General features: G+C 42.1%; 3 protein-coding genes and 3 long non-coding RNA genes across 10 annotated transcripts; 2 read left to right on the top strand and 4 right to left on the bottom strand.

Moving 5' to 3' along the window:
• Window positions 1–29,623: 29,623 nt before the first annotated feature.
• LOC127600232 (zinc finger protein 236-like) lies at window positions 29,624–66,101 on the top strand. Its single transcript, XM_052064586.1, has 32 exons — window positions 29,624–29,798; window positions 32,193–32,326; window positions 32,914–33,078; window positions 33,155–33,333; window positions 33,534–33,664; window positions 35,191–35,363; window positions 38,046–38,168; window positions 38,728–38,895; window positions 39,046–39,226; window positions 39,356–39,628; window positions 39,847–40,050; window positions 40,174–40,306; window positions 40,538–40,798; window positions 43,575–43,807; window positions 44,889–44,990; window positions 47,106–47,248; window positions 47,790–47,893; window positions 48,909–49,060; window positions 49,417–49,593; window positions 50,214–50,517; window positions 51,090–51,193; window positions 54,316–54,750; window positions 56,718–56,857; window positions 57,638–57,866; window positions 57,932–58,117; window positions 58,638–58,790; window positions 59,191–59,348; window positions 59,472–59,603; window positions 59,806–60,000; window positions 60,540–60,669; window positions 64,035–64,208; window positions 65,205–66,101. The coding sequence occupies exons 1-32, from the start codon at window positions 29,747–29,749 to the stop codon at window positions 65,324–65,326; spliced, it is 5,550 nt and encodes a 1,849-aa protein (XP_051920546.1). The 5' UTR covers window positions 29,624–29,746; the 3' UTR covers window positions 65,327–66,101.
• On the top strand, window positions 31,400–32,074 carry LOC127600402 (uncharacterized). The gene is made up of 2 exons (XR_007962347.1): window positions 31,400–31,997; window positions 32,028–32,074. It is a non-coding gene; the product is annotated as an uncharacterized LOC127600402 (long non-coding RNA).
• Window positions 66,102–67,882: 1,781 nt separating the features above from the next.
• Window positions 67,883–90,186, bottom strand: LOC127600365 (myelin basic protein-like). Of its 5 annotated transcripts, XM_052064885.1 has the most exons (7): window positions 90,039–90,186; window positions 77,058–77,162; window positions 76,904–76,930; window positions 76,436–76,465; window positions 73,559–73,642; window positions 73,429–73,447; window positions 67,883–69,072 (listed from the first exon to the last, which is right to left on the bottom strand). In XM_052064885.1, the coding sequence occupies exons 1-6, from the start codon at window positions 90,156–90,158 to the stop codon at window positions 73,445–73,447; spliced, it is 369 nt and encodes a 122-aa protein (XP_051920845.1). In that variant the 5' UTR covers window positions 90,159–90,186; the 3' UTR covers window positions 67,883–69,072; window positions 73,429–73,444. The 5 variants fall into 5 exon arrangements, with proteins under 5 accessions (XP_051920845.1, XP_051920843.1, XP_051920848.1 ...); XM_052064883.1 differs by lacking the exon at window positions 73,429–73,447; XM_052064888.1 differs by lacking the exon at window positions 76,436–76,465.
• Window positions 70,861–73,416, bottom strand: LOC127600395 (uncharacterized). The gene is made up of 3 exons (XR_007962339.1): window positions 72,108–73,416; window positions 71,924–72,025; window positions 70,861–71,812 (listed from the first exon to the last, which is right to left on the bottom strand). It is a non-coding gene; the product is annotated as an uncharacterized LOC127600395 (long non-coding RNA).
• On the bottom strand, window positions 88,275–90,032 carry LOC127600382 (uncharacterized). Its single transcript, XR_007962322.1, has 2 exons — window positions 88,738–90,032; window positions 88,275–88,702 (listed from the first exon to the last, which is right to left on the bottom strand). It is a non-coding gene; the product is annotated as an uncharacterized LOC127600382 (long non-coding RNA).
• On the bottom strand, window positions 90,046–130,583 carry LOC127600362 (myelin basic protein-like). Its single transcript, XM_052064881.1, has 4 exons — window positions 130,359–130,583; window positions 119,713–119,772; window positions 110,352–110,439; window positions 90,046–90,558 (listed from the first exon to the last, which is right to left on the bottom strand). Exons 2-4 carry the CDS (start codon window positions 119,755–119,757, stop codon window positions 90,260–90,262), a joined length of 432 nt encoding a protein of 143 aa, XP_051920841.1. The 5' UTR covers window positions 119,758–119,772; window positions 130,359–130,583; the 3' UTR covers window positions 90,046–90,259.
• Between the last annotated feature and the right edge of the window lie 7,979 nt (window positions 130,584–138,562).

Raw genomic sequence — 138,562 nt, 5'->3', positions numbered from 1 at the left:
TCTTCCTAGCCGCTTGATCCTCACTCGGGTCGCGGGGGGGGGGGGGGGGGGGGTTGCTGGAGCCTATCCCAGCAGTCTTCGGGCAGTAGGCGGGGGACACCCTGAATCAGTTGCCAGCCAATCGCAGGGCACACAGAAACGAACAACCATTCGCACTCACACTCACACCTAGGGACAATTTAGAGTGTTCAATCAGCCTGCCACGCATGTTTTTGGAATGTGGGAGGAAACCGGAGCACCCGGAGAAAACCCACGCCAGCCCGGGGAGAACATGCAAACTCCACACAGGGAGGCCGGAGCTGAAACCGAACCCGGTACCTCTGCACTGTGAAGCCGACGTGCTAACCACTGGACTATTTATTTCATTCAATTTCTTCGGAATGATCGGCCTGCCCGATTCTATTGGCAGCGCTCACCGTGGGCAACTGTCCACTTTGTACGTTCAGTAATTAATACGACAGGATATGCTACTGGCAGCCCGCGGGTCATAAGTGGCCCACTTCCACAGTCTGAGTGGCCCTCAATTCATGAACATATTTCCACTATAGTGGACCGATGCACAGTAACAGCTTGGCATCCATGGTTTTCTTGTGATATTTAATTGTTGTTGTTGTGTTGTTTGTGTTTTCGGCCAACTCCCGTTTTTGTTGTTGTTGTTGTTGTTTTTGTTTGTCAGCATGTTTTGAATAATATTTTGAGTTTTTACAACAGCACCAACAACAACATTTCCAGTTTTCCCAAAGCATGTCAGTGGGCATCCTAGTTATTTTTGCTATTTACGGGCTGGGACATGTATTTTGTCATGCACTCTTAACCACTTTCCTGCATACACTTTGTTGTCGGAAGCAGTTATAGATTAATATAATCATATAATATCTAATCATGTACAAGTGGACAATATTGTTGGTAACCTTCTGTTCGTGAAAGAAAAAAAAACAGTGGTCACAGAAATAAAGTAATAAATACAAATTTAATGAATATGAACCAATGAAAATCAGACAATACTTATTATTTTTAAACAATTAACTCGTGAAACGGGGCGGCCCAGTGGTCTAGTGTTTTGCGCTTTGACCTCACAGTGCAAAGATACCGGGCTCAATTCCAGCTCCAGCCTTCCTGTGTGGAGTTCACATGTTCTCCCCATGCCTCCATGGGTTTTCTCTGGGTACTCCGGTTTCCTCCCACGTTCCAAAAACATGACAGGCTGATTGCACACTCCAAATTGACCCTAGATGTGAGTGTGAGCGTGGATGGTTGTTCAAGTCAAGTCAAGTCAACAGTATTTATAGAGCACTTTCAAACAGCCATCGCTGCATACAAAGTGCTGTACATGGAGCAATTTAACATGCACAATAACTTTAAGACAAATCGGTAATAAAGGGGGTAGAAAGCACCAAACAGTAAAACCAAGAACAAATCTACGTCATGCTAAGTCGAATGCCAAAGAATGCAAGTGAGTTTTGAGGAGGGTTTTGAACATGGGCAGTGAGGAGGCTTGCCGAATGTTCAGTGTGAGGTCATTCCAGAGAGAGGGACCAGCAACAGAAAAGGCTCGATCCCCTCTGAGCCTCAGTTTAGTTCTAATAATATTAGAAGTACCAAGTAAATAAACATAAATAAAAACACAGAGACGAACAAATAAAATGTTCGCCAGCCAATCGCAGGGCACACAGAGACAAACAAATAAAATGTTCGTTTCTGTGTGGCTTGCGATTGGCTGGCGCCCCCCGCCACGACCCTTGTGAGGATAAAGCGGATCAGAAAATGGATGGATGGATGGATGGATCACTCATGAAACAGGCCTGGACAAAAGATAGAAAACATAGCTTTTTTTTTTAACCTTGTGAGAAAATAACAGCAAGTATGTGTCTTACTTAAAACAATTATCTGGAAACAGATGATCAGATGATTACTTTGTGCAACCATCTGACAAAATAAAATGGAGTAAATTAAGCACAATTTTTTTCAGTACACAGATGTTCAGTAGAATTTAATTTGTTCTACTTTTATATTGTCTCGGGATATGTTTCGTTTAGATTCGTATATCTAAATCCATCCATCCATCCATTTTCTAATCTACTTTATCCTGACAAGGGGCATGGGGTGTGCTGGAGCCTATCCCAGCTGTCTTTAGGCAGTGGGCGGGGGACACCCTGAATCGGTTGCCAGCCAATCGCAGGGCACACAGAGACGAACAAACATCCACGCTCGCAGTTACACGTAGGGACAATTTAGAGCAGGGGTCCCCAAACTACGGCCCGCGGGCAACGACAACGCCGACCTGGAACGCCAGTTTCACTTTCATCTGCGCGGACTCTTTGGCGTTCTGTCCAAACTAACCTTGCAGGCAGACCACCTCACCAACCGATACAAGCAAGAGATCGGCGGTGGAAAATTTATGAGATAGAATGCACTCTAACCCTCCTGTTGTCCTCGGGTCAAAATGACCCGCCACTGTGTTAAAAACGCCCCAAAAACTCCCTAAATTATACATTTTTAACTTGAAATTTTATGACTTTTCCTAGATTGTCCCCAACTGCAGAAAAATTGAAATGTTGTTTTTATTCACATTTCCATGGAAGCTGTACAAAAAAAAGTACAAAGGTGGTCTTCGGGGCAAAATGACCCCAGTAGGGTTGAAATCAAGGTCACAAAGTTATTTACACACCATAGAATGTTTCAGTGTTTTAGTTGTGTCGCAGATAAATTAGTAGAACACGTCAACAAGACGGTAGCAGACATAAACAAGACAAGATAGGTGGCGTTCTCGTAGATGGCAGAACTCTTTTTTGTGGATTTCAAGGGGCTATAAAGAGAGAGAGTTGTTTAGTTATTATTTATTTCCTGTTTTTTTTTATGAATAACTCAGAGAGGGTTATTTAGTTATTATTTATTTCATTAATAGTGTTATTATTTGTTTCCTGACTTTTTTTTCCTGTAAAGAACCCGGAAAGGGTTATTTGGTTATGTGTGGCTTTCTGGGAAACAATAATTTTTTTAAGCTGCCCTACGATCGTTGATGTTACAAACTGACACCGGCCCCCCATCAGAGAAGGGAAAAGTTATGTGGCCCTCACAGGAAAAAGTTTGGGGACCTCTGATTTAGAGTGTTCCATTCACCTGCCACGCATGTTTTTGGAATGTGGGAGGAAACCGGAGTCCCCGGAGAAAACCCACGCAGGCACGGGAAAACATGCAAACTCCACACAGGAAAGCCGGAGCCGGAATCGAACCCTCCACCTTTGCACTGTGAAGCCGATGTGCCAAACAGTCATCCATTGTGTCGTGCCACATGTATTTGAATTTCACATTAAATTTCCATCCATTTGAATGAAACATTCAACAAACAGACTAATACACTTTATGTGCTGTTCAACATGCTTCCCAAACGTAAAAAGAATGAGATATGTTATATCATTAAACCCAAAGTATTTCATTTTTCACCATAACTTAATATTTTGCAGTTTTATCTCACTATTTTTCTTCCTTGCAAGTCGGAGCAGTCAAAAAATGAACAGTAGGGTCTCCTTCCTTAACTCATTCACTCCCAAAGACGTCTTTGCAGACTTGGTCTAGAATTGGCTGGTACTGAATGAGTTAATTGATTCTGATGCCTATGCACTACTCTTACAGTGTGTGTTCTGAGAGACAGTGTGTTCCTTCATTAATTTCCAAATTCAGCATGAATTGTTTCCATATGGACTGCTTGACGCACTGGTGCACCGTGTCACCAGTTGGAGCATCTAGAGCAGTGTTTTTCAATCTTTTTCGAGCCAAGGCACATTTCTTACATTGAAAAAAATCCCGCGGCACACCACTACTTGAAAATGTGAAAAAAGCTTATTTTAACAATTAAGTGTTAGATTGTTACTATAAGTGTTTTTTACACATTGAAAATTAACACAATATTATAACACATTTAATAGGAATCAAATCTACATCAATCCAATATTTAAGATAAGATAAGATATCCTTTATTCGTCCCACACTGGGGAAATTTATAGCCTCCAGCAGCAAGAATGTATGTGAAAGAAGAAAGAAGAAAGAGAAAAAAAAACAACAAACATCTTTCAATTAAATGCAATATGAACACAAAATGGATAAATCGCAATACACCAATAAACCAATGAGTTGGTGCATTTGTTTTAAGGGAATGTAAAATATGGTCAATTAGAACTTTAACTAGCTCAGGGCCGGATTTTTTCTATGTGACAGACAGTTCTTTTTCTCCCGGTTGTTTGCGCTCTCCCGCAGTATTGTACCAATCCTTTTTCCCCATCTTAAGTCTTTGTATAATTCCAACATCATTTAAATTACTTTTCTGCTGAACAACAATTTGTGACCAACATTCTGACCACGCCTTAAGGCTTCTTCTTGTTTCAGCTCTTATATCCTCGGGGTTCACCTTGGCAATGTCTTGTAAGGTAACATACAGGTACCTAAAATAACTAAAGTGAGGCGACTAATTAGTTCATGTTTGCCTCAAGCCTCATGAGAAGCAGGCAGAAAGGGGTTAAACTGACTTGCTGGGAAGACTGGAATTTCTGGAGAAACAAGGAAGATAACGGTGATAAAGTATATGAAAACACAGACTCAACCGATTGAGAAAACAAAAAGAACATGCACATTCGAAGGCATTCAAACAAGTATAGTTCTGCAGGGTGTCTGTACTGTGGTCATAAGTAATAACTGTCACTCCACTTTTACTGTAAGGGGTATTTTGCAAAAGGCTTGTTTACTCAGCATATGCGCAATAAAAGCGAGAGAGCGAGAGCTAGATAAAAAGAGAAAGAGAGAGACAGGAAGACCGGTTGAGAGAAACGTGTTTCAGACTGCTGATGCCAGTGACTTAAGAGACATATGTCTTATCAGTGACCAACCTTTAAATTGTAACAGCAGGCAGAATGTGTTTTTGCACTCCACCAGGGCACTGCTAAGATTCGTCGACCCGTCACGATGACACCAACAATCAAAAGCGACGATTAATTAAAAGTCGATTTGTTTATTTCGACATTTATTTATTTGTGGGTCTCCTGTTGAACCTGTTACGTCTCCTGCTTTTCCAACTGGCTGTGAAAAAAGAAAATATGTTTTGTTGATGTTTTTTCAGAAGCTGATCAGTCGTTATTTATTTGCAGAATACGCACAAATTCAAGTGCGAGGATATTGATTAATCACGTTACACAAATTGGTGCCTACGCACGTCAGTAAATGAGAGCCATTGTGCCATACTGCTGTGTTGTATGAGCTGTCTGCAATGTATTTAATACACTACAAATGTTTTGAATACAAATTTTGTGATGGCTTTTTTTTTAGGTAGTGAGGCATGTGGATTTTTTTTCTCACCTACAATAGTGTTGGCATGAACACTCAATAGTGGTCATGTCAACACTTAACACTGTCGTTATTGCTGCACAGTCAACACTACATTTTGTTGCAGTAACACACAATTGGATGTTAACATTTAACACTTCAATAAATGTTACTTTAACACTCGTGTGGATGCATATGTGCACTTTGATTTTCACACCAGCAGATTTGTAGTATCGTCACCCAATTCTTTCTCTCCTTGCAGTCTATATCAGAAAACAGATACTGCACTTACTAATTTCTGTTATAAGTCAGTAGGCTTTATAGAATTGCTCTCTCTCTCTCTCTCTCTCTCTCTCTCTCTCTCTCTCTCTCTCTCTCTCTCTCTCTTTCTCTCTCTCTCTCTCTTTTCATCATTGCCCACTTCCGGTCTGTATGAATGTTAAGGAGCCACAAACGCCAAGGTGTCCTCTCTTTGTTTCCTCTGGAATCCATCAGTGAAGAAGCTATCTGTCATTAGCAGATTTCAGGATTGAAAATTCTACATGAGCAATTGCCCCTCAACAAGTAGCACATATTTAAGATTCATCCATACATTTGCACCTGGTAGCGTGCCTAGCTGCTTGTACATGCATTGCAGACACAAGCACACCTCGGGGCAAATCTTTGAAAAGCTACCTGTGTTATCACGCACAATAATGTGTTCTGCTCTAGCCAAGTGCTGCATTAACAAAGAGTTATCGGTGCATTTGGCATTTTCTCAATGCGTCACAGAATATACTCAGAGCAGATCATGGGCCTTCTTGCGCGGTGATACACCGGAGTCAAGCTGACATCGCGCACGTTATTTTGTTGTTGTAATTTTGAACATTTCCAAAAGGTTCCACCAATGCCATTTTTTGTAAGGGATTAGCGGTGTTCCGTTAGGTGTGATGCTGCTGTGACAAGCATTTTACAGTGACTGACACCTTCAGCCCCCTTGTGTTCAATTAGCTTGTAGTGCAATAGAAATTGCAGGCTAATTGTCAGCTGGCAAACGAGTGCAAGACAAGCGCTCATGTTGGTACCTCAGGGAGAGGATGAGAGTGTGGAGACTGCGTGTGCAGGGGGAGTTCACTTTGCTATGAACCCAGACCATCAGTGCATGCATGCGGTATGTATGCTGTGAATAGTCTTTAGTACTGTCCACATATTGGCATAGTGCATTCAATATTTACAGGATATCACATTACCCTTGAACAACATAACAACACTTCCCTTTGATCTCAGTTGCCATGTGGCTTTGTGTGGTTGATTTGGACAGAATCAATTTTAAATACCGGTAGGTAAACTGAGACATTCACATGAAGTGTAAATTCAGTAAAACTGCAGACCTGAGATTAGATGCATGTTTTTTTGGTCATAGTTTTTCTTTTTCCAACATGACTCGAAATTGCTGCTCTCTTACTTGATCGTCTTGATTATTTTTTCTCATGAGTTTCAGGATTTTGTCCATTTCCAAGCTTTCTCACCTTTCATCTTTTTGAAACATTCACATCTCTTTTATTTTTAGCCTCTTCCCATCTCCAGTCTTTGTCCACCTTTCCTTTCCCATCTTATCACATTCCATAGGGTGGGGAGGGGAAGTGAGGGTGTATCCACCCACATGAGCGATCATCGTTCTATTCATGCTATTTTAGCAGTGCCAAGCTCTCAGATGGCCCACAGCCTCCACCTGCAAAAAATAATAATAATAAAACATCTGAAAAGTTGTTGCAGTACAGAATCTTCGTCAAGTGCATACATGATGACAATACATCACTGAGCAAACATAATTACACTTCGCTGATAATAGCTGATTCACCAGCAGCAGGGAGGACAGAGGTATATTGTTTAATCAAAGTATTATTAGTCCAAGCTGTGTACAATGTGTGAAGAAGGAAACGGATGATGAAAAGTCTAGGACGGGTAAAAAGGGAAGGTAGATGATTGAAACATCACAGGTTGTGCCCTGTTGTTAATATAGTTAGGTGGCGCAATCGTGCAATAATAACATCATAATCCCATCTGGAATGAGAAACTGGGGCTGTGCTCTACAGTGATTGAGGCCATTTCCTGTGTATTGTATGTGAGTGAGTGAGTGAGTGAGTGAGTGAGTGAGTGAGTGAGTGAGTGAGTGAGTGAGTGAGTGAGTGAGTGAGTGAGTGTGAGTGAGTGAGTGAGTGAGTGAGACAGAGAAAGAAAGAGAGAGAGAGAGAGAGCGAGAGAGAGAGCGTTTGTGTGTCTCTGCTAGTACATTTTAAACAGCTGTGACTGCAGCAGGCAGAAACAGGATCATACTGTAGTGCTGACATTGTCTTTAGTGCTCCTCCTCTTCCTCCTTCACCCTCCCCTACTCTCTGTCTTCATCTCAGCAGAATTATCGCCTCAAACACAGACACACACACACACACGCGCGCGCTCACACAAACAAGCACACGCACGCACTCACGCACGCGCACGCGCACGCCAGTCGAACCAGTGTGATTATAGGCAGCCACAATCACATTCAATACAAGGGATGTGAAAAAAAGCACATATAACTATTCAAGAGAATAGATGGCCCTCTTTCATGTTAAATGCAAACACATACTTGTAAGCCTATTTACAGGCAGATGTGTGTGAGAAAATGGATGTCCGGAAAGAGGCAACAAACAACCACTGAGAGGCACAAATATTATCATCATCAAATCATGTAATTCTGTGGGTGTATTACACTTTTTCAGCTCCAATAAGAATGTCCTATGTCGTAAAAGGAAAAACTGGAAAATAGTTGTGGTTTATCCTCGCCACACATGATTTATTTTACAAGTGACGACTCTTTCAAATACAGCTGTCACAAGGAAAGTCAAAAATATCCTGGTGAAGCCTGGTACTGCACATCCCACACAGGGAAGGCTCTGTGTGTCCTCATATTTCAAAGGCCATGTGGGTGTGTGTGTGTGTGTGTGTGTGTGTGTGTGCGTGTATGTGCGATGGAGGGCACGAATGGGCGCCTTCACATATCATCAATATTGCATACAATTCATTGACTACAAACATGGCGTTATAATGAGAGGCGTTGAAAACATTTCCAATGAAAACTAAAACAAAAATGACCGAACTTTACACAAAAAAAATATTAAATACAATTTTATCATTACCGTAGTCCATGTTGACTCTATGTAAAATCCTATTAATGTGTTCTTGAAATTTAATGTATTATATGAATGATTTCCTTCATTGAAATCTGCCATATCAGAGGAGTGTGTTTTTTGTGATGATGGTGTCAAAATTAACACCCTGCCCCAGATATGTTGCTTATATGACATTGCGTCTGACATTGAACGCGATGACAGACAACTGCTCAGAGGCATGTGATGAGTATGCTGGGGAAGCTGGTCTAGACTCGAGGCCATGCAGCATATGATATTGATTAGCTTTTGTTTGCCTATCTCTGCTGCTCCTTGCCCTGAAGGAATTAGCTCGGGTTATTGTTTAAAGTGCAGCGTTGTTACTCACATTGGCCAAACTCTCCGAGTAGTACAATGACACAACAGCGCAAAACATTTCCTCTTTGGCTTTGATCACACTATGTGTTGCAAACATCTAACTGACAAAAAGATGATTTGGTTCATTTTATGCTACAATTTGAAGTGAGTGTGAGGTCCTGAAAATGAGATGACTGTTCCTACCTTGACTTTTTCATACTTTTCAAGGAATTCTGAATGAATGAAATGAATGCCATGGCTCAGATGACCCTGGTGTTTAGCCCTGTAATGCCTGACTCATCAAGGAATAGCCAGACAAATCTGATTGTTCGGAACTGAGATGTTCATTCGCCCTTATTACAAAATCCACAAAAATATATTTGCCATATCATATTACATACATTTATAAGCATTATGTAGATTACATCTGAAAATTATAATTTGGGGAAAATCTTATTTCAAACCTGCAGTATCAAATTTGATACTGGTGAATTATTCATTCATTCATTCATCTTCCAAGCCGCTTGATCCTCACTAGGGTCGCGGGGGGTGCTGGAGCCTATCCCAGCTGTCTTCGGGCAGTAGGCGGGGGACACCCTGAATCGGTTGCCAGCCAATCGCAGGGCACACAGAAACGAACAACCATTCGCACTCACACTCACACCTAGGGACAATTTCGAGTGTTCAATCAGCCTGCCACGCATGTTTTTGGAATGTGGGAGGAAACCGGAGCACCCGGAGAAAACCCACGCAGGCCCGGGGAGAACATGCAAACTCCACACAGGGAGGCCGGAGCTGGAATCGAACCTGGTACCTCTGCACTGTGAAGCCGACGTGCTAACCACTGGACTACCGGGCCACTGGTGAATTAATGTAATATAAAGAATGAGTTACACAATGAAAAGGCATGTATCGAATATGATACAAATAGCATTGTAGGGTTAGGTTAGATCGAAGTGCCTGAAAGTTTGGTCAGTCAGGAGATAAATATCGACTGATTTATTTTACTGAAGTAAGGCAGCAAAGAAATGTGTTTACCTGTGGTACTGTGCGAAAGTCCATAGCCACCATTGAATGTGTGACTTCAACCATGGCTTTAAGGCCTGTACACTATAACTAGAATAGGAATCTGAAAGAGCCCTGACCTCTGTCTTGCCTGTTCTTTATGTTGCAGGCTGGCGAGTGTCGCCATTATGATTCCAGATTAGGTTAGATACGTTTTATAGATCCCCAAAAGAAATTCCACCTTATTCATTATTTTATTCTTTCTTTATACAGTTCCTTACCATACCACATTACCAGCAATCTAAATATGTTACAGTCTAATTGTGTAGTACGCCCAAGTATTCATCAAAAACAGAGGATATTTATTATTGTAAGACGCTGTAACATTATGCACAGTCTGAAAATCAACTTCTTTTTCAGTTGACGCCATTTTCTGCATCTTCTCACACCTGCCTTTTTGTCTTCCCTCATGACATCTATCAACCTTTTCTTCAGTCTCCTTTCTAGCTCTCATGTTGGTATCTCTTGTGCGGCAAAAATCTGGGAATGTAGTGAATTTCGGGTTTTCGTCAGAGTTCATAAACACTTGTAAAAGGTTCCAAAGCCTTCAAAAAACACAAACACAGCAGCTCCTTTGCCTCTCAAATTGTTTGTTCCAACCAATTCGTCCCACAGTTCCCTGACTGGGCTCTGAACGCCCTCTGTGTCTGCACAGAGCAATTTGTTGTCTTCCAGAAATACACAGGTGTGGTTTAAAATATGCGAATTATGGTTTGTGAAACATTTATTTCTATCACTCAACAACAACACACTATGACACAATACAATGCGATACATGCTGATTTATATAGCGCTTTCACGGCAGCTGTAACAAAGCGCTTAACAAAACAGTTAACAAAGTATCATAACATTCTTCATTTTTTGCTACATGTAATTGTAGGTCATTTTTTATAGAGGTGTAGGTGTTAGCTGAATTTTTTTCTAGCTAAGAAAATTTTCAGATCGTCAGAGACAGCACCAATGTCTTTTGCTTAAATTGGAAATGCGAGCTGCTGTTTCAGGTGCATATGTTCATATTAAAGACATTATTATAAGCTAAATTGGCTGGATTTCCATTAACATAACTCTTATTGGGACACAGAGAGAAGGAGAAGAAAAGAGAGGATATTCAAAGTATTGCCAAAAGTCAATTTCTTACTGTGTTTTTCATTTTGTGCATGTCATTTCATATGAAAGTCACCAAAAAAATAAGACCACGGTTCATCTTTGGTATTTTAGTACTCGCTATAGGGGGGCTGGTTTACTCCAGCAAAAAAAAAATCAGATTGTTTATGTATATTTAGGTGCTGCTGTGTGAAAATGTATTGTTGTATTCCCCCAGATATTTGTCAGCTTCCAGTATGTATGATTCCATTGTTTCATCGTCGACTTTCCTCAAAGTGTTCTGTTTTGCTTTCATAAATGTGGGAATGCAAACTGCATTAATATGTACAAAACAGCGGAATCTATTGTGCTTGGCTGAGAGCTCAGCAACCCTAAACCTCTGATCGTAGAATTGCTCCTGACAAGCAGTTTTGAAAAGGAAGGGATGATATATATTTTCCTTTCTGAATATCATGTTATGAATATAAGGGATCAGTGTGTGAACTCATGAAATATGACCTTCCTTCAGCTCATTATGTCTGCATGAAGGTACAGTATAGTAAATACGCACCACATAGTAAATCTAATTAATTCTACTCCTTGCAATCGCTTGAAATTGTTGTTTCACAGTTCACAGGAAAACATGAAACACAACACACATTTTCAACTCATAATTTTAATGTGTGTGTGTGTGTGTGTGGGTGGGTGGGTGTGTGTGCGTGTATTTTCATCATACTACTCTACGTTGTGTTTGACTTTCCTACTCATGCCATAGACAGCTGTTGTTTGCAGTGTCCAAAGCGCTCAAACCCACTTTGTAATTAGTCCGTATTAACTGTTAAGAGGTGGGCGGTGAGGGGGGTTAGTACTACCAGTATAATCAGATTCTACCCACCCCCAACCATTTTTAAACACACTCAAACATGCATGCACGCACACACACAAACCCAGACACACGCGCACACACACAGGGCATTAACATTTGGCCCAACCGAGACTTTAAAATGTACTCTTTTGGAAATAGACCTTCGCTGTGTGTTTGTGAGTAGCTTCTCAAAGTAAAGTCGTCAAACGTATCACAGTTTACATATGAAACCTGTTGCCACAAGAAAAGAAAAAGTGTCGTAACTTTCATCAAACAAAATGGAAAATGCAGCAACAATAAACCCCAATGAAGAGTAAAAAGATTAAGATTTTCTGTGTTGTTATGAGGATTTTCAATCTGTAATTTTAATTTAAAAACAAGGGCTTTGAGTGAAGCAATACGAGATGGCACGGCAACATATTTCCCCACATAGGGAGGGGGAGGGGTGTTTTTGAATTGTCCCTCCTCCTTCTTCCTTTGTCTTTTTGCACACATTTTTGCACACATCTTGTCTTTTCCTCACATCTTTGTTCAGTGGCTGCCCAGCTAACATAACCCAAATTGATTGGTTGAAAATGTCTGAAAAGGAGTAAATGTGCTTTTGTCACCGTTTCAAATTTAATAACTTTATTTAGATACTGTGGAGATGTTGTCATGTGGGGGTAGGGGGGGGGTCCCTGTTTCTGGTGTTAATCCGAATAATAACTCCACTTGTATGATAGTCGTAGAACTCTTTATTTTTGCGACCGTCCACCTTAACCCACAGAAGGATCACCTGCCACACATTACACAAAACCCGTGCTATATACCCCCTTCCTCAAGGTAACACTGCCCCCTAGCATTCTAATATTGTAAAGGTTATCACTAAAAATAAAACAACAATCTCAGTCTCTTCTTTAACAAAAAAAAAATGTACTGCTCGAAAAAGCAGGACTGAACATTACATTTGAAAGCATAATGTGTATAGTGAACAGTGTGTCGGTTCATTTAATTGTCCGATGCCCTTCAAAGAGAGCCTTGAGTAACAATGCCGGAGATGCTCCTTTTTTTGTTAGACAGTCTGCCAATTGATCTTTGGTACTTGACCATAGTACCTGTTGGGCTCCTTTTGATCGGATCAGCTCTTTAATAGAACTGATTTCCAAGCGTAGCCTTTTCTCAGCAACAGACCTGGTAGATTTCAATGCCTCCATAAGCGAATGATTATCTATGACACAAATGATCGGGGTTGACAGGTTGGTTAGTACTACCGGCATATAGCTCAGAGAATAATGTTGACAGAAAAATGGCATTGTCAATTCCCTCAGCCATAGCCAATGTCTCACCTGCTAGTGTAATCCTGACAATTCTCTTAATTTTCTTTGACTGCCACGAGATGGGAGAAAACCGGCCGCTTTCCCCATCAAAACAACAAAGTGCCCACCTTGGGTGCACCCCATCAGGGAAATTTGCAAAAGACGCATCAGTGTATTCAACCAACTTAAGGGCTATCATCTTTACCGAGGTGTCTAAAGCTCAACTCAACTGATTTGGCCTTAAGTTTAGACACAACTCTGTTTGCTCCATGAATTGATTGTATGGTAGCACATTTGAGATTTGCAGCCAGATTACTGGCATCAAACATGGCATCGGGTCTGCTCTGTCTTGCAACCCACAAAAGTTGCCCTATTTTCGACCGTAGTAGATCTCTTTCCTCGTCAGTAACACGTGAAGCTTGCTCAGCTGCTCTCGATGGTGTCAGATGTATAGTCTGTAAATTCTCGATGTACGTGGCTTGGTGTATTTTTACCGTGTCGTCAGAGGTTACAAAATCTACACCCACAAAAGAAAAATTATCATGAGCTTCACGACCAACACTGAATTTCTCTTTGAGATGCACCATGACAGTCAGTTCAAACATATGAGAGCCACCCAAAATGAAATCATCATCAGCAAGAACCCCAGTTACTTCTTTTTCATTGTCCAACCAGTAGAAAACTGCCGGGTCAACTTTGGATATAGTACCTCCCGCACCGACCATTATATCCTTCACTCTGTTATACCAATACAGAGATGCATCTGCCAAACCATACACACACTTTTTTAACTTCCAAAGCCTCCCCGTACAGTTAGCTTCCGGAGGAGGCTTTACAAAAATGTCTCTGGATAGGTCCATGCCCTCCAGGAATGCCAATTTTATGTCCATCGAATGAAGTGTCCATTGTTTTTGACAAATCACTGATAGAAGAAGCCTCAGTGACTCTGGGGCACAAGTAGGCAAGTCCTTTTGTAGCTCTGCAACTTGCATCTCTTCAAATCCTCTTGCTACTGGTCTTGCTTTTGGTACCACACCAGTCACTGTCTCTTTCAGAGTGCACACCCAACGGGTGGATATGCACCTCTGCCACTTGTCGTCAATTACCTCAAACACATCATTTTGTCTCCAATTCTGTATTTCACTTGTTTTGGTGTCATCAAATAATACATCATTCGGCACATATATATCCTCACTTCTGATGTCCGATACATTTTGATCCACCTGAATTTGAAGATTCTCTAATTGTGACACATCTGCGGATACGCTGGTGCCAGCCACTCCAGCAGGCTCAAGAAGCTCCAAATTGTACCAATTTTTATATTTTCCAGTTGCTTTCCCTGCACGTCCTAAAACCTTTGCTGTTTGTTGAGCGCTTGTTTCTGTGGTTTTGAATGTTACAATTTGACCAGTCTTCAATTTGGTTTCTCTGTCATGCTCTTGTCCTTCAGCCCTTGTGTCTGCCACAGCTGGCAATGGATCATTCTCTGTGTACTCAGCAAGAGGCCCTTCTTCTTCCAACTCCAACTCCTCAGTGGTACACCATTGCTTGCTGTCGGTCTCTTCATCACAGATTGTCTGTGGATCAACATCATGTTCCTGAGTAACCTTGTTTAGTCTGAAGTGATGAACTCTAATGCAGGTGTCTCCATGTCGAACAAAAACAACAGCACCATCTTGTCCAATGACTATCCCTGGCCCTTTCCATTCTGGACAGTCCAACCGTTTGTAGTAAACCTTGTCACCCAGTTCATACTTCTCATCTGTGTGACGCAGCCGTTTCTTGAGTGCTCTCCGTATTCTCTCTGAACATTCCGCTTAAGTAAAGGCCTTTCTCGCTGCATGCAAAGCTGAAATATGCTCTGCAACCCATTCGCTTTTCGTGGTGCCTTCCAGAGCAGGTGCTTTGTCAATTAACACAGAGGGCAAGTTGGGGTTCTCTCCGAATACCAGTTGATGTGGACTTTAGCCATGGATACTTTGCATGGAGTTCTTTGCCATTAGAGCCAAAGCCATAGCTGTGCTCCAGTCGCATCCAGTGTTTGTTTTTACTTTCATTATAATCTCAGTTAGCGTTTGATTGTGTCGTTCTAACAGCCCATTACTCCAAGGACTGTAGGTAGCTGTTGTCTTCACTCCCATGTTGAAATTCTCAGCCATGTCTCTCACTTCTTCATTGTTGAACTCCCCACCATTGTCACCGAACAGTCTTTTAGGGGGGCCGTGCACACTGATCCAGTCATGAATTAAATGCTTCACAATCTCAGAGGACTTCTTGGTAGTCAGGACACTTCCTGCGCTGAAACGAGTGAACTGGTCAATAATATGTAGGTACCACACTCCTGGCCTGAGCTCATGCAAATCCACAGCAACGGTTTCATTGTATGTTGATGCAAGTGGTAAGCCAACAGCAGGTTTTGGTTTGACGCGGCAATATTTCTTATATACCTCACATTGACTCACTACCTTATGTAGTAAGGTGACACAGCCACTGTCCTTGTTGCCAGAACTACTTAAGAGTCTATGCAGCTTGTCAGCAGAGGCATGTCCAAATTGCTTGTGGAGCTTCACTAAAACTCTCATCTTTTCATTGGTTTTCATTTCATCTGTTACTGTCAGTATCTCAGCGTCATTTATATTGTCACAGGACAAAATGTTAACACAGTAATGTCCAGAGCTAGTAAAGTCCAGTTTAACAGGCTGCTTGAACATTACTGCACTGTCATGCGCCATGTCCAAAACAGTTCCAGCTCTTTTCAGTGATGCTTTGCTCAAAAGCAGTGGAATTTCGACAGGTACAACTTCAGTTTCTTTTCGGAGGTGTTTCCCATTTTGACCTTGGGGTTTATATATATATATATATATACACACACACACACACACACACACACAGTTTGGACGCTCTAAATTGTCCCTAGGTGTGAGTGTGAGCGTGGATGGTTGTTCGTCTCTGTGTGCCCTGGGATTGGCTGGCAACCAATTCAGGGTGTCCCCCGCCTAATGCCCGGAGACAGCTGGGATAGGCTCCAGAACCCCCCCCCCCCTCCCCACCGTGACCCTAGTGAGGATCAAGCGGTTAGGAAGATGAATGAAAGTCACTGCATGCTGTTAAAGCCAGTTGTCTGTCTGTCGTATCCAGGCACGCCGTATCCAACAGCTTGAAAGCTAAAACAGCGTCGGGCAGCTCCATTTTGTATTTCCGCATACGTGAATATCGCTGTTCAAATTCCCGCCATGGACCCGTTCACGTCTTTCACAATCCGGTCAAAATTGGAGTATGCCTCATACGTTCTGTCCTTTTCTTCTTTTAGGAACAATCCATCAAGTTTGCCGAATAAAGTGTCCATTCCCGCGTCCCGATTTAAGTCATCAGCGGGAATTTCCATCGCTGTCTCTCGTGCCCTACCTGAAAGCGCCAAAGCGACCGCGAGGGCTTGCTTCTTCTTCTCCAAGTCGGTGACTCTTGTCCAAATTCCGACTTCATTCTTCCAGCTCTCGTAGGGTTTTCCCTCTTCAAAAGGTGGCGGGATTCTGTAGTTGCTAACCATCCTCTGCTACCAGTAATAATCCGAATAATAACTCCACTTGTATGATGGTTGATTTTTGCGACCGTCCACCTTAACCCACAGAAGGATCACCTGCCACACTGTACACAAAACCTGTGCTATGTACCCCCTTCCTCATAAGTATGTGACCTTTTTCTTTTAAATCATTTTTTTATCTGTTACATAACAAACAATATGTGTACAAGAATTAAGGAAGTTCATCATGGGCCTTACCTGCCTTTTGCCCTCCAATCCATCAATGGCATACTGCATGTGGCTGCGGTGCAACTCTTGATTTAATACCAATCATGACGGATTGACAATATTTCTTTATCTATATGCTGTGGTCGGGTAGGAATATAGACAGCCATTAGACTCCCAGCTCTCTATTTCCCAGCTCTCTCACCATGTATCCACTCCTCTCATTTGTAAATCACTTAAAAGTATGACAAATATGCATTGGAAGTTCCAGAGTTTCCCCACATTGGAGCATTTGCAAATCTCTCATTCATACTCTTCTCTGATTCACAACTGCATTGTGCGAATTGGACATCTACAGTATCTTGGTGAAAATGTCACTGTCACTCTCAATCTGTAGATGAAATATTTACTGGAACAAAGAACCAATGAGAAGGGGGTCTCTTTTTTTCTTAATTGCCTTCGTATAGAATGGTGTTATCTGTTTCAGTTGGGGGAGTTGTTGCATTGTTGTGTGGCTAATCACATTCAGAGTTTCTGTTTACTGGTTAAAAAAATTAAAGAGAGTTCTATGGTTGCAAAGTGATTTCACAACAGTGAATCTGTTCTATTGAAAGCAAAACAAAAGACTCTTGTCCACAACACTAATCCCATAGTCACATTTCGGCCACAGACTGGGAATTACTGAATATTTCAACCATGTGATAGGTCGTCAGGCATGGTTGTACACCATTTATTTGTTTTGGATCATGGTGAGAAAGAAGATACTGACATGTTTTACACTGACAATTGAGTTGGAAGCACATTTCAGCATGCACAGGAATGCAGGAAAAGGTACGGGTCATGAGACCTACAACAATTCTGAATGTGTTGCATTCCATGTAAAATGACGATAATCCATGACAAAGTTAATCACTTGCTTACCACCACAAAAAGTATATTTAAAGTGCAACACATTTTCATGCTCAAATGAATGGAGTTACTGACAGATTTTTCTTGCTACATTTTCACTATTCACTGTGACATCTCACATTTTACATGCACCACATTTTACATGCATATATATATATATATATATATATATATATATATATATACATATATATATGCCTTACCAACTGAGCTATAGCTATAGCTCAGTTGGTAAGGCATCGGTTTGGGGCAAAAAAAAGGAGCACATAACACCATCCAGTGTGGGTCCTTGGGCAAGATCCTTCACGCTAATGCCTACCTCATACAGGGTGGCCCACTTAAAAGTAGCCCGGATTTTTTTTTAAATTAAAATATTTTTTTAATTTTTTTCAAAACATGTATTTAATTACGTGAATGTTACAAGTGACCCAAGTCTTTCCAAAACCTGTTTTTATTACTTACAGGTTACAAGAGATGCTGGAAGTGTTCCAAAACTGCTCCGGTTATACACGTTGGCGCTGAGCCAATTTTTGTTTGTTTTAGATTATACACGAACAGTAGTGCTCCTACCTTCTCCGGGTGCGTACCATACCTCAAGAAAATGGTGTTTTCCTTGCAGCAGAGAATAGTGATTGTGGAAGGCTATGTGCGAACCGGATCAATTAAGAAAACACAAGAGGCCTTCACTCGCGAGTACCCACAAACAAAACCACCGGCTAAACGTTGTGTTCAGAGCCTGGTTAAGAAATGGCGAGACACTGGATAGATGTCAATGGGGGACACTTCCAGCATCTCTTGTAACCTGTAAGTAATAAAAACAGGTTTTGGAAAGACTTGGGTCACTTGTAACATTCACGTAATTAAATACATGTTTTGAAAAAAATTAAAAAAATATTTTAATTTAAAAAAAAATCCGGGCTACTTTTAAGTGGGCCACCCTGTACAATGATGAGAGACAATAAAACGAATGACATGCCGGCTCAGACATGCATAGGACTGAACCCCCTAAGCCAAGTAATGGTAAGTGATTACCCGGGCAATAAACAGCTATGCCCTGCCAGTGATCAGATACCCTGCAGGAATAATAAGGTGGCCAAAGGAAGAGATTCAGACCACGGACGTTAAGACCCGAAAGCTCCTAACCATGCATGGAGGGTTCCATCCCAAATCCAGCACCCTGAGACTGTACGCAAGCCAAAAGGAAGGAGGCCGGGGACTAGTGAGTGTGAGAGCCACTGTCCAGGATGAAACATCCAAGCTCCATGAATACATCAAGGAGAAGGCTCCAACGGATGACATACTCAGTGAATGTCTCAGACAATGGGGAACAGAAGATGAGGCGCTGGAAGAGGGACCATCATGGGAGGACAAGCCCCTACACGGGATGTACCACCGGACCATAACTGAAGTGGCCGATCTCAATAAGTCCTATCAGTGGCTAGAGAGGGCTGGCCTGAAGGACAGCACAGAGGCACTCATCCTGGCTGCTCAGGAGCAGGCTCTGAGCACCAGAGCTATTGAGGCCCAGATATACCACACCAGACAAGACCCAAGGTGTAGGTTGTGCAAAGAGGCACCTGAGACGATGCAACACATAACTGCAGGATGTAAGATGCTGGCAGGGAAAGCCTACATGGAACGCCATATCCAGGTGGCTGGCATAGTCTACCGAAACATCTGTGCGGAGTATGGACTGGAAACCCCAAGGTCAAAATGGGAAACATCTCCAAAGGTGGTGGAGAATGACAGAGCGAAGATCCTGTGGGACTTCCAGATCCAGACTGACAAGATGGTAATAGCGAACTAACCCGATATCGTGATCATAGATAAAGGGCAGAGGAAAGCCGTTGTCGTGGATGTAGCAGTCCCAAGTGATGGAAACATCAGGAAGAAGGAACATGAGAAACTCGAGAAATTCCAAGGGCTCAGAGAGGAGCTGGAGAGAGCCTGGAAGGTAAAGGTGACAGTCGTGCCTGTGGTGGTCGGAGCACTCGGGGCAGTGACCCCCAAACTAGATGAGTGGTTGCAACAGATCCCGGGAACAACATCGGACATCTCAGTCCAGAAATGTGCAGTGCTGGGAACAGCAAGGATACTGCGCAGAACTCTCAAGCTTCCTGGCCTCTGGTAGAGGACCCGAGCTGAATGAGGGACGGACACCACCCGAGGGGTGAGATGAGGATTTTTTTTTTTTAAATATATATATACACACTGGGTTCAATATATATATATACGGTATATATATATAAACAAGCTGTGGAGAGAGTTCTATAATATAATATATTGAGAGTTACATGAACCCATTTTACGACTCATTCCATATGTGTTGGTTATTTTGTATGTGGATTACTCTTATACACTGTATATATTCATTCATTCATTCATCTTCCGAGCCGCTTGTTCTTCACTAGGGTCGCGGGGGGTGGTGGAGCCTATCCCAGCTGTCTTCGGGCACTAGGCGGGGGACACCCTGAATCGGTTGCCAGCCAATCGCAGGGCACACAGAAACGAACAACCACTCGAACTCACGCTCACACCTAGGGACAATTTAGAGCAGGCATGTCCAAAGTCCGGCCCGCGGGCCAAATCCGGCCCGCGGTCGAATTTCATCCGGCCCTCGGCCCCCGTCATAAAATCAGTGCCGTCTGGCCCGCAGGTTGGGCGCAATGGAACACGTGTTGCATTGACTGAGGTCTCGTAGACTGGTGAGTGATGTTTCATAGAGTACTGCTTCCCTCTAGTGGCTAAATGAGTAATAGCATTCACTAAATGAGTAATAGCATTTAGACACTAGAGGGCATCACTCACGAGTTAACAAGACATCACTCCGTGTTTATATTGACTGATATGTCATATTTCTGTCAACAAATTCCTGTTTCAAATTCCTGTTTCAAATGAACCAAAAGAAATTCTTAAGATTGTTGAAATTAAAATAAAAATTGAAATGTGAAACAGACTGGCTTACTAAAATTTGTTGAACAATATTGTTTTTCAATGTAAAGAATGTCAGCCAAGGTCGGCCCCCCGACATTTTACCACATAAAATCTGGCCCCCTTGGCAAAAAGTTTGGACACCTCTGATTTAGAGCGTCCAAACTGTGTATATATATATAAACCCCAAGGTCAAAATGGGAAACACCTCCGAAAAGTGGTGGAGCTTCGGCACGTCGACAGTTCAGTCGACAGTTCAGCGGTGCAGTCGTAGCGACCATACTGAAAATAAAACGTCTCCGGTGTTGTCATCGAACCAAGTGTAGTCCCCGAAATGATGTCTACACAAAACCGTAGAGAGACTTCTGAGCAAGAGGGACTAACAGAATCAACATAGCCTAACTGCTGTGTTCAAAGCAAACTTGAGAAAAACGAATTATGCAGCCATGGCTTAAATCCACTATAGGCTGAATACTAGTGTACCTTAGATGTGCACTTTACAATGTTATATTGCTCTATTTTGATTTCATAAAAAAAGCTGTTAAAGCAGCTGTTGTGTGACAAAATATTTTTTTCACTGTTGTTGATGGACAGTAATATTGAGTGAGAGATTATGTGTGAATAACTACTCCAAGTGAAAAATGTTCATGTAAAATTGAAAATCGATATTGTTACTTCAGTAAATATTTGCATTTTGCACATAGAAAACTGATTCATGATTCCATGTTGACGAGAGCATTAAAATTGGGGAAAATAGGACAAAAAATATAAATAGAAATTCAGAAACGATAAAAAATGCGTGACCAATCACGATTAATTTGTAGTTCATTTGAGTTAATTATGACAGTTGCATTTTTAATTAGATTAAATATTTTAATCGTTTGACAGCTCTAATAAAAATGTATTTATTTATTTGTTTATTTTTTGCCCACTAATGAAGGGTTCGGTGAATATGCATTAAATGGTTGGTTTCGGTACCTCTCAGAAGGTTAAGAACCACTGTGTGAGAATTATGCGAGAGTTAACGTATATGAGTATGGTATTTATCACTACCTCACATCCCTCTTAAGAGTCTGGTCACTCCCTCATTATATCTTTATGTTGAGAATTACACAAACAAAGGATCTCACCCTTCGTCATCATTTCTCTCAATTCTGTACTTTTTTCCCTTCTTACTTCCCCTACTACTTACTCCTTATTTACTCATCTACTTTTGTATTTTTTTCCCCCAAAGCAAACACATATACTCCACACATCTGCACAACCTGCGCTTCTGCAGTCCAAACACGCTTGTGTCTTTGTATGAGACTCTGGCCTCATCCCCATTGTCATGTTTATGACTTGTTTGCTCTGTTTTTGAGTCGCTGCCCACCATCCATCAAGGCGTCTCCCAGTTTTTCATTTCAAGCTCAACATTTCTACCTGTAATTAGGCTTGAGTGCATGGGAAAAAAAAGATGGATTTTGTTAGCATCATCCAGAGGAAAAAAAGACATTGGGAAGTCACAGTGGCAGTTCTGGGACTGGCCTTCAATGGTGTATAATTGATAAGGGAAGTCGTTGGTACATGGTACATGTGGTAAGCAGGGATTCCTGTATCCACTCTTAGTGCAGTAGCAGCCTGGCTTTTACCAATCGCTCATACAAGTATGTACTGCACATCCATATGCCAGTAAATGTACAGATATAACACAGTAAAGTGCTGTCTTTCCTGCATCTGTGTCTGTAAAAATGAGTGGGTGGGGTATCTGATGCATTTATTTCTATGTTCATTCAAGCACTCACCAGTGATTATGCAATGTAATGCAGTAAGGGGGCCCGGTAGCCCAGTGGTTAGCACGTCGGCTTCACAGTGCAGAGGTACCGGGTTCGATTCCAGCTCCGGCCTCCCTGTGTGGAGTTTGCATGTTCTCCCCGGGCCTGCGTGGGTTTTCTCCGGGTGCTCCGGTTTCCTCCCACGTTCCAAAAACATGCACGGCAGGCTGATTGAACACTCTAAATTGTCCCTCGGTGTGAGTGTGAGCGTGGATGGTTGTTCGTCTATGTGTGCCCTGCGATTGGCTGGCAACCGATTCAGGGTGTCCCCCGCCTACTGCCCGGAGACGGCTGGGATGGGCTCCAGCACCCCCCGCGACCCTAGTGAGGATCAAGCGGTACGGAAGATGAATGAATGAATGAATGCAGTAAGGGTAGACATTTTGTGCAAGTACTGTATGTTTCTTTTCACGGTGGCTTAAGGGAGGAAAGGCTGGGGTGTGGTTGGAATAATTTTACTTTGAGATGTCAAACTGATCAGAAGATCAGGTGATTAGTTTTATTATAAAATAAAGAGTAAAAACAAATGTTTTTCTCGATCCTTACATTGCGTGTTTAACAATCGGTAGTGACCTACTGTAGATGTACACAAAGCTGCAAATCTAAGAAATGTACATGTTTTCTCAGTTCTATGTGGAAAGTGCAGTACAGTATGGCTGCTCATGCAGTGACCTTCAGTAACATAAAATGAAAAGAGTCCTGATGTCTCTGGTGCTTGGATGGGCTTTCCCTTAACTGAGGATGGACTGCCATGCACGATTGATTATAAAGCATTCCTGCATTGTTATTTCATCTTTTAATTTCACAGCAAACTGTGTTGGGCTTTATGTTAGAGCGGCTTGCCTTTACTTTGTATGGATGGGATTTGGCTGTAAAGTTTTGTTTGTGTGATGCTTAAGGCCGTGACACACAGAGCGGCAAAGGTGTGTAAGAGTACTGGACATAGATTTTTTTTTTTTTTGTCAGGGTTTATTCAAGGTCACAAACAGTCGCGGTGAATATCTGGCGAATGAATGTCTTTGCAACCGTTTGCAATGTTGAACGAACCCCGATGCAAACTCAATATCCACTACCCATGCAAACCTTCATCGCTCAGTATGATACAGGTGTTTCTATCGCTTCTCTCTGCCCCCAGTAGCACCTGGTGGGAGACCCATGGTAAGGTGCCTATTATCTATCCATCAATTCATCCATCCACATAATTACCAAGCTACCAACTCACCTGAATATGATTAATTACATTATGATTTGTGTCTTGTCGGGCGGCGCGGTAGTCCAGTAGTTAGCACGTCGGCTTCACGGTGCAGAGGTATCGGGTTTCGATTCCAGCTCCGGCCTCCCTGTGTTGAGTTTGCATGTTCTCCGTGGGCCTGCGTGGGTTTTCTCTGGGTGCTCCGGTTTCCTCCCACATTCCAAAAACATGCGTGGCAGGCTGATTGAACACTCTAAATTGTTCCTAGGTGTGAGTGTGAGCGCGGATGGTTGTTCGTCTGTGATTGGCTGGCAACCGATTCAGGGTGTCCCCCGCCTACTGCCCGATGACAGCTGGGATGGGCTCCAGCACCCACCGCGACCCTAGTGAGGATCAAGCGGTTCGGAAGATGAATGAATGAATGAATTGTGTCTTGTCTCCACTAGTCTTAATTTTTTGTAATTGGTTTTCTGTTAGCAATGGCTTATATTCATCCTGGGTGTTTGCACACATCAGCAGCACTGAGAATCTTGCCATGCAAGATTTTTACCTCACTGCTCCTCTCCTGTGGGAACGGTCACAGGGGGAACTGCCCGTGGTGACCGCGGCTGTCAGATGCTGTTTTCATGATGCCAAAGAATGATTGGTTATGTGGAGCTAGAAACTGGGCTCTGACACGCAGTGGGAAATCATGCCACACCTGGGAGAAGAAAACATTGGCCGAATGTGAAATCTTGGTGAACAGGGTCACTCTAAAGGTCATGATAAGATGTCATCTGTCTCATTGGCATTGAGTATTCAGTGTGGTCTTATACTGGTTAAATTGAGAATTTTATGGCTGAATTTGTTCTTTGTTCGAGAAGAGTATGAATGTCTGCTAGGCTCTGAACAACAACAACAAAATCACAGACTTGCCCCAAAAAAGCAAGAAATGAATGTAATGGAATTACATTGAAATTCATCCTGCACACGTACCTGAGCAGCAGATGTCATGCAGACATTTTCTAGTCTGACATATGTACTGTATATCCACATAGGTGGAAAAAAAAATAGCTGTTATTGTTACATTGTTTGATTCCTTTGCACACATCACTGGCAGGGATGAGTCCCTTTGACATGCTGCATGTTTCTACTTCGTGAATTCAGTATTTTGTCTGACAGCACTTTAAAGGAGGCTTTCTTACCCGCAGTTTCTTCTGTGGTTGAGAGGAAAGACATTTCATCTGTGCTGTGTGTTGCACATAGAGCAAATTTGACAATAAAGTTGACTTGACTTCAGAGAAAACCCACTTCCAACAATTTCACCGATTGATTAACCTTGAACGTGTCAAGAGGGAAGAGACCATAACCCATCCATCCATCCATCTTCCGAACCGCTTGATCCTCACTAGGGTCGCGGGGGGTACTGGAGCCTATCCCAGCAGTCATTGGGCAGTAGGCGGGGGACACCCTGAATCGGTTGCCAGCCAATCACAGGGCACACAGAGACGAACAACCATCCGCGCTCACACTCACACCTAGGGACAGTTTAGAGTGTTCAATCAGCCTGCCGCGCACGTTTTTGGAATGTGGGAGGAAACCGGAGCACCCGGAGAAAACCCACGCAGGCCCGGGGAGAACATGCAAACTCCACACAGGGAGGCCGGAGCTGGAATCGAACCCGGTACCGCTGCACTGTGAAGCCGACGTGCTAACCACTGGACTACCGGGCCGCCCGGAAGAGACCATAACAAATCATGTAATTCCACCATATTACAATGATGTTGATGTCTTGTTTTCAGAGGTAAGTTTGGAGGCCTTTGTGTAGCACTGAGGGGGCAGGCAGTAACACGTAGTTTTAAACTGTTGCATATACCGTACCAACTTGTTCACCAAAAGCCAAGCCACGAACTTCCCCTCATTGGCTACAGAAAAAGGAAACAATCTAAATTTGGACCGAAGCAGTTGGTAAGTAACTCATCAAATCCAAATGTGTGCTTAAATTCCTCACAGGACTAAAAATTGAAAAGGACTTAAATAAGCAAAGAAAGTGGTCATTTGGTCAACAAAACAGTTGTGTGTCATGGCAGTTGAATGTCACCCAAAGCTTTTATTGTCACAATTACTCTGAATATATGTCTTCTTTCATCAGTAAAACATATTTGCATAAGTATCATTTTACAAGAATGGTGAGTCATGTTTGAGGTCACAGAAATGTCAACAGGAACTACACTTTAAATACTCTGCCGTGAATACTAAATTTTAACAAACAGCACTTCTTGTTTACGGAGAGTTATTGCGAGCCTTATTCCAGTTTTATAGCCTCCACTAAATACGCAATGGCCAACACTCCTTTTGTGGATGGCAATTTGCATCTCGTAGATTACTCAATGGCTCTCCCTGCTGGCATTTGTGGGAAATAAACCACAGCGTCAAATGTATCGACGGGAACAATAATTTGATGATCAGACCATGACAAGATCTTAATTGTGTCCCTGATGTATTCATTTTTGAATTTACCTCGTAACAGAGCGTTTTATGGTAGCCTATTTACGAGCTAGTTATTGTTGTCTAGTAAGGTGCATATATGGCCTGCAATATGTGTCACCAGAAACCGAATCTGAAGAATTTATATTTGAATTTCAATCAGTAAACTGGAATAAGTGCATAAATGACATAAATTGAATTTGCATTGTTTAACATGAACCTTTACTTTTAAAAACTGAATCTTAATTGTGCAGGTTGAATTTGAATTTGTCACAAAAAAATTATTCTGTTTTATTTTTCACATTCAGCTTTACAACTACAAATTCAAACCTTTACCACACAGATTCAGTTCGCTTAACTTTTCACATTCAGTTGTATGTGTAAAAATGTTAAATTTCAATATGCAAAATCCCAAAACAATGACGGTGATCCAGTGGGTAGCGCGTCGACCTCACAGTGTAGAGGTACCGGGTTCAATTCCAGCTCCGGCCTCCCTGTGTGGAGTTTGCATGTTCTCCCCCCTCCCTGCGTGTGTTTTCTACAGGTACTCCGCTTTCCTCCCACATTCCAAAGACATGCATGACAGGGTGATTGAACACTCTAAATTGTCCCTTGGTGTGAGTGTGAGCGCGGATGGTTGTTCGCCTCTGTGTGCCCTGCGATTGGCTGGCAATCGGTTCAGGGTGTTCCCCGCCTACTGCCAAAGACAGCCATTTCATTTCATGTGCAATATATGTCCTGTGTGCAATACAAGCCTCAGTCCACACTACTTACTGCTGCTGTTGTTGAGTTTTGTATTTATTTTATTTTATTCTATTTTATTAACATTTTTCTCGAAATGTACTAAGGAGTGGCACCCACATTTCGTTGTATGCTATACAATGACAATAAAAGCGATTCTGATTCGGATTTCTAAAATCTGTGCCTAGCATTTTGTTAATACCCTATTTTACATATTAGTAAACATTTCAGTACAATCAGGATCATTTCTGAGGGACTTGTAAACTGCTGTTGTTGGACCTTTAGTGGTCTTGCTGGCATAGTACTGAACAACTATCCGCCCATATCAAACTTGCCATTAGGTAAAATTCTTGAGAAAGTTGCTTATCAGCACCTCTGATAGCAATCTCCTGAGCAAGTGCTTTGATGGTTTTCAGTTAGGATTCAGGCCCCACCACAGGACTGACTGAGACTGTGATCATGGACAGAATGACATCACTGTGAACACTGCAGCAGTAGTCTTAATCTCAGTTCTTCTGGATCTGAGCGATGCATTTTACACAGTTGATCGCGTGATCTTGTTACAAAGGTTGGAGTACCAGGTCCCTGACCCCGCCCTATAAGTGTTGAAGTCTTTTCTTATAGAAACTGTTGGTCAGACCAAATGGCAGTGAATTGTGGGATAACCTGGGGGACCATCATGGGACCTTTCCTGTTCAATTTTACATGCTGATCAAGAAAATTGTGCTTTTTGGATAAAATAGGAATCACTGAATTTGAGTACAAACGCATTTCCGAGCTTGCTTAGAGACACTGTAAATGAAAAAGGATTTTCGTTTCGTTTTGTTCGTTTATTGAACATAAAACATATACAGTAATAATTTGACAGAAAGTAAGGTAAGTAAAATAGTAAAAAGGAAAGAGAAATCAGTCATCATTCAACACAGTTATTATGTTCAAGGGAGTAGGATTTAAACCTGAGTCGCCACTAAAACAAAGATCTCAAAAGTACACAAACAACTTTGATTTGTTTTTTCACAAGAACCTGAGTTAATTTTAAGTGCACAAGGAGTGACTAAATTTGTGTCATCCGTAAACATGAATGGTGGATTAGACATATGGCTGTCGGGCACACCCACGATGCACAGGGGGCGCACCGGTCGTTTTTGCAGAGCTGCCACAACAAAGCATAATGAACTTTACTTTACTATACTGGAGCAACATGTTGACAAGAGGTGGAATTGTGAAGAGATTTTGTGTATTTGTGGTTTTTAGATATGATTTGAATGAATGATCCATCATTTGCAGTATGCAAAATGGCATTGGTCATCAGCGACAGTTGATTACTCTGATTGGCTGTTAACCCAACTACACTAAAAGCAAAGTAACAGCAAAGAATATGGCATTATTTAGTAAATGAATCTCCGTTCTGTATATTTGGGCTTTTTTTATGAAGTCCTGACTGGATGATATGATAAACAATAACTTCTCAGTTATAGAGGGACTAACAAGTATGTGAATGATGTGTGCGTCTACACCCGTATGGCTAAGCCCCCAAGCCTTGTGTCACTTTGGCCACCCCACTGAAAATATTCTGGATAGCCCCTATTAATTTGGCGATTTTAAATAACGTGCAGCCAGGACAAAACAGTTATATTAAAATCTTTGAGTGGCTTGATTTTTGTGAAAATATGCACATGAGTTCTTGCGCTGAATGTTGTTTGCTATTAAGCACTTTTATGCCATCTTTGAATAGGATTTTTTTTTTTTTGCAAGAGAGGCCTTTACATGTAGGGAAATCATAGTTTGTGTTTATTTTTTGTTTGTTTCAGATCCTTTGCCCGGGAGGAGTGGATCATTTACAGATGTATTGGATCATTAAAACATATGTAGATATGGTTGTGTAAATTGGTTGAATACAAAATCAAACAAACACATGTTTTTAGTCCTTATTGAAAATGGCACTTTTGTCATCCATTTGGTTAGGAACTGCGTGGTCCTATGTGGCCCCTCAGTACCATTGCTGTAGCATTGTGGGCATCTCGAAGTTATCCATGTCTTCACTACCCCAAAACATAAAAGTTGGCTTGAAATCTTGGGGTAACAAAAGAAGCAAACCTAAATGTTAACAGCCACGTTGAATCAATAACATCATGAGGCTTTTGCTATCTCAGAAGCACTGCTAGAATCTGAGGTTAAGGTCTACATCGTAGCTTACACATCGCTAGCAGGTTAGATTAAAATAATAGCCCTCTCACACTCTCTAAATCAACTCAAAGAAAGCTGCAAACCTGCACTGCTCTTGAAGCATGGCATGACGCCTTTTTATGGCGCTCGTCCAGCTTGGGCAACTTTGGTTTGATTAAAATGAATTACTTTTTAAAGTCTTGTGTTTGGTTACTTTGATGTTGTTGGTTTTAGATATCTTTGTTCTCTCTAATGTTTGTGTTTGAAGTCTTTAATGAACTGTCTTTAATGTCTTTGTGTAATTTTGATTTGGTATATTATATTATCATTATTATTATTATTGATCCTTTAGTTCGAGTCCACCAACACCTTGTAATTGTAATGCTTTGCCCTACACAGTGATTAAGATATCACTTGTCTGTATTCTACTCACATTTGATTACATTTATTTAAATCTCTTTGTGTATTACTGTCTCTTCCACGCTCAAGATGTTTCGTTGGCGTTTAGAAGAGGGGGAACACCTGCGGAAGCATTACAAGAGGTCAAACAGTAGATGTCTCCCTCGTCGTGCAGCTGTGCGTCTCACACTCCAGCCACTCCGTACTACACAGATGACACAGACGCCATTTTGAAAAGCAAATTGTTCATAGCACACCCGCACACAGAACTGGAACTATGCCGCGGGGCCGGCCTCGCAAACTGAGAGTTAAAAGCAACGACGAAACAGGTAATAAGTGCCAAATTGCAGCGAATAAAAAATATCGATTTTAGTCTCTCCAAAGAAACCGGTGGTTTTTGGAATAAACACTTGTATGTCGTATCTAACAACACTTAAATGTAATGTATATAGTCCCCGGATATAGTACTGCGGGTGGGCTTTGCTTTGTGCGGCGAAGGAGTGATTGAGGCGGAATGATATTAATAGTATTTCGGCGGCTCCTCTCGCTGCCTTCCAGTCCAAATAGGTGGCCGCGAGAAGTAGAGCTGCGGTGCTGATGGTCGAATTCGACGTGGGTGTTTTGAACTGTAGCGGTGTTTGTCAGCTATTTGCCATTAGCGTTCGATTGTTAGCGCTGTAGTGCTACAGCTAGCTTAGATGCTAAGTCGTTCGAATGGTGCCTGATGTTGTTTGGATGTTGCCAAACAGACTCGCGACCCCCGGCGAGCTGATGAATGTCTGGGAGAAGTTTCACCAACCACGTTTCTTTAATGTTTTGTCTGTTTTCCATCCATCACACAATACGATAATCGCTATAGCCTCGCACTGGTGAAATAACCGAGCTGTTGGCAAAACGTTGCAGTCGTCGACGTTTAGGACTAAAGTTTAACGACGACTATGAACTGAAGAAGCATTTGGCTGCGTATAAATCAGAGACCTTTATTATAACAGCGAACACAGTCGTGAATTTTTGACAATTTAAAATACAATGTCACAAGAGCAGCGCTTGGCAAAACGTTTGGAACATAACCGTTTGATTAAATGGACTATTACGTCCATGCATAATGAAACTGCTATAATTGCAACAGTGTCGTATGGTTACCTGAATAGGATAAAAGTATGGGAACACTGCGATACTTACAATATATTCATTCTGGCCCTCGTTATTGACAGATGTATTTAAAAAAGACAAACAATGCACTTTGAGGGGATGAGAGCATGGTGATGCATGCTGCTTTCATAATGAATAAATGACACATATTTCTGCCATCAGCCCAAATTCCAAAGAAATCTGTTGCGAATTTAAATGCGCCACAGCAAAACCCAGGTGGGAAGAGCAATAGTTAGTGTCATGCTCTTTGATGAGCTGCGCTTGGAGCTTCCTTCAAAACATCCCAGTACAGTATTTAAGAACTGGTGAAGTATTCTGAATTAATAATAGATCGCCTTTTAATTTTAATGGGCGGCACCCTAGAATTACTAGTTAAATAATAACCTGCTCTTTTTGAGTGTGCCACAAATTTTGTTCTCTGTATACTAAAAAAGGAGCAGAAGACTAATAATTCCAACACAAATACTGTCGATGTATAATCTTTTTATAATCGCCCTTAACGATGCTTTGTAAATGATCATGATAACCTGTTTCATGTATTTTCACCAAACCATAAATTCACATGCAGATAAGATGCATGTAAGTGATGGGCATCCATGTTTCTGTATTGCCTATGAACACAGGGTTTCATGGTGTCCTGTGGACACGCTGAGTCAGGCCACCCGAAGTCCACTGACACATTTCATAAATACAGTCGAATCAACACATTCTTGCATTTTAAATATTTTATATTCCGTATTTTGAGTTTATCCACTTAAACTGATAAGTAATCCATCCATCCATGATAAGTAATCCATCCATCCATTTTCCGATCCGCTTTATCCTCACAAGGGTCGCTGGGGGTGCTGGAGCATATCCCGGGCGTCTTCGGGCAGTAGACGGGGGACACCCGGTTGCCAGCCAATTGCAGGGCACACAGAGATGAACAACCATCCGCGCTCACACTCACACCTAGGGACAATTTTGCGTACTCAATCGGTCTGCCATCCATGTTTGTGGAATGTGGGAGGAAATCAGAGTATCCAGAGATGATAAGTATTCATTTGTCTTTTTTTCTGCACTGCGTGCATTTTTTCACACATAAGGTTAAATCGTTCCAAAAGGTGTGGCTTGAACAAGCTAAAGTCCAGAAAAAAATGAAATGTTAGATTTGGATTTTAAACTGCAATAAAACCCCATAATATGTAAAAGTAAGTACACCGAAGTAATATTTTCTTCACTGCTTAAAATTTAAGTATTAAATTATGCAGTACAAACATGGTTAAATATGAAACCATTGTTGAAACTTAGTGAATTACGTTATGATTACACTTTAAAAGGGCTTTGGTTCTGACAGGGTCTTCCCCCGATTATTGTAGGACACTGGAAGATTTTTGGTGGTCTGGTGCCTGACGCAGGGGAACTAGACATTGTAATATATGGAGTGCTATTAAAAAACAAAAAAAAAAAAAAACATTCTTCATACATGACCACAATACACAGCCATCACATCATCCTGTGTTTTTATTTCAAGTTAAAGCTCACTGAACTGAGATAAAAGTGGTCTGTTTTGTCTTTCATTTCTGATGCAGATGCAAATGAAAATAAGGTTGATGGTTTCAAAGATGGCGAAATCAAGGACAAAAAGTGCACAATATGTTCACAAATATTTACTACTGAAAGCCAGCTGCAGAGGCATCTTCGTGAGCATGAGATCAATGACAAGGTAAGAAGTAAGATCTGATGTACTATATCATACTGTGAAGATGATCAATCAATCAATACTTGCCAGCAGAGAACATCAGCATATTTGTAAAGATTGTTAAGAGTTTTAGGTCTTGGAGCTTTAGTTCAGATCAGTAAAATGTGGGACAATACAAGCTGCAGTATGGACTGTCAGCATGCAGCGGGTCATGTTATTTGGCAATTGTGAATTAACAACTAGTTTCATGTCCTGCTTGATTAAAAGGCCTTTATTACATAGTGTAGAAGTGGACCAGCTCATACAACAGCCAAACACAAGTGATCTGTCGGTATTAGGTATGATATATTGTACTTCCTGCTGATTACAATAAATAATTAGGGTTCTAAATTAACATCAGTGAACTGTTGGCAGTGACATTCGAATCTGGCATGATGTGTCTTTTGTGGCCACTCACACTATCTGGTATAACTGTTTATATCTAAGGTACCTCACCTTAAAGCCCTTAAAGCTGCAACAGCATGGGGCAGAGAAAGCAAAATGGATGCATTTGCAGGGACTCAATTTCTGAAATATTATGCAACATTTTGGCTTTCTGCTCTCCGTTCCAGCCTCATCGTTGTGACCAGTGTCCACAGACGTTTAACGTGGAGTTCAACCTCAAACTCCATAAGTCCACACACACAACCTCTGACTTCACCTGTCCTGTATGCAATAAAAAATTCTCCCGCATTGCCAGTCTCAAATCCCATACTATGCTGCACGAAAGGGAAGAGGTAAGTCCATTAACATACAAAATTGGTGAATGTAATACTGATTAGAGTGAACATTTCCCCCTTTGCTTTGTTGCAGAATTTGATCTGTACAGAATGTGGGGATGAGTTTGTTCTTCAGAGTCAGCTCTCTCTTCACTCAGAGGACCACCGCAAGGAGTTGTCTGGCATCAAAGTCTACACCTGCAAGACTTGCAGGAAGGAGCTCAAGACATCTGCACACCTCAAGGAGCACATGAAGTGTCACATCACGATCAGGTAAGGAAGCTTTAATGGTCAAAAAAATACGGGGAAAAATCAAAGAGCATGAGCCGTCTTCCAAAATAAATACAGATCAAACTGTCAACTCACTTGCTGTTTTATGAGGGCAAAGCATTATTTAACAGTGTTTAAGTTCAAGAATAAAACTTTGAATAGGCTCTCAAACTACAATCCATTGTTATTATCCCTTGTTACAGGCCAGTGTCTTCTAGCTCCAGAAATTACAAGAAAAATATTGATCGCAGTGGGTTCACCAACAGCTGCCATCACTGTGGAAAGGCATTCAAAAAGCCCAGCCAACTTGTCAGACACATTCGCATCCACACAGGTAAGCTACACACACGAAAATATGTTCTCCTCTTCCCAGCATTCACACAGAAAAGCACTCACCCGCACAATGCCAGGGTTTTGTTTGTACTGTACTAGGGCTGGGGGGAAAAAAGTCGACCAACAAAAATTGGCCAGGTAAAAATGTGTGCCTCAAAACTGTTTAAGAATTTAAAAAATGTGACATGCAACCAATGTATGGCCACTGTCGTGTTTCCACACGGACGTTTGTAACTTGTGGACGCAGTTTCCCAGCAACTTGTAAGGCGGTGTGAGAAATACTTCCAGGCCAGTGACAGACAGGAGTTAGGAACGTCTCAATTGCGGTAAAAGACATCAAATGAGCTCAGAAGTTCACGATGATGAAGATACCTAGGATTTGTGCTGACTTTAGAGTGAAAAGGGAGAAAATGTGTTTTTATGTATTGCTGCCAAACGGAACTGGCTGAGCTTGGAGCCATACATTAAGTACAGTATTTGCCCCTTTCCTGATTTCTGTTTTTTGCATATTTATCACATCAAACCGATTTTAGTATCACAGAGCGACAACCCAAAGAAATATAAAATGCAGTCTAACTTTTTTTCACTTCTAATAGCAGCCGCAAACTATTAATGTTGTTTTCACCATATTGCCCACATCCGTTTATGAATCAGACGGAATTCTCCCGCCTCCAAAATTATTACTTTTTCATGAGACCCCAAAAATGGCATCCTGATATTTGTTTAACCAATTAAGCCCCAATCACACTGAGGGGTGAACGATAGTTGGTGAAGGTAGAAAAATGCACGCTCACGGCAGAGTTCATCAGGGTTCATTCAGGGTCGCAGATATTTGGCCATGTTCGCCTAACGTTCGACAGAGGTTCACCAATTGTTTGAGAGATTTCTCTTGTCACAAGGAAATCTTGACCATGTTCAAAATTTACTTGCAGCAAGAAAAGTACAGCCAAGCGTCTTGCAACCCATTCACAAACTATTGTGACCTTGAACGAGCTCTGACGAGAATGCAGCATTCGCTGCCTTGAAAACACAATTGTTTGTCACTCAGCAGGGGGGGGGGGCTTAACATTGTATGGTGATGGAGAGCAACACCTACACATGTAGATTGACAAATATTATAGATATTTTCCAAATTGTGATCACAGGATGTTTCAGCCTGACTTGCCTGCATTCGGCAAGATGATTGCCTGCTGCACAGATGCAATACTGGTACTGATGACTAGAACAAAATGATCCTTCATATCTGCTTGAGGTTTCCCAACAAAAATTGGGAGCGTTAACACCAAAATGTTTGGCAAAATAAACAGATTATTAAATGTGGGAACATTGCCAGCACATACTTTGGTGTGTGATTGATCAGGAAATGGATTCTCTAAATTGCAGTGGAACCAGAGGGTCACACAAACTCATGACAATGCTCAGTATTAGCATTTAAATGTTGTCCTGTATAGATTTTTTTAACATGTAAAAAGAGTGGTCATTCTCTTCCTGCTACTCTTTCATGCGTCTCACCTCATCTTTACTTAGGTGAAAGACCCTTTAAGTGCACACATTGCAGCAAGGCTTTTAACCAGAAGGTGGTGCTGCAAACTCACATGGTGCGACATACTGGGGAAAAGCCACATCTCTGCATGTTCTGTCCAGCCTCCTTCTCGCAAAAGGGGAACCTACACTCCCATGTTCAGAGGGTTCATTCAGAGGTAAGAGAGTAGCAAAATTAATTTGAAGTTACGAGTGAACGTTTAGCAATTGCTTTTTTAGTTGCAAATGTCACGTAATCACAAAGTCTTCACCACGATTCGCTTTTGATTACAATGCCGAGGGCTATATTTTGATTGGATCAACACATCAATCCATCTATTATGCGCTACTCATCTGGGTTCAGAACCAAAATTTATAGAACATGTAAATGGTACAAGGTTTCAATGGCCTCAATCGGGTCTTGAAGTCCTAACCTGCCTGTTTTATACAGTATGTTACCCTGTTCCAAAACACCCGATTCACATCAGTGAACTTTACACATGCCTGATTACAATCCTGATCATTTTAGTCAGGTGAGTTGGAACAGCATTCTATGTAAAATAGGCAAGCTCGGTACTCATTCCTAATGGTAGGGCTATCTAAATCCAATCACGTGATCTGGAAAGCGGTGCCAATCACGTGATTTTCGGCTAAGCCGGGTGAAAAAGACCGATTATATTTATTTTCATTTCAAGGGGGCAAAGCTACAAAATCATCCAAATGTTGAAAGATCTTGCCAAATAGGACAGTCGTCGCTTAATTTTGTTTTTCACAATAAAAGAAAAATATATGCTCCACACTATAAGGCATTTCGGAGTATAAGGCGCGCCTTCAACAAATGGCCTATTTTAAAACTGTTTTCATATCGTAAGACAGAATAGGAGCTAGAACAGTGGCTGCGGTTGCGTTATGCATCCACTAGATCAAGCTATGCTAAAGGAATACAATACAAGACAGCTTTATTGATATGGCTCTTTCACAACCGTTGCAGCAGTAACACAGTGCTTTATAGAACATTTAGAATACTACATCCAAGAAATCAAAATATTGATCCATATATACAGCTTTATGTATGTAGAGCTTTCACAACCGCTGCATCTGTAACAAAGCGCTTGATAGAATATTTAAAATACTTTGTCCAAGAAATCAGAATATTGATCCACATATAAAGCGCACTTTCGGCTTTTGAAAAATTGAATGTTTTTAGGTGCACCTTATAGTGCGGAAAATACTGTATTTTAAAAAAAAAATTATTGGCAATGTCGTTAGTGACCGTAACGCAGCCGCATGCTTGCACACACACACACACACACACACACACACACACACACACACACACACACACACACACACACACACACACACGCACACGTCTCCTGCGCTGCACTCAGTTCTCTTTCGGGCAGAGGCAGAAGGGCGGGTTCGTCTGCATGCTTTGCCGTTCGAGGCAAGCCAAAAGATTCTTCTTAATATCTCTGGTATATAGATATTAAGAAGCCGTCTCGCTAAACGGCAAGAGTTGAGAGCCACGACAGGCACGTCAGCAATTGTGACATACCCAAATGACTTTACTTCAAATAGAAGTTTGATGAGTGTAAATTTTATGGTAACAAGCAAGCTTTTTGCCCACTGGGTACATTTGACAAGGTCATAAAGAGTGTTGTTTCTTAGTGAGAGAAGTCAGGCAATCGGCCAACACCTATGTAGCTCCGTAGACTCTTCATTTAACCTGCACCAGCCAATAAATAATGATGTAAATGTATCGTTTAGCATTGAACAAATTGCCTCAGTCTGTGTTAAAGCGTATACCTGTATAGGCGATTCAACCAAATTGGTGCCATTTGTGTCCCCTAGGCAATTTGATAAAAATATATAACTTAATAAAGCGTCCTGCACATTTTGAGTTTGTGTGTCATCAAAATTCAGGGTTAAAATATAAGGTAAATTTACAAAAACAGGTATAAGGTACAAAAAACAACCTGCAATGATTTGGTGGAATGCTCCACATAATATATAATACAACAACATATACTGTACATATATGCATGTACAATTATGTATGTGCATATCTGTATGTATATTTCTATATTGAGAAAAATCGTATGGACAACTCCCTTGTGAAAAAAAAAATTGTATTGGGATTCCGTATCAGCAGATACTTAAAACCAAAGACTCGGACTCATGTGCCAAAAAGATTGCTCGGGACATCCCTACTGTACAGATAATTTTAAAGTACCGTAATTCTATACACTGTATGCTATAAGAAAGTGAACAAGAAAGGTGAAGTGAAAGTGAAGGCGGAGTGCCGAGGTAAACGGTACCATATTTGTCTGTGGAACGCGAGCGGCAGTTTTGAAAACATACACATGACTTCCTTTTGCTGCCACTTAGAAAAACACATGGACCTTGAGCCCCGTTCACCGCTGTGCTCTAAAAAAAAAAAGAAACCAAGAAAAGAAAAAAATAAGAGAAATGCTCAGTATGCAAATGCCAGCAACAGGCTTGAATCTGGTACGGAATTTGTTTCCAGTGCGCTTGGGCACCTGCGCACAGCTTATGCGCACCCCAGTTTATTCCTATTGTATTAGCCTATATTGCACCAAAGTGAGAGCCGGGACCGCTCACAATAATTATTAAACAAATAAATATCTGCCAATGTTTACATTTACAAATGATCACTTTTACAACATTCCTTGAAAATCACAATGTGGCCTGCTCATGTGGTCCTTGGGGGCTACCTGGTTGCCCGCAGGCACTACGTTGTGGTGACACTTGACCTAAGGGTTCAACTCAAATGTTCAACTTAAAGGCAGTCATGTAATATATATTGTGGTGTTTTTTTGTTTTGTTTTTTTTTGTAGGCGAAAGGTGTGCCATTGTTCCCCTGTATGGACTGCAGCTGTGTATTTAAGAAGTTGGGCAGTTTGAATGCACACATCGGCAAGATGCACATATCTGTCATTGATGTACCGTCCAGCACTTTGGTAATAGAGTACAGTATTGTAGGGTGGAAAATATTTTAACCTGATTGATTAGACATGACGTATACTGAAGTACTTAGTGTAGTGTAAATGTAGTGTCTTATTTAGGTTCTGTGAAAGTTTCTTTCAGGGACCGAGACCAGCTTTTTGTACTGGTTTCACTGGTGCGCCCAAGGTTCACTCTCCCCCACAAAAATGTGCATCTCTATTCATTTTTGCAACACTGACGTGCCAAATTGAAATAAAATCCTGTCGCTAAGAACTGATGTTCAGGCTTGATTATTGCTGTCAAAGAAGAACTTCTTGAAAAATATGGTCATTATTGTGCATGTAGCTTGAAGTGGTGTAGACGAGGCATTTTCCCTTCTCATGTAGCTCAATAAGGAAGCAAAATAAAGACTTGCTGCAATGCAGTTCAATACCACCAGTACAGACTACAATACTGATGTCATTAGTGATGCTTATCATTGTGCACTAATGAGATTTTTAGAAGTTTCTCTTGCTCTGATTTCTTGTCCTTTATCACGCCTCCCATTACCCTTATGCCCCCCATGTCCCACAGGAGACAGACACAGCAGGTGCTGCAGGGTCAGATGGCACAGAGGCAGTAACAGATGTCATCCAACAGCTACTTGAGCTCTCCGAGCAAGTCAATGGAGAGACGGTGCAGCCGCAACCCCCAGAACCAGCTGTTGCCATGGAAAGCGCCATTAACCAAGACATCCTCCAGGTTAGTTAAGAACATTTCCCCCCTACACCAAATGCACACCCCATGTCAAGCCACACTCGTTTAAGCTCTAAAGTTAGTGGCATAGAATATTTTAAACTGTGTTCCAATATTGATTTTTGAGCTACGGTAATTAAAATTCTGTTTTCATAGCAAGCTCTAGAGAACAGCGGGCTTAGTGTAGCCCCAACTCAGAATGTTGATGCCAATGTCAGAGATACTCAGATCCAGACATCTGAGGGAGCAAATGTGGACTTGAAAAAAACACCGCTTCTGGAGAAACCTATCAGAGAAAGAAAAAGAAGCATTTTCAAAAAAACAATACAAATGCCAGGTATGGAAGCGTAACTGACTAATTTTGGACAAATGTATTAATTCAGCTAAAAGAGCAGATATTTATTTCTAAGTGCTGATCAAATAGCGGACTGAAATGCTCAGCTCTGTTGTCCACTTTTATTCCTAGGCTCCATCAGGGAGGAAAATGGCATCCGCTGGCATGGATGCCCTTACTGCTCCAAAGAATTTAAGAAGCCCAGCGACCTCGTCCGCCACATCCGCATCCATACCCATGAGAAACCTTTTAAGTGCAAACAGTGCTTCCGAGCATTTGCTGTCAAGAGTACACTCACAGCCCATATGAAAACTCACACAGGCATCAAGGCGTTTGAGTGCCAATGCTGCCTGAAGTGCTTCTCTACTTCTGGCAGCATGAAGGTACACATGCGACTGCATACCGGTGAGTATGTCTGCCTTATCAAAGGATCATGTTATGCGACACAAGAGGAAACGCTCATAGAGAGGATCACATTTTTGTTGTTGTTGTTTTTTTTGCTTGCACTGATAACTGATAACTTCCTCCTTCTCCAAACCGCTCGACAACCAATCTTTGTGTGTTTGCGTGTGTGAGCACAATTTTCATTTGTCAGTGTTGTCAAAATATAATTCTTCTTTCAGGTGTTCGGCCTTTCTCCTGCCCTCACTGCGATAAGATCTTTCGTACATCAGGACACAGGAAAACGCATATAGCGTCCCACTTCAAAAGCTTACAGCAGAAGAAGCACAGGTTTCCACGAAAAGCCAACAAATCCAAAGTGTCTAAGAGTAATTTACCATTACCTGACATCCCACTGCAGGAGCCCATTCTCATTACAGACTTCGGTAAGCGCATTCATCCACAATGTCGAACTCAGATTTGTTTCTTTACAAGAGTATAACACATTATTCATCTTGTTCATTCATTTGAGAAGCATGTCCTTAAATAATGTATTGGTTCTTTCACAGGCCTCATCCCATCTCAGAACCCTCGCCTGGCATTCCAACAGTATCTGGAGGTGGTGGGTAGCGATCGTCCATACAAGTGTCAGTTCTGTAATAAGGCATATAAGAAATCAAGTCATCTGAAACAGCACATTAGGTAAAATGAGTCTTCTAATAATATTTTTGTTCATTTCATTGAATAATTGTTTTGGGCTGTTAGTTAACATAAAACAAATTGCAAGATTAAATCTCATCTGAGATTGTGAACTTGCTGATAATGTTGTACATCTATGCTTGCTTTCTTCAGCATGAAGTAAGAAAAAAAACTGTCACAATCATGGAAACTAGATATCATTGTTGGAACTAATAGACAATTCTCTCACTCAAGGTCTCACACAGGAGAAAGGCCATACAAGTGTGTGCAGTGTGGTCGGGGTTTCGCCTCCTCAGGGGTTCTCAAGGCTCACATAAGGACTCACTCAGGATTGAAGGCATACAAGTGTGTCATGTGTGATACAACGTTCACCACTAGTGGTAGCCTACGACGCCACATGACGACTCATAGTGATCTACGGCCTTACATGTGCCCATACTGCCAGAAGACGTTCAAGTCATCTCCAAACTGTCGGAAACACATGAAGACACACAGGTTTGAGGGTTTTTTTTTCCTGTCTGTTCATCCATCCATCCATCCATCCATCCATCCATCCATCTTCTACCGCTTATCCGGGGCCGGGTCGCGGGGGCAACAGCTTTAGCAGGGAAGCCCAGACTTCCCTCTCCCTAGCTACTTCTTCCAGCTCTCCCCGGGGGATCCTGAGGCGTTCCCAGGCCAGCTGGGTGACATAGTCTCTCCAGCGTGTCCTGGATCTTCCTCGGGGTCTCCTCCCGGTGGGACATGCCCGGAACACCTCACCAGGGAGGCGCTCAGGAGGCAGCCGAATCAGATGCCCAAGCCACCTCATCTGGCTCCTCTCGATGTGGAGGAGAAGCGGCTCGACTCTGAGCCCCTCCCGGATGACCGAGCTTCTCACCTTATCTCTAAGGGAGAGCCCGGACACCCTGCGGAGAAAACTCATTTCGGCCGCTTGTATCCGGGATCTCGTTCTTTCGGTCACGACCCATAGCTCGTGGCCATAGATGAGGATTGGAACGTAGGTCGACCGGTAAATTGAGAGCTTCGCCCTTTGGCTCAGCTCCTTCTTCACCACGACAGACCGATACAACGTCCGCTTCAAGATGATGTGTATATACAGTGATCCGTCGCTACATCACAGTTCATTTATCGCTGCTTCAGTGCATCGTGTTTTTTTTCTTCCAAAGTACTGTATTCAGAAAAAATGCAGAATGACTCAGAGGTTTAGCACATGCCTGTACTGTACTGTGTATCCAACGGGCACTCATTTAAGGCGCATGATTGGTTCCTGGCGCAACGTCGACCAATGACAGCACGGTGGATTTATCCAGTGAGCTGATTGGCTCTGCATCTTTGCAGCCTCAACCAGCACCTGACCTTGTGTCTCGTCACGCTGTTGACTGTCTGACATACTGTCTCTTATGCACGGTGTGGGGTGGAATACAGATAATGCAGCAGCACTTCGACCTTCGTTCCCTCTCTCCGATACCGATTCATTTTCTTATCATAAACACATCGGCGGTGCAAGGATAGCTGGCCAGGAAGTAGCTAAGTAGCTGGAGACTAAAGAGCGTCAGAGCGTGAAGCAGAATGGTCTCCGAGTGAACCTCAAGCCTGTACAATTCAAGTGAAAGCCACCTTCGACGCCACCACCTCTCTTTGTCTCTTTGCCTCTCTCAAGAAGGCAATGCTGATGAAAAATTATGTTAAAACTAATTCACTCCCAAAGACGTATATCTGTATTTTCACACACCACACGTTCAACCCCAGATACTTTTATTTTCAATTATTCCAAGACCTAGGGTAAAAAAAGGTCTAGAATTGTCTGGGACTGCATGAGTTAATTACTCATAAGACAGTGGTGCCAAACATACGGCCCGTGGGCCGGAACGGCCCACAAGTAGGTTTGATCAGGCCCGCAGGATAATTTAAAAGTGAAAAAATGCATAAAAGACACGGAATGAATATTTTAATAAGGTGCAATTCAAGGAGTAGCCACAAGGGCACACACTGTTTTGATCAGAGTAGAAGACAACATTGTTTTGATCAGAGAAGAAGACAACAGCAGCCTCAGTCTGTCACTGAGACAGACCAAACACAGCAGACGCTATCAAGGACGTGAATACTTTATTCTTTACACATATTATAGCACTCTCCTTAGTTTGTAAAGTGTAGGCAGGGATTACATTTAGATTTTATATGCTCGTGTAAATGGTTTAAAAATTCCTTTCTTTATAAATCTCGTTTAATCTAAAAAGTGCATTACTATATTTTTCGATACCACTTTTTCAGTACAATTACTGCCTACAAAGGAACAAAATACTAAAATTGTCTGCCTTTGGACAGTTAGTGGGATCAGTTGCAATGCATATAAGATAAGATAAGATATCCTTTATTCGTCCCACACTGGGGAAATTTACAGCCTCCAGCAGCAAGAATGTATGTAGAAAGAAGAAAGGAGAAAGAGAAAAAAAAAAACAACAACAAACATCTTTCAATTAAATACAATATGTACGCAATGGATAAATCGCAGTACTATTTACAATTTTACTTCACATAATTTAATTATTATTATGATTGTTATTTTTTATTCATCAGCCTGACAGCAGTCGGTAGGAACGAGCGTCGGTATCTCTCCTTCTTGCAGCGCGGTATATGTGAATGATAAAAGTAAATTGCACATTTGTCAAAGAAAATTTTAGGTGCTTCATGAAATGTTTTGTAAAAGATATGTTCATTAAATTTCAACATTTTCCGAGTGTTCTTGTGCTTCTTTAGAACAAAACAAAGGAAAGACATATTGTTTTGGTTATTTATAGCAGAGTATGGTATAATTTTTAATGGTCCGGCCCACTTGACATCGACCGAGGCTGTATGTGGCCCACAATGTGAAATGAGTTTGATACACCTAGTATAAGGTTTTATAATTAGAGATTTGAGTAAATATGTGTACTGCTGTAGTATCAAATATGCAAAGTATAAATACTGTTTATATATTTTAAACATGCTGGTACCCACATAGACTGACACAAAAATTCCTGGTGTTGGGGGGGGGGGGGGGGGCGCAAACTCTACTTCGCAGTTCTTCACTTATCGAGGCCGGTTCTGGTCCCTATTAACCGCGTTAAGTGAGGGATCACTGTAATCTCCTAAACCTCTCATCATTGCCTCTCACAGGCAAAGGCCCAGAGACAATTACTCGATGCCGGCTCATCTTTCTGGCAAGATCACAAGTTGGTCAAAGTTGTTTTTAATAGACTGATTTTCCTCATAATCTCTCCCAAATCAGATACGAACTGGCTCAACAATTGCAGCCTCAGTCTGCTGAAGACCCACTAGAAGCTGACACGGTGCCCCACGATATGCAGGTGGAGATGGAGGGAAACTCCCTTCAGCAACCATCCGCAACTTCATGTGAGCAACAAAACATGCTGGGACTTGGACAAGCAGAGGGTGTAAATGGAGGCCAGCCGGTCACATTAGAAGCACAATTGACCAACCAGCCACTGGTGCAAGGAGAAGGTAACAAGAATGGTCACACATAATCACCAAGAGTATAGGGCGCTTGCACGCAACTCAAAGCGGTGCATTCTGGGATTTTTTGGGGGGGGGGGGGGCAGGGCATCAACAGGGATGAAAACCAGCATCCGGTGATGTCTTTGCCAAATTGGCTTAAGGCTGCAATTGACTGCAAAAGATTTGCAAATCAGTATTTCCAAATGAAAATTTGATATCAAATTCATTCATTCCATTACTGTTGGTCCTTTAAATAGCATGAGGCTATGTACAAACTGTCGTGATCGCTATATCGCTTACCTGATTTGGATGTAAATACCCTTAAATTAAACCTGAAAATGTGCAGTTAAAGCACATCTGATTTAATTTCAAATCTTATATAGTCGTGTTTAGAGCCAAAATGATGAGAATTGTTTACAATTTCTAATATTTATGGACCGTACTGTAATTTGGTTTTGAAGGTAAATTGTTTTGCATGTACTAATTCAGGGTTGAGGACAGCTATATTCCATTTTAGTGACTGTGAATAACAATTTTTAGCATTCGTTGAAAAATCTTTGAACCCTGAAAAAGAAAACAAAAAAAATCGTAATGTCTCCTGTCCTGCAGGAAGAGTCTCACCGACTTTTAAGATCAGGCTGTCACAAAGACATGTTGAATAGAGTCAGACTGCCTGATTCTTTCAGTGTGAACCTGGCTATGCTAGACATAATTGTTGTTGTTGTTTTTTAACCGTTATTTGAAATGATATGATCTGAACCAAGGATTTTTTGTTGTTGTTTCACCCCTAATAGTGACCCATATTTTGTTTGATGCTCATTTGAATTGCCGTTGATACTGTAACAGTTCTGCAACCAAACATGTCTCGTTGAGGTGATTGTTGTGCTTTGCAGCTAATGTTAGCTTTGGTTTTAATATCACAAAAAAGTAAATGTAATTTTTATATTAAATTCTCCTCACTTTGTAATTATTATCAAGTCTTTATTGTTCTCATTGTACACCATTTAATACATCCTCGACATCCTCCATATGTATTCTATAATTGGAGACTAAAGCCTCCTACGTATGTGATTTTCTGTGTTTACAGACTCCTATGTGACCACCCAACATGGTTTGCCTCAGAATATCACCCAATTTGAGACGCGAACACTCCCTCAGACCACATTTGACCAGCAAGCTTTAACACAAGGTGCATTCTGACAGATTTATTTATTTTTTGTCTGTGCAAATTAAAAATGCTCTCTCTGCTTTACTAGACCGAACATGAGATATGTCTGTTAATTTCTATTTGTATGAGCTACCACTTCACTGCTTTCTCGGATCAAATTCATTTGTTATGCGCTCTTTAATGTTACTGTAGGATGGGATATACAGTATGCGTCATACATTCACGGTGACAGCCTTGATTCACTGCTTATACAAGTGTCTGCTATAATCAAGAAGAGGAATTAATTCCTTTCGGTCTTTGTCAGTTTTTCACAAGACCACTAACATTTGTTTACTGCTTAAAACACAAGTTCCTTGCACTCCAAGCGGCAGTTCTTGCCTCACCGATGGACCCATTAGACCATAAGAGGCTTTTAGTGTTCAGTTGCAAACGTCGGAAGTATCGAAAGGCATTTGGACACTCCTAGTGAATCACTGTCAGCATGCAGATTGATGATGACAAATTGCTTTTGTGGAACATTTTCCAGTTTTTAGCCTGCATTAATTTTTAATCTCTAAATTCGGTGTGGTCTGAAATGCTGTTGAGCCTTGTAGAAAGCTATAATGTAATAATTTCTTGAAAATGTTAACGCTTGAAAATGTCATAAAATTTGTACCTTTAATAAAACCCAATAATGTAATGATTTCACCAATAATGTAACAAACTATCATGACTGATACTGTAATAATATTTTACCAATATTGTAATAAGGTACTGTACTGTAGAGTATATTGTTGGATTGATTACATGGCATAATGTTCATTTTATCAAATGCTGTGCCATTTTTACCCCAGATGTAATTGGCCGCAAATCAATCTATTTTTGAGTCATCAGTCCACAGAATGTTGTTTTAAAAGTCTTGAGGATCATCAAGATGTCTTTTGGCAAATGTGAGACGAGCCTTTGTGTTCAATTTGGACAAGAGTTGTTTTCGCCTGGTAACTCTCCCATGGATGCCATTTTTCATCAGTGTCTTATGGCAGAGTCATGGACACTGAGGTCAGCGAGGTCTGGAGTTCCTTGGATGTTGTTCTAGGTTCTTTTGCAACCTCTTGGATGAGTCGTTGCACTCTTGGAGTAATTTTAGTTGTTCGACCACTCTTGGTAATGTCTGCCACATTTCCCAGCTTTATCCATTTGTGGATAATTGCTCTGACAGTGGTTTGCTTAAGCCCCAGTCTCTTGGAAATTGCGTTGTAACCGTTTCCAGACGGAGAAATTTTGATAATTTCTTTTCTAATTTCTTCTTGAATTTCTTGGAATTGTGGCATGATGCTTTTGTTTCTTGAGACTTTGCAGCCTACTTCACTTTGTCTGACAAATTCCATTTACGTGATTTCTTGATTCAACAAATGTGGTGCAAGGATGTTGCCTGTGAACTTGAATTCAGCTTTCACAAAACTGTCATTAGTCACAGCTACTTTGTCATTTAAAAAGGGGAGTACGGTAATTACTTTTTCACATAGGGACAGGTAGTTTTTTTTTTAAATATTGGCATTTAAAAATTGCACTGTGTATTTTTTGGGGTAGTCACTGTGATATTAAAATTGGTTTAATGAACTGAAACTTTTGTCTGTGATAAATATGCAAAGAACACAGAAATTAGGAAGGGATAAATAGTATTTCACAGCATTGTATATACGTTCATTTTCAGTCCAAGGTTCTCCATTTTGTTTTTTTAGAATGTAAGACTGTTATTTACATTGACAGCAAAAATATGAGTATCAACATTTTGTTGTTCAATTTGGCATTTATTTCAACCCCCAAAGTGTATTTTAACTCTGTCGCAATTTAATGGAGGTCATCATTGGAGTTATATGACGGAGTTGATTTACTTAGTGTTAAGCCAACTCTGCACAGAGCTAATCAAAGTAAGCTCCACTAACTTGATTAGAACTGTTCTGCCTCCAAGACTTGGAAGTGCTAAGTGTTACAGTTAAATGTACCTGTTCATTTTTTTTATTTACAAATGTTATGCTCATGTATTATTGTTAAACAATCAAAGTGGACATTGTGACTGAAAGCGGTCGTGTGTCATATGTATTCCTGAGTTCCCACTCTACGTATATTGAATTTTATTCTATGTGGTCTCCCCAGGCTTTACCATGTCAGAATCAAGTTACACTCAAAGCCAATTCTCCACTGTCCAGCAGCTACAGGATTCCAGTACACTGGAGTCTCAGGCCCTGTCATCCAGCTTTCCTCCCCCGACTTTGCTTCATGTTTCCAATGCTGAAGTGGTGAGTCTCAGCCTCTGGTCTCCATTAAACGCTGTCACTTACAGTGGTTCATGCATTGCATTTTATACAAATTAAAACACATGCCGCATACAGAACAGTCCTAAGATAAAATGAAGTCGCTGATGAAGATGATCATTTGCTTGATTAATAGCCTCTTTTAATCAGGATTGGACAGAAGGCTGGCCGTTTGTTTCAATGACAATAATGAATCACTACATAACTTAAAAGTTTATAAAGATAAAACTCAGAATGTCCAGTTACTTTCAGGAAATTAAACAAATTACATCTTTTGTTGTGACAGTATCTTGAGTTTAGTTGTCAAGCTATTTTCAACACGTTACATAACAGACCCATGTGGAGACTGACGAATGGAATTGATTTGCCAAAAAATATGAAATTATCACATTTTGGACAGGCGGTTTCCATACAGTGACAATGTGCACCATTATCTATTGATTTTTAATTAATCATCAAGGAAGTATGTTACACATGCGAGTCTCTATGGAGTTGTGTGAATTTGTGTTTGGTCTTTTCAATTTAGACAAATGGGCTTCTCCAGCAGAACAGTCAGGGAGAACTACAACTGGACAATGAGCCACATGACTACCAGGAGGACTGTGAAGACAACAGCAAGAGAGCGTACAGGTTTAATTCAGAGCTGGGCCATTTTTTTTAATTCAACTTTTTATTGATTGATTTTTTTTAGGCAGAAAGAAGAAAACAAAACATGGTCGTACCATTTTTTTCAGATCAGAATCAGATTTATTGGCCATGTAGGCAAGAAAGACTTTACTTCCCAGTTATAACCTGTTCAGAGGAACATAAACAAGATTAGCATGGGGGTGACAGAATGACAACGAAAACAGATAGATAGTTTTGAATAATTTTCTATGTTCAGCATAGTTTTGCATCAAATACAATGCCAAAGAATTTATTTTCATTTACTCTTTCTATTTCAATAGTCGATGATTATAAGAATAAATGAGAATAAGAATAAGAAAACGTTTACTCGTCTCCCAATGGGGAAATTCCTAATTTACAGCAGCAAATTATTTTCACTTGGTGTTTAACTGTTGTGGTGCTCAAAAATATAAACGTAGTTTTATTTAAGTTCAAAGACTACATTTGTGTTAAACCAATTCCTTAGTCTATTTAATTGTTTTTACACAATAGCCAGAGGTTAGACCAGGCAACTGGTCAGACTGCAACAAAGACATACAAGAGCAGTAAAACAATAATCTCAGTGCCACAAAGGAAGTTAATACATCGGTTACCTAATGACCAAAATCAATGAATTGGTGATATGCTACAATTGGGCTACTAATTAATCAGTCTGGCCCTAGTTTATTATATCCAATTCTTTTCAGCATTCTCAGAACATTTGCTTTTGAAACATGTACACAGCTGATCAGCTTTATTGGTATATATTTTAAATTCTCTGTCCCGGAAGGTGGTTCCACATCTCCATATTTTTCACACACCATTTTTAAGTAAACATGCCTGACTGTTCAACATACACCACTATACTACAGTTTTTCATACAATTGTATTCCTTTTCTTTTAAATACTAAACCGCATACAGATGTATATGGAGATGTTTGGTTTTGTGAATGTTTTTTAGCTGATGGCACTACAAGGATTTTTTTCCTCAACTCTTTAGGTGCACGTGGTGTAACAAAGGCTTTAAAAAGTCAAGTCATCTTAAACAGCATTTGCGCTCCCATACTGGGGAGAAGCCTTTCAGATGTCACCTCTGTGGACGAGCTTTTGTATCAGCTGGGGTGTTGAAATCCCATCTGAACACACACACAGGTATGTTTCTAAAGAGTGTTGACAAATGTTGAGAAATTCTACATTTATTTAAATTGATGTATTTTAATGTTTTATTTCCATTTTAGTCCGGCTGGCCAAATATCCCTTTTCCCCCCTTACTCTACAACGCCTTACGTTTGATTTGAAATTTTCCGTTTAGCACTGTTAGACCGTTGCGTCCAAAAATAATCCATTAAATGCAATTTCTCTTCAAGACATTTCACTGCATTTCGGGAGACAAAATCTTGTCTTTTTAAAATGTGTTACAGTATGTTATAAGTCAAAGTTCTTGGTGTCAAAGGGAATGTAGACACATTTCAACACATCCTTTTCATGCCATTCATTCCCAATGACAGGAGTGAAGCCCTTCAAGTGTAACGTTTGTGATGCCTCCTTCACAACTAATGGCAGCCTGAACCGCCACATGATTATCCATGTAAAGTCATTCAAATGCTCCACATGTGATGAGAGCTTCAGGACAAGCCTGCTTTGTAAAAAGCACATGAGAAAGGAGCATGCGATAGAAGATCAAAGTAAGTAACATGGGCCCACAACACTGTCACTTCAAGTTACAGAAAAAGGAGAAACTATGCTTCATTCGGTATGCAATAGTTGATTGAAATCAAGTGCAAAAGTATCTGTTCAAACTGATGCCTTTCCTGCAGACGTTGTGAGTTTGATTTCGAGCTACTTCCCCAATAACAATCTACTGTTGTTCAAAATCTCAATTTTTAAAAAAGTATTAAAAATGGGTGGGTTGCATCAGGAAGGGCTTAGGGCATAGAAGCTTCTGCACAACTGCTGCCAGTGACTCGCTGTGGCGACTCCCAATCGGACAAGCCGATAAGTTGTAACTAGTTGATTGAATTAAAGTATTGTATCGATTCATGTTAAATATTCATGCTGAGAGTTTGGTTACCTGACTTGGCTAAATGACGGAGGCAAGCTATTTTTGCACCACTGCAATCAATGACTCCAATAATAAACATACTGTCACATATAAACCTTTCTGAAATGTCACTCAAAATTTAGCAGATCTGAAGTCAATATAATATATTTTTTAGATATTGTCAGTATACAGTAAATAATGTGCGCAGTGTATGTGTAAATTTGTTTGTGTTGGAACTTTGAACTTTGTCTTCTTTTGCATCAGTTATTGGTTTGGAAGGTCGAGATGTGGAAGAGGATGAAGATGAAGAAGATGAAGGGGATCAAAAAACATCGAAGAGACGGGGAATGGAAATCATCACTTTCACAGAGGAACAGGCAGCAGAGCTAGCAAAGGATCCCGGTGAGGAGGCATCCGTGTCAGAGCGAATCCTATCCCAGTCTGCAGCCGAGAGGGATCGCATCAGTGAGATCAAGGACAAGGCGGTGGTACTGGAGACAGAACCCAAGTTTGCAAATTGCTGCACTTTCTGCCCCAAGAGCTTCAAGAAGCCCAGTGACCTTGTAAGGTAATGAGCCCCATTATAATACCGCTGTACTAATTCTTATATCAACATGTGTCACTGGGGCCCACAATAAAACTGCAGCATAATGAACAAAGCGTGAATAGAATGATATAAATTGAAATGTCAGCGACGGGCTTGCTGCCAGTTCAGGATGTACTCCGGTCTAGGATAGGCTTCAGAACGCACGCAACCCGTGCGCGAATAAGTGATTCAGAGGATGGATGGGTGGATGCATTTGGCGGGTGGATGGGTTTAGATAAATAAATAGGCAGGTAGGCAGATAATGTGCCATTGGGCATATTAAAGTCAGTCATTAATAGAAGGTTGCAAACTTAGAAATCTAATTTAAGATTGGTTTGCAAAGCTTGTACGAACTTTAATGCATGCTAAAAAGAAAAGGCTGGTGATTATGCCACCAAACTACACATATTTTTTAGCATATTTATTGGCTTCGCTTCTTTTTGTTTTGTCCCCCCCCCACCCCCATGTCTAAATTTTCGCCACTGTTGATTTTTAACTGTAGAGAGAACCCAGAAGCACAACTCAACTCTCAAACTTCTACCTATATTGTCTAGGCATATTCGAATTCACACAGGAGAAAGACCGTACAAGTGTGATGAATGTGGGAAGAGTTTTACAGTGAAATCTACTCTGGATTGTCATGTGAAGACACACACAGGTCGGTCTCATTTTTTTTATGTTGCTGACTAAATTCTTTGTATATATTTTTTGGGGTGGAGTCACTGTGTAGGTTAACACGACTGCATACATCTGGGGTCTTCAGTCCTCTTACTTGAGGGCTACTACCCTGCTCACATACAGCCAGTTAGTGATTTGTTTGGCAATTGTGTTAGTCAGATCCAGTATACGTTGGGTTCGGCGTCAAGTCTTGTGAATTGATTGGAGACAGGACTATTCTCCCAGAACTGATCGCAATTTAAATTTCCTGTTCTCCGCTGCTATACCTCGTCCGCCGACCAGAAGAGACCAATGAAGGGGAAGTGCGTGCACAGGTGCACCCGACACAATCACAAGTGTGGCTTAACTGATGAGTTGCCACAGTGCAACGCTTGTAAGATTATATTGTGCAGAGGAGGTAGCATGACGTGTCTACGTCAACAGAATGCTGTGTCTAACGAGCTTGGTGCTCCCTCCTCCTTTGAGCCAAAGCCTGCAACGCGCTGAACTTTCATAATTTGGTGGGTTAACCAACATGCGTCTATTACCAAAATTTACGCATCTGACAACCAAACGGAGGGCCAACTCAAATGCAAATAACCAGCTAACATTAGCGTATGTACAATATTTTATGTACATGGGCCTGTCCACAACATGCAAACACAAGCTGTACCTGCTGCTCATGTGAACTGCATTACCAAATAGCTCTGCTTCTGTCTACACCTCGTGTTAGCTAAGGGGTCAGCAACACGCGGCTTCAGAGCTGCATGCGGCTCTTTGGCCACATCTAGTGGTTCCCTGGAGCTTTATAAAAAATATTTGAAAATGGAAAAAGATTTTGATAGTAGGCTAATACAGTATAGCTCAAATAGATATTACTACATGTTGCAGCTATGAAAAAGGAGAGCTGTGGTGTTGGTTTTTTAAAACATACACTTTATTTATGCTTTTAACAGTTTCGACAAAGACAGACACGTCTGCTTTGGACTCAGTGCCTTCTCTCTTCTCGTTCGACTTGAGAGGTGTTCAAAGACAGCCTCAGAAAAACGGAAATTAATGATTACTGACACCAAAAAAAAAAACAAAATAATGCAACAAAACAAAAAATCAAGCGAGGAAATTACAAAATAAATTCTATGGGCATATTTGTGAATACACAACAAAGGAATGTATAACATAAACAATTCCGCGACAGTCCAGTCTCCTACATACATACAGCATGTGTTTCCTTCATTGTAAGTTTTATAGAAGGCTTTTATTTTTTGTTTTTTTATATATATATATGGCGGCCCGGTAGTCCAGTGGTTAGCACGTCGGCTTCACAGTGCAGAGGTACCGGGTTCGATTCCAGCTCCGGCCTCCCTGTGTGGAGTTTGCATGTTCTCCCCGGGCCTGCGTGGGTTTTCTCCGGGTGCTCCGGTTTCCTCCCACATTCCAAAAACATGCGTGGCAGGCTGATTGAACACTCTAAATTGTCCCGAGGTGTGAGTGTGAGCGCGGATGGTTGTTCGTCTCTGTGTGCCCTGTGACTATAGTAACCGATTCAGGGTGTCCCCCGCCTACTGCCCGGAGACGGCTGGGATAGGCTCCAGCACCCACCGCGACCCTCGTGAGGATCAAGCGGTACGGAAAATGAATGAATGAATGAATGAATATATATATATATATGGGGTGTGATTACATTCAAGGATTCAATGATTCTATAATACTGTACACTGTATAGCAAATCAATTTGGCTCATCAAATCTGATTGTTTTATTGCAGTGGTTGGCAACACGTGGCTCTCGAACCACATGCGGCTCTTTGGCGGCCCCCCCTCAGTGGCTCCTTAGAGCTTTTTCAAAAATGTTTGAAAATGGAAAAAGATTGGAGGGAAATATAGTATTTTTTTTAATATGGTTTCTGTCAGAGGACAAAAATGACACAAACATTATTACCGTTTTCCGATGCTGTAAAAATGTGTCGAATAAATATTAAATGTCAACATTTCGTCAAAGAATATTTGCGTCATAGCCTGCGACACACGTTTCTATGAGCAGGGTAGGATGTCAGTCAGGGGGCTGTTATAAAAAAAAACAACAACAACAAACAAGTCAAGTCAAGTCAACAGTATTTATAGAGCACTTTCAAACAGCCATCGCTGCATACAAAGTGCTGTACATGGAGCGATTTAACATATACAATAAACAGTAAGACGAATCAGTAATAAGTAATAAGCACCAAGCAGCAAAATCAAGAGCAAATCTAAGTCATGCTGAGTCAAACGCCAAAGAATACAAGTGAGTTTTGAGGAGGGCTTTAAAGATGGGCAGCGAGGAGGCTTGCCGAATGTTCAGTGGGAGGTCATTCCAGAGAGATGGACCAGCAACAGAAAAGGCTCGATCCCCTCTGAGCCTCAGTTTAGTTCTTGGTACGTCTAGCAAAGACTGGTCCACAGACCTGAGGCGCCGGGCAGGGGTGTAGGGGCGTATGAGCTCAGAGAGGTAAGGTGGCGCGAGATTATTCAGAGATTTGAAAACAAAGAGGAGGATCTTAAAAATAATTCTAAAATGAATGGGGAGCCAGTGAAGGGATGCCAAACAAACAAACAAACAAAACCCAATTCACAGAGGGTACTTGCTAAGAATGGGAATCAGGGCAGCCAAGAGAAGCATTTTTAAACGGTACACATGAGCTACGATAGTTAGCAATCTTCTAAAGTGTGTCTCGTGCCTCGTTTATCTTACTGGCCCTTATGGCTGTTGCTCATTACGGCATGCATGTCTAAGTGAGTGCGTAATGGGTCGATCGCGGGAGGTTGGTTGTTCGAAAAGTAGATCTTCCATCAAAAAAGTTTGGGCACTCCTCCCCTACAGGATGAACAGCAGGAGGAAAAAATAATGAATGCTCGTTGTGTATTTGTAGCCAACTTAGTCATGTTGATAGCAGGCTAATATAGCTCATATTTGTACATACAGCATGTGTTGCCTCCTTTCTGACACATTTGTTTTTCCTTTTTTTTGGTCCAATATGGCTCTTTAAACATTTTGGGTTGCCGACTCCTGTTCGATTGGAATGGGTTTTTGTTATACCCTGGGTTCATTTCTTCACATTCACTTCCTCCATGTCTTCTAATTTTTGCAGGTCAGAAACTGGTCAACTGCCACATGTGCAACACTTCTTTCTCTACAAAGGGTAGCTTAAAGGTGCACATGCGGCTCCACACTGGCTCCAAGCCTTTCAAATGCCCCTTCTGTGACCTTCGCTTTCGAACTTCTGGGCATCGCAAAACACACATCCAGTGCCACTTCAGGGCTAATGGAGCAAACCGCAAGTCCAAGCGTCCTTCCTTGTCTTCTGCTCAAACCAGTCATAGTGAAGCTATGGGCCATGCTGGTGCCTCAGGACAAGGCCAGCATACAACAGCATCAGAGGCGCTTCAGACCGTGGGGCTGCTACAAACCTCCAACACTGACAACATCTACCTCCCAGCAAACCAAGTGCTGACTGGGCAGTTTGACCAGAATCTTTTACAGTCAGGCCTGGTGGGACAGGCAATTCTGCCAGCCTCAATGTCAGGTATCGGTCTGCTTTCACACCCCATGAACCTATAACTTTGTTCGTTTGTTAGAGTCTAGTAATACAGGCATAAAGAGTATTTGATTGTGATACTCATATTGTTTTAACCGTTTGTTTTTTGGTTACTGTGAGTTCAGTGTGACCTAAGTTGCATTTCAAACTTGAAAAGGTGGAGTCCTACGTTTCCACACTACTTCTTTAAGCCACCGGCAATTTTGTGTCATAGACAAGACGTGGTAGCAAGATATTCGTTTTTCCTTTTCAAAATAAAGTGCCCAGGAGATGCACATGTTTTTTTTTTGTTTCATCCTTCTGGTGATAACAACTTAGGTATTTCAAGATGATGTCTTGTTTGTGGAACTGACTTTATATAAGTACCATTAATTTGAGACACTTGACCATCATCTGGCACGATATTTGCTGAATAGCTGCAAGCAAAATGTTGGAGTCGGTTGAAGATGTTCAGAAATGTGGTTGAGAGGGTAGATGAGGACACTTTATCCAATTTTGCCGGTGCATCCTCAGTCCTTCATCCACTAGCTGGGCACCCTTCCGCCATCGTCCCTTCATCCTTATTCGTAAAATAAATTAAATGGGCATCTGTCGGTACTTGACACAGTTAGGGATGATTATGAGGAAGGACGAAAACCCACTTGTCCTTATTTAGGCCATCCTTTAAAAAAAAAAAAAAAACTTCTCGTCCTCCGTCTCCAAAATGGGAATCCATCCAGGACGGACAGAAGGACCGTTCCGCCTCAGGGACGTAATACCGTCTTTTGGTGTTATCATCACAAACTCACCTCTGTTACCTTTCTTCTCCAGCAGTCAGCATTGTTATTGTTTTTTGGGAGGAACCAATATCCTCTAAAACAGGGATAGGCAACACATATTGGAATGGCCACAATTTTTCATCAGTGCTACTGGGGGAGACACATATGCCCACCCCAAAAATTGCCATTCAAGGATGGTACAAACCTGCATAGCAAGAAACGAACATTGAAGTTCACGTCACATATGTCCGCCATTTGCAATAGTATAAGGTTAATATTTTCTCTACTATATATTCATTCATTCATTATTTTTCATCTACATTTAATAATTTTTAAAAACGCTAAAAAAATAGCGTATTGTAGCTGGACAAAATTATTCAACTAGACTGCACAATGATACATACACGGCATATATAAAGCATTAATACTGGAAGAATGAGGCCTTAAAGCGTACATCTGACGGCCCATTTCGAAGTACTGTTAGGGAAATATATTAATCTTCTCAAGTTTGATAAGTATTTGGTGTGCATATCTTTTTGTCGAGTATTGTCTTCGCCAAACACACGCCTGCAATTCCCCCAGGTTAATTTTAATTCAAGGCACCCTGTTCATGATTTTTTTTTAACCACTGCATCCCACATCCATTCAAATGGAATACTACTTGTACTTTTGCTAAAAAAGTAAAATAAAATGAAAAAACAAACCCCGCGTTAGATGTTAAAAACATTTAACATCCACTTTTATTGTGATGGTAAATGAAGTGCACATTTAAAGTGCTTTACCTACACCAGGGGTGCGCGCACTTATTCAGCATGTGATCTATTTGTACAATGATCAAATCCAAGTGATCTACCTACTTTATGTATTTATTTATTTCAATTTTTTTTTCAAAACTAAAGTTTCAAAATTTTGAAACTTTATACGTACAAATATATCTTGGCATACCTTGCATAAGTGGATGAACCCATATTGTCGTCCTTGTCCAGCCATTATGCGGTCAAGCTGAGCATTTAGTCACTGGACGAACATCAGCCATCACTATGTCTGTGTTACAACTGATGTCCTGCAAACCCAACAAACAAACCCCAAAAATGGAATAGATGGGTGATCAGGTTTTCTGATTTTGTGTGGGTGTGTGTGTGTGTGTGTGTGTGTGTGTGCGCGCGCGTGTGTGTGTGTGTGTTTTCATGATGGCAGGAGATGTGAATGTGTCCCTATCAGATGGGCTGACCACACTCGAAGGGATTCATCTCCAGTTGACTCCTGCCAACTTGGTCTGCCCGAATGTCCAGATCTCTGGCATCGACACAAGCAACTTAAACAACATCACTCTGCAGGTTAGGCACGTCTCTTTGTCAACCTTGTTTTTTTGTTTAGTTTGTTTCTTGCGGCTGTGGCTTTCCTCACAACTCTAAACTAGTCACGCCTCAAACATGAGTGCAAAGTGATCGATTTATATATAAATCATTGGAAACTTGAGACATGACTAAGAATCACTGTGGACTAAATTTCCTCTGCTTGTATTAATATACCGTATAACAAATTAAAGGCTGGTAGATTATTAGACGATAGCATTGGATGCATCTTCACAATCTCCGAAACAAGACTTAGCTTTGACACTGTCGAGGATGAATGAATTTAAAAATATGTTCTAGCTTGGGTTGAATCTACTGCACTGCATCATTGAAAAATGTCTTTCTGCAATTTTACAATGCTGCAAACGACAAAAATACAATGGTACAGGAATTAAGTTTGTCTCTTAGTCATTAAAAGCTGAGCTGAGTTTGTTTATCTTTGAAGGCAACATTGTTTTTCTATGAGGGACTTGTATCTGATCTCACTAGATTAAAATGTCTAATTGAAGCTGTACACTCAGTCACCACATCCAAAAATCGAATGAATCCTTCCCATTTAGGCCATGCTTATACAACCTCAAGCATGCCATCTTCAATTATATAGTTTAATTTAATTCTAATTATTGGCGTTAGGCCACACATTGAGCCTTATACAATGTGATCATGCATACCTCGTTAAAATGTAATAATAATCAATGTCAAAGAAATTCTAAGTCTTCAAGAGTTCCCAAAGTTATTCAACGCCATGTTTTTTTCGTGCAGATCGACCATGCCCTTCTCCAACAGACTCTACAGCAGGGTGGCCTTCTCTCACAGCCTCTTAGTGTCGACACTGGTCTTGTCCTCCACTCTGGCAGTCATCTTATGTCTACTGATGCAGCTGTGTCAGCCAATGTTGTCCTCCAACCCCTGACCAGCCTGGGCCTGCAGCCATCCACCATCACACCTGCCCAAGTCACAATGGCTGGCCTCACTGAGCAGGACACTGCAGGTAGGTGGAAAGTGTTCACAATAGATTTTAAGATGAACAATCAATGGTAAAATTTAATCATCTAGGTTCTCAGGACTTGAGCCATGTCATGGGCAGCACTGGGCTGGTGAGTGGGGGCGCAGGCAGTCAAGAGATTACACTCACGATCAACAATTCCAGCCTCACACATGCTCTAGCACAAGTGCAAGCAACACCTTCGGCTTCCAACACCTCATCAGGAAACCCTCAAGAGATCACTCTCACCATATCAGGTATTAATTATGTAGGAACATGGCCTTTGTATACTCGATTTTGTTTTTTTTTAGGAATTCAGTCAATAGTAGAGAGGAAGAAACATTCTGTCAAGGTTGATTACCATTCTTCTTGTAAGTATCACTTTGTTAAAGTAAAATACGAAGAAGAATCATTTGAGAAGTATATTAATGATCTGTTTGGGGTGTGGGGGGATATTACATTTACAAAACCCCAAATTATATTTATGTTAGGATACATGCCGCTACAGCAAGGAACATCGGTACTGTAATGAATTAAATGGCTTAATCAAAAGTATCAATCCGACTCATATTGTGTCTGGTGCTGTATTTTTCAAAGACTTTTTCACAAGAGAAAACTTGTTCTAAAATGTGTTCAAAGCAAAATGACTAAGGGCATTGTCGGATAACTGCTCAATACACCGTTCCTTCCACTCTATTTCGCACACAGCAGTTCCAAAAGCAATACTGTTATATACCACTTAACCTCTAATGACACATTGATTCCATATACCCGCAGGTCAGGATTTACTCCCCCAGCACAGCACCAATGCAGAGATGAACAGTGGCCTCAGACTGGCATCACCACTCACAGGGCAGCCCACCAACGCCACCTTGACTATCACCAATGACCACCTTCTACCTCAGAACCCCGCCAACGCTGGAATGACTGGTAGGACTTTGCATGTGAAGAATATGCCTGTTTATGTTTCAAATAAATATCAGTTAAATCGAATTTGTCGTCTGGATAATGATGAAAATCAAAGTGCCTTGTTCTCCTCATGACCTTACCCTTCTTAGTTTAAGTGTAAAAGAAGTATATCAAATATCTCTGGCCAAAATGAATTCATTTTTATTTATTGTATAATTTTATAAAAAATTGCAAAATATATGCGTCTGTTACGATACTATTACTTTTCCTGGGGTAAATCATTAGACAGATTGAATATCATCCATTTCTGTTTCATTACAAAAATCGCGATTTAAGAAAACAGTAAAGGTTGCCATAAGACCGTCCACTTTAGCAGGAACACGATGTTGAAAGTCTTAAACATACACCATTTTTCGTACAGTCACCAGTCTTCCCTCTAGCACCTCGCTATCACACAGCACTTCATCTCAAAGCCTAGTCTTGTCACCAGGAGGTGTGGCCAATGATGGTAGCGTTACACTGACCCTATCAGATGCCCAGGGTATGTTGGATGGCGTTACTGTAAACCTCAATACACAGGTAAGAGGCATTTCACAAGAACATTTTGTTAATTGTTATCGCGCTGCTACAACTCCCTTTTTATTCACCCCAGGTTTCAGATTCTTTTGCATTCTAAATTGTTATTCTTATTTTCATCCTTAGGGTCAGGCATTCCCTGCAGTGCTCAATGACTCCAGTCTACAATCTGGGCAACAAGCTATTGCAGGCCAGCCAGTCATACTGGTCAGCCATCATTCCCAATCTGTGATGGGAACCTCTGACAGTGGATATAACGTACGTACATAAATCGGAAGTAGGAGTTGGATTAGTTCATGGGCGGCTGTGGTTCATTTGAACTAATACTGTCCACTTTAGTATTTAAATACACAAAGATGCATTCACTGTACATTGTGGTTGTCTATGATTATGCATTTCTTTTTTTCCATGATGCATTAATAAATTAGCTGACACCGTTTTTGGGGGTTTTATGTTCCAGATTGGAAATGATAGCTGTAAGGGTAGGAAGAGTCACCCCACGGAGGCTGAGAATCAGCACAAATGTTTCTACTGTAATTTTCTATGCCCAAATGCCAACTCTCTACGCCGTCACTGTCGACATGCTCATAGTAAAGACCGATGCCACGTCTGCAGCATCTGCAACAAAGCCTTTAAGCGAGCAATGCATCTTAAGGTAAGTGGATATAACAGAGCAGAAGCGCTGACTCGTCACCCACCGTTAGTGGGTTCCTGCGGATCCTAAAAAACAAAGGAGAGTTTTGTCTCAGGAGATAAGGAAGCAAATTATGAACAAGCATCATCCAAGCATCTTGATGATGCTCCTGTGACGACAGTCGCAGTTATCCAGAAATTTAAGATCCACACCACAGTAGCTAATGTCCGGGACAACTTTATGTTGTTGATCTACTTCTTCCTTTCATAACTTTGCTGCTGTGAATTGGGAATTTCTCCATTGCCAGACTAATAAAGGTTTACTTATCTTTAGAAACAGATACAGTACATGCCAATATGCAACACTTTATTTCTAGAAATATCTGCAAGTGTTTCAAATGCTCATTATTTATACAGCATTCGTTGAAAAGCTCAATGTCACGTCTCTGATAAGCTATTTTTAGAACAGTCCTTATGTGGTCATTGGGGCCTACCGTTTTGGTGACCCCTGCTAGAAACTGTTCAATGTCATTCACTTGGCATATGTTGATCTCTTAATAGGAGCATGAACGAGTGCACCAGCCAGGCCCATCGCCGAGCTCCCTCAGACCTAGACTCTTCAGCTGCTCCTCGTGCGGGAAGGCCTTCCCTAAGCGCAGTCAGCTGGACAGACACAACCGCACACACACAGGTGATTTGAAGAAGTGTGTTCATTTTTACTTGTGAAGCAGAGTCCTGCCACTTCCCTCTGTGAAAGCAAGTAGCTAACGGGATTAGCTCAATAAAGCGGCGAGACACAGTTCTTTCAGCTCATTATTATTCGAATAGGTTCATGAGAGTATATTTGGACGCCATCAAACACATTTTTCAATCACTTTTGGTCTGTTTTGGGAGTATGCAATAGCGCCACCATAACACCACTTTTCTTGTCACGAAGGCTGCTAAAATTGCCACCGCAGCCTGTGTCGTTTTATAGGAAGCTGTCATCAGGATGTTGCCAACAACATTAGCATTTGGAATTTGCCGCTGTCCTATTTACATATGAGTAAAACCCATTCCATTCAAATCAATTTCTCGGTGAACTCAACAACTTTAAGATGGTTAAACTCATTAGCGTGTACTCATTTTGGAAACACAGCAACGTGATCTTATGAGAAAACAATGTTTGCAGCCAATGGGCCCACGGGAGAAGTTTGTAGCATGGTGTGCCAGAGGAAACATTTATACTCAATATTTATTGTGGAAACTATATATTTTCTAGTAAATGTGTCGGGCCTTTTACATTAGTTTGAACACTGTATATTGGTGAGGGTCCACCAGTGTACAGTATGTATGCAGCTGGCTAACGGGCATAACATTGTGTGAAGCTCGTTCATCTCTTTGTTGTCAATGTAGAGCAACTTTGGCGTAGCTCTGATGTAAATTTGAGAATGTGTGCAGTTTTGGCTCACCAAGCATGGTGAAGCTTTGAACTCATCAAACAGGTTTGGGAAAGGATATCAATATTCTCAGGTCATTCCCGGCTCGTTCAAAAATGGAAAGCATCTTTCAATGGGGTTTTCAGCAGCTCCACACGCTTTTATGGAAAGCCTCGTTTGAGCATTTATTCGTTATTCCTGAAACCCTTCTTAAGGTCCATGTACTCAGACACTTTTCGTCGTCATTATTAAAACAAATATACCAAATACACGCTCATGCGCATTTATTAGATATCATATCGTCTTTGTCATCTTATTGGACAAGGCCGAGCAACTTAAATGATGGAGGGGCCTACAGTTTTAATTATTGCTACTGGGGGGCCTATAGATGACAAAACAAGACTGGACCACATGTACTGTACATCCATTCATTATCCGCTTGTAAGACAAAATGATGAAAAAAAGAAAAATGATATATATACCGTACATTCTGGGCTACAGACCGCACCTGATTAAGAGCCCCATGCTCAGATTTATGAAGAAAAATCATTTTTTTAATTATATGCAACACACCGTACCATAAACCGCTGGCCAATGAGTAGCCGGGGGATTGCTTCTGCGTCCCTGCCGCCGTGGAGCACCTCCAGGTGAGGCGGCTGACGCGGTCCCCGGCTGAACCCCCGCAGAAAAAAAACGCACAATTTCTTAATGTTAAAATAATCTCCATATATTTATGAATATGATAAAGCCCACAAGGCTTTAAATAGAATAATGCAAATCATATAAATGGGAAAAGATATATGAAATTAATTCTATAGTCAGCCGCTTAAAATTGATCATCGTTGGCTAGCTTTAGGGCCGATGCTGCAGCGGCTCGAAACACAGGTAAAATTTGTTCTCTCGTGGCCGCTTGTTTTCAGTCTGACGGAGGAGTCACTTTTTTTAATAACGGTCCGAGTGAGCGGCAAATCAAATGTCAGAGGGTCTTCGTCCATATTTATTATTTCATCTGGGCTGATGGAATTCTGCGCTATCTTTGTTTGTGTGAATGTGCGGAACAAACCAAGTTTCTCCTCATAATTGGGAGGGAGCTGCTGAAACAACGTCGTGCGTGCCCAAATAGACAGGCTTTTCCGTTTAATGAATCTATAACACCACGACGGCCCACCTTTAAAAGCTTTGGTTGTCTTTTTACACTGGCTCAGTTCTTCTTGCCGGAGCCTCCACCTTCGCACTATCGACTTGTCTATGCCAAGATTACGGGCAGCAGCTTGATTTCCTTCTTTAACTGCCAGAGTGATCGCTTTTAGTTTAAAAGCTGCATCATATGCTTTTTGTCTGGTATTCTCCATGTTGATCAGGGCTAGAAGAAAGACTGAAATAAGAAAGTTGTGATTACCGGTAGTCATACAATTTTACAAGACCCCTGTGTACTACTCATTCATTTTATTGGTCGACTGTTGCCGGGTAACACATTTTTCCCCCCCTATGGCAAAAAGAGCGGAAGTTGTGATTAGTCATACAATCTCATTGGACCTCAGTGAAAGACTCATTCATTTTATTGGTCCATGTTTTCCCCGCGATGGAAAAAAAAATTAAAAATATTATTATTATATAAAAATATTACACGCCGCAGTGTTGAAAGTGTGGGGAAAAAAGGAGCGGCTTGTACTCCGGAATTTACGGTGTGTGTGTGTATATATATATATATATATATATATATATATATATAAATATATATAATATGTGTGTGTGTGTATATATATATCCATCCATCCATTTTCCGAACCGCTTGATCCTCACTAGGGTCGCGGGGGGTGCTGGAGCCTATCCCAGCCGTCTTCGGGCAGTAGGCGGGGGACACCGTGAATCAGTTGCCATCCAATCACAGGGCACACAGAGACGAACAACCATCCACGGCCACACTCACACCTAGGGACAATTTAGAGCGTCCAATCAGCCTGCCATGCATGTTTTTGGAATGTGGGAGGAAACCGGAGCACCCGGAGAAAACCCACGCAGGCCCGGGGAGAACATGCAAACTCCACACAGGGAGGCCGGAGCTGGAATTGAACCTGGTACCTCTGCACTGTGAAGCCGACGTGCTAACCACTGGACTACCGGGCCGCCCTGTGTATATATATATACATACACAACGCTAAAGGGAAATAGAATACAGGTTTATTTATAGCACTTTCACAACCGCTGCAGCTGTAACAAAACGCTTTAGAAAACATTTAAAATACTACATCCAATAAATCACAATATTGATCCATATATAAGGCACATCGGATTATAAAGTGCACTGTCAGAAAATTGAATGCTTTTAGGTACGCCTTATAGTGCTGAAAATATTGTATGTATTTATTTTTTGTGGCAGTGCAGTACACACACACAGAAAAGTCGGCCGGTGTGCTACCAATTCTCCATCTATGTACGTGTACAGAGACGTTAGACCCTAGGATGGACCTTAAAAATGGACATCGTTGTCAAATAAATGCTCAAGCGACCATCCATATACATTGTGAGTTTTGGACATTGGCATTGCACTTTAATGTTTGAAGAAGCACTCAAGTTCTCAGCACAGCATGAACAGACAACCATTACTCAACGGTGTTTGGTATCATTGCCCTTACAGGCGAACGTCCCTTCAAGTGTCCTCAGTGCGACAAGGCCTTCAACCAAAAGAGTTCTTTGCAAGTGCACATGGTCAAACACACCGGAAAGAAGCCCTTCAAGTGTGAGATATGCAGCATCCGATTCACTCAGAAAAGCAACATGAGACACCACATGAAGCGAGCCCACGGCTACGGTGAGATTCTCGACATCATAGCCTGCATGTTGTCAACAACTTGATGTTCCAGTTTCAATGGTGGAGAACGTTCCTTCGAGAGTGATATTCAGTGGTGATCCCAGACACTTCCGATTGAAGTACCATAGTTACAGCATACAAAAGCTCCTTCTTCTTGAAAATATCCGTTACATGCTGCATGGTCCCTCCCCCGCACAGCCTTGGTTTAGGACTGTCCCTTTTTCACCATGATGAATTTAAGCTGGATTTATTGGCAACAGCAGTCAGTGTATGTGATAAACCTACCTGTAGTCGAGTTCTCCGTAGTGCAATTTAGAGTCTGTACTTACCGGTAAGTAGAAACACAGATAATTGGGAGTTAACCCCACCCTCTGCCCCTCCTCAAAAAGACTTTGTTACAAGTACTAATTCAGCTCCTTTTATTTCAGTAAAAGTACAAAAGTACATTTTTAATTGTCCATTATGTACAACGCTTTTTTTTTAAACGGCTCATTGGAAGATGGATCATAAGGGACTAATAGAATAAACATCTGGATAAATATCCTTTTAATTCTTGTTTGTCTATGCTTTTGGTATTATCTTTGTTTCATACTGGCTGCGCAGCGCTCACAAAGTAGTTGACTGTTTGTTTGAGTGTGTGTTGGGGAAAGCACATATCAATTCGTGCCAGACAGAACCCTTTCCAGTTACCATTGGTTCAAGTATCAAGTACATCTTCATTGTCAAATGTACACATACAGCACAGATGAAATTTCCTCCCTCTTAAACAGACAACAGACAACAAAAGGATCCTGGTAATAATCACCACTAGATGGGATAGGAACGCTAACAGGCAAACAACTCAATGGGAAATATAAAGAGAGTTCCAGGCTGTTTGCATTTGGCGCATCGGATTATTGGAGAAAATGTGTGATGTGTTCTCAATTACTCTGGACATAAATAACAACGCTTATGGTGTTTTGAAGTCACACCTTTTACCTCTTTTCATCATCACAGGTCAAATTCAGGATGTGACCCTGCGGCAAGAAGAACCAACCACTCAGGTCACCGTAACTCCTGAACTTGACCTGGAAGTGGTCCCTGAGTCATCCGGAGATTGGCAGACCGTTTTCACCTGAGCCACCCCTCATCACGGAAATCCCGAGCAGGTTACCGTATATACTGTGCATTGTTGAGTTTGACAACAAATAAGCAAACCTTTGCAAAACATCTTGCCTTTTACATGATTTCTTTGAGAAAAAAGAAACAGTACCTGACAATCTGTAGACATTCTTTTCTGTCAATGCTTTACTCCATGTGAAGCTTTGAGCAACGTGAATCCCCCACCACAAATCAAAGCAAATGCGGAACAAGATCTCAGAGGATTGCATAATACGGCATTAGAATTCAATAAAATGTGTGAAGTATTTCACGGCTAAAATGATAACCAGTATTTCAGTGAGGTTCCCCGTGAAGGGTTCATTAATGGACTCAGAGAGGGTCAAGAGAGAAGGAAAGGGCATCTTGAAAAAACAACAAAAAAAAAATAAAACCGCCTCACAGAGAATGAAGCTGATTCGTACTCGCCTGCTCGCTCGGACGAATGCAGCCAACGGTTCTGCTCACGTGGCTTACAAAGCTGCTTTGCAACGCCCCCCCCCCCCCCCACTCCCAACTCTTTATTACGTACCATAATCATATCTATATGATAATAATACATGTTTATATTGTACATGTTTTTTTAATTTTATCATAGCTTCTTTTGTAAATAGTGTAACATGTTTGTTTATAGTTGAATTTGCGCAGAAAGGTCATCATTTCAGCCTTTTACTGTGTTGTAAAGCCGATGTATTTTTTTCAGTTGTTTTCTATTATATGAAGATGAACATTAAAGTAATGTAATACAATCTGAAACATCTCAAGTTTTCATTAATTTTCAATGCTATAAATTTATTTCCCTTAAAAAAAAAAAACATTTGAAGACACCTGACAGTCACTGAACAGACAGTTTGTTGCACCAGTTCTTTGATCACTTCTGTGTTTGTCACTAACTATTATGCTTTCAACTACGAATGATTTATAATATCATCAATTTGATTTTTTTTTAATTGGAGTTTCAGTCATGTTTCTCTTATCGCACTGAGCAGTGCGACCTTTTCCTTAAGTTCCAAATGTGGTTGTATGTTTATTTTTTATTTTTTTACACCCCTCTGCCTTCACATGTATGGTGGCGCGATTAAAAACAAAACAAAAAAAAAAAAACAACAAAGAAAAAGTCTACATAGCATTTGGAAATTATTCACAGCAGTTGACCTGTTTTCACATTTTATGTAACACCTCATTCCTCAAAATTCAACACACAGCACCATGATAACAACATGAAAATATAATGATTCCACAAGCTTGACTCACCTACCGTTGGGCGGTTTTACTCATTATTCTTTGCAGCACCTCTGAAAATTCATCAATTGGTTGGTTGGCTGGGAAACGATGAGTTCTCCAGAGTGGCCGAGTGACTCGACATTCACACAGTTGTCGTGATTAGCTGTCACCTCAGTCTGACTTGTTTCCCAGTTTCATATTCACAGCATGATGACAGCAACCACCGTACGGGCCTTCTCTGTAACGAAGGTATTCTGCCCTGTGATGAGTGCTGCATGTTTTCTTCCAAACATGATATCTGGAATTTACGCCAACGAGTTCGATCTTTGTTGATTGCAAAACAGAAAGTGTGCTGTTAACCCTGGAGAACCCACTGGGTCAAATTTGGCCTCTATACATTCTGCTACTCAAATGCTACCTTTAAATCCCAAAGGGTAAAATTTGGCACGAATCCTAAATTAGGATTAAAGCATTAAATATTTGAAAAAATATATATATTTTGGTGTTCAGTGAACATATACGGGTAGTTGTCATTTAATGTAAAATTCATCATTTTCCAAAGAAGAAAAGGGTTCTTGGGTTCTCCATGGTTAATTTGTCAGTTCCATTAATATTGGGACAGTGGCATGAATCTCATCTTCCGTTATTCTAAACACCACCGCAACTGATTAGAAATAAAATGAACATGTACTTTCACAGTAGACATTGGCCTGTAGATTATATCTAAATCGGATTCAAAGTGTAGGAACTGCAACAGTTTTATTGTGCTTCCCACTTTTTAGGTATTGGGTCAAATTAGCAATCACATCAAACTTTCACTTTTTAATAATTGGTTGGAAATAAATGAATAACGTCATGAGATGCGACACAAAAACAAATGTGTTCAAATGTGAGCGCTCCAGTGCAGGTTGCCATGGGATATGTCGCTCATCTCCCAACGTTTTTCAAAAGCAGTTATTTTGTCATATGACTAAGATGGTGGGTGCTTGCTTTATGCTTTTGTATTCGGGAGCGCGGAGGGGTGTCAGCTGCTTCATTCAGAAGAATGAATGTAAAATAGAAATGGGTTTGCATGAGTGTTTTTTTTCTATTCAGTGTGCCCTCTATTCTACACGATGTATTTCTATGCTTAGCTCACCATAACGTCAGAATACATCGGGGGCGCGGTTATCGGAGAGGTCTGAATAATACGAAATGAGACGGTTTTTTTAAAAACTGGAAGAAAACCAAATGTTGTTCTTCCCAGCTGCAGAGACACAATAATCACTTTACTTTCATTCATGTTCACGTAAAGCATCACACACTATGCAAGGTATGGGGCTTTTATATTTTTATTTTCAGGTAAGTGTGGCTATATAATTGATTAAAAAGGAGGGGTCTTTTTTTACATTCATTCGGAGGGTGCATGGGAAGCAGATTTACAGACACACATTGTAGACCGATGCCACATTTTATGCTTGCACGCACACGAAGTTTTTAATTCATCTCAAGTAAGGGCGGTCTGCAATTCGGTGAGCCATTATTTGGTTTCTTGACATCGGGACAGAAGCACCACGGACGTTTTCATTCACGTAATCGGGGAGCACCTTTTTGAAATTGTGTTTTGTTTGTTCGTTTCAGTAATCCACCAAAAGAAAACAGCAGTTGGTTTGAGCAGGCAAGAAGAGAGGCGGAAGACAAAGAGACTAAAAAGCTTGAAAGGCAGGAACTGCTGCACGTTCAAAGACTAGCGACGTGCACGGAGGGCAAAATTGCAATGTGCCTTTAAAATGTATGGAACTTATTAGAAGTGACGAATGTACGTGTTGTTTCAGTGCTCGTTGCGGAAAATATTTTAAGTGGTTGAGAATGTCAATCTATAACCACAATCAGTCAAATGACAAACATGTAGATCACATTGAAGACAGCACACCTACCAGAAACAGGGAGGTGGTTTTCACATTACAACCGGAGAGTAAATTAAGTGGAGTTAATTGTGTCACAAAATTATAACGTAGTTTCCTTTTTATGTGCACAGGGAAAGTGTAAAGACATAGACACAGACATGACGACAAGACAAAGAGAAGGAGCGGGCTGGTTTCGCAATAAGCAGCAACAACAGCCAAGTTAATAACTTTTCCTCTCCCAATCCAGATCTGACTCTTCTCCGCATTTTTTTGTGTGTATTGTAGTGAACTCAGACAGGAGCAAAACTCAAGCACTTTATACAGTCATGGCAGTTGTCAGGGGATCATTAGGGATGCGCGAGAGCGGCTTCAGGGTCACCTTCAGGAAAGGACGTAGGCAGGTAAAAGATCGTGTGGCTATCTGCCAGCCACTGAGGGAAAAGACACAACGGGGCAGACGACCGGGATTTAGACACTATTATGTGTTATCAGAGTCAAAGGTAAATTTTCAAGGTCACAAAATTGTATTTTCTTTCTCTCCTTGCCCGCATCTTGTCCTTTGCTTCTAAGGGGATGTTGGAACTTCAGCGCCTAGCTGGAGAAGAGCTGCGGCTTCCCTGCGCAACAGACAAGATATGAGTGATGAGTTTTTGTACAATAGGGTGTGTCAAAAAATGCCAGGACTAGTGGCACAAAATACATCTTTTCAAACCCTACCTATAAACCTAACAGTTTCTCCCTTCAAATTGGCCAAACGATAACCGGCACGTCCACCTAGACATCACGCACACTTTGCTTCATTCAGTGCGCGACAAGATGCGAGAGTTGCGGCCGTACAAATTGTGGCAGTTGCAATATGACAACGCAACTGTTTGCAATGTTCTGAGCTTCCGAGAGTTCCTGACTGAGCAACTGCACAACTCGCTTGAGCCGTCGCTGCGTGGATTCCCAGGCTCAAGGGGGTCAGGCAGCTTGTTCTGAACACCTGTGTACGCACTTTTTCACATTTTCACAGAGGATATTACAGGTGGACACAATGACCTCTTCCTGGATCAGGCTGGTTTCAGTTTGCAGAAACAAAGGCAAAGAGGCTGCAACGTCATTCCTGGCCAACGGGATGTGGAGGGTGGGGTAATATTACTTTGTGCGGCCATGGATTCGGAGGGGCTTGTCCATGCATGCTGTCCTTGGGTTTTACAACACTCAACGTCTCCTCGCCTTCCAGGAGGAACTAAGAGACATTCTCCTGACTTCACACCCTGAATATGTTTAAGAGTACTGTTGTGTGCAATACATTACATTTCTGCATTGTGTTGTGTTACAGTAGTGTACATGCAGTACTTTTTATAGATTTGTACTCTTCATATGTAACTCACAAATCGAAAAAAGATCTAAGATCCGTTACTGTAAAGTTTCTAAAAATATGCATTGGCAGTTATGAAACAAAGGACCTTCTCACAAATTGAGCATTGTGTTTTCAGTTGTTTTGCTGTAGTGTGTAACGATTGCGCAGTGTTCATATTTTTGAATGCTTTGAGCTGCTCTCTTGGTGTGAAAGTTTGAGTTTCGAAGTGATAAGGTGTGGTTGTGTTCATGTAGCTTTAGAAATGGGTGTTGTGTTTGGACATTTGGGAACAGGGGAAACTTTTTTGAAATGCATTTGAGAAAAACCGTAACATGGGTAAATACATTTGGCATGAGGTGAAGAGGCGGTATACAAGACGGATGGATGGAATGATAGACTTTAAAATGGAAATTGATGAGATCACACGGAAAATTCAAATAGAAAGTAAAACCAAGTGAGGGGAGGAGGGACTACAAACCCAATTCCAATGAAGTTGACATTTTGTGATAAACAAATTCATCCTTCCATTCATCCATTGTCAGGGATAAAAAGAGAATACAATGATTTGTGAATAATGGTCAAACCTATATTACATTGAATACACTACAAAGACGTATGTTTAATGTTCAAACTGATAAGCTTTATTGTTATCACCTAATATGCATTAATTTCAAATTTTATGGCTGCATCACGTTGCAAAAAAGTTGGGACGGGTGGCAAAAAAAACCTGCTAAAGTTGAGGAATGCTCATCAAACATCTGCTTGGAACATCCCACAGGTGAACAGGCTAACCTGGGCACAGTTGGGTGCGAGGATTTGGTATAAAAGAAATACCCTGAATTGCTTGGGCATTCCCAGGCAACACTTCATAAAACCAAAGTCAGTCAACACAATTCAACTTAAAACTTGATTATTCAAAGCAAAAACCGTTTATCAACAACATAAAAAAAATAAAATGCCGGTGGCTTCTCAGGGCCCGAGCTCATATAAGATGGACTGTAGCAAATTGGATCCCTGTTGTGTGGTCTGACGAGTCCACATTTCAAATTGTTTTTGGGAATTGTGGTCGCCATCTCCTCTGGGCCAGGGAGGAAACGAACCATACGGGCTGTTATGGACGCAAAGCTCAGAAGCCAGCATCCGTGATGCTATGGGGCTCCGTTACGACTAATGGCATTGGCAACTTTGACATCTGTGAAGGCACCATTAATGATGAAAAAGGTACAGACAGGTTTTGGAGAAACATATGCTGCCATCCAAGCAAAGTCATTTTCACGGCTGCGCCTGCTTATTTCAGCAGTGCAATGCCAAACCACATTCTGCACATGTTACAATAACTTTCTTAAACATGCAAAGCAAATGAAGTTCCAGCTTTTCATTTTGGATTTGGTTGTTCATGCTTCAGCTCGGATGCTCCGTCTTTGTTGTGTAACAAGGGCTACGTTTGTTTTATAATTGCTGGAGATGATAAAACACTATGGGTAGACAACGGGTTTCTACTTAGACCAGTAAGGGGACACTAGGTTCGATTCACTGGAGCCAATGATGTCCCTATTGAGGGGGTGGCATGGGCAAAGAAACAAGACAACAGTTGTAAAAAGAATTAACTTTTATATCAAACAGACACAGGGCAACAAAATTATCACAACAACCCCAGTGGAAAAAAGACAGTAAATAAATACAATTTAGTCTCAACCTCTTAGTTGACCTTTCCCTCAAGCAAAATAATTGGTGATCACCTTGCTCAACACCGGTGTGAGTTCCCTTTTTTTTCAATCTGAATGAAATAACTAAACACAAAATGTTCTTGTCAACTCCTGTCGGACAAAATAAATTCTTCTGAACATCACCAACACAAATAAAATAAATTAAAATTTATCAAATGTAATATATTGTATGTTCTTTGGTTTTCCAGCACTTTTGGACGTCAGGGCACCGTAATGGAATCCACTCCACTGAAGGCACGCTAATCCCAGCGCTGTCCTCAATTAGAACTCCACAAAAGACCCGGCCTAATGGGGCCGAGAGCACACGAGCGCCGACAATAAAATAACTACAGTAATTAATATTAACTACTTAATTCCAACTACTGTGAGACGTTATTAACATTTATGTACACTCACCAGAAGAATGTTGAACGATACTCCGACGATGTCATACGGTCGGCGAAATCCCGGCGGTACGTAATGCTAACAGCTACGTTAGCCCGGTGCAGTACTCGAGGTCTAAGGAAAGTGACTATGTTTTAGCAACAAGTGATTTTAAACAAAATGCGCATAACACGTTCAAGCCTCTGAGCACACTCACTGCGTAGAATGACTCTCTTTCTCCCGAAACACTTCCTCACAACGGCGAAGAATACGTCCGCTCGCGTTCAGGTCCCGCCAGAAAAAGAGACCGAGATAGGTTGCGCCGCACGTTCGTGACGTCACGAAGGTGAAAAACTGCACCTCTCAGTCGCTGACATCCCACTAGTTTGTGCCCTGATTCGCTCGGGCCACGGCAATATTCAATTGTGTTTAATTAAACATTTTTTTAACGACGCTACTCTTTCAGTCAATATAGATTTTGGTTATGTCCCCTCCCCATTGCCACATTTCATAATCCGGGTTACAGTTGCTTTAAGTTACTTTAGACCATTCAAATGAACATGTTCAATGTCAGGCTTCCGCAGAGCTTGCTGATGATCTGATCATTTGTATCAGGTGTGTTGCAACAGGGAGACTTGGAAAACATGCAGGACAGCGGCCCCCAAGACCTGAGTTTGACACCTATGCTTGAGACTCTCTTATACTTTTCCCGCTCAGTGCAAGGTAGTCCTGAGAAAAATAAGGCTCTAGAGGTGGCTGTTGTGATTCACGATTCATTCGTTATTCTTCAGAAAATACAGTACCTGAAAAGAGTGAAAATATCCGGTAAATAGAAAGGGGGAAATGAATTGAAACATAGCTAAAAGGTCATTGCATTCCACATTCGCCCTGCCATGATTTCTCCAACTCACCTTCGCAAAAGAGATCGATAGTGTGACACGAGCGAGTCAGTGCTAATTACACACGTTATATAAGTTGGTCAGTGGTGTGGGCACTCACAAAGCTTAATTGCAACAATCTAGCGTCTGCAGGTGAGGATGTAACCCATCAGGGAAATTTCATTCCACTCTTGGCATGTGCGAAAGGTAGAGCAAGAGTGGTTGACTAATTAACACTTAACACACTCGTGATGCACAAAGAGAGTTGTGTGAAGAGTCGTTTTATGAACTAACAACTTGCTGAACATGACATTGTGCACACAGTGTTTTAATACTTGTGTGTTCGTTGTGATGGGGTCATCCGCTAACGGTTAGCCACATGAGCCAAAGGAGAAAAATGCCTCTTGAAAAGAAGTTGATGATAAAGCGTAATCATGTAAAATGAGTGCCCACAGTTGTTGGCCCTGTCATGAGCAGCGAGTGAGTGGCGTCTCTGGCGGCATTAGAGATGCACTTGCACAAAGCTCGACTCATATATTTTTGCATGCTGATGCAATTGTGGGTTTAAAAAGCTGCCGTGGGCTTGATTGATGAGATGAGGATGAGGATGTTTTCTGAACTATTCAACCTCGAACCCAAGCAAGTCAGTTAGATACTCACGCTTCTGTTGTTATCATCACTGAGGTAGAAACAAAAAGATACAAATACAATTTTCACCATTTTAAACTGTGAGGAAATTTAGAAACCATTTAAAAAATGTATTTCATTCTTTTTTTTTCCCTTTGGTTACCATTTTGAAGATCCTAGTCAGGGTGCCTTTGCCGTCTCCTCCACTGGACCTCTTGGCTTTAGCAGACTGTGACTTCTGGTCACCCTGGGAAAAAAAGGATTCAGTTGCATAGGTCAGGATGAAGACGTTTTGTGAGCTTCCATACAAATGAATTCTGAACAGTTGAGAAGGTGAGTAAACAAGATTGTTGCACTGCTACTAATAAATGGCATGAAGAACGTTAACAGATGACATTGGTAGAGATTGTGGGGTGTTAAACAATGAAACATTCGTGGACATCCATCCATTATTTACACCATTATTGAAGGATTCAGCTGACGTTGGCTGAGAGGCAAGTGCCACCCTGGACTCAGGACATATCAGTGGTGCGCAGTCAAGGTCTGCGCGACCTCTATTCTGGCCCAAGCACTTATCAGAAGCACCGTGGTACATTTACAACTTTGATGAATTGTATTCATTTATATCCATTATCTTCATTTTGTAGCGTGTGTCTCGGCTGCACAGCTCAGTCATTTCTGTCCAATTCAGTTTATACATGTTGCTGTATGCTAAATGACATTTTCCCAAGGCCTTCCGACTCCCTGGTTCATCCCCCCCAAGCAGATTTTAGATTCAACACTGAGCATCTTCATGTCTACGCGAAGAGTGACATCAGCCTTCTTCTGTCTGTTCCGATTAATTGATCGAAGCGGCTCAAAACAATGCGATTCATAATCCTACACAGGTGACTGTCGAGGAGAGGATGAATATGGGGCTTTGTTAAAAGCTCTCATTTCCAAGGCAAACCTTTGTGAGGATAGCTCAGCCAACCCGACAGCATGCTGGCTGACGTCGAATTGCAAAAGAATGTATTTGCCATGCCCAGAGCAGCAGCAATGACTGTAGCTAGCGCTAGACGGATTTTGTCTCAACAATAAGCATCTGTGGTGAGTATGATTCAATTCATTTCAAATTTTGATCATATTTTTAGATCAATCTTTGGTTGTGAACTGGTATACTGGAGATCGGTGGTTCCTTGTTAGAGGTACCGAACCCAACCAATTCATATGCATGTTAACCGAACCCTTCATCAGTGAAAAATGAAAAAATGTTTTTTTTTCAAATTCAATAAATAAAAAAACACAAAAAAGTAAATACAATTATATGGCCTAAGTATATATATATATATTTTAAAAATTGGATGACGTACTATCAGGACAGTCACACGAGCGAACTAAATTTCCCGCAATACTGATTGGACAAACAGCGGGCGTGTCATAACTACCGTAATTGACATGTTGAGTCGGATGGGTCATAACCACCATGGCAGAGGCTCTGTCGAACCCCTGAGACCGATTCACTGAACCCCTCGGGTTCGATCGAACCCAGGTTAAGAACCACTGCTGTAGATATGTGGAGTTGATGTAATGGAAGACAATAGTTTTACTGTTTCTTGTTTTAGGAATAATGGTATTCTTCTCCAGATATGCAAAATGTCTCCGCCTCTTTGTAATCTATGCCACACACCGTTATGCCATTTTTTTCCAATAACTGTTAATATTAAGAGGTAGACTGTCCAAAATGCACTGCAGGCCAAAGGGACATGCAGCCTGCACATGAAACTATTCTCATTCACAGCTATGGACTATTTAGAGTCTTCAATTAACTTACCTGACTCACAACTATCCCTGTATTTCGGGCAATTTTATAAAAAAAAATAAAATAAGATACAACACGTGGGATTTTGATTAGATTTTGTGGAATTACTATACTGTATCTTCTTGTGATAATGGACATGCTGACCGCTAGCCGACACCGACAGCAAGACATCAAGAAAGAAAAACGATACTAATCAGCTCACAAGGAGTCTGTTCTCTGTTGTCTCGACTGCCTTTTTGTGTTCATTTCCTGACATCATCTTGAGCTAAGCGCAATTCATTTCGAACATATTTCAAGACTGAACTTTTTGCAAATCAAAACACCACCCAAAAAAAAAAAAAAAAAATCTTGATCCCAAAATTTGAATTTGCACAAAGTCAACATTCTCAGGTTTCACAGAAATGCTCCAAATGTAAAAGCTGAGAACCAAGCCACGTTATAATGCCATAACTTTGCGACTGCTAAAGGACACGGCTGTATTAATTAGCGTTACACAGTCATTCAAACATGAAATAAATGATTACGCTTCACTCTTAGAATCCGTGATAACTTGTCTCAGCATTAACGTGCAACCTCAACAGTCTGTCTGTCTATAACAGTGATGTATCGTGGAAGGCAGAACAATTAAATGATCTCTTCTATTAGATGGCAGGAAATAAACAACCGACAGGAACACCACATGCGCATGTCCTGTCCGTGTATACAGTCAAAGCAATATGAAAATCCCTTTTGTGTGACTTGTCAAATCACTCCGATGTCTAATGGTAGCTCGACACCGCACATAGCTGCGACGAGGGTTGAGGAGGAGGGGGGGAGGGCTGTCATGTCCTTTGATGGATTATCAGTATTATGCCCGCAGACCGTTTTTATTCGATTGGCATGTCAGATCACATGAAGAATGTCTCGTGACCAACGTGCGAGAGAATTGCAGTTTCAAGCAGGTTAAGTAACGTTTAGTACCACGTCCTTCGTAATAAATAGTCTCTTTCCCAGATATTTACGATTGACTTTTATCACACACAAACAAACTCGCATGCACTTATGCATGAGTTAAGTGGGTGGAGATGGTTAAGATCGTTAAAAAAAATACAAATAACGGACAAAGAGTCAATGAGGCAGATTGGCTGAAGTGGTCGATTTTGAAAACATCAGATGTGAAAGTTTTGATAGAGTGACCTTGCCTGGCCCATTGCTTCAATGAGCCATGATACCACTGTGTTTTTTGGTGTTGTCAACTACCAGGCCTATTTTGGCTGCTAGTCCTCTCCACTGGACATATCCAGAAACAAGAGACAGGGGACAGGAAAGGAAGTAAAAGGGAGAAGGATCTGTTAGAATTGCCAGTCTGTCTGAGGGGAGGGAAGTCACAGGATCATGCGGGGTGGCAAGAGTGGATGAGAAAGTACAACGTGAGAAGAGGTAGAAGAAAAGGAGAGCAAAGCTAAGGCTAACATTAAAACGGACACACTGTGACAGAGAAAAGGGCTTTTTCCCCAATGGCGCGATCTGCTTGACTGTATCAAAAATATTTAAAGATTTAATTATTGCAATTGTGCTATTTCTTTAACTTGATGTCCACATGTTCAACTTTCACATTTGCAATTCAAACGACCTGCTACTGCTCATTTTTACACCACAATCTATATTATCTATTTGGTGCCAATGCATTCATCACTGTGTGTCGTATGTCATGTTATGAAGACTCACCCTTGACTTTGGGGGGGTGGGAGAAACCTGAGAGAGAGATTAAATGGGAGAAAGGAATAGTTTGGACAGAGTTTGCTAGCACGCATACAAAGTAGCAGAGTTGTGAAGAGACTATTGGCTCCTCCCAAGTTGTTCAGAGCTGCACTTCACTCACGATGGTGCGGAAGAAGTGGACGACTGCGTTCTCTGGCCCTCGCTTACGGGGGGATGTAGCAGAGGCTTTCTGGGTGGTGGGAGAGAGGGCACCACGGAAAGACCCCTGAGAAGAAACAAAAATATCGGACAAACAATGATAAACCATTGTGCTCAAATGTTTCCTGTTAATCGTAGTCACAAAAGACTTACAAATAACTTGCAACGTAGGCAAGGCAAGGCAACTTTATTGATATCATACATTGCATACATTCATTTGACAATTTTCAGGAGCAAAGCAGAGAAAAAAAATAGCTTACTTAAATAACCAAAAGGGTTAACAAAAATAACCCTTAACAAAAGGGTTACAAAAAATAACAAAAATAACAAAAAACCCCTCCGTGAGTCGTCACCTTACCGTGGTGGAGGGGTTTGTGTGTCCCAATGATCCTAGAAGCTAAGTTGTCTGGGGCTTTATGCCCCTGGCAGGGTCACCCATGGCAAACAGGTTCTAGGTGAGGGGCCAGACAAAGCACGGCTCAAAAGACCCCAATGACGACAAAATAAATGGATCTAGGTTTCCCTTGCCCGGACGCGGGTCACCGGGGCCCCCCTCTGGAGCCAGGCCTGGAGGTGGGGCTCGTTGGCAGGCGCCTGGTGGCCGGGCTTACACCCATGGGGCCCGGCCGGGCACAGCCCGAAGAGGCAACGTGGGTCCCCCTTCCCATGGGCTCACCACCCATGAGAGGGGCCAAAGGGGTCGGGTGCAATGCGAGCTGGGCGGCAGCCAAAGGCGGGGACCCTGGCGGTCCGATCCTCGGCTGCAGAAGCTAGCTCTTGGGACATGGAATGTCACCTCTCTGGCAGGGAAGGAGCCCGAGCTGGTGTGTGAGGCAGAGAATTTCCGACTGGATATAGTCGGACTTGCCTCCACACACAGCCTGGGTTCTGGTACCAGTTCTCTCGAGAGGGGTTGGACTCTCTTCCACTCTGGAGTTGCTCACGGTGAGAGGCGCAGAGCAGGTGTGGGCATACTCATTGCCCCCCGGCTCAGTGCCTGTACATTGGGGTTCACACCGGTAGACGAGAGGGTTGCCTCCCTCCGCCTTCGGGTGGGTGGACGGGTCCTGACTGTTGTTTGTGCATATGCACCAAACAGCAGCTCAGCATACCCACCCTTTTTGGAGTCCTTGGAGGGTGTGCTGGAGAGTACTCCTGCTGGGGACTCCATTGTTCTGCTGGGGGACTTCAATGCTCACGTGGGCAATGACAGTGATACCTGGAGGGGCGTGATTGGGAGGAACGGCCCCCCCGATCAAAACCCGAGTGGTGTTTTGTTATTGGACTTCTGTGCTCGCCACGGATTGTCCATAACGAACACCTTGTTCAAACATAAGGGTGTCCATATGTGCACTTGGCACCAGGACACCCTAGGCCGCAGTTCGATGATCGACTTTGTAGTTGTATCATCGGATTTGCGGCCGCATGTTCTGGACACTCGGGTGAAGAGAGGGGCGGAGCTGTCAACTGATCACCACCTGGTGGTGAGTAGGCTCCGATGGTGGGGGAAGATGCCGGTCCGTCCTGGCAGACCCAAACGTATAGTGAGGGTTTGTTGGGAGCGTCTGGCGGAATCCCCTGTCAGAAGGAGTTTCAACTCCCACCTCCGACAGAGCTTTTCCCATGTTCCGGGGGAGACGGGGGACATTGAGTCCGAGTGGACCATGTTCCGTGCCTCTATTGTTGAGGCGGCCAATCTGAGTTGTGGCCGTAAGGTGGTTGGTGCCTGTCGTGGCGGCAATCCTCGTACTCGCTGGTGGACACCAGCAGTAAGGGATGCCGTCAAGCTGAAGAAGGAGTCCTATCGAGCCATTATGGCCTGTGGGACCCCAGAGGCAGCTGACGGGTATCGACTGGCCAAGCGGACCGCGGCTTCGGTGGTCGCCGAGGCAAAAACCCGAGCGTGGGAAGAGTTCGGTGAGGCCATGGAAGCCGACTTCCGGACGGCTTCGAGGACATTCTGGTCCACCATCCGACGTCTCAGGAGGGGGAAGCAGTGCACCACTAACACTGTGTACAGTGGGGATGGGGCGCTGCTGACTTCGACTCGGGACGTTGTGAACCGGTGGGCAGAGTACTTCGAAGACCTCCTCAACTCCACCAACACGCCTTCCTTTGAGGAAGCAGAGCCTGGGGACTCTGAGGTGGGCTCTCCTATCTCTGTGGTTGAAGTCACCGATGTGGTTAAAAAGCTCCTCGGTGGCAAGGCCCCAGGGGTGGATGAGATCCGCCCGGAGTTCCTCAAGGCTCTGGATGTTGTGGGGCTGTCCTGGTTGACACGCCTCTACAACATCGCGTGGTCAACAGGGAGAGTGCCTCTGGATTGGCAGACCGGGGTGGTAGTCCCTCTTTTTAAAAAGGGGGTGTGTTCCAACTACAGAGGGATCACACTCCTCAGCCTCCCTGGTAAGGTCTATTCAGGGGTGCTGGAGAGGAGGGTCCGTCAGGAAGTCGAGCCTCAGATTGAGGAGGAGCAGTGTGGTTTTCGTCCCGGCCGTGGAACAGTGGACCAGCTCTACACCCTTAGCAGGGTCCTTGAGGGTATGTGGGAATTCGCCCAACCAGTCTACATGTGTTTTGTGGACTTGGAGAAGGCGTTTGACCGTGTCCCTCGGGGAGTTCTGTGGGGGGTGCTTCGTGGGTATGGCGTACCGAACCCCCTGATACGGGCTGTTCGGTCACTATACCACCGATGTCAGAGTTTGGTTCGCATTGCCGGCAGTAAGTCGGAACCGTTTCCAGTGGGGGTAGGACTCCGCCAAGGCTGCCCTTTGTCTCCGATTCTGTTCATAACCTTTATGGACAGAATTTCTAGGCGCAGCCGAAGCGTTGAGGGAGTCTGTTTTGGGGGCCTCAGTATTACATCCCTGCTTTTTGCAGATGATGTGGTGCTGTTGGCTCCTTCAAACGGGGCTCTACAACTCTCACTGGAGCGTTTCGCAGCCGAGTGTGAAGCGGTTGGGATGAAAATCAGCACCTCCAAATCTGAAACCATGGTCCTCAGTCGGAAAAGGGTGGATTGCCCCCTCCGGGTCGGGGAGGAGATATTACCCCAAGTGGAGGAGTTTAAGTATCTTGGGGTCTTGTTCACGAGTGAGGGCAGGAGGGAGCGAGAGATCGACAGGCGGATCGGTGCAGCGTCTGCTGTGATGCGGACGTTGTATCGGTCTGTCGTGGTAAAGAAGGAGCTGAGCCAAAGGGCGAAGCTCTCAATTTACCGGTCGATCTACGTCCCAACCCTCATCTATGGCCACGAGCTATGGGTCGTGACCGAAAGAACGAGATCACGGATACAAGCGGCCGAAATGAGTTTTCTCCGCAGGGTGTCCGGGCTCTCCCTTAGAGATAAGGTGAGGAGCTCGGTCATCCGGGAGGGGCTCAGAGTCGAGCCGCTTCTCCTCCACATCGAGAGGAGCCAGATGAGGTGGCTTGGGCATCTGATTCGGATGCCTCCTGAGCGCCTCCCTGGTGAGGTGTTCCGGGCATGTCCCACCGGGAGGAGACCCCGAGGAAGACCCAGGACACGCTGGAGAGACTACGTCACCCAGCTGGCTTGGGAACGCTTCGGAATCCCCCGGGGAGAGCTGGAAGAAGTAGCTAGGGAGAGGGAAGTCTGGGCTTCCCTGCTAAAGCTGTTGCCCCCGCGACCCGGCCCCGGATAAGCGGTAGATGATGGATGGATGGATGGAACATTTAAACACATTAACAGAGGACTATAAAACCAATTAAAAGTCAAGTAAAGAGCTTTGTTACAGCTGCAGCTGTTGTAAAAACGCAAAGTAAAGAAAGTTGTATTGCATTGTACGGTATTCATAAAATTCAATCAAACGTATGGGGAGGGGGCAACGTTTTTAACATCGCTTTAGAAGCATATACCATCGGGGTTGACTTCACTTCTGTTGGCAGCTTATTCTATTTGCCTGCAGCATCACAGCTAAATGTCACTTCACTGTTTACTTTGAACTTTGGGATCCACCAATTGACACAAGTCGACAGATCTCAGATCCCAACTGGGTTTATATTCAATACGCCTTTAATATATTCAGCGCCCATTCAGTGATTTATGGACTGACAGGAGAATGTTAGAATTTATTCTAGATTTTATTGGGAGCAAGTGTAAAGCCTTAAGCATAATGATGTGTATATATCTATATATATATATAGGGCGGCCTTGTAGTCCAGTGGTTAGCACGTGGGCTTCACAGTGCAGAGGTACCGGGTTCGATTCCAGCTCCGGCCTCCCTGTGTGGAGTTTGCATGTTCTCCCCGGGTCTGCGTGGGTTTTCTCCGGGTGCTCCGGTTTCCTCCCACATTCCAAAAACATGCGTGACAGGCTGATTGAACACTCTAAATTGTCCCTAGGTGTGATTGTGAGCGTGAATGGTTGTTCGGCTCTGTGTGCCCTGCAACCGATTCAGGGTGTCCCCCGCCTACTGCCCGGAGACAACTGGGATCGGCTCCAGCACCCCCCGCGACCCTAGTGAGGATCAAGCGGTTCGGAAGATGATGATGATGATGATGATATCTATATATCTATATATATATATATATATATATATATACATATACACAGACACACACACACACACACACACACATACACACAAAAGGGTCGTGGGGGTGGCCGGCTGGTTAGCACGACGGCCTCACAGTGCAGGGGTGCAGGGTTCAATTCTGGCTCTGGCCTTCCTGTTCTCCCTGTACCTGTGTGGGTTTTCTCCGGGTACTCCGGTTTCCTCTAACATTCCAAAAACATGCATGGCAGGCTGATTGAACACTCTAAATTGTCCCGAGGTGTGATTGTGAGCGTGAATGGTTGTTCGTCTCTGTGTGCCCTTCGATTGGCTGGCAACCGGTTCAGGGTCCAGTTCAGCTGCCCGAAGACAGCTGGAATAGGCTCCGGCACGCTGGCAACCCTTCGTGAGGAAAAAGTGGTTCAGATAATGGAGATATTTTTTGTTGTTGTTATCCTATCTGTCTGTGTAGGCTAAATTGTTCATTCAAATATCACTTAACTTGCTTCCCCCTCAAAAACAATCTGAATTGCAAACAAGCCACAATGCAAAGCAGTGTTGGTTGAAATAGCCTCATAAAGTCCATTTTTTCTTGAAAAGTAGTGGAAAGTGAATTTTCAATCATGTTCCCATGTCATGCTCCATCATAAACCAAGCTCATAAACTGCGGCCCTCACACACAGAGCTGAAACAATCAGAAGCGATTATAGCCGACCAAATGAGAGGTTGGATAAACTTACTCGTCACAGAGCCTGTGGAATGGCTTTCCAGACGGGAATCTACAATCTGATAGGCTAAAAGAAGTGTGTGTGTGTGTGTGTGTGGTTTGTTTGTCAATGTGATCCTTCATTGCAAAAATTTAATGTGCAGCCACCTAGAACAACAAGCACACACACACACACACACACACACACACACACACACACACACACACACACACAGTGAGAGAGAAAGATGTCTGGTGACGGAAAAATTTTGCCTGTTGCTCTAAATATCCATCTGCCGTTTAATGGACTGTATGCCTGTGTGTTCACGATGGGAAAATAATTTGACGGATGAATGATTTTGTTGGTTGATACATGCTTCGATTGGCCATACACAAATACACAAATACACACACACACACACACACACACACACACTTAAAAAGTGTGGGCACTCAATGAAGGTGGTAACATTAGCAATATTATTACCGTCAGATGCTTATTTTGACGCTTTGACATTACGATTGTCCATGCCTTGCGTCAAGAGACTTAGCCTTTCCATTTGTGTGTGAGCTAAGAAAACATCTAAATCATTATGATTATGACTGTTATTACCTCAAACAACATTTGGTCTCAGCAAGTTGGTTAATTACAGCAACATAATAAATGAGCCTCATAAAGGAATAAAAGATAGAAACGATCAGTTGGCATACCATTATTACTGTTGCGGGCCACGAGAGAGAAAAATAAATCCTTTTCCACCCTGGCAGAATATTTATGAGCTATCCTTTTCTCTGACCTCATTAATGTAACACTAATGCTTGTGATTAGATGTGGCGTGTGGAACAAAAAGAAGGGTGATCAAACCACACATTTGGAGATTATAATGGTTTGTAAAGGGCTTTTGATGTGCGTTCTCATCATTGTTTGAATGGTGCATCCACCTTCTTGTTGAAATGCTGCAAATGACCTCTTTATCAGTTTCTCTTACTTAAACCTCATTTTTTTTTCTCAAATGTAGCTGTCTGGGCGTTGTGTATGATGGGAACTTGAGGAGATCAAAAGAGGGATATAGAAGAACCTTTGCACATGTTGCCGTGTGCTAAGCATAAAGAAAATATGGCACCTTAGGTGTTGATGTTTGATTCTCTCCAAGGCATGTCGGAGTGCTCATGTAGCTTGTAGAGTGCTAAATTCTGAAAATGTGCAGTATTCATATGTTAAGAGGAGACTAGATAAGACTTCAGAAGTTTCTGAACAAAATACATGTGAATGCTCAAGAGTTGCCAACAGCTACCATGCTAACGATTTTAGTTTTTGTTTGTTCATACCTCACTCAATAGGTTCTAAAGTGCTAAATGACAGTAAGTACAGAAGCACTAAAGACAGGTACACCTGCCAATGTTTCTTCCAGAGAAAGGCAAGTTACACAGTTACATCTTCTATATATATATATTGCGCGCCGTCCCGCACGCGGTCTGTCCTTCCGTCTGTCCCTTTTCAAAACGTACCTACTTCACCGCGCCGCCACTGCGCGCCGCCACTGCGCGCCGCCACTGCGCCGCTCAGGCAGTGGCTCACTACGATCGCGCGGGCATCTTAGCGAAAAAATGTTGTCTACCCACAAGCATTGCAATAGAATTGTTATTTAGTAGAGCTAAACATCTCTTTATTTTCGCGATAAGCAATGAAGATGAACAAAAAGTTGAACCAAGCAACAACACTTTTGTGGGCCGAAGGCCCACCTTACCAGCCTTCCGCAGGAACTAGCTGATGAGCCGCCCGGAGGAGGGCGGCGAACAAGCTAGTATAATATATATATATATATATATATATATACATGGTATATAAAAATAAATGGGTGTAAAGACTTTTTATCCACTGTACCAGCCTTTTCTGTTGCTGGTCCCTCTCTCTGGAATGACCTCCCACTGAACATTCGGCAAGCCTCCTCGCTGCCCATCTTTAAAGCCCTCCTCAAAACTCACTTGTATTCTTTGGCGTTCAACTCAGCATGACTTAGATTTGTTCTTGATTTTACTGCTTGGTGCTTTCTACCGCCTTTATTGCCGATTCGTCTTACTGTTTATTGTGTATGTTAAATCGCTCCATGTACAGCACTTTGTATGCAGCGATGGCTGTTTGAAAGTGCTCTATAAATACTGTTGACTTGACTTGTTGACTTGACCATGTGGCGTCAAATATTCATTATTCAATTAAAATGATATTAATGACAAAGGCTCGGAGGCATGTTTTTAATTGTAACCCTTTTTACAGTAAAATTACAAACATTCCTCACATTATTTTACAGGTGAACAGAATTGCAGTTGATGATGTTCGAATGTGAATTGAACACCCCAAGTGGTCATCTGATTCATAGCTGTGACAGCCACGTTGTCAGAATGTTGGCAAAATGATTCTGTTTATGATCTACATTGTATCTTTTGACACAAAGTAAAAATAACAAAGTCATTCTTTTTGAGAGAGTGGCATCACACAATGCATTCTGCGAAGAAATTCCGTCATCCATTTAGCACTCAGGTTAAAGGTCAAGTTGTGTTTTGTAGCGTTGAAGAAAGGGCAAGGTAATGATCACAAGTGGCTCCCCCTGAGGTTGGAGGACACTATGAGGTCACATTGATCGCTTCATAAAACATGATGCTGAATTCAACACCGAGAGGCCATGAATAACAATTCACCAAACTCATTGGCGGCTTCCGCTCTATTCCATTCTTGCACTTTAGGCGCACCATTTGAACGATGACACATTTGAGAGAGACTGACAATCGTTCTTCCGCTTGTTCAGTTCTGATTTAATGCCTCAATGTTTTTTTTAAAAACTAATTACATGGACTGTACAGGGCGACCCGGCACCTCACAGTGTAGAGATACCGGGTCGCCCTGTACTGTATGGTTCAATTCCGGCTCCGGCCTCCCTGTGTGGATTTTGCATGTTCTCCCCGGGCCTGCGTGGGTTTTCTCCGGGTACTCCGTTTTCCTCCCACATTTCAAAAACATGCATGGCAGGCTGATCGAACACTCCAAATTGTCCCTAGGTGTGAATGTGAGTGCGGATGGTTGTTCATCTCCGTGTGCCGTGCGATCGGCTGGCAACCGGTTTAGGGTGTCACCCGCCTACTGCCCGAAGACAGCTGGGATAGGCTCTAGCACCCCCTGTCACCCTTGTTAGGCTAAGCAGATCGGAAAATGGATGGATGGATGGATGGACTGTACATTAAAAGTCACACATATGCAATGTGGCTTTGGATATATTCACAGAATACATGAAACAACTCAACCAAATTGCTACTAACACATCCACACGCGTCAACACCGGGCAGTGAGCAGACAGATATACAAATAATACAAAGACTGAGCATTACATACCCTCCATTGATTAAAATGTGGGCAACATCCAAAAGGGGCAAACTTAACAAATTTGCAAACACAAGCAATTTGCAAACGCCGATTCTATCGTGATCGTTTCCAATGAAGGGATGACAACCTGACGACCTGTATGTAGTACTCAGTTGTGGGGACGTAGGTCTCTCTATTCGTGAATGCCGCACACCACGCCTACCGTTCGTGTGTACTGCTTCTTGGTATTGTATCCTGGCATTCTGTCACTCATAGAATATATTTTATAACAGCTGTGTTTGTGTACAAGTCCATTCAGGCTCAGTATGATGTGAACCTTCAAATTCTGCATTGGTGGTGTCTGTGCCTGATAATAATCAGATCTGTTCCAGCCGCCATTTCCTTGACAAAAGCAATTTGTCATTAGGTTGAGGGTGCACGATATGAATAAAGACAACAACCCAAATAGAAAACAACATGTTCTTGGAAGGTGACATGAAAAGTTAGGCACCACATGTGAACAGGAACCCCCGTTTGCAGCATCATGAATGTATGAATAAAATGTCGTGCCTACTAAGATAAGATAAGATATCCTTTATTTGTCCCACAATGGGGAAATTTACAGCCTCCAGCAGCAAGAATGTATGTAGAAAGAAGAAGAGAAAAAAAAACAACAACAACAAACATCTTTCAATTAAATACAATATGAACACAAATGGATAAATCGCAGTACTATTTACAATTTACCTTCACATCATTTAATTATTATTATTATTATGATTGTTATTTTTTATTCATCAGCCTGACAGCAGTCGGTAGGAACGAGCGTCGGTATCTCTCCTTCTTGCAGCGCGGGTGTAACAGCCTCTGGCTGAAGGAGCTACCAAGTGCTGTCAGGGCGGGCTGGAGGGGGTGGGAGGGACTGGCCATCATAGCTTTTAGCTTAGTTAGCATCCTTCTATGAAATGCGATTAGATTTGGTTGCTTTTTGGGTGCAACATTATTATCATAAGCCAAGCATGTCCAAAGTCCGGCCCGCGGGCCAAATACGGCCCGCGGTCGAATTTCATCCGGCCCTCGGCCCCTGTCATAAAATCAGTGCCGTCTGGCCCGCAGGTTGGGCGCAATGGAACACGTGTTGCATTGACTGAGGTCTCGTAGACTGGTGAGTGATGTTTCATAGAGTACTGCTTCCCTCTAGTGGCTAAATGAGTAATAGCATTCACTAAATGAGTAATAACATTTAGACACTAGAGGGCATCACTCACGAGTTAACAAGACATCACTCCGTGTTTATATTGACTAATATGTCATAGTTCAAATGATCCTTGCAGTTGTGGATTGTGGATGTGTATTGCTTGTTCATTTCCCTGTTGTTCGAGTCAAAGGTTTTGTGACTATTGAAAAGTCACGGTGATACATTTTATGTTTCAAATCAATCAATTTGCACTCAGGAGACTTCTGTTTAAGAAAAAGTCAAGTGAATAAGCAGTTGCATGTGATATACCTGTTTCAAATGAACCAAAAGAAATTGTTAAGATTGTTGAAATTAAAATAAAAATGGAAATGTGAAACAGACTGGCTTACTAAAATTTGTTGAACAATATTGTTGTTCAATGTAAAGAATGTCAGCCAAGGTCGGCCCCCCGACATTTTACCACATAAAATCTGGCCCCCTTGGCAAAAAGTTTGGACACCCCTGTCATAAGCAATGGGATTTGTGTCTTTCTCTAAATACAGTGGGGTGATAAATGAAGGTCTGGTCGTTTCTCAAACTGTTATGTTCGGAATTCTGACTGACACTCCAGCTTTCAAATCTACGGTAGAGAGATAAAATGAGAAAAATGATGAACTAAAGTCTGCTTTTTGAAAATCTTCCCCATTGGCTTCCAAATGAGATGAAGCAGGTGTGTTTTTCAATACCGGGTAATGGAAAAACATAGCTTTTTTTTTGTTAAAGTGACTTGATTGAGTGAACCTTCAAAGACAACCTCAAGATCACAATGTATGCACAAGCAGATTGTATAAATAGAGTTGTAATACGTTGTTTTCAAAGGTGAAACTCAAATCAATTGCCTGTTCTAGGTATTTTGACATCCCTGCAGTTACTGAACTAATTTAAAGCAGAGTTACAGTCACCTTGGGTCACAACACAGAAAAGCAGCACATTACTTGCTCTGACACGGAAAAATGATACAGTACAGTGATTGTAAATTGTAAAGTCACTTAAAAATAGAGCAACACATTTTATCTTGTCAGTTGTTAGGACAAGGTAAAAAAATAGGCTGAAGGTTTCTTTTCTTTTTCAGACAATTGCCTTTAAAAATAAATAAATAAATAAAATAGCTCGGACAAAGGCTGTAGTGACAGCCAAAACTGTCAGCTCGGTAAGAGTTTTTGTCTTCAACCCCCCTCAAAAAAATAAAAATAAAATAAGACAATTCTCTGGAAAGAAAAAAAAGAAACCTTCAACCTAATTCAACTAATAAGAAGACAAGATGAATGTAATAGCGCTAAGCTAAAAAGAAGTTAGGATGGTCTCAATTAAACAGAATATGGACAACACTGAGAACAAGTGGGCAGCAAAGCAACAAAAAAAAGCGCTTCATGTTGTTAAAGATTTTTAATCAAGCAATAATCCAATAGCTGACAACAGGTTGAGGCAGGGAACAGTTCACTGGTCCCAGTAAAGAGTTCAACATAATCAAATACAGTACAAGTATCCATTGTAAAGATGACACTTGAAGGTCAAAGACATCAACCTGAGGGAAGCGACTGATGAGAGGGAGGGAGAGTGTGCCCCTGCTCCCTCCTCCATCCAAGACACAGGCTCCAAATCTGATTTAATTATACCTGTATAAATAACATTAAAAACAAGCTTTCTTCATGCTGAATTCTAAATGTGAACGAAAAACGACAAAAAATGCCGGTTCCCATTGGCTTGAAGCAATAGAGGTGAGCCAACTGCATCTTAATTTCTTGAGATGTGAACACTAATTATATGAAGGCAAACCCTTGGTGACTACATAGATCTTGATAAAAAAAATAATAACACACACACACACACACACACACACACACACACGTAGTATGTTACCTATCATGACATTGCACAATTTGTTTCATTAACATGTTCCCCGACAGGCTTTCCAAGGGCAAAGAAAGTGTGATGAACAGGAATTAACAAAAATATTTGTGGCAAATGTCAAATAATTGTTGTCCTGACGATATGCCAGAATGACATCACAGTATGTGGAAGGGAAGATGCAATTTCACACTTCTTTGAGATCTTGTTGCAATTATCTCACCAAAGCATACTGGTATGTGCTATGTGGGGCCTAGCGGGGGAAAATAATTCAACAATGGGGAACAGTTTGTGGAATGGTTTCGCCAAGGTAAAATCATCGGGTTGGATTAAAACAAATATGCAAACAATGCTAACTCATATGGGGCCAACATCTGAGTCCTCTTTCCGACAAAACTACAAGTTGCTTGCTTTAGATTCAGCTTTATTGTGTCATAGCTGAGGAGACATTTGTCAGTCAAGTTTGGAACCGGACACTAGTTGATGCCGTTCACTAACGTAGCAACACAGATAGCCATGAAACTGACCCTTTTTGCTTTTTACTCAATGCCGCGCATCATAATAATGCAACTGAGTGTAGTTACTGAGAGAAAAATCCTGAAAAGCCACGCTGCACCAAATTGGGCGTTTGTCGTGACATCCTGACATCAACGAAGAGTATGATCAGCCCACGACATTTGCTGATTTGCTTTTATTGGACTGCAACAACTGTGCTCCTTGGTTATATCAAAGATATTACTTTTATTTTTTCACTTGGGCTTCAACAGTCACCAAGGATCAAGGATAAAATACCCAATATTGTAGATTGATAATAATAATAGCAATAATTTTAGTCTTTCACAATCCTTTTGGGACATCCCAGACCCCTAATACATTGGCTCTAAAATCCAGATCATAAAATACGGAAATGAACAGAGGCATCGCAATGATATCACCTGTACAACATGAACTAAAATGCAGCCAAACAATAATACCACGGCTTTTTTAGTACCATTCAAACAAAAGCACAAGAACATCGAAACATGCTGTATCAATCACACACTTTGTGACCGTAAAACAGTAAAAGCATGACAACCCCAGCCCAAATTACCTTTATGAAAACTCACGGCCCAAAGATGACTGACCGCGAGACTAAACGAAAACACCAAAGCCTATGCAGATAATTATATTTGAACCAAAAGATTTTGAGTTGTGTTCAAGAGCCAGAAGTAAAAAGAAGAGAACTATCTGATTGATCTCAGTTAGCGGAGAATTTTTCACTTCAACTATCTCTCGCCCCTCACCTTGCTCTTCTTCTTTTTGTCCACTCCAAAGAATTTTCCAATCTGATCCAGAACACCGGGGTTCTTCTTCCTGCGGCCCAACCCGAAGGCGGCCTGTGCGGAGCTGCTCGCTGATGCCATGCTTGTGAGAGTCGTAATTAGTGGTGAAGTTGTCAAAACTGAGGGATACGTCTCTCTTACGGCAGAGGATGAGATGGAAGCGGCAGGGAAGAAAGGCTAGGCTAATCTAGGTCCTGTTCGGGGCTCTCCGACCCGCACTCTGAAGCCGCTCCGCTGTGCTCCTGGATAGTCTGCAGCTCGTCCGATTCAGAGGGTCGCTCTTTGAAGGTGTTGTCCTCTCGGCCCGGGGCATCTCGGGAGAAGAGGCGGGCTAGGTGGGGGCGCGGTATGGCAACATCAGGGTCAGCTGTGCTGGCCGAGGTCCAGGCCGAGCGGGGGCCCTCAGCGCCTGTGGAGTCAGTCACCGCCGGCTTCTCCGAGATGCATCCATTGTTCTTGTTTGCATCTCTCTCACCCGTTCCTGCAAAGGAACAACAGGGGTCACTCATGGGCTCGGGCCTGCATGGCACGCAGCACGGTGCACGAACACAATGGGCTCTTTTGACCACACTGCACCCTTCCTGGCGCTGGGTTAAGAGGTCCAAAAACATCTGCATTTGAACCAGAATGAACTTTGACTGATCTGCCTAGTTTTTCCAGATCATGAAATCATTGTAAATGTCAGACACAAATAACCCAAGTAGACATAAAATGGTGTTTAAAAAAAAAAAAACGATTCTAAGTTACTTGGCCCTGTGTAAAGTACTTGCCCGTCTTGTCAAATCAAGAAATACCTTTGGCTAATCACATTTTTATTGGAAAGCTGAGTTCATAATCACTGACCAGAGCCAAGTCCGATTACTTCTCAAGTCATTCAATCAAGAAATCACTGAACCTGTCTGACAAAGTGAAATCAGCCAAAAGAGCCCTAAAGCTTCAGGACTCCAGCGAACCTCGGTGAGCACCATTATCCCAGGAGTGGCTAGTCTACAGAAGTGACCCCAAGAACACGAAGACGACTCATCCAGGAAAGCAGGGATGGCAATGGCTAGTGATGAAAAAAAAATCGGAAAAGGGCATGGCCTGGACGGGACGACCAATCACAACAAGTAAGACATCATACGCGTCCAATCGCGGGGCTGTTTACAATTGGAAGATGGAAAGACTGATCGGGAGAGCTCGTGAAAACTCGACAATAAGGTACCTGACCCCCCCTAAAATTTTCTCAACGGATTTAGACGATTCACAAAAATGATCAATTTAAGAAATGAAACGGCGGTTTTCCGTGTATTCCCGCGGAAAATTGCCATCCCTGAGGAAGTCACAAAGAAACCCAGGACAACATCGAATGAACTTCTTGCGTCCCTTGCCTATCAGTGTTCATGAGTCAACAAGAACGAAGAGACTGCACATCCATGACGGAGTTGAAGAACATCAAGGCTCATCTTTTGCAACAAAAACATGAATCATTCACAAGAATTTTGGGTGAATATTCTATGGACTGCAAAAGAAAGGTTGACCTTTCCCATTTACTCGTCATGTAAATTGAGCATTTCTGAAATAGGACATTATGCCAACAGTCGAACATGACGATAGCGTGACACTTTAGAGCTGAATTGCTCTTTTAGGACCTGAATGACTTGCTGTCAATGATGGTACCAGGAATTTTGCTCTTTACAAGAAAATCGTCTGATACCAGCTTGTGACCTCAAACTGAACCCTATATCTCTATTCTGCCGCAGGACAATGATCCAAAACACATGAGCAAGTCACCTTCTGAAATGCTGTTAAAAAAAAAAAAAAAACAGATTTGAAGTCTGGACTTGAGGGTGGCCCGGTGGGCGACTGGTTAGCGCGATGGCATCACACCCCAAATGCAGGGTTCGATTCCGGCCTTTGTGTGTGGAGTTTGCATGTTCTCCCTGTGCCTGGATGAATTATCTCCAGGTCCTCCGGTTTCCTCCCACATTCCCCCAAAAACATGCCTGGCAGGATGATTGAACACTCCAAATTGTCCCTAGGTGTGATTGTGAGTGTGAAGGGTCGATCGTCTCTGTGCGCCCTGCGATTGGCTGGCAACTAGTTCAGGGTGTCCCCCGCCTACTGCCCAAAGACAGCTGGGAAGACTCCATCACGCCCACCAGCCTTGTAAGGATAAGCTGATTTGAAAATGGATGGAAGTCTGGACTTGAATCTACCGTATTTTCACGACTATAAGGCGCTATTAAAAGTCTAAAATTTTCTCCAAAATGGACAGGACGCCTTATAATGCGATGCGTCTTTTATATGAGCCGAGTTCCAAAATCTGGCTGAGACCCGACATGCTGTTTATATAGAGAAAAGGCGGAAGTGAGGTCGGCCAATCAGTGAAGTGCGGGGAAGAGGTCGGCCAATCAGTGAAGCGCGTCCGCGCACCTAAATGTAAATTTGGAGAGAGAGAAAATGTGTACGTGAGTGACGACACGCACGCATGCGGAGAAGCGGTCGGCCAATCAGTGAAGTGCGTCCACGCACTTATATGTAAATTATGGAGAGAGAGAAATGTAAATATATGAAGAGAGGTGGACGTGAGGGAGGACAGGCACGCAGGGGGTGGGTCCGGCAATGAGTGAAGGGTGGGCGTGTAAGGCACGCCTCTAGCAGGTACCAGCACATGTATAGAATGTGAGTGTGTGCATTATTTCAAAACAACTTCGGTTTTGGTTTTCAAGAACCCCCGAAAATGAGTTCCACAAAGAGACACGCCTACGAAGCGCAATTCAAGCTCCAAGCCATCGGTTATGCAGTGAAACATGGGAATCGAGCAGCCGCCAGAGAATTTAATATCAACGAATCCATGGTTCGCAAATGGAGGAAGCAGGAGAACGAGCTTCGCCAAGTCAAAAAGACCAAGCGCAGTTTCCGTGGAAATAAGGCGAGGTGGCCAGAGTTGGAAGACCAACTGGAGCGGTGGATTCTTGATCAAAGAGCAGCCGGCAGAAGCGTCTCCACGGTCACCATTCGACTAAGGGCGAAGACGTTAGAATTGAAAATTGAACATTTTCAAGGAGGTCCGTCTTGGTGCTTTCGCTTTATGAAACGGCGCCATCTATCTATGAGAGTGAAGACGACCGTGGCTCAGCAACTTCCAGCGGACTACAAAGAAAAGCTGGCCGTTTTCCGCACCTACTGCAGTAAAAAGATTGTCGACAAACGCATCCAGCCTAACCACATTACCAACATGGACGAGGTCCCGCTGACTTTCGACATCCCGGTGAACCACACTGTGGAGAAGAAGGGGACCAGCACGGTTGCGATACGCACAACGGGGCACGAGAAGTCAGCTTTCACTGTCGTTCTTGCTTGTCATGCTAACGGACAGAAACTGCCACCTATGGTGATTTTCAAGCGAAAGACGCTGCCGAAAGAAAAGTTTCCAGCCGGCGTCATCGTGAAAGCAAACCAAAAGGGCTGGATGGACGAGGAGAAAATGAGAGAGTGGCTAAGTGAGGTGTATGTTAAGAGACCGGATGGCTTTTTCCATGCCTCGCCGTCACTCTTGATTTGCGACTCCATGCGTGCCCATCTCACACCAGCGGTGAGAGACAAAGTCAAGCAAATGAACTCCGAGCTTGCCGTCATTCCCGGAGGCTTGACGAAAGAACTCCAACCGCTGGACATCGGCATCAACCGGGCGTTCAAGGTGAAGTTGCGAGCGGCATGGGAAAAATGGATGATCGATGGCGAACACAGCTTCACGAAGAGTGGGAGGCAGCGCCGGGCTAGTTACGCCAAGATCTGTGAATGGATTGTAGCTGCTTGGACGAACGTTGCTCCTAGTACAGTTGTTCGAGCTTTTGGCAAAGCCGGCATCATTTCCGTGGAGCCACATGACGACGAGAGTGACTCTGACAACGAGGGGGAACCCGGCGGTTTGGATGCATTACCGATACTTGCACAATTGTTTAATTCGGACACAGAAGATGACGACTTTGATGGCTTTCTGAGTGATGCTTGAGCAAAAAACGTGAGTACCTTGTAAATAAAATACACCCGAACTCAGTTCTGCTTTCGTTGCCTTTTTAAAAACGTGTTTTAGCTTCGAGCTTCAGTGTGTGCTTCAAGCTAACGTGTTAGCGCACGTGTTAGCATGCATGCATGCCGTATGTTTAAGCGTATGTTTTACCACTTTAAAACTGCGCCCATTCGTGCGGTGCGTCCTGTATATGTGTAAAATACAGAAATGTCACCCATTAATGAGACTGCGGCCATTGGTACGGTGCGTCGAATAGTCGTTAAAATACGGTAATTGAAATGCTGCAGCCGCTACTGTGGGGGGAGGGGGGGGGGGGGGGACTCCAGTGTTGCTAATTCAAAGCAATTTTGCAAGGAAGAAAGGGCCAAATCATCTCCACAGAGATATGTCGGACTCATTGTCAATTATAGAATATACTGATTTCAGCAGTTACTGCTAAGGGTGGACCAACCATTTATTTAGGGGTAGGGGAAGTCATTTTTCACTTGTGTATCTTGACATTTGTTTGATAATACATTTTAAGAGGGAAAACTATGGGGGGAAAAAAGAGCTCGAGAACGGGGTAAATACTTTTTCCACATCACTATTTTAAAACAGTTTCACGTAAAACAACAACAAAAAAAACATCCTCAACTTTTTGTTGAGAGGCGGCACATGGAGTAAGAAGGAACGGTTGAATGAGGATATGTATAAAGACACGAGTATAGGAAATATTTAAAATGTTCAGCCAGAATTTGTATAATATCTATTAGCCAACGCACAAATGGATAAACAAACACAGGTGACTTTTCCACAGGTGTGTGCGCGCTCAACTGAGCGACATTATATTCATGGCTTTAACTTTTTTTCCAGGTATTAAATGATTGCATTGCTCTGAGATGGAAACTGTTGGTCTGCCTGCACTTTTTTTTAAGCTGTTGCAAGGTGTATTAGATGCAGGCCACCAACACGTTATCCCTTATGCATTATTTTGTGATCCATTTGTTTCAATTTAGTTCAATCATGCATTCACTCATTCTTCCATTTTCTACACCGCTTATCAGATTCTGACTCGCAAGATGGCCGAGGCCAGCTATCTCAACAGACTTTGGCTGAGCGGCAGGGAACACCCTTGGACTGGATGCATATTCACGTTGATGCAGGTGATTCCTTCGCTTGAACATGAAGCGAGAAATTTGTATTTTTTTATTGGCCTGTGGACAGATGTTGGATACCCCCGACAGAAAGGTCTGAACCTATATTTTAACACACAACACTTTTACTCTGAGGGTCACTGATGAACACTCTGGGAACTGTTAACTAAAACAGACGTTAGCACAGTCCCAGCATATTATTGTAATACCCTACAAGTAGATGTAACTCAAATATATAAAGGTATAGCGCTGCTTGACATCTCCTACACCAGAAGACGTTGGTGCCAACTAAACAACATTCACACTGTACCGTGGAGGAATGGTGTCGCACTACATGAGACAATATGCATGCTAATATTGACTGAAACAATGGCCCTTTGTCAGAGCTGCACAGTTATTACAAAGGGACAAAAGGGTCCTGTGTCACTAAAATAACTCCAATAAGTATGGATTTCAACGTGGTGACACTTACCAGATTTGGAACTCGAGAGCTACAGGGCTGCTGCCACATTTTAGCTCGCTACTAACACGGGGATTATGTGATTAGGACTCATTAGACTTCATCGTGATCTTCCAGCAAGTCGCTTATGAATGTCTTTTATGCTCTTTTTCTCACACCAGTACAGTATTCACATAAGGGCTGTTCACAAGGCACACATTTGCTCCGGCGCTGCACCGATGTATTTTGTTGCAATATATTTTGCACCGCAGCAAATCGTGTGGAGCGTTCACACGTACAAAGCCGCTGAGCGTGACAGCATCGGCACAGCATCGACGCAGCCCCACTTGCGTTCACACGGCGGTTTGTGCAGCGTAGCAAAACGACAGAAAACAAACGAGCTGTCGTGTTGGTTCTTTTTAAAACGCACTGTATATACACAACTCAAGCGACTACTGGACCGGCACGTCCTTCTCCTTCTCGGTCTCCGTGCCTTCTGCTCGAGAGTGACCGCCCAAGAAAACGTAAATGAACGATGACTTCAATGACACTCAGAAAAGCAAACACTAATGCGCCAAACAGAAAATCAAGAAAGGAAATCACAAAATAAATTCTATGGGGGGCGGGGGGTTGTGAACAAACAACAAAGGAACAAACAACTCCGAGACAGTCCAGTCTCCTACAAAAGGAAAGATGTTACCATCCAAGTCTTGTGTCGTTATTAAACAAACACATTACGGAAGTCCGACAGAGCATGAAAGCAACGCATTCTCGCCATACGTACTCTTCACAAGCATTTGCTCTGGAGCAAATTTAACCCAGTTGCGTTCACACGTGCAAATTTACATCGGTGATGCTTCACAAACGAGCATTTGCTCCGGAGCAAATTTTTAAACCACCTCCCTGAGGTGGATCAAATTTGGTCCGGTGTAAGCTCTTTTCCGGGGCTACGCCGGAGCTAATTTGCACGTGTGAACGCTCTACTGGGGCAGCCCCGGCGTAGCACCGGACCAAATCTTGCCGTGTGAACAGATGTATAAAGTCAATAGTAGCTCATGCATAGAGTTCTTTTTGATTTGTATTTATTTATTTTACATGAATTGATGCAAACATGGCATGCCTGTCTTCAACACTCATGCAACCGAGTTAACTGGTCTGCAACTGGATTGCAATGAGTACAAAATGTTTTTTGGGCAGGGCGGGGGTTTGTTGTTGATGGCAGTTTATTTCTCTTCAACTGTTTTGTATATTCTATAAGTCACAGCAATTTTTTAAGGATGAAACCAGAAGTGACATGAGCCAGCATATATACTTTATACTGTCGGGCGTGGCCAAACTACCCTCAAGGGCCGCTGTCCTGTCTGTTTTCCAGCTCTGCCAGGAGCAACATTCAATTCATTCATTTCCCGAACTGCTTTATCCTCACTCGGCTCGCGGGGGTGCTGGAGCCTATCCCAGCTGTCTTCGGGCAGTAGGCGGGGGACACCCTGAACCGGTTGCCAGCCAATTGCAGGGTAGACAGGAGCAACAAACCTGATTCAAATACAGTGATCACTTTCTATATCGCACTTCATTTATCGCGGCTTCGGTACATGGCGTTTCTTTTCCCAAAGTACTGTCTTCAGAAAAAAAACAAAAAGCCGAACGACTCAGAGGTTTTGTACACGTGCCTGTACTGTACATGCAACGGGCACTCATCGACCAATGACAGCACAAGTGGATATATCCCCGTAACTGTGCATCTTCGTAGCCCCGCCCAGCACCTTGCCAGTTCTGTTGTGCCGAATCAGTACCCTGCAAAGCTTTTAAACACAGTGGTGCAAGTCCTTTTAAAGTTCCATAGAGAATAAAGCACATCAAAATGTATGCAAAACATTCAAGCAATGCTAATATGAGTGGAAGAAAATCTTTTCTCAAACAAACAACAAAAAAACAACTAACAATTCAAGTAACAATCCGGATATTAAATAATCAGCATGAAAAGTAAGATCCGTCTCTGGAATCTCTCTTTGTGAAGATTCACACACAGAATTATCTTTTCCCTGAAACTTAACATTGAGGTCATGTTCGTGTCCTGTGATGTCAACTACAAAAGCCAGTGCGTCCATGTTCCTGTCCTCCTCCAAAGAGTAGAAAAAAACACATCTTAGCCGTATGACTTTTTCGTGGTGCCAGGAAATCTTTGATTTCCTTTCTAATCTTCCAAAAAGGTGCCGGCACGTTTCCTTTACTCAACCATCCTGACATTGGAGTGTAGGAGTAGGTCACTGACATCTACTTCAGCGAAGAATTCCCTGAGCAGACGATGTCGGTGGCATGAAGAAGCCCTGAGAAAGTTGACTAGTTTAGCAATGCTGTTCATAGCTTCTCCGTAGGGCTCTGAAAGTGTGGGGCAGAGAACAGATGTGGATAATGCAGGGAGATGACAGGCCCTCTCAGTCTTGTAACTACACCTTTTTCTCTTCCCATCATGCAAGGGGCCACATTAGGAGTTATGGAAACAACATTTTTCAAATTAATTCCCCCTCTCTTTCAGCATTTCATTTATGGCTAAGTATATGTCCTCTAGTCTGGTATTTGTGTTTTCTAGGCCGTGATGCCCCAAATGGCCTCTATATATGTTTTAGTCTTCTCGTGATAGTATTGGACGTACACCATAAGATGTGCACTGTCACTTCAGTCAGTTGATACATCCTATTTCAAAATCGGCTATCGGCAAAAACAAAATACAGTATATGTTTATTCTGTATGTTTTAAGCAATATTCTTCTTCTAGGTCCAGATGAAAGAGTCTTGGGGGGACGGTGCTGGACCGCAGTCCGTCAGTTTGGGACCACTGCTTCATATCATATGAGAGAAGAGTCCTGTTTGCAGGTGCTGCTGTTTCAGTTATCAATGCAGTTTTGATCAGAGTTCAACTGGAATTAGTAGGTGATGGCGTACCAAACTATTAATTGAGAAATGGCCTCACTTACTGAGGAGCCCACTATCTGAGGAACATTTTTACGAATTAACGAATTATCCAGTGATAGTGGGAACCAGGACTAATTTGCAGTATTACAAACTGCACTTACAAACCCATTTCCAATGAAGTTGGGATGTCGTGTTAAATATGAATAAAAACTGAGTACAATGATTTGCAAATCATATTCAATCTATATTAATATGAAATATTAATATTAATGTTTCCCCGGGCCTGTGTGGGTTTTCTGCAGGCACTCCGGTTTCCTCCCACATTCCAAAAACATGCATGGCAGGCTGATTGAACACACGAGATCAGTGGTTCTTAACCTGGGTTCGATCAAATCCCAGGGGTTCGTCAGGTGTTCTACGGAGCCTCTGCCAAGCAGGTTAAGATACACCCGACTCAACATGTCAATTAGTTATGACATGCCCATTTGGCCATCACTGCCTGGTTAATTTTGTGCACAATTAAAAAACTTAGACTTTATACTAATACTAAGTGTGTTGACTTTTTTTCCAGTTTTTCATAATTTTTTTTTTAATATCTTGAATTTGTAAAAAAACTAAAATAAAATTCCACTAATGATGGGTTCGGTGAATGTGCGTATGAACTGGTTGGGTTCGGTACCTCGAACAAGGTTAAGAACCACTGCTCTAGATTGTCCCCCGGTGCAAGCGTGGATTGTTGTTCGTCTCTGTGTGCTCTGCAATTGGCTGCCAACTGGTTCAGAGTGTCCCCCGCCTACTGCCCGAAGACAGCTGGGATAGGTTCTTGCACCCCCCCCCTGCGATCCATTGGAAAATGGATGGATGTATATTAATATTACTTTAAATACACTAAAAAGACAAGCTATATATTTTTATTATTATGATTATGATTATTTACCACTAGGCCGCCCCACCAAAATAATGTTCAGTTATTATTGTAAAGTAATATTATTGTCTAATTTGTAAAATTGTAAAAATTGTTACAGATTTGCTTTACTGTTTTTTTTCTCTGATCAGTTCAGTTGTGAAATTTAGTGAACAAAAGGAGGAAGATCAACATCATGATGGTTTTAGGTATGCAGAGTGTGGGCCCTAAATCTCATCAGTTTTCCGCCTCTTCCAATGGCGTGAAGAGGATCTGAAGCCCAGCATTGTGGGACTGTGAAAAGGAAAACATTCCTTTGAACAAACACGAGGAATTGCAGTATGTGGCTTTCGACCAAAACTCCTACCCAGCGGTGAAAGGCCTTCTGCTGTTACATTCATGCTGGATGTGAAGCACCCACAATGCAAGAAAAGACACTTCAGTGTCTCTAAAAATCCACGCAGCATTCAGGACTTCAGACGTTCAGCGATAAGACGAACAAGGGGATCAACAAGATGATTGTATTTTCCCGGCAGGCTTCTTTAAAGATCCTGACCTCCCATTTGAAAAATGACTTCAAATGATACATGTGGCTGCCATGCTAAAAATGCATTTGCTATTTATACAGCCGACACAATGAGATCACATTAAGGGTGCACTCACACCAGGCAATTTACACTAGGATTGCACCTACTTAAAACCTTAAAGCGTCTTTTTTTAACTTCAGTGTTATGATCTGATCCGGGCTCAAGTACCCTCTACGCTGCCGCATGGATGAGAGGTGCGCTTGGACTTTATACAGGACAAGCATTATAATTCATGTGACCATTTCTCCAGACAGTTGTGAAAGGTAACTGCCATCCTTGCATTATACGAATTAAAAGAACAACTTGGGGGAGGGTGCAGGGGGTGGGGGTTGCGGGGGCATCAAGAATTCAGTCAGGCAGTCTTCATGAACTCATGAGTTTCATGAAGAGATGTCACACTCCACGGGCACATGGAGTAGTCCAACTCGGAAATGAACATTTATTAATTGCATTGCATATTACGAGCTGCATTATTGAGGCTATAAAATTCTTTACACTTCAATTGTCCAGATTGTTCAGGGGTACCATCTTGTTCCGGAAGCAACCAAAAGATTCAGAGCTGTGTAGGAATGCAGGTCGATTTGCTCTTCCTCTTTGATGTATCTATCGGGAACTCTGTTCTTCATGTTATTCAAACATCAGGGGCAGAGATGTTCATTTCCTGTACTCATTTAAAGCCTCCAAAGTGCCAAATCTGCGTCTATCTGTTACTGTGAGAGTCAGCTCATTAAGTTGATGAGGTTACGCCATAGCACATCCCTTGACGAAATATGGCATGGCAACTATGTATTTATTTATTTATGATGATTCTGTCAAGTGTGTGTTGAATCAGTGCAATGGAGCTGCAAGGGCCGGCTTGAGTACCTACCCATCATCCCATCATCTTGGATTCTTAATGTCACGCACGCGCGCACGCGCACGCGCACGCACACGCACACGCACACACCACACACACACACACACACACACACACGTCCTGCCAGTGACGAGTTCAAGAGCCCACAAGGACACAGAACGTCCTCAGTCTCACAACATGGTGGAAAAAATACAGAGCGCATAGAAACACTGGGTGTTGCCGCATGACATCCGGAAAGAGGAAAATGAATGTGTCTGCATCATCTAAGACACATCTGGGACAAAATACTAGTAAAAAAAAACAAACATTTTATATATGCAGCCAATTTCCATCAACAAAATCTCATCCCTTTTGTGAGTGAAAGCAAAATATCTGACATAGAAGGAAAGAGATTAGAGGCTAGAGAGAGCGCTGAGAGGAAAGAGTGAATCTGAACAATGGTGTCAGAGCAAAGGACACTGTTTCAGTGATGGATGTTTCCCTTTCACAATCAGAGCCTTTGAGAGGGAAGGAGGGGCTTTATGATGGCAGTGATAGGGCTTGTGTCACCCTGTGTCTGACACTGCCATGGAGACAAATTACTGAACCAAAATACAAGCACAGCAGGGCTTCAACACACTTCCTTACCTATACAAACACACATTTCTGATGCGATCATTTCTCACATTTATTGCTCAGCACTTGGCCACATACTACACATAGCGGATTGGAAACTTCCAAATTCAAATTCAGTGGTACCTCTACGAAATTAGTTGGTCTTTCTGGAAGAAATGTATTAACTAGAAAATCTTGTAAGTAGAGACGCGTTTTCCACGTAAATGCTCTCATCCGTTCCAAGCCCCGCCAATATTCAGACATAAATGTTTTCTCAAGCATAAATATGCATCAAAATATGTAATACGTGTTACAATTAGATAATTGCACAATAAATGAGAGTTGTGCATAATGTAAAAAAAACAAAAAATAGAGTATAGAAAAAAAATGATGGTCATATAACTTTTCACTGCGTCCTCATTGTTTTTTTTGCCCTCTTTAGTTCATGTTCTATGTCAGATGTGGTGTTTTGTAAAAAAATGATCCAAGGATGTTTGCTTTTGTCGGCTTTTAACAATCCTTCGAAAATGTCCAAGGCAAACTTCAGCATAGTGGTGCCCCACTGGTGAACAATTTTTCTGGGTGATTATCACTTATGTAAAACTATCAGAACGCCTCATGGCCCGAGGGGGCGAATGATGAGAACCCTGCATAGACACTTACGGTAGAGGTCCCTCTGAGCCAATGGGATGCTCAGTAATAGCTAATGGCAGCGCAGCTATAAAGTATGTTGCGTTCAGGAAACTCTGAGCTGTGAGTAGCAGGCCATACCGTATTTTTACCTTTCGTATCTTGAAATTTCTTTCGGAATAAGAGGCAATCTTTTCCTGCTGAGACGTTTTGTAACTTAACAATTTTATATGAAGAGACATTCATAAGTAGAGGTACTACTCTAAAACCACATTCTACATACTGAGTTAGAATCATAACTATTAACTGGTTTGCACTGTTTGTTCGCTGCTACTTAAAACTGTCCGAGGCAATTTGGCAGCCTGAGTAAATCTGGTACCGGTACTTTCACCGGCGGTCCCAAAGTAGTCACAGTTGGTAAAGTAATTGCTTGGATTGGATGAAGGAGCCAGGACGAGTAGTGAGCTATCAATAAACTCGATATCAAAGCAAATGATTAGTCGTTTTTAAGTAAAAACAAGATTCAACTGGAACTGTACTGCAACAGACAGCCAACAGTATGTGTCTAAATAAAAAATGCATTTTTCCAGGGCCCCACTCTCATCCCTTCACTCCGCCGAGCCAATCACAAAAGCCTGGTTTGTTTGTTACCTTTAGTGCCCTCCCACCCCCATAAAATCTGAAATTACAGAATTTATGAACAACACTACTGCAGTGTTACGAGTGTGACAATACTCAGTAATAACTTTCGGTACCACCAGAGGAAAATTCGCATACCACTAGTGGTTCTACAATTTCAGAATCATTGTATCAGACAGAAGGCTGATGTTACATCGGGAAGCATTTACCGCCCATGCTAGCGTCGCCATGGGATTTTTGCAAACAACTTAATGATTGGTCACGCAACACAAAATTCAATTAACTCTGGGCCACAAGGTCACAACCTAATCAAAGCTCTTGTGTATGAAGACACTTCCACACAGTGAGTCAAAAAGCCTTGTGGCGACAGGAATTGCCCCACAACTAAGTATCATTTGTATGCATAAACCCACTTGTCTACTGGTATTTATTGAATCAGTTTCATTTCAGACAGGATGAATTAACTCGACAACGTGATGCATGAGTTTTCATCGCACCTGGTGGATGGAATCTGACTTGGAGTTCCATGAACCATCCAATTGTCATAACTTTACTTCAGATTAATACAAAACCCAATTCTAATGAAATTGGGATGTTGTTTAAGATGTGAATAAAAAAACAGAACACAATGATTTGCAAAACCTTTACAGCCTATTTAGCCAACATGTTCTCCCTGTGCCTGCGTGGGTATTCTCCGCGAACTCCAGTTTCCTCCCACATTCCAAAAGCATATATGGCAGGTTGATGGAACAATCTACATTGTCCCTAGGCGTGACTGTGCGTGTGAATCGTTGTGTGTCTAAATGTGCACTACGATTGGCTAGCAACTGGTTCGGGGTGCACCTCGCCTATTGCCCAAAGACGGCTGGGATAGGCTGCAGCACACCCGTGACCCTCGTGAGGACAAACGAGTCGAGTAATGGATGGATGGTCATGGATAATCAGTTTAACTTTGTTTGAACTGATTATTAATCTTTACATTCAAATTGTTGGCGACATGTTAAATGAGTCATCACTATAAGCTAAAATGCTGCCTGGAGTCAAAAAAGTGTACTTTGAGGAAAAAGAAAAAGTGAGACTTAAAGGAAATAGTGCACCATTTGAGACATATGCACGCACAATGCTCTGCGCGTGTATAATGGGTCTACATTAGAGTTTATCACTATGGGTCAGACTCTGCATTGCCTGATCAAAAGACTGTTCACGAAAGATCACTGTACTTTTGCCCTCAACCCTGATATATATATTCCAATGCATCTACCACAATTCAGTCCCGCCCCAGCTCTCCATGCCATATTGGAGAAATGGTAACATAGCATGTGTCAGCAATAGCAATGTGTCAGCATGTGCTGAGTGGGTGTCTGCTTTAGGCTGGTCCAAGTAATGTAGCCATTATCAGCTTTTAACAGCCACCCAGCTGATGGAGGTGTTTGCCTTTCAGTGGTAAAGCAGCACAAACAGGAAGTACAGCAAGGAGGTACTCCTTGACACTAAACAGCATGGGCTGAGTCACACAGCCTGGCCTTTTTATTTTTTGCACAAAAAAAAGAGAACCAATAACCTTGAACAAGTAAACAATCGTAGAATTGCTAATTTGCATTAAATTATATGAGATTTGTTTCTAAATCCAATATACATCATTGGAGATAATTGCTGAAAACATTTACAAAGACTGCAAACTATGTAAAACTGATAGCACCTTGTGTTTGAATCCAACCCAAAAGTATGATGATAAGTGACTGACAGGTGGTTCTTTGGCTAGGTGTGACCTATTATATCAATCAAAACCATTGACCGAAACCATTGCAACCATTTCGAAACAAACAAACAAACAAACAAACACTAGTGTACTTTGTAACATACGTGGAACAGGTAGAGCACAGAAAACAGCAGCAGCTGATGATGAAACATGGTGAGAATGATAAAGGAGTGTGTGTGTGTGTGCGTGTGTGTGTGTGTGTGTATGTTTAAATGTTTCTCGCTCATCTCTTTTGTTTTGAATATATCATAGACACAGCATCTGGTCCAAGTTACAGGCTGAAAACAGTCCACGAATAATAATGCAAGAAAAGGCTGGTGATACTCTGTATATTTGTTAACTCCGTTTCTTTCAGTACAGTTGATGGGAGCCAGCGGGGATGCAAGATTTACTTTGAACTTTAATCAGTTGTATGTACCATATTTTCCACATTATAAGAGGCACCTAAAAACATTCAATTTTCTCATAAGCTGATGCACCTTATGGATCAATATTCAGATTTCTTGGACGTAGTATTCTAAATGTTCTGTAAAGCATTTTGTTCGAGCTGCAATGGTTGTGAAAGCTCTACATAAATAAAGCTGTATTGTATTACATTTCCTTTATAATAGCTCCATCTAGTGGACCCATAATGCAACCTCAGGCACTATTCTCACTTCTATTCTTTCTATGCGCCTTATAATGCGGTGTGCTCTTTATATGAAAACAAGTTTTAAAATAGGCCATTCATCGAAGGTGCGCCTGATACTCCGAAGCGCCTGATAGTACAGAAAATATGGTACTTGTTTAACTTTGAATGCAGCGTGCTCAAAACATTATCCCCCTCCCCAATACACACACACACAAACACACACATACAACACTATCTGGTGATGAGGTCTTAAGAATGAAATTGATTTGCACTGACAACTGCAACTTATTTATGTTATAAAATACTCTTCAATGAAATATACACTCCGCCAGCCACGCAGAAACAACGGCCAAACCGCGGACCACAGCGTATGGTCGGCTAATTCTCCTCGCAACAGCGATATTGCCGGCGTCAACTTCGGACTGCTCAATATCCGTTCGCTGACTGGGAAGGGATATCCTGGATAAGACAATCCAGGATATCCTCAGAGACCGTTAGCTTGACTTTTTTTGTCTGAATGAGACCTGGCAAACACTTGGTGACTTTTCTCAACTTAACGATTCCACTCCCCCGGGTTTTGTGAAGTGGAAAGTGGAAAGAAGTCGAAGGTTCTTCCTATCTCTCTCCCTCCTCTCTCCTCATTTGAATGCCTCACCAGTCAAATTACCGGACTCACTCCAACGATCATTGCCACAGTATGCCGTGCCCCCAAACCTCATTGTGACTTTTTAAATGAATTCTCTGCTGTCCTCACCCATCTCTCCTCTCTATCTCCAAATGTAATTATTCTGGGGGATTTCAATATACACATGGACAATACCGCCCTTCCGCTCACCATGAACTTCGCCTCTTCACTTGACAGCTTTGGCTTCCATCAGTTTGCAGACTTCCCCCACACACACTAAAGGACATACCCTGGGTCTGATTTGCTGCTCTGGCCTCACCCCCTCCAACTGTACTGCTGATGAATTCCCTATAATGGACCGCTTCCTCATTTCATTTAATGTCACCCTCTGGCTCTCCACCTCCAAATCACCACGCATCATCTCTTACCGTAATATCAAAGACATCAACATTGACTCTCTCGCTGCAAGGATCCCCACCCTGACTCCGGACACTGACTCCTCTCCTGATGTTTTGCTTTCCCAATACAACACAGTCCTCACCAACATTCTCAATACGCTCGCTCCTGTCAAATCCCGCTGTCTTTTTCACTCTGTCTGCCACTCTGTTTCCACTCGGTTCACCCCTCATCTCCGTTCCATTAAATCCAAAACCCGGCAACTTAAAAGACTCTACCGAAAAATTGGTCTCAACTTTCCCATTAAAAGGACTCAATTTCTCTCAAGCCAAATCACAATACTACTTTGGACTCATCTGCTCGATTACTGGAAATACTAGGACTCTCTTTTCTCTCCTGAACAAAATCACTCAACCCCCTGTCCCCCCCACCCCCCACAACTTTTATTCTCCTGCAACTCTGCTCCTATTTTTTTATTGAAAAAGTAAATAAAATCCACCAGCACCTGGGCTCCTCTGTGCCTCTCCCCTCCCCTGACATCTCCACCTCCTGTCAACTGCTTTCCTCTTCTGAACTCCCCCATCCTTCAATAATCTCAGATGTCAGTACTAAATCCCAAACTTCCTCCTGCCTACTAGATCCCCTCCCCACAGTCCTGGTCAAATCCTGCTTACCCACTCTGCTTCTTTTCATTTCAGCCATCATCCATTCCTCACTGTCCACTGGAATTGTATTTGTCCCCTTCAAAACTGCAGCTGTCACTCCTATCTTGAAAAAACTGGTTCAGATCCCAATGATTTCAATAACCTACATCCAATTTCTCACCTTCCTTTCATCTCAAAACTTCTTGAAAAAAATGTTGCCTCTCAACTTCACTCCCACTTCACCCATAACATTCTCTATGAACAATATGAACAATTCCAGTCTGGTTTCGGTCCCCGTCACAGCACAGAATCAGCCCTCTTAAAAATCACCAACAACCTTCTTATGGCAGCGGTCGCCGGTCTAATCTCCATTCTCATCCTCCTCGACCTGAGTGCAGCCTTTGACACAATTTCCCACCCCATCCTCCTTAATAGAATTTCCACTTTCGGCATCACTCACACCCCCTTAACACTGGTTTCACTCCTATCTCTCTGGGTGTTCTCAGTTCATCCAACTCAATTCCTCTACTTCACAGTCCCTCCCCGTCTCTTCCGGTGTGCCCCAGGGCTCGGTCCTGGGACCCCTCCTCTTCATTATCTACCGTCTACCCCTTGGCAATAATTTCCGTAAATTTCGGGATACACTTTCACTGCTTCGCGGATGACACCCAGCTCTACCTCTCCAGCAAACTCAACGCCTCCCTCCCACCCTCCTCCCTCTCACACGGCCTTTCAGAAATTAAATCTTGGTTCACACATAACTTCCTCAAACTTAACAGTGACAAAACAGAACTCCTCCTTGTCTATCAAATCCACCCTGCACAAAACCAACAGTTTCTCTCTGACCATTGATAACTCCACTGTGTCCCCCTCCCTTCAGGTCAAGAGCCTGGGTGTCATCCTCGATACCTCACTATCGTTCCACTCTCATATTAATAACATTACCCGGTCCGCAAATTTCCACCTACGCAATATCAACCGTCTCCGTCCCTCTCTCACCGCTCACTCCACTGCTATCCTTGTCCACAGTCTCGTCACCTCCCGTATTGACTATTTCAATTAATCATCAATACGGGATTCAAACTAATTCACTTCTCTTCGGTGTCCACAACAAATTCCACCATAAACTTCAACTGGTCCAGAATTCTTCAGCCCGTATCATTACTAGAACCCCCTCCTTCCATCACATCACCCCCATCCTCCAACAGGTCCACTGGCTCCCTGTCAAACTGAGGATCAACATCAAAATACTCTTCACATTCAAAGCCATCCATTACCTTGCCCCCCCCCCCCCATCTGTCGGACCTTCTTCAAATTTCCGCTCCCTCTCGTTCCCTCAGGTCCTCAGCCTCCCTCTACCTCTGTGTACCCTCTGCCCGTCTCAGCACGATGGGGTGCAGAGTTTTCCGCTGCTCTGCCTCCAAACACTGGAACTCACTCCAACCCGACATCCGTAATATTGACTCTCTTCCCACATTCAATGCATCTCAAAACCTACTATTCAGAATTGCATATTCAGTTTAAACTCATCACTTTTTTTCATTCATTCATTCATCTTCCGAGCCGCTTGATCCTCACTAGGGTCGCGGGGGGTGCTGGAGCCTATCCCAGCTGTCTTCGGGCAGTAGGCGGGGGACACCCCAAATCGGTTGCCAGCCAATTGCAGGGCACACAGAAACGAACAACCATTCGCACTCACACTCACACCTAGGGGCAATTTAGAGTGTCCAATCAGCCTGCCACGCATGTCTTTGGAATGTGGGAGGAAACCGGAGCACCCGGAGAAAACCCACGCAGGCCCGGGGAGAACATGCAAACTCCACACAGGGAGGCCGGAGCTGGAATTGAACCCGGTACCTCTGCACTGTGAAGCCGACGTGCTAACCACTGGTCTACCGGGCCGCCCTCATCACTTTTTTATTATTTATAATTTTATCTTTGGTTTTATTGCTCTTGTTTGATTGTAAGGTGTCCTTCAGTGTTTTGAAAGGCACTTATAAATAAAATGTATTATTATTACTAGCTAGCATCCTCCTGTTGCCCACCTACATACTGTATATATAATAAAATTAAACAGGGTTTTGAAGACTTTTTCTCCACTGCAGAGGCTAAATAATAAATGAAATGTATTATTACTCGGGTGGCCCGGTAGTCCAGTGGTTAGCACGTCGACTTCACAGTGTGCAGAGGTACCGGTTTCCTCCCACGTTCCAAAAACATGCATGGCAGGCTGATTGAACGCACTAAATTGTCCCTAAGTGTGAGTGTGAGCGTGCATGGTTGTTCGTCTCCGTGTGCCCTACGATTGTCTGGCAACCGGTTCAGGGTGTCCCCCGCGTACTGCCCGAAGACGGCTGGGATAGGCTCCAGCACCCCCCGCAACCCTAGTGAGGATTAAGCGGTTCGGGAAATGGATGAATTATTCCTCTACAATCAAATTTGCTAAAATTTGTGTTGAACACATGTAACTAACGCTGCCCTAATCAGCTGAGTTGCAGCATCACAAAAGCACTTCTTTCTCTTTTGTATGACGCATGCCCTTGTTAGGGTTGGGAGTGAGCTGCAGTCTATCGTTGTTGACGTTAGTTAAAGCATGGTATATCTGGACTGGTTGCCAGCCTATCGCAAGGCACAAGCAAACATTCACACTCACATTCATCCCAAAAGACAATCTAGAGCAGTGGTTCTTAACCTGGGTTCGATCGAACGCGAGGCGTTCGGTGAATCGGTTTGACGGAGCCTCTGCCATGGAGCTTAAGACACACCCGACTCAACATGACGATTAGTTGTGACAGGCTTGCTTGGCCATCACTGGCTGCAGATGATCACATGACATTGCTTGTCCAATCAGTGCTGCGGGAAATTTAGTTCACTCAGTAGTCAACGTTTGACTGTCGTGATACTATGTCAAACAATTAAAACAAAAAAAAGTATGCTTATGTCTTGATATTTTACTTAGTTTTTTCTCTTTTTAATAAATGCAGGGTTTTTTTATACATCTAGAATTTGTATAAAATATATATATTTATTTTTCACTAATGAAGGGTTCAGTGAATGTGCATATTAACTGGTTGGGTTTGGTACTTCTAAGAAGGTTAGGAACCACTGATAGAGAGCCTTCAATGTACCTAACATGCATCATTTTGGAGTAAGGAAGAAGGCTGGATACCGAAAACGCATCCAAGCAGGGGGAGAAAAAGCAATTCTACAAAGGAAGCTCAACCCTAGTGCGGTGAACACTTGCCCACGCTGCGCTTCATTTTTTTTAATCAATCCATCCTTTATGTCACACATATTAAGAACATTTTGGGAATCACTAGAAATTTCACCAACAAGTAAAGAAACACTTAAGATGTGAACGCTGAGAGGTGTCATTTCTTTTCTTTTTTTTTTACTTCTAACGTGATTGTGCTTCACGTAACAATTTTGGAGCAGTTTTACTACAAGTGTGAACAGTACAACTTGCACCTGTACATATCCGAATGCACACTATAAGGTTGATTAACTTACCGAAGACTTCATCTTGTGTTTCAGGCTCTTCTGCTGATGTGGTTGGTGCTGATGGTTCTTCCTCATCTTTGGTCTCAGGTGAAGAGGCCTTTGGGATACAAAAACAGGTTTAGAAGCTGAGTTACCATGGAAACAGCAGAGCAGGATCACTGGTGAGAAACAAAGTCACACCCACTTAATTGATTGGCCTTTTCAATAGCCAAGCTTTGTGTTGTTGTCTTCTCAAGGTCAATGTACTGTGATGCTACATCTTAACCTTCATACATTCATTGTAGATATAAAGGCTTGACAAGCCGCTTGATTCAGAATCAATCATATATTTATTCATGTTTACACTACACAATTTCTACACTGATCAATCAAGCATTTACATTTTTTTCATATTTAATCAAATGAACATAAACGTGCACATGCAAACACAGAGATATTTTCACTGCAGCTTTAATTGCATTGCCATTTATTAATCAGTATAACCCCCCCCTCCCCCAAACACAAACAAACACTAAGTTTGAAAAGTATCTGCAAAGTTGTGCAAAGCTTTCATTGTTATTAGCTCTTCTTCATCTAATTTAGACATCGCAATCCGGTTCTTGAGAATAACTTACACAGAGTACTCCAGAACTATAAAATGTGGACACCAATTTACCTGTCTTGTGTTGACTTTGAAAGGGTTTTACTTATAAAGGGCATACTGTACCTGGGGTCTACCTGCTATATCGCTTAAAAATGAAATGATGGTCCTAATTACCCTGTACAACACACTGGTTAAGAATGTACTTTATATATTGTAATTTCTGGAATGCAAAGCACATTTGATATTAAAAGCCACAGCAGCAAAATTCTGCCATTCACAAAAAAAGAGTTGCATATGGGCCGATTTGCTTTATTTGTCACGGGATTCCACGTTATAACATTGGAGTTTTGCAAAGAAAGAGGTCACGCAAACATATTTTCAACTTTTAAATGACCTTAAACGGAAAGTCAAATTCTAAAATATTTTTTTCCAATCAGAAGTTTGATGCCCCACTAGTCTAAACACGGTATTCTGATTACTGTATTTTCTATTAGGTGCACCAAAAAGCATTACATTTTCTCAAAAGCCGACAGTGCGCCTCATAATTAGATGTGCCTAATATAAAGAGCCTGTAACGCTCTTTTTTTCCCCCATTCAGTTGTTTTCCTGTTAGTGTGTTCCTATGCCAACTAGTGGTGACTATTAGCAGGAACCAATTGTAACCTAAAAGGGTTCTGCCTGACACTAATTGACGTGTATTAGCCAACACACACGCAACCATATAGACAACTACTTTGTGAGCTCTGCGCAACCATTGTGAAACAAAGATAAAACCGAATGCATAGTTAGCTACTGACTAAACAAAGAAGGAGAGAAGCAAAACTTGCAAGGATATTTAGCCCCTTGTGGACGTGAGCCCACGAAGTTTGGGTGCCTTTTTTTGAATCATTTGTCTTCATAACGTCTGTCTGTCATTTATTGTTTTGTCCATGTTTGTGACCAGTTCTCATTGTTACAGCTGCAGCTGTTGTGAAGGCTCAAAATAAGTAAAGTTGTATTGTATTTCCTTTAGCGTGGCACCATCTAGTGGATGCATAGTGCAACCACAGTCACTATTGTAGTTTCTATGTGCCTTATAATCGTACATATGAAAACAGTTTTAAAAATGGCCATTCGTTGAAGGTGCGCCTCATAATCCAAAGTGCCGTTTTGTGCAGAAAATCCGGTAATGTTGGCTTTGTGCTAGGGCTGGGTGGTATATCTTTGTCGCTTCAAAATCGAGACATCAACATTCAAGATATTGATATAGAAATGAGGACCATATCAGTCATGTGACATTACCACGCCTATGTTGCATGTAAAGCTCAGTTCAACCAACCATAGTCTTCCTTTCGAGTTTGGCGCAGATGGCATTCATTTTGCGAAGGGTGAGAGGGAAGAGGGACATACGCAGTATCAGTCCACACTCTTTACACCCTCTCTGTCTCTCTTGCTGTCGCATGAAATAAACTCGCCGACAAGCTTGTGCAGTCCTCTTCATCACACAGCAGTCCAAGCCCGTCCGTGGATTTAGCACTCCGTCACGCCGTCAGGATGCATTGGCAAACTTTGAAGCATTACAGTGAATGGTCACACAGTGACACCGTGATGGAGTCGCGACAGGGTAACGCGGGAGTTGTGTAGATTTAACAGGGCCAGCAGCTTCTTTTCAGAGGAGTCCAGTTTCCCGAGTATTTTTGTCCAAAGAGGAAATAGTTACAAATGTCCACATGTCGGGTGTTTATAAACACTCTTCAATGAACAAAAACACTCAAGAACAATATTGTGAAACGAACCCGCTCGGCCCATTTATTCAACATAATTCTCAGTGAACCCTCCGTTGTGATCCCCAAGGCATCGTCGTGTGACCATTCACTTAACTCTTGACTCTTTACATGCAGCCTCTTCCGGTAAAAAACCTCACCATCCAAGCCTGCCACTGAATTACACAAGTATGAAGATTCAGTATGAGCTCAGACTCCGACAGTTTCATTTGTCCACTGTGAAATGTTTGGTAATTTCATTGGTCATAAACGTCATTACTTGAGATGTGCACAATATGTCATGTTTTCATTGCATTTTCCTGTCATGGAAAATTTCTTTATTTTTGTTAACATACCGACATCATAAGATAAGATAAGATAAGAAAACCCTTTATTAGTCTCACATTGGAGAAATTCCCAATTCACAGCAGCAAAGCTATGAAAGTAAGAAGTAGAACATTCAAAATATAGGAGCTGCTGGAAAGGCAGCCACTCTCGCGGCGCCATTTTGAAGTCAAAATAACAAAAATAACACAAGACAACACATAGGACACCGACAGTCGTTCAATCTTCACCAATTTTCTGCATACACTTTGTCTGAAGCAGTTCTAGATGAAAGAGGAGAGGATCAAAGTGTCCTTTCTCCAGTGGATCAGAGACGTCATGCTGAAAATGTGCACACGTCTGCTACAAGCTAAGTTTTGAAAGCAAACACAAATCATGTTACTTGTTCCGATCTCACATTTTGAACAGGTATGATACTGGCTTGGCTTCCGCATGCATGTCTGATCTCGCTCACTATGGTGCAAGGAATGCTCATAGAGTTTGTATGAACGCTCAGATGCATGGAAAATGAGAGGTAACGTTGCCGCTACGCCTATTTGTAAGTGTAATTTAACACACAAGACACACATCTAACACAACTGTGGCTTTATTCAACTTTTTTTGAACGAAAAATGTGGAAATGACTATATTGTGCCATCTTAAAATGTTGTAATTAGTTTACAACTACCGTTAAATACAAAAAAGAGAGGAAAAAAATTGCTTAATTGCTCTAGATTAATCACAATGACTATAACCTTGCTTGCACGTTCATCTAAATGAAGTGCCTTGCTACAACAGTGCTGGTAACAACCACAGAAGGCTGACATTTATTTACTTTGGGAAGCACTTGATGCGAATGAGACTTGTGCTGTGTCACGCTTTCCCCTAGTGAGGTCACCTGTGACATTGAACCCTTCTCACAAAAATTGGCAATGACAGCATTATTTACCTTGGAGAACATCTCAGCAAGTAGATTCTTGAGATGTTTCTCAAAATGTGTTGTTGGTCACATGCATGACCGTTCCACATTCTTTCGACTTGGTCTTTTTTTCCCCCTTCATCGTGGACCATGAAACGGTCCACAAATTCTCTCACCACTTTCAACCAGCTATGGATGTTATCTCGCACTTTCACCATCAAATCTTTCTCCTCTCACCAGGAGCGTGATTCAAGTGACGAGCTTCCGTTCACCACTCCAGTCGACCTCTGATTGGTTCTCTTCTCGCTTTGTCCTGTCTGTTCCATTTTCAAAGTGGTTCTTTTCTCCCACCCGCGTTTGATTCCGTCTTCTAATTGGATTTCATCACGGTGGGTTTTCGTTTGTCTTTTATTTGTTGACAAAATTGTCAATCGATTTAGTTATTGTATGATTGTTTGATTTCTATGTTTGTTTCATCTGGAAAAATAAATATCTGAGACAATATGATGACAAAAAAATTTTAGTTCATGAAATTAACAGTGGTTGGCAGCTCTTGCAGTCATATCAAACTCACGTCAAATGGGAGCCAGCAAAACACCTGCTACAATTTTCAGTACCCGTGATTAACCCTCCCAAAAAGCTCAGCAATTCTTGTATGCTTTTCCTGACATTTTTGTAGTCGCATCTTATGTCACAAGCTATGGTCCAGAGAGAGCTTTCATAGCATCCAAATGATCTCATGGCTCAAAGGTATCAGTCTGGAGAAGGGTACAAAAGGCAGTAAAGACAAGCATCAAGCAAGGGAAAATATTTCCTGTTCGCTAGCACTGCTGACACACATGCACATCAGAATGGCACATTCAGTATGTTTTACTTTGACTCAATGAAGGTTGAGAAACTGTGGATGTGGCCTGCGGGCACTACTCTGCACAAATGTGCTCCAAGGCTGCATTCATACTGCGGGCATATCTGATTCAAATCAAGATGTGTGCAAATGTACAACTTTGATTTGAGAACATCATTGACCGAACTGACAATAATAATACTTAAATGATGTGAAGGACAAATGTAAATAGCACTGCGATTTATCCATTTTGTATGTATATTGCAGTTAATTGAACGGTGCTTGTTGTTTTTTTTCTTCTTTGTTCTTTCTACCTACATTCTTGCTGCTGGAGGCTGTAAATTTCTTCAGTGTGGGACAAATAAAGGATATCTTAACTTAATCTTAATTGCGACAGCGGCAACAAATATAAATATAAATACTTTCATCCTCTCCAGGGAATGCCGTTTAATTTCGTTGATGTGCTCCATTCTTTACCGTTCCGCACAAAGATTGGCATGCTCTACTCTGGGGGATTGGGTCTTGCGTGGCGTAGAGTAATGTCACGGACAGTCAAAGCCGATTTGTGTGTTTGCAGCTGTTCAGGCAAACGCATCCTGGACATCGGATATGAAACTACGGTACCTCCCAAATGTGGCTTCAATCAGTCTCGCAAAAATTGGACTTCGTGTGCTATGTGACTGTACAGACGAGAAAAGAACCATCCACTTTCAATCTGAAAGGGCTAAATAAAAAAAATAAAAAATTGGATTTTGGCTCACAGGCTGAACAAGGCCCAAATATTTAAAATTCATCCATGAGATTAGCATATCGGGCTAAGAAAGACAAAACGATCACAACAAACTCCGGTGCTCATTTGAGAACCAAATCAAATTGTCGTGTCCTTGAGGGTCTCGAAAGGCATTTTTAAATTTAGTTTATTTATGTATTTATTATTGTGGCGCCCTGAACATAATTGTCCAACAAATCGAAAATATTTTCACAAAGCATGAATATTTGCATGGGACATGACACAATTTGGTCAGATTAAAATAACAAAAGAGCATTCATGAGTACAGTTAAAAACGTATGATTGAAGATGCAGGGTAATTTGATCTCATCCGGTTTCAAGCATGTGCCTAGTTAAAGCAGATGGATTGAGGACAAACCCCGAGAACTCTGCACAAGACAAAGCTAGGGTGCCCACTGTACAGTTATTTTTAAGATGTCGGTGTCACACAACACAGACCACTCAGACAGCCTGGAACAAGCCAAGTGGGTTGGTCACGCTACTCACATTGAGAACAAAAGCAGTGTCAAGCTGAGCCTCAGGCTCCCTCATCTGGAGAGTTCATTTGTCCTTTTCTGGCAAGTTTCTCGTTTTGTTTCAATAATTGGTTTCCTACTTTGGTTTGACATTTGGATTTGATTTTACTATTAACTTGTACATTTCCATTAGCAATTAGGAAAGTATGTTTACCTTTTTTGTGAATCCCAAGATCGTCGGGTATTCATTTTCCTTTTCGCATCCTTCAATCTATTTATCGGCATTGAAACGCAGACAGCATTTTCACCTCATGCCAATGTAATACCTCTGAAAAAGTGTGGCAGGCAATCGGACACCCTGGCCTTGTATTCTCGACCTCTTGAGAAAATGGTGACTTCTCGTAAAATATACTGCTTTGCCGCGGTACATTTAATCGTCTTGGTGTTAAAAGAGGCACAGTAAGTCTGAATACACGGTGGCCCCCATGGCCTCGCATCACATCCTCGCGTACACGCTTATGCTGAGACCGCAGAAAATGAAATCCTTTTTACAGCTACTCAGCAGGAACTACCTTATAGTGATGTTTCACAAGAAGGCAAGTGAGCAACGCAATGTTCACTATGCTTCCTCTGAAGAAATACCGTACGGGAGCAGTTGTTCTTTCGGCATATTTCCGTGATACCAAATTTTCCAGAGAGCTACAAAACTAACAATGGGAGAAAGCTAGTTTTCAGGGGTAATAAGAGGCGTAATATTCCACAGTCGCCAATAGGAAAAGATCTCTCTCTCTATCCCTCTCCCTACCCCTGCACCTCCTCCCTCCCTTCCACCCTCTCTAATTGTTGCACAGACAAGCACTTTTTTTTTTTTTTTTTTTTGCAAGACATCTATTTGACTTTGATGTTACTATAGTGAATCCAAAAGGAAACAAATGAGAAACTGACCAACTGCAACTTTATGGCCACTTGCACAATATAATGACATCCATTACAAGCTGGACAGCAAATATTGCACTTTTAGAGAGCGTTCAAGGCTCCAAGAGAGATACTTACTTAACAAAATTACACCGATATAATTTTTTTTCTTTAATTGTGGCTGTAGCTTTCTCCAGCTGCCATAAAGCCTCGCCCAGAAGGTTTGCACCTGGCACAATCTGCTTTTAACCAAAGTATTTTCATCTGTCCATCCCTTCTATGTACAGCTGACCCGAATAAGGCTCGCGGGTAGGGTAGGCTGGAGTCCATTCCAGATGACTTGGGGCAAGAGGCAACACCACCAACCTGAAATGGTCGCCGGGCAACCTCAGCAGCAACAAATAGACAAATAACCATTCACTCTGACGAACAATTTAGAGTATTCAATTAACCTACCATGCATTTTTTTTAGAATGCGGGAGGAAAATGGAGTACCCGGAAAAAACCCACACAGGCGTGGAAAGAACATACAAACTGCTGACCGGAAGGCTCGATTTGAACCCACAATCTCTGAGCTACGAGGCAAATGAGCCCAACAGTCATCCTCTGAGGTATTTTTAGGCAAATGAAAAGATGAGCGGAGACATGTCTTCCATCTTCTTTGGACTCCCCTTTTCCCACTGCACTGATACAATCCCATTGTCCAGTAAGCTTCAGCCAGGCAGCCAAATAAAAGCAGGACGACACGATCAACAGGGAAAATGCTCTTTTTCATTTTTCCTTTTTTCTTCCCCCCACTCACAACAAGCCCGTAACCTTTGCAAAGCTTGTGGATACCTCACCTGTAATGGCCCACACTCATTATAGCTTCTCTGATTTTGAAAGGCTGTGACAATAACGACTTGAGCAAGGCTCTATATAATGTCATGAAATTGCACGTGTTCCGGTGGTCCTGTTTCAACCTGACCCCCGACGCATGAGAGTAACAGTGTCTCGCCTGTCATGTCTGCATCCAACTAAACAGAACGACGTTGCAAAAGCCGCACTCCAAAATACAATATGTGTGCCATTTTTGACATACCGTATACCAGGGATCCCCAACGTTTTTGCCCCATGGACCGGTTTATGTCAGACAATATTTACAGGGACCGGCATTTAAGGTGTGGCGGAAATAATACAACAAAATAATATGCTTTGAGCTGCATTAAAACTTTGGCGTTTTCGAAAGATAATAATAAACACGAGGAGCGTCTAATCTGATCGCTATGGTAATGTTTAATCAAAATACAACGCAAATTTAAAGTGCATGAAAATGATCACTCACCACAATGCAAAATCAGTGCGAGCCCCGAGAACTTGATTTTATGCAACCAGGTGGTCCCATCTCGGTGTAATTAGGAGAAAATGACATCTGAAGTGTGTAGTTTATGTCCAGTCTACTTCGTAATTTTGTTTTAGGTGCCGGTGCTGCAGAAAACCCCGCTTCACATAGGTAGGGTGTCAGAAATAGCAACAGTGCTATGGTGGCGATCTCAGAGTATTCAGCCATAACTTTAATATAGAACACCGGCAGAGTTGTTGTCTCGAACATACTTTTAAGGGCTCCGTCATTTGCGATCTCTAGCAGTTTTTTTACTCATTTTGTGAGCTCCTGTGTCTTGTTTTGAAGTAATCGGTCACGTGACTGAGAAGCGTGGCTTGACGTACGTCAAGAGTGACACAGACGGATATAACGGAGGATCGGGTAATTTTTCAAAATAAAACATCTTTCGTATTCCGAAATCAATGAAACGGAATTATTGTAAGTTCTTTCTGTGCGGCCCGGTACCAAATGGTGGTTGGAGACCTCTGCCGTATACTACATTATTTTTGTCAAACGCCAGAGGCACACTCGAGCACCTTCACTGGTAAATCAAAATGCCTACTGTTGATGTGTTCAATGCAACAATGAATGTAATCATCTTGCTGAGGAGTATAGGCTTCAATTTGCTGCAAAACATGACCCCTTACGTAAGCAAACCTGTTCTAAGCAGCTACTAATCAATCCTCATATAGCCCTTCAAGTAGAATTATTTTGCATTCAAATAGTTCTTGCTGCCCACCCACTGACACAACAAGGCTTTGACAGGAAGGAAACAAGCCATCACAAACTGTAACCATATCCACTTAACCCAACCTTCAGACATAGCTGAGTTGGGTTTGGGTGGATGTGAATGGCCAAGCCCTGAATGCACCTAAGCCGTTTGGGATGATCTGCAAGAGACTTTCCAAGCCAGGGCTACTCAACCTACATCAGTGATTTGACGTCACGACCTGGATCAATGGATGACTTCCACACACTCCAAAATCTACCGGTACTTGGAGATTTCCTTAGAGTTTTAATTCCTGGGTAGTACTGGCCACATTTCACACTATTTTCAATATAGCGGCAATTGCGAAGTCCTCAGAACAGATTACAATGATCCGTTTCAAATTGCAAACATCAATGAAATTGTCGAAGAGTATGCATTAAAGCATTCAGTGAAGCTCGGTGTTCCGTTTCTAATAAATTGGTCGGGTAAAAAAAAAAGCGTCCATTATTACAGATTAGTCAAGTGCAAATATAGAAATGAATGGCAAAAATGATACTTTTGTTGAATAATGTAATGCGTTATTTGAAGGTTTTGCGAGAAGATGACTACTGTTAGTAAAATTAGTGGGAATGAAGGAGCATGACTACTTGGCCACAATCAGTCCAAACTCCAACTCATAAAAGCTAACGTTCATGCATGCATGACGGCTCCTTGAAGGATTTGTACCTTGTTCTCTGTTGGTGATTCTCTCTTTCCAAGGCGCTGCCCCATGCTGCTGACAGAAGGCTGTAAGGAGAAAAAAAAGAATCATGAAAAACCGGTAAAAACCAGGGGGTTGGAAAAGGTGTGTCTGTGAGACGAGTTTTTGGCAAAGCAAGAAGAGCAATTACTAAAGCATGACTTAAATGCACCACTGAGGACAATCATGGCATGTAAAAACAATTTCTTTGGTGATTGCATCCTCGGAATGGATGTGATATCACTTTGAATGCGTGTAGTGTGCTGAAAAACACAGAACACAAATGAGTGACATTTTCTCTCGTAGGCTATCAGACGGCTTTGATTCAAATGAAGTTTTCTGGCTGTTTTCATAGCAGTTCCACTCTACTGTGCCATTATATGACTGGGTTGTATTCAGTCAAAATAGGAGCTCAAATATTCCTGAAGAGACAAGTGCCTTCAAATATAAATTATGAGACAAGATGCATTCTAACAATAGTAAGTGGTCAAGGAAAATTGACATTTGCACTCACGTGAAGTGCATTCTTATTTGAGCTTTTCCATTGTGTTAGGCGAGTCCATTGAGTTGACATTTGCCTTCTTCAAAATATTGGTTTCACAGAAAAATTGTGAGTGCGAACGCGCGCGCACACACACACACACACACACACACACACACACGCACACACACACTGGTACGTCTACTTATGAACGTCTCTTCATACGAAATTTTCAAGGTATGAAATGCCTCAACAGGAAACTATTGCTTTGTTACGAAAGCAAATTTCAAGATATGATAAGATATAAGGTAAAATTACAGTATGGGCTGCTACTCGAGTTTCGCTTCGAGTTTCCTGAACACAAAATACTTACAGCTGCTCTGCCATTGGCTATTACCGAGCATCTTCCTGCCATCCCTTGGCTTAGAGGGACCTCTACCGTATGTCTCTATGTGTGTAAATAGATATGTATCGATGCATGGAGATTTTTGAAAGATTGTTTAAAAAAAAGGATATATATATATATATTATATATGAGAGAGAGAGAGAGAAATAGAGAGTGAGATATCCACTGTAAGTCCTATATATTGTTGTGCTTTAATATATTATATATATATATATTATATATATATATATATATATATATATATATATATATATATATATATATATTTTGTGTTCCGAATGTGCTGGTTTTAGAACAGAAAGACAGCAATCCCCCTCCCAAAATCCATCCATGTTCCGCTTTATCCTCACAAGGGTCGCGGGGGTGCTGGAGCCTCCCCCAGCAGCCTTCGGGGAGTAGGCGGGTTACACCCTGAACCGATTGCCAGCCAATCGTTGGGCAGATGTAGACAAACAACCATTTGCACTCACAGTCACACCTAAGGACAACTTGAGTGTTCAATCAGCCTGCCATGCATGTTTTTGGAATGTGGGAGGAAACCGGAGGACCCTGAGAAAAACCCACACAAGCCCAGGGAGAACATGCAAACTCCACACAGGGAGGCCGGAGCCGGAATCGAACCCTGCACCTCTGCACTGTGAGGTCGACGCGCTCACCACAGGGTCACCGTTCCACCCCGACCCATAATATCAATTGAAATTTAATGCTAGTCATGCAAGGGGGAACCATTAGAATTGCAAACGGCTGGGGATTCAGTTAAGTGCCGTACTCAGACTTAATGCAAACCAAAATCCTTGAGTCAGGCACGGAAAGATGTCACAGACACCAACGTGTGAGGCCTCACAGCCAGTTTCACTCTCGAATGTTACACAATCAGAGTTGTGATCCTGCAAAGACTTGCAAGAAAGGACAGTTGCATAATACAGTGGAAAAAGGCAGAAAAGGTTGGGTTGTTGAGCAGCGGGGCAGTTGGGGGGGGGGGGCTACAATTACAATTCAGCAGCATTACTTCTTAAATGAGAAATCACGCTCACAAACGCAATCCGTTGGCATTTCCTCTCCCACTCGGTGTCCTGTGATTTTAAAAGCCATAGGGCAGGTGTTAATAAAACATGCAGCAGGAGAAAAAAAAATAATGGGCCGGTTAATCTTTTACAGTGGAATGCTATATCGCAGCTCGACTTTCACTTTTAAATACACTACTAAGCTGCAGTCATACTCATTGTTCCCACAGAGCAAAGAGAATATGCCGGTATTGTTCTATGCATTGACAAACGGAACAGTTGACGACATTCAAAAGCACAGTAGAGAAAACAAAAGTAGTTCACAAAAAATAAGAATGTACAAGAAAATGTCCATTATAGGTCCATTAAATAAGGTTTCTAAAACTGCTAAAAGAAAATAAATTATTTGCAAAATGATTAGAAGACCTTTAATCAAAGGTATGGAGATAAAGCAAAGTTTTTAACCTGGATATAAAAGCATTTACACTCGAGGTTGACTTCACTTCTGGTGGCAGTTTATTCCATTTGTATGCAGTGTCACAAGTAAATGCGGTTTCACCTTGTTTGCTTTGAACTCCGGGCTCCGCCAATTGACTCAAGTCTGCAGATATTAGAGTGCGACTGGGCGTATATTCAATCAGCATTTCTATGATTTATTCAGGACCAAACCATTCAGTGATTTGTAGACCAGTCGTAAAATGTTCAAATCTATTTTCCATCTGATTAGGAGCCATGTTCTGATATCCTTCTTTTGATCAGAACCCGGGTTGCAGTCTTGAGAATTAGCTGTAGCTGTTTGAGGCTCTTTTGAGGGATCAAATCTACTGGATATAAAAGCATGGACAAACTTCTCCCTTCAGTCTGGATATGCTTTTCAGATGGTTAAAGGCTGTTTTAGTGAAAGATTTGATATTTTGATATGACTGCTGAAAGTCAGGTCCCAGTCCATCAGCACCCCAAAATTAGCCATTATTTAAAAAAAAAAAAAACCCTGACCCCTCAGATTCATGATAACCACGATGTGTCTCCTGCATTTTTGCCTTACAAAGCGACAACAATTTTCAATAGAGAGGATCTTGAGGCTGCATAGCGTCCAGATCATCTGGAAATGGACTCATTATGATGTCATTGCTCCTTTCCAGGATGACAATGTCAGTTTGGTGAATAAGTGACGAGGACTATAAACTCAAACAAGAGGCCAACAAGTAGATGTTGTCGGCATGGTGACAGGTCAGCTGTAAATGTCTGGTGAGATGTAGAGCTCCTGCAAAAGCCCGAGGGCTCCCACTGTTGCTCTGAAACATCAGGGCCACTACCTGCTGTCCTTCTCGCTTTATTAATACAAGCTATACTTACTATAAAGTTTACATGGAACCTTTTTTATTAAGAACAGTATTTCTGTAAATATACTAAGGTAGGCAGTGAATTTCATTTTCACAAACTCAGTCTTGTCTTGTATCCAATTTATTTTTTGGTTTCGTCGATGTTAGGGACCCAACAACAACCAGATTGTAGCTCTGGAGCTGTTTATACTTCAGGTTGAGAAGAGGCACAAACGGAGAAGAGAGAACGGAAGTTGACTCATTTCAAGAGACAGTATCGCTTTCACTTGCGAATTTGTTCACTGCATTCGCATGCACTCAGAATGTTGGGAACTTGTATAAAACTGGCTATTAACTGGTATGAATGTGTTTTAAAGCAAGACTAATGCCAACACATGATATTGTGTGCTACGGAAAATGCGAAGAAATTCAGAGGGATGCCAAGGAATGCATTCCTGCGGCTATCCCAGCTAAGTAGTCACAGGCAAACAGAGCCTTGGCCTTAAACTACGGTATGCGAAGGTTAAGCTACAACTTCTGGCATTCTCTAGTGTATGCTCGTAATCCAATCCAATGATGCAAAATTTGTCCGTCAAAAGGCCATCAATTGAAGACAAGATTAGGATATCTAAGAATGTTATGAATGCGTGGTCATCATGTTTCATGCAACCTGGAATTTGATGGTGTGAAAACACAAAATCCCTCATCAGCTAAAAGGTGAGGATTACATCATGCACACAATGTTGTACAGAAAGCCAGGCTTCTGCTCAACACTCCTGTTCTGTTTTCTGCTCCTTTGTCTACCATTGTTTTTGGCACTGTCAAACAATTGTGACAACTGGTGCTTTTTGATGATGCATAGATCAGATGAGAGCAACCTGAGCGTGTCGACTGCAGACGAATCAGATACTTATCCGATTTACAGTATATACATGTACAAAAAAAAATTAAAAGGCTTGGGGCCGATTTGGGGCAAAAAGGTAAAAATAAATAAATCAGAAGTGTACTGTTCATATTGACATGAAAAAAATCTGATACACATGGGACAGAAAAAAAAATCGGAACCATTTTGTACATGGCTTAAGATACAGTATTATAATGTCTTGTGGTGTTTCAGTTATCAACATTGCTTCCCTCATTCTCTGTTTCCGGGCAAGAAATTTCATTTTGGTCCATCCCTACTTCTAAAGGTAAACATACTTCAACCTTTTCAGCCAGCTTCTGTTCCATGTCATTGCAAAATGCTGTTGACCAGTGCTTCTACATTCAATTCTACATTAATAGAGCTTCATTAGATTTAAATGATGGACAAGAAAGAGAAGGTTATTTTCTGATCCCTCGCCAAGACAACAGTCCATTTATATCAATCAAAGTGCAGGAGCAATCACAACTGACTGATTCACCAGCAGGAAAATATGATACTTTTTAATGTGATCTCCTCCTAATGCAGAGTGCCAGGCAGGCCTCTTTGTATTTGTATGTTTCATTCAACATCGATGAAGCAGGGAGTGTGGTATAGGAGATGCCAGCTGATGTAGTTTTGACACACTGCACCCACCGTTTTGTAGCTGCAATCAATACATTTGCTTATATTTTAGCAAGATTTCACAAACTCCACACTGCACCCTTCAAATATAGCACATCGTTGATTTGTTTATTATTATTTTATTTTTTTTTAGGTTAATACTTTCTATATAAACTGTTCAATGTTGATTGATCATGTCAGTTGGGTATTCATTTACATCAAGAATATGCTCAACAATGTCAAACCACAATGATGGACATACAATCTGCGATTGTTGGCCTCATTACAGAAGGGGACGATCGGGAGTACAGGGGACTGACAAAGGACTTTGTGGACTGGTCCCAGCAGAATCTCCTCCAGATCAAACCTAGGAAAACTAAGGAGTTGGTTGTGGATTTCTGCAGGAAAAAGTCCTCACCAGCACCGATGAACATCCAGGGTATGGACATAGCGAGGGTGACCTCCTACAAGTACCTTGGTGTTCTTCTCAACGACAAACTGGACTGGTCTACAAACACGGACACCCTGATTAGGAAAGGACAGAGCCGACTCTTCCTACTCAGGAAACTGAGGTCTTTTGGGGTTCAGGGGTCACTCCTTAAGACGTTCTATAACTCGGTGGTGGCCTCGGCCATCCATTATGGCATTGTCTGCTGGTCAGGCAGCATCTCGGCCCGGGACAGAAAGAGACTGGAGCGACTGGTCAGGAAGGCCAGTTCTGTCCTGGGTTGCTCCCTTGACACTCTGGAGGAGGTGGGCAACAGAAGGATGCTAACTAAGCTAAAAGCTATGATGGCCAGTCCCTCCCACCCCCTCCAGCCCGCCCTGACAGCACTTGGTAGCTCCTTCAGCCAGAGACTGTTACACCCGCGCTGCAAGAAGGAGAGATACGACGCTCGTTCCTACCGACTGCTGTCAGGCTGATGAATAAAAAATAACAATCATAATAATAATAATAATTTTTATCCATTTGTGTTCATATTGTATTTAATTGAAAGATGTTTGTTGTTGTTTTTTTTCTCTTTCTCCTTTCTTCTTTCCACATACATTCTTGCTGCTGGAGGCTGTAAATTTCCCCATTGTGGGACGAATAAAGGTTATCTTATCTTATATTGTTCAGTTAATACACGGTGTCAAACTCAAGGCCTGGGGCACAGATGTGGCCCGTGTTGGGGGAAGAGCGGCCTCCTCTTCCCCGCGTGTTCCTTGAATTTCGGACGAGGAGAATGTTGGTTCTTCAAATAAAGGCTGGAGTTAACAAACAGTTCATTTGAAGGGTTTAATTTATTTTCTGCAGTTTACGAATGATTCGGGCTCCTGAGGGTTCCAGATTTCAGTCAGGAAGCGTCGAAGAAGCACAGTCATGAGATCATATAGAGACAATATGAAAATGAGAGGTGGGGAGTTGCGCCTCCATGCAAATCCCAGAAACAAAGAAAGTAACGTTTCATCTGACCCGGTGTGGCTGGAAGAAGTTGGGAGTGCTAAGGTGAGACCAGACCACCACTACCAACCATTTGGTGTGATGGCAGGAACACAGATACTTGAGATAACAGTTCCTCTTTTGATGTGAAACATGTCCAATGAAGGGGGGGCCCTAAAAGTGGCGGGGGTCGAGGGGCACTAAAGGTGATTGTAAACACAGTGAGCAGAAAATACCTCCAGCAACATTCTACATTATTTGTTTCTTTCAAATCCAACTAACAGAGAGGAATAAAACCTTAACACCCGCCACATCATTTTAAGTGGCCTGCAAAAGCAAATCAAAGATGACAACTTCCATGATGCTTGCTAAAATCGGAACCAAAATTTCAATTTTTCATTTGTAATAAAGCAGTTACATATTGAAAGCATTTTCTTATTATCAACCCCTTCATTACAGTTACTGAAACAATCATTAAATACAGTCAAATGTTATTGACTTCTTTCTAGAGTTTCAGTTGTAACGGCCCTCCAAGGGAAACAGTAATTATAACGTGGCTCGGGACAACAATGAGTTTGACACCCCTGAGTTAATACATTTGCGGAATAAATAAAACAAGTGTTGTGGCCGATTAGTATGGTGTACATGGTGAGTTACTAGGTATCAAAAGAGGGATATCCAAACCTTTTTGTGTGAGGGCTGCATACAGAAATATGGAAGGATGAAAGGGTCACTTTAAAATTCTTCCACTGTTTGAAACAAGCTAAAGTCAGTTAACAAAGCAATGATATAGTGTTTGTACTGTGGTTCATTTCAGCAGCTCTCTTTTAAAGGTGTTAAGGCGAATAGTTGAGTATTTTTTCGAGTTTTTGGTGTGGCCAACAGCCGTCTATCTCACAGAGTAGATACAGCTCTGCACTTAACAGCAGCCGAATACCATCTCCGCATTCAGAGCCAAAAAAAGAACCAAGTGTCATAACGGGACCGTTTGTCAAACAGTTATTTGAGCACAAAGTGGAAGAAAAAAATGTTTTCCTCTAAAATTTTATCTTAATTCACTACAGGGTTTCAAAGAAAAATTGTCCTCTTAATCATAATTGGTTTATTTGTATCTTTGAATACAGTATAGAGAAAAGTTCGACAGTACCGAAACAAATTCATTAGTAATAATGGCACCTATTTTTCCGATAACCTCCCTTCTCCCTCTCCTGACCTTCACCTTTTTTAACCAACCTTGCGGCCCATGTCAGATATCATTTTTAGTACTTTTTTTTTGTCATGACGAGGGCCGTTAAAAATGGATGGTGGGCCGGAAATGGCCCCCGGGCCATAATTTGGACACGTGTGTCGCTCATTCAAAATACGACAACATTTTTTTAAAAACAGACGATGAAAAAGCTGGTATCTCACCGAGTGGCAAATGCTCGTGAATGTTTACGCATGTAGCGAATTTGGGGTTTTCGTCAGGTTTCGTAGAAGGTTGCAAAGATGTTTGCAGACAGTTTTTGCTTGCTCTACACAGTTTTTCTCGTCAACAAGATATTTTGAATATGTTTAAAAAAAAATGTTTGGGGCAAGTACCGCAATTTTGGTGATTATAAAACGGGATTTTTTTCCCCCAAACTTTGACCCCTGCGGCTTATTTATGGATTTTTACTGACAAACAACAAACCGTTGATAGATTTTCCCCATTCTTGTTGCATCTGACCAATGAAATTACCGAACATGTCACGCCCTCATATTGAATTCTCGTCAACTATATTGCAGATGCAGGAGAAATCAGGTGGCTAATAGAGAGAGAGCAAAGAGTGAGAGAGTGGGACTCATTGGGGACAAAAACGCACGGCACGGATTTTTGAACACATAATTAAGAGCCAAAATAAGCATCTTAAATTGCGTTTAATTTGAGTAAGGGGAACAAGTGTAATAAATACAGCCATTGCTGTAGTGAGACCCGGGTCTCAGCTCGTCTCTGAATTTGCCCCATATAACAGCAAGAGTCTTAGAAAGGTTCTGGGACGCTCTGCAATTGTAGCTGCTTTCAGAATGGTTCTACGTGGGGGGCGTCTACCGTTTCATACCCTATTTAATAACGTGGAGACCGCAGCTATTAGTCCGAAGCCGCTAAAGTATATACAAATGAGTTTTTATGCAGAAATTTAGCTGTTATGGCTTTTAATCAGGTGCGTTTTCATCGTACCATTATGCGAACTGTTTATGTTTACTAGAGTCGTGGGCATGCTGGAGCCAATCCCTGCTGTCTTCTGGCAATAGTGCATACCCTGAAATGGTTGCCAGCCAATCGGAGATCTGTGTGTTTTGTAGTCCAGAAACTGTGGTTGAACATATTTTCCTCAACCCTGTATATCCATATTGGGGCAAAGCAACTGTTTATTTTCATATTTCACGAGCGATTGTGAAATATCACACTTAATCCAGAGATTCTTTCACATGGACTTGTGATGCAGCATCAATTTAGTTTTTTCAAATGTGAATTATCAGTGGTACAGAAAATAGATGTTTGGCTGAATAATATAAATTGTTTGTGTTTGGGATGGGAACTTCTCACCAAGTCAGCAGGCTATGAGTTTAATCTGTTAATTACACTTTTGTTCGATCCCGTCCCTTCCCGTGTGGAGTTTGCATGTCTCCTGCATGGGATTTTCTCTGGGTACTCGGGTTTCTTCCCACATTCCAAAAAACATGCATGGCAGGTTAATGGAACACTCTAAATTGTCCTTATGTGTAAGTGTGAGCTCGGATGGTTGTTTGTCTCTGTGTGTGTGCCCTGCGATTGGCTGGTAACCAGTTCAGGGTGTCCTCCGCCGAAGACAGCCGGGATAGGCTCCACCACCCCCGCAATCCTTGTGCGGATAAGCGAATCAGATGGATGGCTAGATGGATTACACTTTATCGATTGCATCACCAGCAGATGCATTATTTAACGTACACCATTTATTTTTTCTTACTTTGAGGCAGCTTCACTGCTTTAAAAACAGTATTAACATCCATCCATCCATCCATCATCTACCGCTTATCCGGGGCCGGGTCGCGGGGGCAACAGCTTTAGCAGGGAAGCCCAGACTTCCCTCTCCCTAGCTACTTCTTCCAGCTCTCCCCGGGGGATCCCGAGGCGTTCCCAGTATTAACAATGACCACTAATTGCTTTATTACAGTAAATGACAGGTAGATTTACTTCTACTATCATTTACTTAAACAAAATAAAAGACGTATAAATTACCTCGTTATGCTGTAGTGATAATTTGAATCTCAAAGTGTCTATGTCTTATCACAAACAAATCAGTTTACAATTCACTGACATATTTTTTTTTAAAAGGGATCACACTGTGATGCCACATCATTGATGTGTTAGATGTTCCTTCCCCAGAGTCACTGACGTAACACACCCCAAGATTTATATTTACTCGTTTAGCTGGTTTGGAAATTACATCACATGATGTGACTGACAGATTTAAATATGTATTCATTGTGTTTCTGACGACCACATGTGGTTAAACTGTAGGTGGGTGCTGCACATCACTTTAACTACCAGCGCTAGGTTATTTAATAATCAATTATTGCTATTTATTAAATCAATTCAGAAACCTCTGTCCCAAACATACAGTATGCACATTTGCAAGCATACAATGACTGATAGCATTGATTTCGTTGTGTAAAACATGGAGCCAAATGTTGAAAGCAGAAAAAAAAAACACTTCCCAAAATTTGCATGACAGTTGTCAGGTAGCAAAGGAGAAAAAAATGAATAGTCCAGGACCCAAGACAGACATAAAAGAGCATTTTACATTTGTGGCATTAAAGTGGTGTGGTGGCTTCCCCTAATAGTTGGACATACATTACTTCATACAAAAGGGTTTGGGAATACAAATATGTAAAACATCAAGATGAATAGCAAAATAAGAGGAGCGTTTGCATTATAAAGTACAGTGCTTTAAAACTCAGCTTTTTTTTAAAACAAACTAATGTTTCAATAAAAAGACTGTGTGAACTAATGTAATATTCGAAATGATTTTTTGTAGGGTTAGATGTAAACCGAATTAGTGCAAATCCTATAACATTGAAATGTTTGGATACTTATAATCATCCACTGTGCTTCTCGGGTGCTTTTATAGTGGAGTTGTAGTACATTCCAAGATTTGTGAAAGGTGATTGGTTTCACAAGCAGCGAGACAGTCGAGGCTGGTGGTCGTAGTGACTAAAATTAGTTGCAAAGATATTAAAAGAATTGTAAGACGAGGAAGCAAATGAAAACAGGATTTGTTGCGCAACATGACGTATGCCGAGCGAAGTAAATACGCGTAAGTGGATGACGCGTTTGCCGTCCGTAAACGCACTCGCGCAGTTATGTCGCAGTCGAAGCGTACGAATACCATCAGATACACATAATCATATCATCGTTGAGTATATTACAGTTGTTATGGTGGCTAAGAGCAAGACTGGCATGCACGTACCCTTCTCTCCGGTTACACCGTCAACAGCATCCACAGCTGAACCTCGCCGTCAGTCCTGTCAGTGGTCGTCAACATTGAACTCTACACCTTTTTTTCCCCTCGGCGTGACTCTGGTCAAGATGTGAAGTAAAATACAAGGAGGAAAATAAAACAACGCCGCGTGTCGGCGTTTCCTGTTTTAGGTAGCTGACAGTGATGATGGTTTGCGAGGGGTGGGGCGGAATGCAGCTCGCGGAAAGCTAAAACACGTCCGTGCATGTTTTTTTTTCATGAAACGTGTCATGTAAATGGTAGCTTAAATATTTACTCCGACAAAGGAATGACCCGTGCATTTTTGAAAATACTTTGACAGCATATACTTCGTCTGCAGTGCTCAGTTATAAAACATTACCTGTAAAATTGGATTCCTTGGAAATGCTGCATTTAGCTTAAATGTCACTGCATTTTTGTGTGTATGTTGATAGTAATGGCAAAACTAGACCTGACATTCAAAAGCCTGTGTTGCATTGCCTTACGCTCACCGACCACTTCACTTCCGATTTGTTTGTGGAAGCCACTCCCCATGGCGGCTTCCTCTTGGCCGTGATTACCTGAGAAGGTGTCATGCAACGAGGCATGACTGTCGGCATCAGTATTCGTCTTTTCGTACCATCTACAACAGCTACAAGTGGGTAATTGGGCTGAAGTAAAACGTTCAGTTTTTCATCAAAAACGTTTTATTCGAACTCCCTCTATTTGAAATTATTTTTACTTTTTCTGAGTTGAAGATATTCCCCAATATGGCTTTGTTAAAGAGGAAGTAAAGTAAAAAAATGTTCTTTACAATTACGTATTCTACACTTGCCTAACTTGTGGCTGGGCAGCGTGGGATTGGATGTGGGTGTAAATCGGTGTTTGTCTCTATATGTGCGCTCCAATTGACTGGCGACCAGTTCAGGGTGTAGTCTGTGTCATATAATAGGGTATTATTATGAGTAGTGTTTTATAAAAAGTTTGTATTGTGATATGTCATATTTCAGTTGATTGACAGGTCCCGCCTATAAGGGGGAGTTCCAGGAAGTAACGGCGAGTGAGTCCACCACATGTTTTACTGCTCTGCCACGTTGTCAATAAAAAGCCACATAAAACGCAAACCTTGCCTGCCGACAATCATTACAGTCTGCCTTCTGCCTGAAGTCAGCTGGAATAGGCTCCAGCACCCCCAACCCATGATGTTGAGGATAAGGGGTGACGGAAATGAATATGGATGGCTCAGTTTGACATTCTGCCAAAAGCATTCCGCGAGCCATGTTGTCTATTAGCCAGAAACTGAGCTGCACTGTATTTGTTTAGGTACTAGCCGAATAGCAAGAGAATGAGGCAGTCACATGCTTTGTACATAACCTAATATGTTCCAACTGGGAATCCTAATCATCGTCTCATCTTATCATATAAATGAGAATGTATTTGATGATGATTTACATTTTTTTATGGAGAATTAACTTTGAACAGAAGTCAATGACAAATTATGTGCCACATATGTCTCTTGAGTTTGATACCTGTGAGGGGTTTGTTTTTTGTTTGGTTTTTTTTTGTTTCCGGTAGTATGAGCTACAGTATTGTTCCTGTGACAAGCAATTGTATTACAATCAAAGACATGACATAAATATAGAAAGTCTTTCCGTAATGTAAGGGTACCACTGTGCAGTAGTACCACCCTGTGACAGCTGTGCAACAATGTGGCGAGTCATCGAGCAGAGAGAGTGATTTTGACAATACTATAATGGTAGCAATGATGACAATACTATAATGGTTGTACAGATGATGCAGATAATTGTTACACTATTTAAAGATTACAGGTGGCAGTAGCTGTAATTGTAATGCATGTGAAATTGTACACAAAGTCCTCGAGCACTTTAAAGTGTCCAGTGCTGTGCACTATTTATCAACGACAGAGAACTGAAGCTACAATGACCCATGCAATAATACTGTCGCAAAGGACTGTGCAAAATTGGCAAACTCTTGCAAAGTGATACTATAGGGCTGTTCACACGGCAAGATTTGGTCCGGTGCTGCGCCGGGGCTGCCCCAGTAGAGCGTTCACACGTGCAAATTAGCTCCGGAGTAGCCCCGGAAAAGAGCTTATACCGGACCAAATTTGACCCACCTCAGGGAGGTGGGTCAAATATTTGCTCCGGGGCAAATGCTCGTTTGCGAAGCAGCACCGGTGTAAATTTGCACGTGTGAACGCAACTGGGTTACATTTTCTCCAGTGCAAATGCTTGTGAAGAGTACGTATGGCGAGAATGCGTTGCTTTCGTGCTCTGTCGGACTTCCGTAATGTGTTTGTTTCATAATGACACAAGACTTGGCTAGTAACATCTTTTCCTTTTGTAGGAGACTGGACTGTCTCGGAGTTGTTTGTTCCTTTGTTGTTTGTTCACAACCCCCCGCCCCACATAGAATTTATTTTGTGATTTCCTCTCTTGATTTTCTGTTTGGCGCATTAGTGTTTGCTTTTCTGAGTGTCATTGAAGTCATCGTTCATTTACGTTTTCTTGGGCGGTCACTCTCGAGCAGAAGGCACGGAGACCGAGAAGGAGAAGGACGTGCCGGTCCAGTAGTCGCTTGAGTTGTGTATATACAGTACGTTTTAAAAATAACCAAGCAAGTCGGCAGCCCCGAAACAGTGTCGGGGCTGCCGACTTGCTACACGTACAAAGCTCAGCGGCTTTGTACGTGTGAACGCTCCACACAATTTGCTGCGGTGCAAAATATCCCGCAACAAAATATCTCGGTGCAGCACCGGAGCAAATGTGTGCCGTGTGAACGGCCCTTATGATGGTAATCATATTTTGATTTCAGGGCGGCACGGTGAAGAAGTGGTTAGCGTGCCTGCCTCACAGTGCAGAGGTGCAGGCTTCGATTCCGGCCTTCCTGTGTGGAGTTTGCATGTTCTCCTTGTGCCTCTCTGGATTTTCTCCGGATATTCCAGTTGCCTCCCACATTCCAAAAACATGTAATGCAGGTTAATGGAACACTCCAAATTGTCCCAAAGTGTGATTGTGAGCATGAATGATTGTTCATCTATGTGTGCCCTGCGATTGGCTGGCAACCAGTTCAGGGTGTCCACCGCTTACTGCCCAAAGACAGCAGGATAGGCTCCAGCATGGCCCGTGACCCTCGTGAGGGTAAGTGGATTAGAACATTGATGGATGGATACTTTGATTTCCAAAACAGAGGACATTCGGCCAGGGCGCGGAATATTGGAATGATACTCAAAGATGCCATACATTACAACTCTAATAATTTTAATGTAGGCCTGCACGATATTGGATATTGTTGTATATTTCAATATCAACGTTATTGGGAAATTTAGCATGTCAAGTCAAGTCAACAGTATTTATAGAGCACTTTTGAACAGCCATCGCTGCATACAAAGTGCTGTACATGGAGCAATTTAACATATACAATAAACAGTAAAACAAATCGGTAACAGAGACGGTAGAAAACACCGAACAGTAAAACCAAGAACAAATCTAAGTCATGCTGAGTCGAATGCCAAAGAATACAAGTGAGTTTTGAGGAGGGTTTTGAAGATGGGCAGCGAGAAGGCTTGCCGAATGTTCAGTGGGAGGTCATTCCAGAGAGAGGGACCAGCAACAGAAAAGGCTCGATCCCCTCTGAGCCTCAGTTTAGGTGTTGGTACTTCTAATAATGTCTGGTCCACAGACCTCAGGCGCTGGGCAGGTGTGTAGGGGCGGATGAGCTCAGAGAGGTAAGGTGGTGTGAGATTATTCAGAGATTTGAAAACAAATAGGAGGATCTTGAAAATAACTCTAAAATGAATGGGGAGCCAGTGAAGGGATGCCAGAGTAGGAGTTATGTGCTCCCTCTTACGAGTACCAGTCAAGAGGCGAGCAGCGGCATTCTGGACCAGCTGAAGGTGCTTAATGGAGGACTGTGCCTAAAGAAATCGTATCTTTATTATCTTAGAAATATATATATATTTTTTTCCCATGCAGAAAAATATTCCTTTATTCTTATCTAATTAAGTTTGTGTTATTAGCCCTTGACACTTTTCTCTTATTGGATTCCGATGAACATTTAAGGTTGCAGTATACTAAGCTAGGAACCCTTAGGTTGGACACAACCAAAAACCTGACTACTCCAGGGGGAGGCTTCAGGTTATGGGAAAAGATGTTACGTGATGGCTCTTGTAGATTCCAATGTGGTCGCATGTTTTGTTGATTTGTGTGTCATGGAAATGTAGGGGTGTCCGATTGAACATTCATTTCATTCAATTCATTCATCTTCCGTACCGCTTGATCCTCACTAGGGTCGCGGGGGGTGCTGGAGCCCATCCCAGCCGTCTCTGGGCAGTAGGCGGGGGACACCCTGAATCGGTTGCCAGCCAATCGCAGGGCACACATAGACGAACAACCATCCACACTCACACCTAGGGACAAACTAGCGGAAATGAATAGGGTATTTGACCAAGACGGACGTCACCTGGCGGAGGTTAAACAGATGACCGTATTATACATGATTATTCTCATGTATTGAATTTCCTTGTCCTTGTCGGCAAGTAATTTACGTTTAAGCAATTTACAAACATTTTTGGTTCCGTTCGCTTAATTTCCTGGTTATTTGTTACCAGCTTCTTTCGTTGTACTTTGTCGGTCCTGCATTTTACAGGTAAACATTTTTGTTAACGATCTTTTCCTTGTCTGCGTTTGTGGCATCCACTCTTATATAGAGGACATAACACTTAAGGTCCAAATGAGTTTTCTTGGATAATATTCAGTGACTTCCAGATCCTTTTGATGCACAATAAACATTCAATATAGGTGATGTGCACAGGAAAAGAAATAAAGAGAAGATAGTCAAGTTATCACTCTTTTTTTGTGGACTTAACAGAGTTTAAATGTCATTCAGTTGTGATTTCAAATACCGTAAAATAATTTACGGTATTTTTTCAGAAAATTACTTTTTAATTATTTTTTTTTTAATAGAATTGTTCTGGTAACGCAACTGTGATAAGGTTTCAATCAATGTTTATTTTTATTTTTTTACAGTGTTGCCTATGTACGTTTAACAGGATCTAGATCAGACGTAGCTAGAGCTTATCCTAGCTGATTCAGACAGAATACAGCAAGGACTGGTCATCAATAGGGCACATGTAATACAGTATCCCGTGGAAACGAAGCATTCACACATTTACCTCATCACTAAGTGTGGCAAGTGAATACTATTCATACATAGTGAGAGAGTAAAATATTGTCTTGTCAGGAAAACCAACCACAGCAGCAGGTAATGACACCCTGAACATTTTACAAGTCATAATTTTATACTCTGCACCAAATAGTCAGTCTGAACACTGAACGGCATGACAAGAGCAATTATTTTTACCCTTGACTTTTATGACGTTTTGAAAAAGAGCTCTTCATAGTTCTTGGTATCTTTGTTCAAAATACTATATATCCATCCAAACATCTGTCTATCCTCCCATTTTCTGTGTGGTTTATCCTGTTCAGGGTCACTGATAACTATCCTTTCATTATCCCATTTCCAAAAAATAACATCATAGCGACATTTGTTTGAAAGTGACTGTGGCTTTGTTCTACCTTCTAGATGTTATCAACCTTATACCCTTTCCATGTGATGAATCGGAAAGAGTGGAAACAAAAAAAAGTGTTGAATACCCATCAGCTTCCCGGGTCATTTACGAAATGTGTACAGATAAGGCAACTGCTTGTAAATTCACCTGGGATGACCTGAGCAGTACATACAATGCTAGTTCAGGGCAAAAGATCCCATCAAGTGTTCCGTAATTTTTATGCACAAGTGCCCTTTGCACTGGTAAACAACATTTTAAAAAACCAACAAAAAAACAGGATGTTGTCATTTTGTCGTTTTTTTTTCAAACCCTTTGTTTTTGATCTAGAATAGTGGATCTTTCATACATGCATTGAAAAATGTATTATCAAAAATAAATTAAGAGCAGGGCGGCCCGGTAGTCCAGTGGTTAGCACGTGGGCTTCACAGTGCAGAGGTACCGGGTTCGATTCCAGCTCCGGCCTCCCTGTGTGGAGTTTGCATGTTCTCCCCGGGCCTGCGTGGGTTTTCTCCGGGTGCTCCGGTTTCCTCCCACATTCCAAAAACATGCGTGGCAGGCTGATTGAACACTCTAAATTGTCCCTAGGTGTGAGTGTGAGTGGTTGTTCGTTTCTGTGTGCCCTGCGATTGGCTGGCAACCGATTCAGGGTGTCCCCCGCCTACTGCCCGAAGATGGCTGGGATAGGCTCCAGCACCCCCCGCGAACCTAGTGAGGATCAAGCGGTTAGGAAGATGAATGAATGAATGAATGAAATTAAGAGCACGGGCGTTGCACGTATTCATGGACTTTGTCCTTATTTAAAAGTCGCATTTTTGTCATCCATCATGTTAGGAAATACGTGTTCCTACGTGTCCTCCCCAGTGGCACTGTTGAAAAATTGTGCACCCCCCCCCCCCCCCCCCCCACCAGGTTGTAAGTTGTCTATCCATTCATGTTATAACGGGGGAACTACAACATGTATATTGCAAGGGATGAAACGTTACACCAAATATCACAGTTTGGTGCATACCTTGGTTGTTGTTGGTTGTAAAACAAAGCCTGTTCTTTGTCTAATGTATACAAAGTGTACAGTACATACAATGTTTATTGCTAGTTTTAAACAGAAGTCAAAGAAAAATGGTTTTGCCGCAGAAAACGGCATAGGGTGTGGAAAGACAGATATGGTTTGACACCACTCAAATGTTTTCTCACCTGATAATACTAAATTGAACAAATCAACAGAAAGTATTCTTCTCTTTTTGGTGAAAAATGTACAGCAAGAAATATGCATAACTAGAATTTCACCTTGTCAACGGCAAACCTCCACCAGCACTAAACAATCCGAAACATATTCTGACTTCTTCGACGCTACAACGTGATGTATTCTCCTTTGACCATTTCACAACTACAATAGTTTGTTACTATATGTCATGGTAATTAGTCATGTACTTTAAATTATTAACTAATCTACTACTCTGTAGCCAGCATTTGAATGTCCGATTCACGAGATAACATAAATCAATTTGTCTCTTCATGTGAGCGAGGACTTTCAATCAGTCCAATTACATCTGTGAAAAATACAGATAAGGGAAAAACATTGATTATTTTTTTTCAGCTAGTAATAATGTGAAGCATTCATACATTTAAACATGAAAATAAGAGGACGTCTATTTCCCACAACTGCTCTACGATTTTTTTTAATCACCCAAAAAATTTTTACGATGTTGCCATGGTCATTTGCATTTGGCCTAAATGCGAATGACCAAGATTCCTATTTGATAATACGATGGCGTCCATCTTACTGATCAGTAAGCACAATTTCTCCCAACAAAAATTCACACTGTTGATGACAAACAACAACTTGTTCCCTCCCATTTGCTGTGATGTGTGATGGATAATCCATTAACTTGACTGAGGTCTGGCTATTGCCAAGGCAACAAATTCATATACAGTATCGCTGTTGAAATTTGTCCAGACTCTAAGCAAACGAGGTATGCTTTTATGATGTCAATATTACAGTGTCAGGTCATTTTCTTTGCAAAGTTCTGAGCTCGCCAGAAAATTGTCAGGACATGTCCGCACTCATTTTCCTCTCACAAAGTCCCATCAGTGGGAACAAATACCGCCAGGTGCTTTGAATCAGGATCATTTGGACCCCATTTGCTGTAAATGGCATCAGTGCCATTGTGCTTGTGACCATGACCACATATTGGCCATTGACATCAAGAATAGTAGGAAAGAATGAAAAAAGGAGGGGCCCCAAAACAGAACCAAGTGGAGCACCATATGACAGAGCGGGAGAGTGGCATCAACACAAACATTTCTGTCTGCCAAATAGTATCAAAATCACTAGCCCTAATGCCTAATGCCCACCTCCTGCCAGAAATAAGCCAACAGAATACTGTGGTCCACACACACACACACACGCACACGCACACACACACACACACACACACACACACACACACACACACACACACACACACACACACACACACACACACACACACACACACACACAATGAATTAGCTTTTACTATTTTCAATTGCAGGAAGCTAATCAAGTCTATGAAATCATTAAAGCAAGTCCCAAAAGTCAAAATTAAAATTTACTCGAACTAAAATA

The sequence above is a fragment of the Hippocampus zosterae genome, chromosome 5 (genome assembly GCF_025434085.1).
Source record: "Hippocampus zosterae strain Florida chromosome 5, ASM2543408v3, whole genome shotgun sequence".
In the NCBI taxonomy this organism is placed as follows: domain Eukaryota; kingdom Metazoa; phylum Chordata; class Actinopteri; order Syngnathiformes; family Syngnathidae; genus Hippocampus; species Hippocampus zosterae.
Note: the sequence above shows the minus strand (reverse complement) of the source record. Positions and strands in the feature narration are given on the sequence as shown.

Coding starts and splice junctions, on each gene's coding strand:
- LOC127600232 (XM_052064586.1), top strand. CDS start 29,747: ATGCCGCGGGGCCGGCCTCGCAAACTGAGAGTTAAAAGCAACGACGAA. Junction 33,079..33,154: donor TGCTGCACGAAAGGGAAGAG/GTAAGTCCATTA, acceptor GCTTTGTTGCAG/AATTTGATCTGTACAGAATG. Junction 60,001..60,539: donor AGCGAGCAATGCATCTTAAG/GTAAGTGGATAT, acceptor ATCTCTTAATAG/GAGCATGAACGAGTGCACCA.
- LOC127600362 (XM_052064881.1), bottom strand. CDS start 119,757: ATGGGGCAGCGCCTTGGAAAGAGAGAATCACCAACAGAGAACAAG. Junction 110,440..119,712: donor AATCACCAACAGAGAACAAG/GTACAAATCCTT, acceptor TGTATCCCAAAG/GCCTCTTCACCTGAGACCAA. Junction 90,559..110,351: donor AACACAAGATGAAGTCTTCG/GTAAGTTAATCA, acceptor GTTCCTTTGCAG/GAACGGGTGAGAGAGATGCA.
- LOC127600365 (XM_052064883.1), bottom strand. CDS start 90,158: ATGGCATCAGCGAGCAGCTCCGCACAGGCCGCCTTCGGGTTGGGCCGC. Junction 76,931..77,057: donor TCCACTTCTTCCGCACCATC/GTGAGTGAAGTG, acceptor TCTCTCTCTCAG/GTTTCTCCCACCCCCCCAAA. Junction 69,073..73,558: donor TGACTAGGATCTTCAAAATG/GTAACCAAAGGG, acceptor TCTGTTGCGCAG/GGAAGCCGCAGCTCTTCTCC.